The sequence below is a fragment of the Neopsephotus bourkii genome, unplaced genomic scaffold, assembly GCF_033783945.1.
Source record: "Neopsephotus bourkii isolate Nb327-2 ecotype Australia unplaced genomic scaffold, CSIRO-AGI_Nbou_v1 NB_1052, whole genome shotgun sequence".
NCBI classification, from domain to species: domain Eukaryota; kingdom Metazoa; phylum Chordata; class Aves; order Psittaciformes; family Psittacidae; genus Neopsephotus; species Neopsephotus bourkii.
This window is the reverse complement of record NW_026901541.1, coordinates 3,140,479-3,284,657: the sequence shown is the minus strand read 5'-3', so window position 1 is coordinate 3,284,657 and position 144,179 is coordinate 3,140,479.

Sequence of the window (144,179 nt, the reverse complement as noted above, 5' to 3'; positions counted from 1 at the left end):
ATCAATCAGCTTACGTCTCCTGAGAGTAAGTTCTTTTCCAAAAAAGCATGACTGTGTATGCAAAATATTTCTGAAGTGGTGATAGTGAAATGCAGGATGGCTGCGGTAATTGCCTCATTGTTCAACATATGGCACAAAATTATTCCAATCACGCGCCACAGGTGCTTGTGTGTGTCATGTGCATAACATGGTGTTGCGTTCTTTCTTTTGGCATACGACATTGAATATATTTCTGTGCTGACACTATTACATCTGTACAGGTAGGGGACTAGCAATGTACTGCAAAAAGACAGACTGCTGAACCTTTTTTTTTTTTTAATGCAAAAGTCATTTGGAATAGCATGATAACACAGTGACTGGAGGACACTGTTGAAATTACGTTTGTTTCAGTGTAGGGCCAGGATAGTGATTTGGTGATGCTGTTTTATATCAGTCTCTGATTTTATCATAAAAGGAATGTATATAGGTAATAGCTGGTTTTCCTCCAGGAATACCTAGTTGCCACCACAGTACCTAGGTAATTATTACTGGGTGCTGTAAATCTGAAGGCTTTTAGCTGCTCAAATTGACACTGGGCTGAGCTGCCTTCAGGGAGCCTCAGAATTTATATGGATATAAACCTACCTTGTACCCATTTATTCCCTCAGCCATACCAGTTGGAATAAGTCACTTTTGGTATTCTGGTGCCCCCCATATAATCTTTTACATTGTGGTACAGTAGAATCCAGGCCAGATGGGCCACAACAAAACAAAATGTAGTAAAGAAATACTGCTGTCTGTTGTCTCTTTCAGTTATTGAGGAGAATAGTCCAGGATATTTGACAGTGACCTGGATTATTCATGGTATCCTCCTGTGCACATAGCATGAAGTTATGGTCTTTTGTTCTTAAGGTTTTGCTATATTTCTTTTGTGGAGTACAGGCAAAGATACTCCTACAGCACCCTCTGGATTTAATGTCTCCTGAATTCTCGCAGTATTTGAGGACCGTATTAGAGAACTCAGGATAGACTCAGCTTGGATATAGGTAAGCACAGCTGTGTGTCTGTGCCTAGGCTGTACCTATGCTCCAGTAAACACATTTTATCACTTACTGTACTGGCAATGAATATTTTGTTGTACTTTCAGCATAGTGATCTTGACATTTACTTAATGGTAAGGAGTTTTTCCGTTGAGAATATATATTTAGTATTACATGGCCACTTCTTAGTCTCTGACCACAGACAATACAATACTAATTTATGCCTGAGTATGGATTATTTACTACATTTACAATTTTTATGGATCTGTGATGGTTTATCCTCTGTGTCATTGCTCTAACAAACTTTCCCCCATGCCTCTGCAAAAGAATAAAAAAAAAAAAGAAAAGAAAGGAGGTGTGCATGTGTGTGCTGTGAAAATAACGTTTTAGGGCTTTTATACATGAAAAATAAAAATTTGTACATTAATTTGAATGCCTTTAATTTTGTTTTGTATACATAGTCAAAAGTTTCAGTTCTTTCAATCAGTTCCTAGTAGTATTTTCTGCAAAACTTAAAAGTTTGAGTTCTTCTCTGATATTTTAATGATGACAGATTATATATGATCATTTTGTCCATACATGTTATTTTCACTGCCTTTTTTTTTGTAGCTGATATAGTTTTGAAGAAACCATTTTGTGGGCTTATTATAATAATAATATTTCTGATACAAATTCTGCATCAAACTATCATTTTATTTTACATCTTTGGTAATCTTCACAATATGAAAAGGCTGAACTGATATTGTGAAAACTAGTTGCAAAACACTTTATGGTAATGCCTATCAAATCAAATTACCCAGGTAGATCTGCATATTAAACCATGCGCAGAAAAAACAAGTACACTCATGCAGTCACTAGTATTTTAATTATCCCCTTTATAAATCTGATTTGAAGGAACATTTTAATGATCCATCTAACTGTTAAAAATGTGATATTCCTACGAATAGATTTTGTTCCTCTACCTTATGACCCGGATTGTTAATGAACACAATACTGAATAGATCAGTGTTTCAAATGTTATTTCAGTCTTCACTTTAGTAAGAGTACTAATTAATAAAAAAACATACTGTCGGTGACAACATATAAAGTGGTAACCAAAGATAGAGGTTTCATGTAGAAGTCATTTCCTTTCCTTTTTGCCATTAATTGTTGTGGTAAATACATGAGGGTTTTGTTTGTTGGTTTTTACTTGTGAAATAAGTATCTTATTAGTAAGAGTGTTACTTTAAATTGAAAACATTAATACAATGGTTGCACTCTCTTTAAAGCAATTCTGTGCCACTTGTTAAATCACAAAATTAAGAAATGGTAAACTTCTAGAAGGGTAGGCTTTGATAGTGGTGGAACCTCTCTCTTAAAGAGGTGAATTACCTGTTGCGGATTCATATTTCTTTCCATTGTTTACAAGCAATGGGAATGAAAGTAGAGAGTTAAGTAAGTTAGGATGACGGATGTTATTGTTATCCATTTGTGCTGGGTTGTTTTTTTTTTACTATTTTTAGCCAAATTTGGTAATTTCAAGAGCAAGTAAGACAAGAAAAGAAAGAGAAGGGGAATAAAATAAAATAATCTCGGGGAAGAGAGGAGATGAACAAGTTCTTAAAGAAACTGATTGAAAAAATGTGAGATATATATTGAACATAGTTTTGTATCTGTTTTGCCCTTTTGTCTCTTGCCATTAATTTTATGATAGTGCGTAGCATAGCAAATGGTAAGAATTCTGTCTTCCTTAATCTGTCTTCATGCAAAAGAAATATAGACATAGCAAAGAGATAGATAGAAAAAGAAATGAGGGGCTTGGCAAAACGTGTAGGGGAGGCAATTACACTATGCCACAACTTTATATAGTGTTCAGTAGACCTATTTTGCCAGTCATTTCATGAAAGATCCTAAAAGTAATATCTACATTTTCTCAAACAAACCACCCCAGAACAAAGAGAGAACTGCATGTACACAATATGAAGAAGCCTTTCTGCTTTTTATAAATACCTGCTGGCAGTAAAGGGAAGATTGGAAAACTACCTGTCCTGCTGCTATTAGGAGTGAGCATGTTGTCATTAAGGACCTTCACAGATCAGTCTCCTAACTCTATTAAAAAAATGTTTAAATTACCTTTTCAGGCAGACTGTGCAAGACACTTCACCGCTTAGTTATAGTGAAAAAAACTTCAGCAATCTGCATGGGATTTTCAGACATTAAAAGAAACTTGCAATGTACATGACTGCAGTTTTTTGCAGGTTTATGTAATAGTACGTTTTCCCTCATGTAATTCACAGATTTTATTTACGAACTAAGGTTTCATTTTTTAAAAATATTCAATACATTTTTTAAAAAAAAGAACAGAAAAGTATTAAGAAACAAAGCAGATAATAGGAAAGATCACTTATTTGATATCTATGTAAGTTTCTTACTCAGACTGCATTTCTTCCCCTGAAGCTTCATACGTCAAATCTTGTTCTAAATGAAATAGGAATTTGGTAAGTATCTCAATGACACTACAGTTCAGATCAATGTGAGGCAGTGAGAGTGAGAAACAAGCAAGCTCAACATTCCTCTAAATGGGGATTTAAATCTAATTTAAGATTTAGAAGAATTTGCAATAAAAGGAAATTAAAACCTTCCTTCCTCTGTACTGACTTTGCTGCAGTGAACCACTGCTTGATGTGTCAGCATATACTAATTTTTCTTTTTTAGTTAATAATCTTTCTCCTTATCTTGTGATAAGCTCTGCACACCTTGTTATCTACATTCTCCTTTGTTCTAGCCCAGCTCTGTTAGTTAGATGCTTCATTATAATCAGGAAGGTTTTTGCCTGCATCCACAACCTTCATTCCCTCTTCCTGCTTCACCTGGTGCTGGCAGGAAATTCCACAGACCACTGCAGTATTAAATCTTTAGCAAGTAAATCATGTCAAGCCTCTACAAAGTTGTCTCAAAGTTTTGTTTTTCTAGCAGATAAATGGTTAAATTATAAATTTATTATGTTTATTGCTTTATGAAAGCAAGTAGGGAAAAGAAGGAAACAAGTTCATAACAGCTTTTCATCATAAGAAAGAATAAAAAAGCTCCACATAGCTATCACACAGGATTTCCTTTTCCTGAGTCATAACAGACAGCTAAACCACTTTCCCCCCTGAGATACCAGTGTAGGAACTTTTAATGTAATATACCTTTGCTTGAATAGATGATTCGTAGTTTTGAAGATGACAAAAGAATTATTAAGTATAAGCTTATTATTATTATGTCATGCAAGGATGAAATGAATGGTGGTAGGTTCATAAATACCTTTAGAATATGAGTGGCTTATTTTATGGAAATCTTATTTTATTGGTAGTTTTCTTTGTCCTGAATGATTATGATATATGCACCCATATAAATTATCTTATCCGCACACATACGTGAATGCATATTAGATTACACGTAAGTCTTCTCTGAGAAGACATATATAATGTCTGTTAAACTGTCAGTGATTTCACCATTTAGTATTTTTAGACTGTATCACATATAATTTTTTTTTTTTTTTGAGAGTGATGTGAAGCTAACAGACCCATCTAGCAGCCTGACCCAGCCTCAAAGGAGGTGTGTTGCCTTCCAGGTTCTCGAATCAGGGATGTTGCAGACAGGCTGCCTGGTCTAGTGAGTCCCACTGACACCCACTTCTGGTTGTCCATGTGGGTGCTAATGATATAGACAGCAGTAGCCTGGAGAACATTAAGAAGGACTACAGAGCCCTGGGAGAGGTGGTTAGGGGCTCTGGAGCCCAGACAGTCTTTTTATCAATACTCCAGGATAAAGGGGAGGACTTTGAAAAGGCAAGGTGGATTGGCCAGGTTAATAAATGAATAGAAGGGTGGTGCCATAGTCAGGGGTTTGGGTATTTAGAACATGGGTCTTAATTTGGGAGGCCAGGTCTACTGGAGGCTGGTGGAACTGGTCTGAAGGGGAAGAGCTGTTTTGATAGGAGGCTTGCCAGGCTGGTCAAGGAGGCTTTAAACTTGATGTGTTGGGGGAAGGGGGCATGATTCCATCCCAACACTCCCAGTCAGTTGCCAGCACCTATAAACAGCTTGGAGCAATGCAGAGATATTCCAGCAACTCCAGCCAATGAGCCGGCTTCATTTGGAGCTCAGCTCAGATGCCTCTATACAAACGCCGATAGTATGGGGAACAAACAAGAGGAATTAGAGATGCGTGCACGTCTACAGAGGTATAGGTAATAGGTATCACAGAAACATGGTGGGATGGCTCCTATGACTGGAGTGTAGGAATGGAAGGTTACAGGATCTTTAGAAAAGACAGGCCTGGCAGGCGGGGAGGGGAAGTTGCTATTTATGTCAATGACAGGCTGGAGAGTATGGAACTCTGGCTGGGGACAGGTGAACAGTCAACAGAGAGTTTGTGGGTCAGAGTTAAAGGGAGAACAGCTATGCGGAACATTACTGTGGGGATCTATTACAGACTGCCTAATCAAGAAGACTCTGTGGATGAAGCACTCTATAGACAGATAGGAACAGCCGCATGCTCACAGGACCTTGTCCTCGTGGGGGACTTCAGCCACACTGACGTCTGTTGCAGGTACAGTACAGCCCAGCCCAAGCAATCCAGGAGGTTCCTTGATTATGTGGAAGACAACTTCCTTCTGCAAGTAATAGAGGAGCTGGCAAGGAGACGTGCCATGCTTGACCTCGTGCTCATCAACATCTTGCTGGAAATGTGACACTCCAGGGCAGCCTTTGCTGTAGCAATCATGAGATGGTTGAGTTTGAGATCCTCAGGACAGTGAGAAGAGCCTGCATTAGGAGGAGGGTTGCCAGCAGGTTGAGGGAAGTGATCCTTCCCCTCAGTACAGGTGAGGCTACACCAGTTCTTGGCTGTCCAAAATAAGCAAGACATGGAGATATGTGAGGTAGTCCAGCAAAGGGCCCCAAACATGATGAGGAAGGAACTGGATCATCTCTTCTGTAAGAGAGCTGTGACTGTTTAGCCTTGAGAAGAGAAAGCTCAGGGAATGTCAACAATATTTGAAGGGAGGGTGCAAAGAGGATTGAGCCAGCTCCTTTCAGTGGTGCCCAGTTACAGGACCAGAGACAATGGCACAAACCGAAACACAGGAGGTTACCTCTGAAGATCAGGAAACATTTTTTGACTGTGAGGGTGACCAAGCACTGAAATAAGTTTTCCAGGGAGATTGTGGAGTCTCCATCCTTGGAGGGGCTAAAAATCCCTCTGAGCATGGTCCTGGGCAACCTGCTGTAAGTGGTTCTGCTTGAGCAGGGGCTTTGAACCAGCTCACCTCCAGAGGTCCCTTCCAATATCAAACATTCTCTGATTCTATGAAAATGATGACTTTTGGCATTACAACTTGAAATCTGAAGCTCTGGTATTCTGATTTTAACTTGCTTTCACTTTATTCAGTAGTGGGATGATGTTCCAAAGCAATACTTGCTACCGAAATTTGAGACTTTTCATTCCTGTGAGTAGTGTTCTATGCTGTTATAAAGTGTGCTTGCCTTATACCATTGCTTGCGTATTAATAATGGTCTGTGAATTTTTTTTGGTTATACTTTCTAGTACGTTGCTCACCATCATCTTTCACAACTTGCACGGTTTTTATCCAATCACATAATCTGAGAAAGAATTACATGTTTAGTAGAGTATGATTGCCAGGTGCTTCAAAGTCTACTGGCATTATACTTCTAAACCAATTATGTGCTTTAAAAAATACCACATTCTCCTTATAATAGTGGAAGGCAAGCTTGGCCGAGACACTAAAAAATAATTTTTCCTTAAAGTATACATTTTATTATTTGCAATCTTTCCAGTGCAATTGTTAACAATTTAGATAAATAGAAAAAAAATATTTTAAGTCAAAGCAATTTAAAATTTTCTTATACACAATGCTAGTATGTTTTTTTCTTTTTATGTTAGTATATTTTGCTGAATGCACAGTCACTGCAAACACATCTCTAAAGTCCAGTTGTTAACCCCAGTCATAACATCACAACTACTATACAGGGCCATTCCAGAGGTAAAGCCTCTTCTTTGAGACTTATGCCCAGTTGGTATCACAGGTAGATTCTGCTCAGTGGTTTTTTCCCCCTTATCTCTGGAACTTGAAGCCCCAGTCCCATCACTTCTTCAGCCATAGCTCATCTTCTTGTGTCATGGTCAGTTCTGCTTGCAGTTCTATCCACTGAGAAGAACAATTATCTATTTTGTGTGTTGTGAAGCATCTGTGCAGTGTTGTTCCAAGATTTCTGAGTTAGCTGGTAAATCTTATAGCACAGGTCTCTGAAGAGTTCTATAGAAGTAGTAGTTTAAGTCCCTACATAATAATAGGTAGTAGGTAATAGCTTTCTTGCTAATACTAAGATCAGGAGCTAATAGCATGCAAAGTAACTTGAGTTAGCAAAGCTTATATTTAAAATAAATAAATAAATCCAGACTTGCATTGTCTATAAATTTAATTAAGTTAATTTTTAGTAGGACTTGTTTCAACAGGAATTTTGAAAGCAAGGAATGGCTGGAAATTGTGTGAATACAAATATGTGTCCCCATCTAAAATACATGCATTGGATTACAGAGGGAGAAAAAGGTTCTGCCATGCAGAAGTTAGATCATTTACCTAGCCAACATGGAAATCAAGTATATCTCAGTTTTCCAGATAAGGCAGAGAACAGCAAACAAGAAAAGAAAAATTACTTAATGACTTTGTGACTGGGGTACTTTTCCTGGAAAATTATGATTCTTGATGCAAATAAAACAGGCCATTATCAAAAGAAGATTTGAAAGAAAAGATACATTTTCTTGTAGTTTGGGAGGGGAATCCTGAGTTGATGCTGCAACTCTTAAATTTTACATCACTGAACCTTAAGCAAAATATATATCCTGTGGATATTTAGGTACCTCAAGAATAAGCTCTTTTATATGCAGCACAGGGACAGGAGTGCTTCAAACCACCTAGAGCAGAATATGTGGGCTGACAGTACTGTAGTTTCAGACTAGTCTTTCTCACAGCTTGGGGAACTGTATTTATGGATTGAATGCCTGCCCTGGAGATAATACTTATGCTGTCTTTCAAGTCAAGAGAGAGAAATGGTCCTTTCTTTCTTCTAAAAGACCACTCAGTCTCTGTGGAGGTCTCTTGTGGGGTTCTGTAGGCAAAGTTATTATTTAATCCTCTGAATCACAAAATGCATTTAAATCTGGAAAGATGAAAAGGTACATTTAGCCTATTTCATTTTAATCATACGCATTTCAATAAAATCATCTTTGCATATTCTGACATACAAACTCTATGTGACTATGACTCTACAGTTATGGATATTAATCCTTTTGTCCAGGGAAATGTGTATTCTCCTCAGAGCAGCGGTTAATAAATAATTCTCAAAGATTCTTTATATCCTGAGTCTTAAGAGTTTTTTCCAGAATTTCATGAAAGTCCTGAAATTGAAAGGCCTTCTTGAGAAGTATTCTTTGTACCCTGCATGACTAGGTTTGCAACAAGTTGGTGTCATAAGTTCCTGAAAAGTAATTAAACTGCACATGAACTACCAAAAATTCATGATACTTCCACAGCAACTTTGGTATACTTTTCTGTAGTAACTGCCAAGTACTATGGGAAATAAAGTCCCTGAACAAAAGTAAAGTTAATGCATATATGCCTGACCTGAAAAAGAATGATGATGGATGCCAGTACGTGGCTGTAACTATATCTGAAATATGCTATGACTTGCAATATGAATTTCACTTTTCTGATATAAACCAGTTAACTCACTGACATTTTACAAGAATGAGCATTGTATTATGAGCAATAGTTTTTCATAAATCTTGGCTGGGTTCTACTAAGTAGCCATTGGATAGCTTCCAGCCATCTTGCTAGCATCTCAACTTCAATGAAGGCACAGTTCATCATGATTATGGGAGAATAACTACTCAAAAATTGAAGTATTAAATATTTTGAATATTGGGGGAGGTGGGGAGATTGGAAACTTTTAGCAACAAAGCAAAGATCTTTCTGTTGAACAATAAGATGTTTTGGTACCAAAGAAACATATCAAACCTTTCTTTTTCCTTTTTGGAATCCCACTGATGTTCTTAAAATTAAGAATTTTTTTCAAGTTCTTAATTATGGAATGCCTAGTTACATGTAGTGTATTAAAGATGCTCTACAATATTCTCATTAACTTACTTACTAGGGTTAAATTCCAAAGTAATACGTCTAACATTTTAAAACGTACCTCATAGGAATGTGCTAGAGCTTAGCTTATTGTGGTGGGAGAATTGATTTGCAGAGAAAATCAAGCATGTTCTTAAAAAGCATTTAAATGCATTCTGCCTTGCTGTTAACTTTGTTTGACAAAACCATTCTCAGAATTGTTAACCTGAAATACAGTGAATGAACAGCACTATTCAGTATCTTGGTTGCTGAGGAAAGGGTCTCTGATGTTGATGCAAGGTAAAGGAAAAAGTACACTCTGCAATTTGCTTTATTACTTGGTGTTCTTTGGTTTTGCATACTTCTTTCTGTGTAATGTATGTAAAAAAAAAACAACAACCCAAAACAGCAAACAATTGCTTTGGTTTTAATAGCATTTATATGAATGCTTTATAGAGAACAAAAGGAACAATGACCACCTTGAGAGTTCTGTTTCCAGACATTACAAGAAACTGAGCTGAGCAGCAGGAGGCCAGAGTAAAATATGTGCTACTAGTAATGCAAAGATAATTTTTTCCAGTCAATGAAATTCTCTTCAGTTGTTGTAATTAACTCCCTCTCTTCATGCCAGGGTCAGTACAGCTCTCATTCTGGCCTACTATTTCACAGCAGCTTTCACAAACTCCAAGGACCATAGGTTTAGTTGAAAGTGTCAGGATGGATTTCTTCCAGTGCATACAGAGCCTTCACTTTGAACACCAATTAAACACAGAAATGGAAAACAGACCCAACTAGAACAGGTATATCAGAATTCTGTCCAGTTGGGTTTAGAATATCTACAAGAGTGGCTACTCCAAACCTGTCTGGACAACCTGTTTGATCACCATCACTGCTAAATGGTTTTTCTGATACTTAGATGGAATTTACTGATTTCAGTTTGTAGTTCTTGCCTCTCATCTGTCACTTGGTGGTACCAGAAATGTTTGACATCGTCTTCTTTATCTACCCCCATTAGGCATTTATATACATTGATGTTACCCTAAGGCTGAGAATAATATATTGAATGCACTAGGCATTTCTGTGTTTTCTAGGATATAGGGATTGCTGACATAAAAACAATTTTATACATTCAACAATTTTATACATTCATCTGGGAAACACATTTGATACTTTTTTTAAAAATCTATGACCAAGTAATTTTAAAAATACAGGAGATACAAAAAGTTAAAATTAACATTTCTATAATATTTTCAAAATTAAACATATAAATTTAAGATTATTTTAAGGAAAAATATTTGATTTAATTTAATTTAAAAAAACAATTTTTGTTTGATGAAATTAATTGTTTTTTCTTCTTTACAGTTTCCAAAATTCTAAACATAGGGTGATTCAATTACTCCGTTCTTTCCACTCCGTATCAAGCAAAAAAGCCACCTTCCACTAGGTCAGGTTGCTCAAAGCCCCATCCAACCTGGCCTCGAACACTTCTGTGGATGGGGTGGCCACAGCTTCCCCAGGCAGCCTATTCCAGTGTCTCATCACCCTCAGAGTAAAGAATTTCTTCCTAGTGTCTAATCTAAATCTACCCTCTTTTGGTTTAAAGCCATTCCCCCTTGTCCTATCCCTTCATGACCTTGTAAAAAGTCCCTCTCCAGGTTTCTTGTAGGCCCCCTTTAGGTACTGGGAAGGCTGCTTGAAGGTCTCTCTGGAGCCTTCTCTTCACTGGGCTAAACACACATTCCTGGAAATCAGAAGAAAAAGAGAAAGGTAACCAGAGTTTGGACTTTCTTATGCCAGTAGGGAAACAGATGCAAGTGTAGGAGATTTATTATTATTATTATATTTTTTGCAGAAAATGCTATTTTACAATTCCAATGAAAGTGTCACAGCCATGCTGAATGGATGTAAAAAGATTGACAGCCTGAAGTCTATCACATTTGAGACATTTGAGGCTAACAATGAGAGACTCCATGCAACGAACGGTGATCAGAAAATTCATATTGCACAGTGATGTAGGGAGAAGAGCAAACTGATGCAGACATCTAACAAAGCTGTACAGAATCACTAACATGTGCCTGTCCGGGATGTTTCTGTGTCTAGATACAGTGACTGTACTTCTTTGCATTACTTGTTAACTTTGCCAATGGCATTCTCAGTTTTCTCAGTTTTTACTTGATCAGATTATTTCAAAATTCTGGTGACGCCTCTACCATAAATTTTGGTTTTAATTTTCTCTGCTTACAGAACATTAGATTCAAAAAAGAACTTTAACATTCAAACACCTCACCTTTATCTGTCAGGCTGCTGGAAATTTCAGTTCCATGATTGTAAAGCTAGAAAATACAGGAAATATAAATAGGGAGTTATGTGTGAAAGATATGCACCTAAGAGTGGGAGCTGCTGAATCAGATCTAGAGGTGATACCATGTAGCTGCATATACCAACTTAAAGCTAGCTGTCTGGGAATCTGTTCAAGATTAGATAATTTGAATTTTAATTAATTTATTCTAGCATACATATGTACAGTACTAAACAAATCCCATCTCTGACCATCTTTTTTACAAGGCTCAAACTTATATCTTATCTCTATTCTATATAGGAACCATGTAAAAGGGACATGTTTTTAAGAAATGAGCTGTGGTTTTGTTGTGGTTTCAGACCAAATGATGGCGTGGAGACTGAGTGGATTCAGATACCTTAACACTTTCAGCACAGACGTACACAGCGATTTCTGGGAGAAACTGGTGTGTCAGAACATGCATTCCAGATGTGCCATGTGTTTAACTTCAAGTTAAAGTCAACTTTAACTTCAAGTGCTCTACTCTCAGGCATCTCTGGAAGTGAAAGAGCTGGTCCTGACCTTGTTGCAGATTTTTAGGATCCCTGTGATTTTCTTGCTGAGCAGCCCTGGACACTGTCCATACTGGAATGGGGCAAAGAATACTGTCCTGGGTTTAGCAGTAGCAGTCATTTTTCTCTTTCTTGGTAGCTGGCGCAGTGCTGTGTTTTGACTTTCAGCTGGGAACAGAGATGAAAACAATGATGTTTTGGTTTGGCCAAGGACTTTGTGAGCCTCATGCTCTGCCAGGGAGGAGGGAGGCTGGGAGGAAGCGGAGACAGGACACCTGACCCGGACTGACCAGGGAGGTGTTCCATACCACAGCACATCATGCCCAGGAGGGAACTGGGAGTTACCCGGAAGGGCTAGGAGGGACTGCAGGTTTGGAGGAGGTATCGGTTGGTGCTTGGTGGGGCTGGGGGGCAAGTTATTGGTCGCCTGGTGATGGGGTGTGGTATTCTCTTCCCTTGTTATTTCCTTTATCGTTACTATTATTGGTGGCAGCAGTAGTGATTTGTGTTATACCTTAGTGTCGTGGTTTTAACCTCCTCCCCACCCCTCTGGGACCGGGGAAAGGGGGCGGCAGCCCCTGGGGAAGGGGGGGGGGCGGACTAACGTGGGCCCCGATTGCTTCCAGCTTGGCACCACGCACTGGGAGTAAGCAGGGCTGGTGAGGGGTGGCTCACAGCACACAGGCACCAGCCTGGCACCCTGGCTGCCCCACGTTGGGCGCCAAAATGAACTGTCGTGGTTTTAACCCAACCAGACAGCTTGTTACCCACTCCCCCCCGTTTCTTGCCCTCCCCTTACTCCTGGAGGGACAGAGAGGAGAATCAGAAAGAATGCAACTCCCACGGGTTGAGATAAGAACAGTTTAGTAACTAAGGTATAACACAAATCACTACTGCTACCACCAATAATAGTAATGATAAAGGAAATAACAAGGGAAGAGAATACAACACCTCATCACCAGGCGACCAATAACTCGCTCCCCCAGCCCGACCAAGCACCGACCGATACCTCCTCCAACCCTGCAGTCCCTCTGCCCTTCCGGGTCACTCCCAGTTACCTCCTGGGCATGACGTGCTGTGGTATGGAATACCTCTTTGGTCAGTTTGGGTCAGGTGTCCTGTCCCTGCTTCCTCCCGGCTTCCCTCCTCCCTGGCAGAGCATGAGGCTCACAAAGTCCTTGGCCAAACCAAAACATCATTTTTATCAGCTTTGTTCCCAGCCCGAAAGTCAAAACACAGCACTGCACCAGCTACCAAGAAGGAGAAAAAATGACTGCTGCTGCTAAACCCAGGACACTTAGTTACTAAACTGTTCTTATCTCAACCCGTGGGAGTTGCATTCGTTTTGATTCTCCTCTCTGTCCCTCCGAGAGTAGGGGGAAGGCAAGAAGGGGGGGGGAGTGGGTAACAAGCTGTCTGTCTGGGTTTAAACCACGACAAATACCCAAATCTTGATGGTCCCATTCAGATTCACTGGATGCTCAACAAATATCTGGTGCTGGCATTTAGTCTTCCTGTCTTAAAGGATCTCAGTAGTCACAGATTTCACACTCCTTCAAAGGTTTATATTTAAGTTACTTCTCTGCTTAGCTACTCCCTTATTTTATAGAGTAAATTAAAACTTATCCACACTGGCTAAGACTGCTTTCAACTAGGCCTCATTTACGCAAAGTGCCACACGTTTCTGTATCAAGCAATTCAGTAATGTCAAGCATTAGTGTTTGTAAGAACGTGGGACATAATTTGTCTCATTAGCATGAAAAACTTAAAGATTGGTCATCTAAGTTGATTTTCAATAGCTGACTCTCTTCAGTCACTACAAAATGAGCCTTGCTCAGGTATAGAAAACATTAGGTCACACAAATTTCACTTTCAGGCACCACTTAAGGGAGAAGCCAGTGAGATTTTCAGCTAGTATCTAGTGTCAAGTTTCTAAGGAAACAGCTGGATATTTTTGCTCCTTGCAGAAAACCAAAAACATAAACCTACCCTTTTCCCTTTTAAATTTTGCTTTTTTTCCTATTTTAAAGCATATATTTTATGTATTCTGTCAACTCTTATACATTCAGCTACTGACAAGTTTCTAGAAGTCCGTTCATGGGGTTATCCAATGCTTTCCCAAACCATTTTGCCATACAAAGTAGACTGTTTATATGTTGCTCTCTCCTAAAGATATTAGACTTCTGATAGCTTAGGACAGTAACAAAACATATATAATAACACCACAATTTTTCATTTACACACATGCACACCTTTGTCATAACCCACAAAAAAGAAGAGAACCATAAAGCACATGAGCTTTCTAACCACTATGACCAGACTGATAAAGCACATGAGCTTTCTAACCACTATGACCAGACTCACGCCGTACCATTACTGGTAGATATTCTTTCTCCTGAGTTGCTGAAGTATTTTCCAAAGCTCTTAAGCAGGAAATACGTAAAACATTTTTCTTCACTGGATAGAGATACTGAAAGCTTATGCATAAGAGCTTTCATGTCATCCCAGAACCTCATTTACTGTATTCTCCTGGGCATAATTCACATTGTAGTATTCAGCAAGGACCTTCTCTAATTCTGCAGTAGTGCCATATTTTTGCACATTAAAAAATGTGTTAGTCATTTATTTAAACAGTTTGAGGCTGAGAATGTCTGGGCTCATATTATATTGCAAGTGCATGACTTGATATTGAATTCTTACCAACCTTCATAAGATTTAACCTTATACCTTGTGCATATATTATGAATTTGCTGCAAAAGAAAAGAAGTTAGTGTCTTTATATATTTGATGTCTGTGGGTGTAAAAAGTCCAACTGCACACATTAGCATTTAATTTCCTCCAAATGTCTGCCAGTTAAAGATCCCTGAGGATTTTGTTTAATTTGTAAGTGAAGGCTGGAAGTCATTCTGCTTTCTCTGTATCTGTCCTCCACACCAGAGTTCAATTAAACATCTCCCCTATGGTTTCCTTCACCTGGAAAAAACAAAGCAAATATACTAACAGAAAAAGGACCTGCATCTGAGCTAGACAGGTGCATGTCGGTTAGATGTATATATATGCAATTGGGTAGCCAAAGTGTTATTCCTCACCCTTGCCTCAAGTGAAAATTAATCTCCTCTATTTACTTTCATTCATTGAATCATCCAAACCAGCACTTTTCTGTTGATTAAAACAGCTACATTTTTGTTCTTTGAGTGTTGGAAGGTCATGATTTTTTTTTCTTTTGCATTTGTCATATGCTTTCTTAATCAACAGGAAAGCATAAAAACGTTTCATCATGGAAGTACAATACTTTCACAGATTAGCCTTTTCTATTTTCAGATGTTGGGACAAGTTAAAATTGTGACAAGCAATGAAAAAAGAAGACAAAATATGTATCTCACAAGAGATGTTTTAACAGTGTCAAAAATATGATGAAAATTGAGTGAGAAAATATGCACTTTGAAATTCATTTGAGACATATATTATATAACAGAAAATTACAATTTTGCAGGTAAAGCTTCCTCAGCTAAAAAGTAATCTATTTCAGTCTCTAAGAAGTAAAACTTGTAAGATGATCAAAGATGTATGTATATAAATTGGTATGCCACATAGCATTGGCAATCACTCAATCCACAAAATGATAGAGAATTGCTTGCTATTCAGTTTTGTTCTCTGGTGGTACACCACTATCATACCCAGCAGTCTGAAGTTTGAATTCAAAAGCTCTGTATGTGTGTATGGGAGCAGAAGTGTATGTGTGAATATATAAAAAAGAACAAAAGGGAGAAATTAATATAAATCATGCATTGAAAAATGTCATTAGTGAGGATAAAGATAACTTTCAGAAATATATAGTCAAGAAATATGTAGTCAATATGATGGGGGTTAGGGACTCTGAACCAGTCAATGGAAGAAAGAGAATTATATTTACAGCATATTTTTGTACTTAAAGAAGAGGGTAAATTGATAACATTGCACCAGTATTTTTAAAAAATTAAATTAGGTGCTCTAGGCAACTGTCCTGTTACTGATCCTGGACAAAGACTTCAAAGACTGAAAATAGGTACATAAAATATAAAATAAAATTAATCTGGTTTGAATTGTTTATAAGAATGAGTAGGATTTGAGTAAAAAGAGGTCTTCAAAAGGATCTTGGCATACTTAAGAAAATTAATATCACTTCTGGAGAAGGTTATTAAGTTACATATGCCAAGCACTGGATTTAGGTGCTGGGTTAGAGTGGTGATATTTTCTTTCAAAAAACTTGTCAGAGATATGGCTTGAACAAAGACTCTTTCCCAGATTCTCAGAGATGACATGATATCCAAAGTTCATTATGTAGGCAAAATACCAGGAATCCAAGGCCAGGAGCAAAATTTCATTCTGCTGATTGGTCACTTCTTATTGTTGAATGGATACTTGTCTTACTGTACCCAACATTCCTTAGAGAGCTGCTTTTCCTTTTAGTATCATAATCCCAATCAAATTATTATTTAGATTAAAAGAAGTTGAAAAGAAGATGCCATCACTGGTTTTTTTTTTTTTGTTTGCTTTACCCCTGAAAAGCCAGATGACCCAGTGCCAAGTAATTTGGTCTCGCTACCAGTTTTGCTTGATATTTATATGGTAAAGATTTATCGTCGTGTTTATTACCCACCCTTGCCTAATAGGCACTTGATCTCTTTCTCCACCTCATGTGAAAAGAATGAAAGGATCTGACGTAGAGCACATTGAAACTTCTTTCATGATCTCTTTTGCAGGAACCCATTAGGACAGTTCAGAGTCCAATGTAATCAACTCTAGCATTAACTCTGACTTCGTGAGTACCTTTCAGTATTGTGCTCTTTCCTCAAGAATAATGTCCTTGACAACCTCCTAAGTTTTATACATTACTGTTGTCTTTGCTAACTGAGGTATATAATAGCAGTCAGCATTGGATGCATCTCCAGAGCATGATCTGTGTGTATCTGAGGAACAGAACGAGCCTTTCATACAAATGATGTCATCTGTAGACATATAAACTAAGTAGCACAAATTCACCTGCTTATATCCTTTATTTTTTGAAAAAGCCAAAACCCAACAAACATCAAATAATCAGGTTTTAATGCTACTGTGGACTATATGAAATACTAACAGAAAAAGTTATTATCAAAATTTCCCTGTGTATATTGTGTATAGTGGCTATTCATAAAGAGCAGAAAGATTAATCTATAATCTAGATGGAGGTCTGCACAGTCACAGAATCAGGATCATGGGGTGTTATCTAGAGCATGCTCAACTCACTATTAACAGATAAGACAGGAGGAGGACATGATTTCAACTAGCTTGACTGCTGCATATGCTTCTGAGGAGAAATTATGTGTCACTTTTACCTCTAAGTCTGGCAATATACCCATACTGTCTTTTATCCACGTCTGCCAAAAAAATTGGCATGTTAAACCCCATGTTTGCAGACAAGAGTTGTTATTGTGGCAGTTGGAAAGGCTGTGTTATGTGCAATTAAGGTGTCAATCTTAAGTCTGACTTCTCTTGCCTTGACAAAGCTGCTTTGTAGAATAGTTATTTTTTAAAAAAGAAAACAGAAACAGCTGTTTGCCATTCTCTTAGAAATCACCTCAGATTACTAACAGAGGATTCTCTAAATCTATATATAGCCTCTCATGCTGTGAACTACATAAATGACAGTGATAGACAGTAGGCTATCCTCTGTATATTTTTAAGACTTAAGCTTTGCTAAATGATTTCATAGTTAATGAATGAGATGGCAAGCAGAGGAACAGGTATAGCCAGGAATCCTGGTTTGAGTTGTTCTGGAGGGGAACCAGGGTCTCTGAAATGGTGGAGGAAGCTGTGCAGTTGAATGGCTGCAAGCACATTACAGGTCTGAGAGCAAATTGTATCAGGTGATGCCTACATTAAAGGTTATAGGTGCTCTAAGTCTCTTTTTGCCCTGGGCAGTCTGTACCCAGAAGAAAATTAAGCCTCAAATGATTCTAGTCATCAAATTACAGCACATCTTGGAAATTTGAGCACAGTCTATAGACTGTCAAGAGGTAAAAACTCTTTGAACCACGTTTTTTGGGTTTTATCTCACTTCACAGGAGAGAACAGACATTCTGTAGAGTGAAATTCATGTTATAGAGAAACCTTGCAGTTTTTTGACAAAGAAATATGCAGGTAAAGGGGCCGAAAAACTTTTTCTTGTTCTTCTTTTCTTTTTTTTTTTTTCTTTTTAGAAGGAGAAACAGCAGCAAGGTCCCAATGGAGCTGTATGGTTCTCTTTATTTTTCATCTTTTGAAAATGATTCAGATACTTACTCTTCTTCACTTGCCAACTTCTTTTTTTTTCCGTCCTTACACGGCAAGCTGTCATTTATTCAATGGGAAAATGAGGACATCCTCTTCTACAGAAAGAAGTATAAGGAAAGGATAGGTGTGATGCTGCATGAAACGTAACATTTTATGTGCCAATGAAAAAAACTGAAAAATGAATTGGTAGGGAAGTGCAGAAGAAAATATTAAATTCAGTCTGATGGGGTACAATTACAATTAATTGAAAATTAGAAGGCAGTGAAGTATTCATGTTTTAAACTTTAAAATATCTGATGATTTTTAAGACTTATTGTGATAGTCTGGGATTGAACTCGGACATTTTTTATGATTCATATTGACAGTATTGATTCTAGCCTGCAGTATTTTTGTCTGAAGGATTAACATTTGAAAGTTATGGGCACTAGAAAAATGACATATAAAATCAAACAAAGTAGGTAAGAAGTGATAATGCCAAAACTCACTTTGATTATATTTGAGTAGGTGTAATCCGGATACCTAAACAGAAAACCTTGATTGCACGTGGGAATATGTAGACTGTAATGAATATCGTCTATGCCCATGGCATATGCATTTTCTCATATCCTGAACATCATTCATTCCATCCAGCTAAATAACAAACAAAAGTTTTACACTGTAAACACAATGCCCTGGGTTTAGCAGTAGCAGTCATTTTTCTCCTTCTTAGTAACTGGTGCAGTGCTGTGGTTTTGGCTGTAATCTGAGAACAGCATTGAAAACACCAATGTTTTTAGTTGTTGCTAAGTAATGTTTAAGGACTTTCTCAGTCTCATGCTCTGTCAGTGAGGAAGGGCATGGGAAGCCAGGAGGAAGCATAGACAGGACACCTGACCCAAATGAGCCAAAGGGGTATTCCATACTACAGCACGTCATGCCCAGTATATAAACTGGAGGGAGTTACCTGGAAGGCCCAGTTCGCTGCTTGGGTAGGGCTGAATATAAGTCGGCGAGTGGTAAGCAATTGAATTGTGCATCACTTGTGTTTATTGGATTTTTTTTTATCTTCCCTTTTTAGTTTCATATTCTCTCCCCTTGTTATTTCCCTCATTATTTTGTTATTATTAGGAGTAGTTTTATATTATATAGTTATTGGACTGTTCTTATCTCAACCCATGGGGTTTACATTCTTTCAATTCTCCTCCCCATCCCACCTAGAGCTGGGGGGGGGGGTGGGGGAAAGGAGGTGTGAGCAAATGACTGTGTGGTTCTGAGTTACTGGCTGGGCTTAAAACACCACAGAAGCATGATTATTTAAATAATTATTCTTCTGCCAGCAGTTTAATAAAATTCATAAGGATTGAATTAATATACAAATGCCACACCAGACAAACAAGAATGGGAGGATTTTAATTTCTTTTTTTTTTATTGCATGAAATGTGAATATGTGACAAATGTTGTACTTTGAACTGAATCCAAGACTTACACTACTAAAAAGAGAATGTTTGAGAAAAGCATAGCACGTTTCTGATGACCTAACTAAACACTTTTGAATTCCCCACAGTTCTTTATTTTGACACATAATGTACTCAACATAAATTCACCTTGCCTAAGTTTGCCAGTTGGAAATTTCTGTGTATAGTACAAGCTAGGCATCAAGGCACAGCAGCGATTAATGATGAGACAGAGGCACCCTCAGGAGACCATTCATTTTGTTCTAGTACAGATTAAATGAACTGATATTGGCGGAACCTTTTTTTTTTCAATTCTGATGATGATAAACTATTAGGAGATACGTCTGATATACTGGGTGTTTATGCTGCCATTCAGGAGGACCTGGACAGGTCAGAGAAATGGACTGACAGGTCCCACATGAAGTTCAATAAGGGGAAAGACAAAATCATTCAGCTGGTAAAGAATAATCCTATACCTTAGTGTGTGCTGGGGGAAGACCATCTGGAAAGCACATAGGTAGAAAAAGACCTCAAGGTATCCGTGGACACAAACTGAACATGAGCCAACACTGTGCTTTGGCAGCAAAAATCAAAAGCCTCCTGGGCTGCATTAGGAAGAGCGTTGCCAGCAGATCAAAGGAGGTGATCCCATCTAAGAAACACAGGTGAGGCCACATCCGGAGTGCAGTGATCTATGTCCAGTTCTGCATACATGAGGAACATGGACATACCAGAGCAAGCCTAGAACAAAAGGCCATGAAAGGGATGAAGAGACTGGAAAATCTGTCATATGAATAAAAGATGAGGGGGATGGGTCTGTTCAGTTTAGAGAAGACAAAGCCCAGAGGATCTTCTCTGTATCCCCTGATTTATCACCTGACATTTGAATACTAAAGAGTCAAACTCCGTGATATGTAGTGACTGACCAATAGGCAATGTTAACAAAGTCAAGTACAGGAAGTTTTATTTAAACATGAAAAAAAGGTTTTGTTGTGAGGATTGCTGAACACTGTACAGATTGTCCAGAGAGGCTAAGGATTGGTATCACTGGTGTTTTTCCTAAGCTGTGGATTTGCAACTTTGGAGGTATTCAAAATCTACCAGAATAAGGTACTGAGCAACCTGCTCTAGCTCTAGCTGACCCTACTTTTAGAGTGTGTGGGGAGGGGGAAGGGGGACACTCACACACACCTTCCCAGAGGCTGCCCTCCTGAATGAGTCTGTGATTCTGTGAAAGCGCTGCAAGCAGCCAAAATTAAACACGTCTTAGGATCTAACATTTAATGAGATAAACTTTTCATTTAAAGTCTAAGTTGTTAAATTTACTTAATGAAAGTTTATTAGTAAGTGAACCAAATTATAATATTTACATATTATTTATGTAAATCTTATTTACATAAAGCTTCATAAAACCTATATATAAACCTTTCTGTGCTTACAGAATTATATGCATTTTATTTATTAAAAAACATTAAATAATCTTCCTTTTTTTTTTTTGGCTGGGGGGAGGACTGTGTAATCTTTCATTACAGCATGTCTTTGAGTGAAAGCTTGTGTCTGGGCCAAAAGTTTTGCAGCATTTGTAGTATGAACAAAATTGGCAGTGTTTTGTGCTGCTTCTCCAAAGTTGTTATGAGTGCAGAATTCCCTGAGCTTTCTTGGCTCTTATTTGAGTGGTATGTGAGAGTTTATACGCCTACAGTAAATCACCCTATTTGGATTTCAGAAAGTCATGTAATGCTGGGCTTTTGTGGCATTGGTATGTGTACAGCTTGTCAAGGCATATTTCATCTTGTTTTTACTTCTGACATAACAGAATACATGATAACATCTCAACTGCATGAACCATGGAGTAATGAAAGGTTTTCTACCTTCCTCAGTTTGGAAAATGGAAGATATTTACATTCCTAATATATACTCTTAGAAAAATTATTCTGTAAATTATTTAAAAAATTGTTTTTCACAGATAACTTTTACATAGTATATAGTATTCTTCATTTGTAAAGATTCAAATCAATAATTGTAGGTGTCAACAAGTACCTATTTGGAAATGTTTTACTGCCATCGAGAAACATACTGTTATCATTCATGTTCCAATTCAGTATTTTTCCCATGACTATATATAGGTAAGTATAGTAATACATGCATGCCTATGTTTATCTCCATGGAAAAAAATAGGCTTTTATCACTGACTGGTTCATTAAAATCACAGTTATTCATAAAACAACAGTAGCGACGTAAATGCATTTGGAAAGGGCAGGAGGCAGCTTGTTAGACAATATGTAGTTTATAGAGTTCAGATATTCAACTTCGTGTGACCCACTCAGAGAAGTAATTTATATTGACACTGTATATATTTGTTTGTCTAAAAATCCCATGCAAACTTACCAAACATTAAAATTCAATCAAAGAAATCCCTCAGAGACAACTTTAATTTTACTCTGGTAGTTCTATGTGAACAGTCTCATAAACAATATATTGTCTTTTGCTTGTAGTATACTTGCACTATATATGAAGTTCCAGCTTGATGTACACTGCCTTTACAAAGACTTCTTAACTATGCAATAACATATACAGCTTATATTGCAGGGGAAAAAGAAAAAGTTCCTACATACAGAGATTCTGCAGCCCTTCAGCAGTCTGAATTTATGCAAAGGCTTTTCTAGCTCATACTGTCACATAAATACTGATAAGTCTTCCACTGGAGTGTTGCAACAATACTATGACTATAATGTATGTCTCAAAACCAGTACTCAGAGTTCATTAACATACAATCTGAGAATGAGTTGAGCTGTGTGATCCTCAAATGAAAAGAAAGTGAAGGTGAAATATAATTTTCAGATCTATAAAAAGATGGGAGTTCTCAAAAAGTTCTTAAAAAAGACCAACTGGAAGGTTTGTAACTCCTTATGACTAATGGAAAAACAACTTTTACCCATTATTAATAATACCAAATAATACTAGATGCTCATCAGTCTTTACACATGTTTAGACAAAAACCAGTTGTATATTTTAATCATAATAAAATAATTATTTGCTTGAAGAATGATTATTCTTTATAAGTAAACATTGAATTTTAAAGAGCCCAGACATCCCTGTATCTCAAAGAAGAACAACAATGACTTTTTCTTCCAGGTACAAAACCAGAATTAGCTGAATCATGAATGCTAAGGCAACACACACTTGCTCTACCTTTGAATATTAAGAAATAATCACTGCTAGGTGTTGGGTTTTTTTTTTTTTGTTTGCACTTTTTTCCCCATCCGGAGTTGAATAATAGTTCAAAATTGTTGATGAGATCTGCTAATATCTAATTGAATGCAAAAGAGTTAAATGATCTCTTCACATTTATCTTCCAAGCACACAGGAAATCTATTCCCAACCCAAGCCCTTTTTATCCCCTTATTCAGTACTTTCCCAACCTGCACATACATACAACGTTCAATCTCACTGGCCACTGTGAAACTCTCCAGGTAAATAGTCCAATCACAATGTTGCAGACCCTCTCACAACCCCCACATCCTCTGGCCTCCAACTGAGATTCCTGCCAGGACTACATCCAGGCCCATCCTCCCAAGGCTTTATTTGTTTACCTTTCCTGTCCTTCAACTTTCCAACTCATCACCCCAGGGCTTGTCAAGCACCAAGGCCTCAGAGCTCATTTCTGAACTCTTTTTCATCCAAATCTTATCACCTTCACTCCCCACACCCAACAATTTTATTTAACTGAGTAATTCTATGGATTAGTGCATTTTTTTTGTTTTACTTTTTAAATCTAGTTATTATATAAACATAGTATGAGAAGAAGAGCTAAATTTATGAGGTAATCAGCACACAGTTAAAGTGGATAATCCCTAAACATTGCTATATTTTGGAAAATGATATATTTTCACTTTTTTTTTTAATAAATATTTTCTTTCATTTTTTAACTAGCAGTAGGAAAACATACAGCCATTAGAGAAAAAATTGCCGGTGAAGAAATTAATTCAGCCCAATGCAGTTGTTAAAACTGATCTTCTGCTAAATTTTTACAAAACACAAACCACCACCTGAAATTGCCACCATCATTGTGCGTTTGGTTGTGCAACGTTGTGAGGTTTTTTGTGTGCTCTGTGGCTGACTGCAAGTTTTCTGCAGTTGGCTTATTTATTATGCTGAATTCATTTAATGATCCCACAAACAGTTCTGACCAGTTGGTTATGAACAGATCTGAGGGGAAGAACACATTCTTCTTGTAAGAGAAGCATTAATAATTGTGCTACAAATACTGAAGTAACAGTTTATGGTGAACCCTTTCCTGTGCTCTGCCTTTCCTCATCCAAGTCAACTAATGAACTGATGGGAAGTCTCAGCAAGGTATAAGGGTGGCTTTTTTTCCTTAGAACCAGCCATGCTGACTCAACTTGAAAGAAAAACCAAAAAACAATACTTGTCTGCCAGAGTGGCAATTGTTAGATATATAGAATTATAGAATAGTTAGGGTTGGAAAGGACCTTAGGATCATCTAGTTCCAACGCCCTTGCCATGGGCAGGGGCACCTCACACTAAACCATGCCACCCAAGGCTCTGTCCAAACTGGCCTTGAGCTCCACCAGGGATGGAGCATTCACAGCTTCCCTGGGCAACCTATTCCAGTGCCTCACCACCCTTACAGTAAAGAACTTCTTTCTTATATTCAATCTAAACTTCCCCTGTTTAAGTTTTAACCCATTACCCCTTGTCTTATCACTACAGTCCCTGATGAAGAGTCCCTCTCCAACATCCTTGTGTATATGCTTATATACACAGAGGATGAAATTATACAGCTTTTAAGATACCATGAGCATCAATGACTTTAACACCAGGTACACTCATTATCTGCAGATACAAAGAAGGAGGGGGTTTAATGGCTGAACTACTTGCTTGGAATTCAGGAAGGATGCGTTACCAAAGTTAAAAATCGTGTTGCCAGAGGCCCAAAAGTTGTTGGTTGAATTTTCTGCATTATACTTGTAGCTGAGTTTGTGATTGAAGGAAGCTTATGACATTATCAACCTTGTCACACAGACTGTAAGTTAGCAGTCTTAAGAATACTTATTATACACTGTGGGATGCTATAGAATAAGACTTTTTAATATCACCACTTGAAAAGGGCACAGATGCAATTAATGCATCACTAAGCACTGAACACTGTGCACTTCACAGGTGAAACTGAAAGCCTGGGTTTCCTCTACCAGGCTGGTTTCTGCCACTTTCTGTAATGCTTCACAGATAGGCCACTTTCTTCAATGGGGTATGTTTTTCTTTTCCGTGAACTTTCATCAGTTTTAATAACACCAGTAGGAGTTCAGAGTATGCTTTAGAGAGCCTGCTTATTGTGTGTGTTTTTAATAACAGCGGTTTTATTTATTTTTCTGAGTGTAAAACCAAACAGGAGTAATATATAACTGAAAGGAGGTGCTTCAGAGTGGGTTTTATGTTGCTGATAATGAATAACTGAAGGTTGAAGGACATTGACCCTGTGTCTCATCTCCCAGTCAGGAATTGTAATAATGACATTTTAAACTATGCATTATTAAGCTTCTTGTACAAGTCTCAAGTCCAACGTAAATCTTTTGGTTTTGTCTGTAATCTAGTAGAAACTGATTTCCTTTTAAAGTGTTTTGGTTGGCTGGTTGGCTGGTTGGTTTTTTTGGTTTTATTAGACTAAACTTTAAAGACAAGGAAAACCAGCACTCAATTATGTAATAACTTCAATGTGTTTTACTTACTTTTTTTTTTTTCACAGTATCACAGTTTGAAAAAAATATAGGCTTCTCCTATATACTCTACTTACATGTTGAGATCTCCAAAAGAAGCATGCTGTGTAGAAGAGGTCTCTGCAGAAAACTGAAATATCCTGAGGTCAAAACACGCATTGTTAGAAGTTATAGTATGATTCATTGACATTTCTATGAGATAGATTTATAGGCATGTCATTCTGTCTTTGAGTTTACAGGGACTACTACAATTCACAGAGAAAAAAAAAATCACAAAACCAAAACCACCTCAAAAAGCACAAAGTTGCCAATTTTGAGGGCAGAAGACAGTCCTTGTACTTTGTATAAATATACTTTTTAAAAGAAACTGACTCGTTTCTCACTGGTCATGAAGAAATGAATTAGTTATACTTCCTTCCCCTGCCTCATTTACCTTCAGGAATTGATGAAAAATAACATGAAATCTAAAATAAAAATAATATGAAAATTAAAATAAAACTAGAATTTTGCCTTTTATTAATAAACTTGAGACTTAATTTAACTTAAGGATAATGCAGACGAGGGCAATTTATCTGTTGATCTGTAAGTGCATCATGTTGAATGGTGGGAGTGATGGCAAAAACTCGTTTAAATATTCAATTTCACAAGCTGTTGGTAACAGCAAGTGACATATGCATTACACAGGCATAAACTCCCCTTTTTTTTCTTTTTTTTTTTTTTTTGTTACAGAGCAATTCAGTGGAAAAAAAGAAGTAGCTATTGTTAAAGGCCATCTATAGGTGTAGCTGGAGCTAGAGTAGCAACACAAATTTTGTGAAAATCTATTATCCATTGGAATCCTTCTTTATTGAGCACAAAATCAAAAGATCTGTTGAATTTTTCTAATGTGTTGAAGACATAAGCTGCATTTCTGTTAATGCAGAATTAAACTTTCGTAGTCTGATTTGAAAGCTCCATGTAATATCAATTTTTGAAAGTTTGGCTCTCAACATCTTGATCTGTCCTTTTGTCCAGTACATCAGTACCTTTTTTTCTTTTCCTGTCAAAAGGAGCACACCATTTTTGAAGACTAGTTATTCAATGTACCAAGAACTAAATATCTTTAAGTACTATTTCTTCTGGAGATACTTTCATAGTTGAAAATTTGCTAGAGGTACTTCGGGGTCTCACTTTCTAATCATTCCAGAACTCCTATATGCAACATTTATTTCTTATAAATAGACCTCAATTGTGCAAAAAGCTCCTGCAAGTGAATGAGACACATTATTTTTCACATTGTCTAACACTGTTAGTTTTTGGTAACCTCTATTGTGTACTAAGTTGGAAAAATCGTTCTAACAGCTAAGGATAAATGTCTAGCTTTTACCACTGAATAAATGCAATTACTTTTAATTGTGAGTTATCTTTTTGCTATATTTTTTTATGACATTTGTTATTTTATTAATTAAAACTGCAGAATCTGAGTCCCAGCTGTCTAGCTAAGGGGTTGTTGTAGCTGAATGCTTCACTGCACAAATTGTTTTGAATAGAAATGTGTTGTTATGATTTATTAGTTGTTAACTATCATTTAAGGAGAGTCAAAAATATTTTGTGACCTAATGAGCAATCTGAGTTTTCTATGGTGTTTGTTTTATTTTCTTTTTGTTTTTATTTTCCAAATAGAGACTTTAATCAAGACACCAGGCAGGAGAAATCTGCAATAGAAATAACTGTCACTTTATCCTCCAACATGCACCTGAAATGTAAGACCTATTTGACCTATGAAGTGTCCTATGGTCTAGTTTTTACCTCCACTGCCTTCTACATGGTTGCCTCTATTTTCTTTCTTACTGCAGATGTGAAGCTCATGGTAATTATGGGTACCAGCATGTGGTAATCTAAGCTGAACTTTAAACCACTAGGAAGTCTGCAAGAGTAAAGCACAGAACTGTAGTGAAGTTAGAAAATAATTAGCAAGGAGACAAGTAAAAATTCAGAAGCGTAACTGTGACATTTCTCTTTGGCCCCCAGCAAACCAATTGCTGCTCTATAATGTCATCCTTTTAGTTCTTTGTGATTAAGGAATTTTACATTTTTCATATGCATAGGTTGATATTGTAGAACAGGTTTGAAGACTATGGGTTATAGGAGGTCAGTTCAAATTATGCTATAAGTAACTAGCTTTCATCCTGAAAAGTCACATCCTCAACTGCGAGGTGCTTTCCTAGGTTTTCCCTTTTTATTACTTGTTAAAAAGAGAATTGTAATATTGGACTGAAGTTTGACACTACAAAATGAAAAATTACTTAAAATGAAAAAGTAGTATTAATGGCTAATAATCAAGCAAGTGCTATATAACATTTAGCAATGTTTGTTGCTAAATACAATGCTAACATAATGAATGCTCTGAAAATAGACTTCATGATGTCCTTTGTTTATGTTATGTAATATTTTATTATTATCTTCCTCAGATAAAACTGAAGAAGAATTTTATAAAAATTGCCCATATTTTTAGCCAAGCCTATCTGGAAACACCTGAAATTGGAACACAATCGTTATTTTGTTTAATGTCTCCAAGTTTGCAGTCAGTTATCCCTCTCAGTATAATTCTTTATGGAGAAAGATTCACTCCTGATTATACAAAATAGTTCATCATTTGGTGCACACTTCACACTGACACTATGTTTCATTTTCACATTTCAAGAGAAGGAAAGATAAAGCTGCATAGATCCTGTAGATTTTCATGTTAAGTGGATAAGGTTTTGAGAATATTTATTACAAGTTGAATTACTTTGTGCTTTACTTTTGGATGTGAAGCTCAAGTCATTCACCTGACATCTAATTTATTTTTCTTCCCTGGCTCCAGTCTGGAGTCGCTATTCAATTTTAACATTGTGAGCACAGAGGAGAACTTCACTCAACAATGCCATGGCAGGGAGCAGCTACTGAGGTCCAGACAGGATCTATGCACTGGTTTCTACAGGGTGAGATCTCTTGCTTCCCCAGGCTTCATGACATGGGCAATTTCCTGGTATCTGGAAGCTCAGCCCTGATGGCCATTGTCCAAGGGACAAGGTATTCAAATTCCAATCTATAAGAAGTTGAGGGCTGCAGATAAAAAACAACCCACCTCTAAAAAATACACATCTGTTATAGCTAGGTACATATGCTATATCAACCTTTATCAAGCTGTTGACTAAAATCACTGCCAAAGCCCTACCAAGGTCTGTAACTATCTGGGATGTAAGTGAAGTATCACAGGAAGACTCAGGGGCAAGACAGGCGTACAGATACTATCACCTCATTTCAGCAGTCAGGCTGATGTATCATGTGCTTTATGCACATACGTAACTGTGCTTTCTTTCCCGCTCCCTCCCCTTCTTTATTGTTTCTGAGCCAGGCTGGCTGACCCTATAGGTGAAGGGCAGATTATCTACTCTTAATTTTAAACTACACTGGCCTTTTATAATGGTTGATTTTACAACAGTTTGCTTTTCAATACTATGGTGTTTTGTGCTGTCTTTTTCTTCTCTAGAAACATGTGTGGATCATTTCATTCTCTCCCTGTAGTTATACTTCTCTGCATAGATAGGCAGCCTTCTTGGAAGATATGAACTCACAGGGGTTCACAGCTACATAGGTGCATAGGTGGAAGAAGTAAGTAGCAACAGAGAAGTGATGATCACCTGTTTTGAGGGTTTTCTGATCTGGCATGCTGCCATTTGACCAACATTTGTCACATCAGACTGGTCTGAAATCCACTTCCAGTCTTACTTGGTCAAGCTCTAGGTGCAGCAGGAAGGCCAAAATAATGTTGACCTTATCCTCCTGAGAGGTTTAGAAGATTTGGGAAGAGCACCCAGCTTACATTGAACATGGAAAGGGATTCGAATACCCTCACGGCACCTACTTGTGTGCATTGATTTAAAAAAGTCTTTTGGTACACATAGCATCCTGGTCTATTAACCTGGATTCATTGCCTTTTTTGCCTTTTTTTGTCAGTGTGAATGGGAAAAGCAGAGTGGACTTCCTGTTCTGGGGGAGCGTAGCAGAGGTTGATGTTTCAGGGCTGTTGTCAGCTGCAGTAGAGCTGTCTCCAGACTACCTATACATGTTCATGTGTTTCATGGTGTCATTCATTTGTCTTCCTTCTTGACTACCACAGAGTTGGCAGCAGTTGCCTTAGGCTTTATGAAGCTGAACTACATATTCTGATTTTGTGCACATGGTATGGCTCTCCAGACTGCTCTCAGAAATAAAGCAAGGTGCAATAAGCCATGGCAATCCTCATTGTTTCAGAAATGCAGGCATGATAGATGTCCCTAAGAGTCCTTTAGTATTTAGTCAATTGCCTGGATATTTATATATCCATCTTTAGCTTTACAGGAGTTCAGCCTTGGCAGAAAACTGCAAGTATCCAGACATGGGTGTATGGCCCAAAACAGAGGGAGAGTACTAGTCACAGTGCACACTGGCACTCTGATAACATGGAGACTGACAGTTTTTGAGGGAAATGGAAGCTGACATGTACCTGTTGGAAGACCTAAGAGCTGAAGAAAATGAGGTATCTTGAATCTGGTAGTAGCCTGCTTCCATGAGTACCCTGGTGCCTACTGAGAGTTTAGGAGTACAGCTGGGATGAAGGCCTGTCTGATAGCATGGGTGGGATTGTTGTAAACCATGTAGGTCTGACATCATGAAGAACAATCTGTTTTACCTTGATCACTTTCAGGCCAGGTTGAATTAGGTCAATTTAGAAGGCTTTCCTTGCTCATTAGGAATCTAAGTCTGTTAGATTGCAACAGGCGAGAGCATTTTCTTGACAGTCAGGGGTTCCTGGAAAGTGAATGTTAATGCTGAAGAGAGTGTATTGGCTCCTAGAAAAGAACCTCGAATGTTGCCGTTTCTAATTTAAAGCGTTATAATTGCTACTATTCTTCTGAGAATAGCAGACAGGATAAGATCCTACACTAGATGTAGATGACCCTTGTGCCAAATCTCCTGTCAAGAATAGAGGAGATTACTGACAAGGAGTTTAGTACTCAGCTTTGAGAAAGGGAAACTCTGCTTTCTCTAGGTGAAGGGTTGGGATGATCACGGGTTGAGAAGATGGATATTTGCTAGGCCAGCAGCAGTGAGATGCTGGATATCAAGCTCTAGCATGTTTTGGGAAGATAATGCTGTGTGAAAATGTAGGCTAGATGATGTGGAGTTCTAGATGGAGCTTAGATGTAATTTTGAAAAGCTAAGCATTTCAGAAGGAAAAAAAGTAGAGCTTTATGTAAGTCTTGGCTGTATCCTCATATTGTCTTATATTGTCCCTGTTTGTCATGGATATATTTCCATGTATGTGGCCCTTAGCAGTTTTTCTGGAGGAGGCTATTATGCATCAGCAAGAAAGAGTATAACTTTTCCTTCTCTCAGGACCACAAAGGGGAAAATAATTTTAAAAACTCAGATTTGCCTCCAGAGACTCATATTGTTTTATCTGAATGGTACCTACTTATGTCAAGAAATGCTTTTTAGGGAACAAATTTTAAAAAACCTTGTGATAGAGAGAACAAACTTTATTAATAACAAGAAGTTACTTGCTTCAAGCATAAATCTTTTTAAGATTGTTATTTGTTCTTTACAAACAGTTACAGCTCTGCTGTGTTTCTTTGAAATGATTACATGTTGTGTTTAGTTTAGTTTTGTTCTGTTTTGGTTTGGTTTTTTAATCAGATCTGCAGTTTCATTCCACTTCATATTGAGAGGATGCAAGTGAACATGTAATATGCGGTCTCAGATTCATGCTAATGATGATCCAGCAAATTGAGGCATTATACTCTGAGTTCAGTTGTGTTTTGTTAAACTGTAAAGCCTCATTTGAAATTATAATAATTTCAAAGCTTTCTTCAGGATTTATGTCTTTACCAGTAATCTTCATTTGATGAATTGATAATCAATGGTTAGCATAAATATCCTGAGCTCTGAGATTATTTAAAGCTCTTTATTTATCTCTATTAATTCATTTCTATTCCCAAAGAACTGATAAGAAAGGTGTGCACAGAACATTAAAAAAAAAAAACCAAAACCCCACTTTTAATGAGAATAAGTAAGAGTAACTGAGAGGAGTGAGCATGACTTGATGATCTTAAAGGTCTTTTCCAGTGTAGTTGATTCTGTGACTTTAATTTACTGAATAAAAATCTTGAGAGAAAATCTGTTCCTCTGCAGTTCTGGTAATGTGAATGAGAGTTATTTACGTGTATTAGGAGGCCTGTTTTCCCCAAAGAGATCATACACTTTGTATCAGTTTCTGCTTAAATAGGCATCTTAGAATAGTTCTTTCTCCTCATTTAGATACGGGAAGGCAGAGAGGAAAATTAATTTCAGATGGCTTTAAGCAAATGTTAGAAAGGTTAACATTCACAGACTTCCAAATATCTTTTGGGCAGCTGACATTTTCAAATGCTAAGCTTTTTCCTTTAGCTGAATTACAGTGCTGGGCAGAATGCAATGGATGTGTGAAATGAAATATGCCGTTCAAATATGGAAAAGAAGGGGAAAACTGCTTGTAACTATTACAGAGAATAAAAGGTAAAATTGAAAGCCTCTGCTGCAAGCTGAGTGTTCTGTTTGAGGCATTTCACATGGACTTGATATATTTTATGTATGAGAAATGCTTGGAAACATTTTTCTCTCACCAAAGTATTCCAAGAGTAATTTATTTTCAGATGAGGAAATAGCCTGTTGAAATGAGAGAAAGATGTGTTTTGAAATTCCACAAAACCACATTGCCAGCTGAACCTGAAAACAGGCAGTCAGTATTACTAACTGGGCTAATGTGTCTGAGTACCACTTTGAATTCAAACCAGTCAATATGTTAATTTTATTTGCTTTAATATTGTTGCCTGTAGCATGCATCCCTATAGTATGGAAACTGAGTATTGATCATCAACATGCATATATGTATATGTAAGATACATATGATTATAGTTGAAATGCCAAAAAAAAAAAACAAAAAAATCAGGCAGGTATTTCTGATTACAGTACAAATACATGACAATCATTGACCTTAATTAAATACAATGTGATGGTTTCCCAGCAGCACTGCATCGAAATGTCTTGTATCAACCCATTTGTACCATGAGTCCAATGTGCTTTTGCAACAGAAAATAGTTTTTTCTAAGGAAATATGAATATGCAAATATCAATGCTTCCAACAACACGGATTTGCTGATCAGTCATGAACATTTTTGCAGCCTCTTAGAAACTGGAGCCTCTGCAGTGACACTACGTCTACCAATGCTCCTAACACCCTTCTGGAACTGGTAGCCTTCTTCAGCCATATTTAACAAAGGAATATATGTCACTCAGGAATGGGACATCGCCGTCATGGAATCAACCAGGTTGGAAAAGACCTTTAAGATCATCGAGTTCAACCTTTATCCCAGGACCGGATTTCTTCACTTCTACCCATTTTCTGTGATGGCATGATGATGCAGTGATGGCAGAGGCTGTGATTTTGACTGAATTTATTCATGCAGCAAAAAGGCAAGGATATAGTAGTACTGAAGCCAGAGGAAACCAAAGGTGTTGTAGGGAGGATTTGGTGATCAAAGTTGACTACATTATGACAAGCAGGGGATGTGGGAAGAACCTGACATTGCTGGTACTGGATGGGAAACTGCAAGGGGAGAACAGAATTGAAGTGGGGCTGTTCTAAGGATAGGGTGGAGGTAAGGTCTTCTTTTTATTTGAATGAAAAATAGACAGAAGGGAACATATGGGAAGGTGGGCATAAGTCCCTGGGAAACCAGGTTTAACCACAGTTTTATGTTTAGTGGGACAATTCAGATGTCATTCTTTAACTCATAAGATAGTGACAATGGCAGCAGTAATATGAAATTTTGATCATTAAGACACTACGTTCTGTAAATTAACTAAAGATGAATTTCTCTCCTCTTCCTGAATTTGTCTGTAATATACATGTCAAATCCAAGAACCATGGGTGGTTCATAACGGCCCTAAAATAAACAACCCAACCTGGCATTTTATTTCAGGAATGATTAGACCTTGTTTTAAACATCACTACATAAAAACGTACACGCAGCCTTTGCAGCAAGAACTCACATCAAGTATCTTTTCAGGCATAACTACAAGGCTACCAAAGTGACCTTTTCATGTGTCTACTCACCTTCTTCCTTAAATTCTTTGCTGAGCAGTAAATGCAGTTCCAAGAGGAGAATGAGGACTGCACACATAGGATGTGGTATTACAGTCGCAACCTAAGAGTGGGTGGGTGCTTTGAACACTTACCTGATTGTGGCTCTTGGTGATGGAATGCACTGTGGTTACTCAAACTGTGGAAAAAAACAATGGAATTCCACACTCTTCTGTTTTTCTCTGTACCTTTCCTGTATAAGCTGTGCCTTCTGCCAATAGGCGTTTCCATTCTTAGTGTCCAAGAATATCTATTGTCATATCCAACTTAGTATTTATTCTGCTGGAGGCATAGAGACCTTTCTTCGGTTTGGCCCTGTATGCCTTTTCCAGAGCTCTATTTCTAGTAAAGTCAGAAGGATACTGTGAAAAAAATATAGTTTTCTATAAATTCACAAATGCTTCATTACTTTTTATAGGAACCTGTTTAGACTGTTCAGCTTATAAGAATGAAGATGACTCTTGTGTTATGTAGCAAAATGAAAGGTAAATCATGGTGCCTATAGGTTTAAGTGAAATACAATTAATAGTTGTCTAGACTAAATCTTTTTATCCCTTCTTTTTATGGCTGAAGGTGTTTCAGTGTTTGTGTGTTGATTTCCTTGAGATCCAGCTTTTGGCAGTGAATTGACAGTATATCAGCTAGTATTTACTCTTCATGCTTTCTTCACAACAGTACTAGATGAAAGGACAAGAATTTGATTAATACATTTTTTTTGTTTAAAGTGCCATGTATTTCATATAGAAGCTAAAGAATACTGTCTTCATGAAACCTGAGAAATACCTTAAAGCCTGCATCTTTTAATTTATTTAAGTACCTATCTCATAGTAATAGATTTAAACATGCATTTAAATATTTTTTTAATAACACGCTAAATATAACCAAACATATGTCTGGTTCTTGGGAGGACTAATATTAAAGAGTGACAGTAGACTAGACTTAGAAATTGAGTGCTAACTGTGAACAGCGTAGCTCAGTGTAAACATTGCTTATGTAACGTCAAAGCAGGGTTGTGTGACAAAAGCTTTTGTGGCTGTTAAGGATTGAAAAGAAGAAGCCATTCTTTGGAATATTTTGGTCCTATGGCAAATGAAGACCTTTTTAATAACCTACTGAAGCTGAAATACTTGATAAAATGTCTAAGATGATAGTGAAAGTTACTCTCGGTTAATGTACTCTTCAGTTAAAAGTAGCCAGGATAAATTGTCAATATTTAAAACACTTTCTCATTCTGGACTGGAACAAAAAAATCCTTCCATGGTATTTTTTAATTTTTTTTTTAGTAACATGCTATTGAGTGTTTGACTTGCAACCAGTTATACTAATTATCAGAGAACTCAGCTGAAGGTGTATGGGCTCTTCACCTTCCTATCTGTGCTCTGATCATTTCAGAGATGTCTGGAACCTCAGCTGACATTCGACCTAAACACTGTAGTTATCAGCTATTGTAATTTTCATTTTAAAGTTCCACAGTAAAACTTAAATAACTTAATTGTTGTTGGTTTTCATTTTTAAAAAATTATGAAAGATATTAAAATTAATAAGAGTAGTTGCCAGTCAGGTGTCTACAATTGTTATTTTCTTTATTGGCTCAGTTACCTAATATGCCTATAATTTCAGTTCTGATCTCAGTTGTTGTTGCTGAAATAGGGTATGGTGTGGAGGTATATTTTTCCATTTTGGGAAATCGGAATTATGTTGGATGATGGAGACGTGAGGCAAGCAAACTCTGTTTCTGATAAAACAGTGCTGCTGTATAATGAAACTGAACTATTAAAACTTTCTTGTGTAGATAAGTGGAGATTTAGTAGATACTGGGGATTTATAGGGGGGTCAGAAGATGTATTTGTAATGCTAATGAAGAAGAAGGGAAGGAGAAGTACAGTTCTATGAAGGTCTCTAGTAGATCAGGATATATTATTTTTCAGTTGTTTCATCCCAGTAGCTAAAGTTGGTTATGAGTTTTGTGATAAAGTAGGTCTTATGTATAGTTTATAAAATTCAAGGATATGAAAGTGCTTGGGGATGGGGGAAGTCTAAGTTTTGAGTGCAGTGGCTGAGGCTTGAGGGCAGGGAGTTGTCAATTATTCTTCCAGTCAACAGTTGAATTTTTTTAATTTTTTTTTTTTTAATTTTCCTGAAGTTTTCCATTCCCTCTTTCATTTTGCAGATCTGTTTGTTTGCTTGGATTTCCTGAACTACAATGACCTCCCTTAATGCCTCAGAACATCCTCTGTGTTCTGTGGTTGACAGACCTGTTCTACTCATCTGTACTACTTGAAAATATATAAGGAGACACGAGGCTTGACATTTCTGTACTTGTTTCTAAAATTCATTCTGAGATCAGTGAGAATTGGTGCACAGAGATTGAAGCCTTGGAGAGAAAAGGACTTTCACTCTGCTCTTGCTTTAAAGCTGTTTCATTATTGCTATAACTGGTAAGATTATGGAAACTCGATACATGTTCTCTTATGCTGGCAAGAATTCACTCTCACTGTACATATGAGGTCAGTTAGTAATTGTAAAGTATATTCTGCATAGTTTTATGACAAGACACTGGTTTTTATGCTTTCTGCTCAGCATGTATCTGTCTTGTGCAGCCTTTCACAAGGCTTTTTCCTGTGCAATAACCACTAGAATCTGCTTATAGCTTAGCAGGATACTATCACTTTTCAAATCTTTGGCCTACATTTTACTGCTACCTTTGCCAATGGCACTGCAAAAATGCTGAAATTTTACAAGACCAAGGGAACAAGAGTTCTCTTTGCAACAGATTTTTATTTCTTGAAATATGTATTGACTCAGGCTAATAAAGTCTTGTCTGACACGAATCCTCTAGGCTGGTAAAGAATGAATGAATATTCTCTCATTTGATTTTGAGTTGTAGCACATTATTAAATCAAATTTAACTCTTAAGAGACTAAATATCTGATACAGGATTTCTTCTTGTCAGGTTTTGCTTCATTTGCTTTTTGTAATTGTATATTTCAGTTGAGCTGTTATAGCAAGTTTACACTAAGTCCTTTATTGCCATTTTTGCCATTTCTATTCTGTCTTGAGTACTGCTTTTGTGTACATTATCTGTAACAGTTAGGAAAGACTACAACAGTTGAGATGCTAAGCATGACCTTTCCCGTGTCTGGGGGTTGGGGGTTTTTTTTGTTAAAAAGACTGCAGTAGACAAAGCCAGAAAACATCATTTTAGAAGCAGAGATGGCTTCAAACTGATTTCCTTTAATAATAGCCAAGATGATTTTTTTCCATTATAATTTGTATTTTCACATTTTTGCTTGTCATTAAAAGTTATTCTGATGTTTGCCAAGCAGGATGTGAATCACATTAGTGACTAGGCTATAGCCCAAAACTTTGAACTGCCACAAAGATATGTATGCCTGTAATGCTCTGCGTATGTGTAAATAAAATTTATAAGTGAGAGGAATAAGGAACAAAAGACATTAATCACATGAGTGGGAGTGTTACCCTTTTTGCTTTTTTGTTAATTAAGTGGCTATACTAGCTGCCATTCAAGTAATTTAATAATATACAAGGGAGTTTGTATTTTAATTTAATTGCTGCTTAGAGACAGACTAGAGACTACTAATTCTGGTCTTGACATAATATTGTGACTTCATTTTGCACAGTCTGCAGCTCTATGTTTTTTTAAGTTATTACAGAAAAACGTAATTATGTGCTTCAGTTTGTTTGGAAGGTCTATTTCAACTCTTATCAAAGAAAATCTCTTTGCTTCTGACCTAAGGCTATAAGGAAATGTCTCCTATGGTCACATTTTCTGTATGATTGTCCCTTGTATGAAAAACACTTAACACTCCAGAATTCTGTAAGAACAGATGATCATTTCTGTCATTTAGTATAGAGTTCAAAGTTGGTAATTGGCACATTTCTTTTTTTGGTATATGCAATTGCTAGCACTCTCTTAGGTTACTGACCTAGATAGTACCACGTTTTTAATTTTGTCAGTGAGTTTGCGGCCTATTGACCCCAGGTTTATGCATTTGGAGACTATATGTGACAGTAATTCACTCAATTTCTGTTGGTCATTTGAGCACTGCTTAGATTTGATTTTCTGCCTTGATTGATTTCCAGTAGGTGGCATCCCTGCCAAATAAAGCTCTGAGCTTTTTCTAGTCAGAGTGGATTTATACTTCAGTCAAGAGAAAATGGTTATTTTCAGTACCAACTCTGATTCCTAATTATATATAAAAAAAAGATAATTATAACTTCACAACATATTTCTTATTTCTCCTCCCCTTAGACTCTGACAGTTTTCTTTAATATGGATTTTTTTTTTTGTAAGACAACCTTGTAATCTTTCTGGGTTTGTAAAACTAGATCTCCCCATTCTCAAAGATTACTCCTGCTTTTACTTCACAATTTCTAGACATGCAGAGATTAAATACTAAATTCAATGGAAAAAGGAAAGCAATCAGGAAAGGTAAACATTTGTCATTTCTAATTTGAAATTACATGTATGGAAGGAATAAAATGCATTACTTCATTAGGCTGGCTAACTATTTCTACACATCTAAGTTGGTCCGTAACAACTTTTTATCAATCATATAGGCACAGTTCTAACCCACGGCCATCATAAGCATGTTACTAGTTCGTAGTGCAGATACGTCCTCTAAACATGCCTGCTTCCCATCACCTAATATTTATGCTGTTTGGTTGCTGTTTCCCCAGCTGACTTGTTGACCATGGCTAAACACAACTAAACTTTTGCTTTTGTTTTTTGAAATGGTTGCTAGTTATTGATTTCCAAATGAGTGTATAGAAATTCTGGGCTCCAGTTATTCTATCAAATTTGTGTGGAATTTGCTAATGCTTTTAAAAGTTATTTAGGGATATGATGGCAGAGAGGCAAGGAAACAAGACAATCTTCTTTTTTTTTTTTTATTTCCAGCTCAACAAATTTCTACCTCTCCTGTCTTTGGGCAAAAGTTGAAATAGGCAAATACAATTCCCACAAAAAAAATTGACAAACTTTCAGTATTTTACATTGGACTAGTCAGATCCAGGCATTATTCTCCCTAACAGTATCTTGATTAGGTTTTGAAATTCTGGGAAATGAGATGAACACATGACGCTATAGATTTATAAATCTTTTATGAAAGCTAATGGTTTGATCACCCTACAAACTTCCCAGCCTATTTTAGCTCTGAAACTGTATTACAGGAAACTTATCTGTAGGATCCCAATGCCTATGTGAAGAATAGTTGCAGGGAAGAACCCTTAGATAATAGAGATATCAGTGTTAACAGTTGCCTTTGTGGAGGTTCTAAATCTAAATCTCAGAGACTCAGCAATCTAGTAACTGGCTATCTGGAGGTGCTGATTTCTGGCTGTGGACTTACCTACCTTCTCATAGATGATTACAGCTTTCAGTTGCAAGGGTGTAGGAAGGAAATTAAATAGACGGAGAGGGTACCAGTTTGAAGGAGTTGTAGAAAAACTGTTGGCATAAGATTAAACTCTTACCTGGTGACTGTAAATTGAAGGCATGAATAGGGTCCTAGTGCAGGAATTGGAGAGTATAGGTTATGAGTATAGGTTACTGATTCTTCTCTCCTGTATGGGAGAAGGAACCAGTCTGGCACCCAAATGCTCTATACCTCCCAGTACCAAGAGCTGTGAGCAGCAGTGTTACCTAGGAGGACTGTAGTATTTACTATGAGTTTATAATTAAGAAGAAAACTTGGAAACATGCATTAAAATAGTTAACACGCTCTGTTTTTAAAACTTTTTTTGATTACTTCATGGTTTGGAAAAAAGAAGCTTTTGACATGCTGAAAATTAATCCTTGCTGTTTTCAGTTTTGCTAACAAAGCAGAATAAGCCAGATGATTGTAAAAGCTGCTGGTTACCTTATAAAAGCTATTCTGGACCCAGCTATTTCAACTACTATTCATAAAAATACAAGGAAGTTCTCAAAAACTGTGGTAATAGTAGATATATATATTTCTTGTTCTGAATGAAGACTAATGCAGAAAAGATGTCACAGGGAGTAAAATCTGGAATAAAACATGAAGACTTCAAAGAGTGTTATACTCCTATATGCATATTCCCGTACACAGTATGCTCTGAGCTACCTTGAAAATTAGAGCACTTAGGAGATAAATTACTTTTAAATAATGAAAATCTATCCTCAGGTGCATGCAAGGTACTGAGTGTAATTAGGAACAGTGGTGACACTGGTCAGAGAAAAGCTAAAAAAGGATGTAGAAATGAGAAAGAAAAATAGAAGAACACCAGATATTGTATTATAAATGCAATGCAGTAGCTATCAGAAAAGACATAGTAATTCTCTCTAGTGCCCTGATGTGACAATGATTCCATTTGAAAATCAGCCAAATGGGAAAATGTAAAGTGAATATGATAATGCTGAGATTGATTACATTGTTCACAGCAAAAAAAATGTAAGCAGGAGAACCTCAATGAATAATCTGCTGACTTTTCCCACTCTCTTTCCTTCAAGCGGAATGGATTTTGGTTTCCATTTTGTATTTTGTATTTTATTTTTATAATTTTGCTCAGGAGAAGTAGGAACAGTCCTTCTTTTATTTAGAAGCACAGAAGCTGTGGTCCTGCTGGGAAAAGGTTCCAGAGCTCAGCTCCTGCTCACTTGGAGCAGTGGCTGATTGATTGCTCTTCAAAGTATCTGTGTAATGGTGTTAGTCTTCTCATAGTACAGCAGACTAAATCAATTAAAATTCACAGGAGTGCTATCTGTTGCACAAGGCAGTTTTCTGCATAAACTGAATTAACAGACCAGATCTGCTATTCCATGTTTTTGAATATTGGAAGTAAAATAACAATAATAATAATAATAATAATAATAATAAATAATAACTGTACTTAGTTTGATAAACTTATGAACTGGTTCATGGATTGTTTTAGATTTCTTAAGATGCTAGACTTAATGGTCTTCTAAATGGTGAGCAACAGATGATTATATTAAGCTTTTTATTGAGCTATACTTTACAGCCTTGAAGAACTCCAAGGAACAAATGTACAATCAGCGACATATTGTCAGAAATTCAGTCTTTTAATGGTAGGGAATATTTGAAGTTTAAAATGAGCTGTAATGTATGAAAAATAAAATCCTGATGTATGATTTCTCAGCAGATCCCTCAGCAAAATCCACATATCATGAAGATTAAATTTGTAATCTGCCAATGAAATGTGGAAAATATTCTCTCCTGAAATTGAATATACATGCGGTTTTAAGTGGGATACCTGGAAGAAGTAGCTAGGTTGTTAAATTGGGGCTGTTCAGCCTGGAGAAGAGAAGGCTGCGTGGAGACCTCATAGCAGCCTTACAGTATCTGAAGGAGTCCTACAAGGATGCTGGAGGACCCTTCATTAGGGATTGTAGTGATAGGACAAGGCGTAATGGGTTAAAACTTAAACAGGGGAAGTTTAGATTGGATATAAGGAGGAAGTTCTTTACTGTGAGGGTGGTGAGGCACTGGAATGGGTTGCTCAGAGAAATTGTGAATGCTCTATCCTGGAGGTATTCAAGGCCAGGTTGGACAGAGCCTTGGGTGAGATAGTTAATGTGAGGTATCCCTGCCCATGGCAGGGGGTTTAGGACTAGATGATCTTAAGGTCCTTTCCAACCCTGACTATTCTATGATTCTATGATCCTGTATGTTCAATGTAATTTCTGAATATACCTTGGCAGCGTATGGCACATACAAGGCTATACGCACAAATCTGCTCCACTGAAATAAAGTCTGATTGTATTGTTATTGTGCAAGAATAGCATCAGTATCACCTGTGTTAAGTCAGAGCCTTGTGTCTAAAAGCAGAATAAAATTAGGGATATGGCTGCGTTTTACATGCTGCAGCTGGTAGAGGCAGGACAGATCTTTGTCACCAGATGATTACAAATACATTTATTTTCTGTGAAAAGGTTTTCCTTCATCTGTAGCACAATCTTAGCATCAGATATTACCCTTTTTCCCTGCCAAGGATGGAAGCAGTATGGTCAGTGTTAATGCTGAAGTCCAGGAAATCAAAATTGCTCCCATGTGCATAATCTTGATACAGCCTAAATGTCTGTGGATTTTGTTGAGGAGATAACATAAATAAAAGTTTTCTGCTTTTCAGTTTGCTTATCTGATAAAATATAGGTCAAAATTCTCTAAGCTATTAGAAAAAAAGAAGTACAGAGTTCAACTGCTGAGATAGCACGTTGTGCCATTTCTAAAAGATGAGTATATAGGACATGTAATTGTGATTTAATCTTTGCGTATAAACAAGCATCTGAAACACCTAGTTGAAATGCCTGTACAGCCTTCTTAAAGAGCTGTTCTTCAATACTGAGAACTTTGTCAGTGTTTTCTATCACTGTTTACTCTCATTAGTTGTTTCTCCAGTATTTCCAATAGGAGGACATGCCTCAGAGTGATACTTAACACTTCTGTATCACAGAGATTACCTATCCATTATTTGATAGCAGAAGTGTGTGCTTTTCATCAATAAATCCAGAAACACTTTTCCTGTAGCCTAAAAATTAGTAATTCTTGCAAGCTAAATGTTAAATTTATTTATTAAGCTAATTTATAGTTTTCTCATTACTGAAAACCACTACAGGTGCCATACATAAAATAATCAAGTCTTTTACCCAGACTCAGCAGCACAGCTGGTGACACAGAACATTTCTGTCCCTTTGTACCCATCTGGCAGTGAAGTAAATCAGATAAATTGCTCATGAATCAGTTCTTATGAACTGGAATAATTTAAAGCGTGGCATGACTCTAAAAGCAGCATTTTTAAAATGTCAGTAAAGCTCAGTTCATATATTTAGTCAGGAAACAAGAAAGAAACACACTCAGAACAGATTGTATTCTCTAGCATGGTTCTGCACAGAATTTATTTCAATGCTTAAATAATCTAATTTTAAAACTTTTTTTTTATTTGATTTTCATATCCTATTAGGTCCTTTAATGCTTTTGAGTCTCTGAGAAAAACCATGGGATGACTATTTATTTGCTAAAAGCTTAATTCACTTTTAGTAGAATTTTTACCTTATAACCTGTAAATGAATCATCACAAAGTATTGTGTAACCATGGTCTCATTAATAACTTTCTAACTTATCTGTCCACTTTCTCAGAGAGAAAATAATGTTTAAATAGTTACACTTCTTCTATATCTTGCCTTTAAACAATTTTTAGTCCCCTATTTCTTCAATAGTGGTAAATCTGCATTGTTAAAATAAACTCAGGGGATAATAGCAACTTACACTTACTGAGAATCAGGTTCAAGTTGTTTCCACTATTCATTGCTCTGATTGTTCAGTGGTATATGTTTCACATGCTTATATCATCCTGAAAGCATTTTAATTAAAGGTCATTGACCAAGCATATAGACACATGTTTTGCTATACTAGGATGTTTATTCAGCCTGTTTAAAATGAAGCCCTTTTAAAAGAGCTACCAAGTCGCTGTTTTCTTCTGGGCTTGTTCTCTTTTCTGCCTGAAGGAGGTAGGTTTTTGCCTTTCAGTTGTGTTGCAAGTACTGCAAAATATCACAGTAGACAATTCCTTTAAGGTAAGGAATCTAGCTATGACTTCTGCACTAAGTTCTGCATGAACTACTAGTTACTGCATTTGTATCTAAATGCTGTAGTCCCAAATTAAGAATTAAAGCTCACAGAGCAAATGAATTTTAATAGAAAAATTTTAGCTGTGGTTTCCGTCAAAATGAAATTGGCTCATACGTCTTTTTCATAAAAAGCTATTAGGCACAAAAGCTTTTAAGTTTAGGGGTTTAGGTGGCTATTACTTTTCTCAGTATAAATGGGTTCTTGGTATTACACAGAAATGTGGCTATCTTTCTATCACTGAGGGCCTCATTATGCACTGTTAAAGACAATGGAAACTGTTGTGGAATCAGGAATATCATTTATTCGTATTGTTTTGGAAAAATGTAGGAAAAAAGGTACATTTGTTTCCTTGCCATTAGTGATATTGGAAGTAGTCCCACTGATAACTACTACTCTAATGTTACTGAGAAGCTATTTGTTAAGGAAAATATTTTCATTTATAAATACCATAATTGTTTTAGCAAAAGCATAACTATATTTTCTGTCTTGCATGTTAGGTACTGCCACCCAGCAGCAGACCTGTTTGAAAGGTCTGCTTGAACTTAAAGCAGCACTTTATCATTAATGGTACCAGCATGATCTGTGTGCCTTTTTAATATTACTATCAATATCACATTATCTACCTTTAAAAGATTTTGCTCATCCCTTAGAGATACCACCACACTAGATAAAAGTCTTAGACTGCAAAGGTTTTGGTTTTTTATGCTGAAATGGTTTTTGTTCTGTTAGCTGCTGTAGGTGATGTGTATGTGAAGATAGTAACCAACAGCAAAGCAAAGGATGCTAAAATCAGGATTTTAATATTTCCATCCATATTTCTAGCTTTTAAACTGGTTGAAGCACATTAACATTGTACTTACAAAGAGTAAAGCTTAATATATTTGTTAGTGGATCACCTGTAGCATGCTTGGCCTTGCAGCCAAATGCCTGAATATTCAGAAAGATGCTACAGAAAGGAGTTTGTGAACCTGCATTATTCCCAGTGCATGGGAAGGCAGGAATTGTTCATTCATGTTTATAGTACCATGCTAATTATTTCTAGATGGGAGAATGGCTTCTTTTAGGGTTGATGTTTTTTTCTTCATTCTTATATACGTTAAATCACGACGTGGGAAAATGATTATTTTTTTGTGACTAGTCAGAAATTTATTAGACTAATACCACTGAATCTGAATATATTTAAAAAATCACAAGTAACTTAACATTTGTCCTGTTCCTTCTTCTGGCCTTTAATTCAGACTTTTCGTGTAATGTAGATGTCCAAAAGGATAAATGAATATAAATAAAATATTTCTGCTAATTAATGCAGTTGTGACTGCTGAACAGTAATGAGATTTATTGTTTTTAAAAACTTCTGTTTAAAAAGTGGAGATGGAAAAATTAATGAGGAAAAATGTGAAGTATTCAAAAAATGGAACTCATAAGATTGGATCCTTTATTTTAGTTTTCTCAAGAGACAATTTCTCCAATGTAAATTAGTCCTAGAATTCACCAATGTTATGGTTATGCATCTCAAGGCATATTGCTGAAAGATGAGTGCCTCTGGTTTAATCTGTCTTCATCTCTCTCACTCATTCTTTTGATCCCTTATTTGCCCTTATCTGTACCTTGCTCTGCTTCTAATTCTTTTCTAGAGCTATGTTTTTCATACAGCAGCCCCAAGTCTTTCTCCTCAAGGCTGCTCTCAAACCAGTCTCTGCCCAGACTGTATTTGTGCTTGAGATTGTTTCCCTTCTAAATGTTTTTTTTTTTCACTAGTAACATCACCAGTGGTCCATGTTTTTTCTTTAACTGAGGCAGATGGTTTAAAGGTCCTGGCATTACTTGCACTGATTAAAATTCATAAATAAATAAATTCTACTCTGCTGATTTCTTTGGCTTCATGCCTCTGTGCAGCAATGGTTGATGAGGAAATATGTCACTGAGAACAATATGAATTGTGAATTCTGAACTGATATGTGCTGTGGCTTACTTAGAGATCAAACAATGAATCTGAATGTGAAAGATCTTACTTGAAAGTGAAAACGAAAATACCAGCTTCCACTGGTATTTCCTCATGTTTTGCATAAACAAGTTTCATATAACTCAATTTTCAACTCTTCTCCAAGGAGGCTGTTTCACATTTTTAATATAATGTATGCATCTCTGTGGTTCCTCTCCTATTTATTGATTTTTATTTCCTACAATTACTTCTAGACTGAGTTCTGCATTTTAAATCATTCATTTGCTTTTGCAGAATATATATTTAAAGCAGTTATGTTCTTCTCCTTCAAACTTTCAGTGTGTCAGACTATTTCACACTTCTGGAGTTTTATTTACAAACCTCTATAACCAGGTAAATGATTGTGATTTTAACAAGCTTTCTATCAAGCCTTTTGCTTTTAGGTTTTTTAGGAATAGAGCCATAATGAGACTAAGTATTGAAATAGGGTGTCAAAATTTACAGTACAGTTGCTACTGAATTTTATCATATCCCCTTTTCTATGACTTTGAAGTTCAAGATTTTGGGCAGTCTAATCCTGAGTATCCACAGCTGTGGGATCATTACTATCTTAGTCATCTCTTTCTCAATTGTCTTTCTGTAATACAGGATTGATGTCGATACCTGAAGTATCAGCCTGTTAGATTGAATCGTTTTATCCACACTAGGAGATTACACAGAAACAACCTAAGCACTCACATGAGATGAAGTACAGTGTTTAAATATTAATATGCTCATTGGAAGTTACGGCCCTTGCCAACTGACACAGTCTGGAAGATAATGTCCAAAGAAGCAGCATTCAGGTAGAAGAGGGAATGATCATGGCTGAGAACTGAGAAATGTCCACAGCTTGTTTATTAGTGGGGGCATCCTTGCGTGGAGTCTTCAGAATACAACTAAATTGTCACAAAATGCTGACTTCAGAAAAAATTCCTAAAGCCAAAAGTGAAAAAAGTATCAAGAAAGCAGCCAATTCTCCCTCTTCTGAGAATGTTTTGTTACATGACAGAAGTTATTAACATTTTATTGGTTTCAGCAAAATCCATTTAATAGATTCTGTGTCAGTCTTTGAGAGTGTTCTGCTTATTATCTGTGCCAGCATTAAAATGAGCCCTCAATGTGTAGACGATTTAATATACCATTAATACAGTTAAAATTCAGCTGTGTCAATATGTGGCAACTTATTTGTTTTGGGGTTGGGTTTTGTTTTATTTTTGCTTGTTTGTTTGTTTGTTTTTTATTTAGAATAGAAGTATAGTTGCTTAGTATCAGTGATCAAATACTAACTTTTCATAGAATTCTATGCATGCTGTCTCTATCTATGCTTTATACTTTTTTCTCAAACAAATATGTGATAATTCACTTTCCTGACCTGTATTCAAAGCAGAGAAATGAAGTGGCTCTGAATTTGGCTGCAGTCTTTAATAGTTTCCCATGAATTCCTGGAAGATTAAAATTAGTTCTGTACTTATCAGTTTGATTATTTGGGTTTGGTTTTGGTTTTTTTCTTTATCCAGAAAGATATTTAAATGAGTGTGAGTCAGTTTCAGGAAAAAAGAAATTATGCTATAATGTTCAAATGTAAAGTTAAAGATTTTTAGTAAAATCTAAGAATTTTTGATTTTAATGTATTTGGGTTTTTTTGGGGGGTTATGAACTATGAAACTGCCTGGCAGGAATACAGCCAGCTGTTTTGTCTCATGGTTGGGTTTTTTTGCAATGAGTTTATTCTGTTAAATCAGATTCCTGGAATAAATACAGTATCCCAAAAGGGTTATTTGCAAGGTTTAAGCCAAGATTCTCTGTGTGTTTTGTTCTAGTAGCATGTCACGCTGATATATCACGTTTGCCTTCATTTTTATAATCCTCATGTTACAGAAAAAAAAAATGTGAATAGCAGTAATTTGCCACTGAAATATTACCAAAGCAAACTGATGGTATTTCAAAGCTAAATAACAACTGAATAAACAACTGAATAAAATGATACTATATGTTCTCTTGGGTTTTGGGCTGCATTTGCCATTGAAATAGTGCTATCACAACTGAAAGAATTAGTCCACTGATGTATTTGGCTGCTATTTACTTAGATTTTTTTTTTCTGTTTGCTTAATCTTTTCTTTAGTTTTGTTTTAAATTACGGGGATTAATAATTTAGAACTATTATGCTAGACACATTTCTGTTAATCTATTCATGTCCAGGAGCATTTTGTTTTCCTTGCTGATGAAAGGTGGCTCTGGTATCACTCTGCAACTCTGGGGATGTAAGTAAAGGTAAATAATTATCTCATGCACTTGAAAGTAAATGTGCATAATTTTTGTATCTATCCCTCAATTGTCCACATTTACTGCAGACTCTGAGAGTATTAGTGTGCATTTATTACTGCTTCCAGAGCCCTCTCTAACACATTTAACAAAGTAGCCAAACAAACTGCTGTGTAATCTGTTAATATCAGCATTTACAAAGTAATTAAGATAAAGTGTTTGAAAATGAATGCGTTATAGTTTTATGTCTAATTAGTTTCTGCTGATTGCCACAAAACACTTAAAACTGTAATAGCTAAACGGAATAATTAGAACCATAAAATGAGGCCCCAGTGTCTAAACTGCACAGGTGAAATTATGTTCTCCTAGATCATCAGTTGTTTTGATGTCTCTTGATAGATGACATGTCTGCTGCAATATCTGACCTTCAGTTCAGTATTCCTGACTTGTGCTACTTGCAGGTTGTGAATCAGAGAAAAATGATCTGGTCTAAACCAAAAATAAAATAGTGACTTAAGTAAGCAATAGAAGTCGTTATAATGTGACAGCAGAGGATTTTAACTATGCCAGAATAAATTGTGTCTCAGAATCTACTGGGCTACTGCAAGCTACATTCTTTGCACATTTCTGATTACTCCGTGGGAGCTGGGTATTTGAAACTACCCCAGATGAACAATTTTTTCTGAGTATTTTATCATGTGTATCCTCATTGCCTTCTGTGACTGCAAATTGGAGGTAAAGGCATTTTGTTTAAACACAGTAAAATCCATCAAAACAAATATTCTTTCCTTCGACACTGTACTTGTTTTTGAAAGACAGGAAAGAGTTTGATAACTGCGTTATCATAGAACTCTCCTTCCTCTAATGCTTTCATATTCCTCCAGTCAGTATTACAAAACCACCCTCTACCAACATGGATGGCTTTTGTAAAAATATAGAAATATCTATTTCATGGCTAGTCATGTTGTTATTACAAATGGATGTTCACTTGGTGCTATTTTAATCTTTTGAAAGTATGTCTGCATTAGTGTTTAAATTTGAATCTGAAGTCCACTTGGTTGTTTCCACTGAATGTGAAGAGGAGTCTTGGAACATACAAATTTAATTCTCCTTAGATGATATTTAACTGGAACTTCTGGAACAAATCTAATGCAATGCAGCCACAAAGGGAAATCCAGTCTGAGGGACTACACCAGAGATTCTCACAAGCAGAAAGTTAAATGTATGAAGAGTGAGGAGGTCATCAGCACCAACTGCTTTGCTGTTTAGGTCTGTTTTGGTTGACCCACAGAACTTGCTAATGTAGATGCAGCGTTACAGCAGCAACTATAATCAGTGTTGGGGACTTAAGTCTCAAACACATGATCATATTGCTATATTGCAACTGAACCATTTACTGTACCCAGTGATTATCACCATACACTCTCTTAATCCTTAACTAGAGTGAGATTATGTGTTAGTTTGGTAGCTTTCAGTGATAGAAAGCTAGCCTAATTCAAGTAATATTGTATCAGCTAAAATCATTCACATAGGCACTTACTACAGATTTGCTGATACTTAGAGTGGGATTCATCTCAATTCAGCATATTGCAATTGTTGTGGGATGGAAGCCTTAATTACAGCAGCAGTTACCATTTAAGTGAAACAGATGCAATCTCTTTATTTGCTGCAGTTTATGGTCTTGCTACTGCTATAATGTTAGTAATGAGGATACAAATCTAAACCATTCAGGTATTGTCACTGCTGATCTGAATATGATAATTGCTCACAGTTTGTTGAGGGTTTTTTTGGTTTTGTTTTTGCTTGCTTGTTTTTGGTTTTGGTTTTTTTTTTTTTTTTTGTATGTGCTTGTGTACCAATGTACATAGTATTGGAAGCAAGCAGGAAGAACTAGAGGTCTATGTGCAATTGCTGGGCTTTGATCTTATTGCAGTTGCGTAGTGGGATAGCTTGCATGGCTGGAATATTATCATGAATGGCTAGATGTTTTTAGGAAAGACAGGCCAGGAAGGTGAGGTGGCAGAGTTGCCCTTTATGTGGTAGAACACCTGGAATGTCTGGAGCTGTGTCTCAGGGTGGATGATGAGCAAGTTGAGAGCTTACGGGTCTGAATAAGAGGGCAGACCAGCAAGGGTGACACTTTTGCTGATGATTGAACAGACCAGCTTATCCAGAGGATGAACCTTTTACAGAGAACTGGAAGTAGCCTCACAGTTACAGGCCCTGGTTCTCATGGTGGACTTCAACTACCATAACATATGCTGGAGGAGCAGCACAGTGAGGAACAAATGATCCAGGTTTCTGGAAAGCAGCGATGATAACTTTTTAACACAAGTAATGGAAGATCCAATGAGGAAATGTGCTGCTGGACCTTATACTAACAAAGAAGGAAGGACTGGTTAGTGAAAGTAAGGGGCAGCCACTACAGTAACCATGAGATCTTGGAATTCAATATCATGCAAGGAGGAAGAAGGGAAATAAGATCACAACCCTGGATTTCAGGAGAGCTAAATTTGGCATCTTCCAGGACCTTCTGTAAGGTCCCATGGGAACTTGGGTCCTAGACATGGGTCACTTCCTCTAGGCTCAAGAACAGTGTGTCCCCATGAACAAGAAACTGGGGATAGAGGGAAGGGGACCTGCATGGGTGAACCCCAGGGTTGATTCAACCTTTTACCAAAGAGGATACTTTGAGACTGTCATGAGCTAAAACCATACTAGGAATTACAATATACAGACTATCAGGTTCTAATGACAAAGATTGTCTCTTGGGCTGCTAGATATGTATGAGTACTAGCATAAATGTAACATTAGTGTTCCACTGCTTGTTTGATTTTACTGATATGGGACAGTCAGGCCACAGGAACTGTGGGGTGCATCATTCAGTACATCTTCCCTGCATCTTAGAAGAAACTCTTAGGGTTAGAGTCCTTGCTTATAACCAGTATCTTTTAAAGCTTTTTACAATTTATAAAGTATTGCCAACATTTATTAGAATTCACTGTGTGGTGACAATGTGCTTTGATTTACTGTTTGTTTTAAAAGTTACTGTGACCATTTTTCCATATTTACTTTATATGTATTATTTATTATGTGATATTTTTCCTGTAAATGAGCATTCATAAATAGCAAATATGAACGATATTATGACATTCAAAATTAAATAAATGTCCAGAAGGAAAAAAAAACCCCAACATAGTATTTTGTTTGTCAGGCCTGATCTTTGAAATATATTTTTATCATATGTTCCAAATTTTGAAAGCATGCCGTGCCATTTGTACATGAATAGGCATCTAGAAAGTCTTTTTTTCTTAATACCTTACTCTGAGTAAGGCAAAGTACTACATTTTTAGGCTTTCTGTTGTTTTATATAAAACAATTCTTAAATCTCATGTTAATGTAACCATTATTATGATACTGATTTTATTTATTCCTCCTTTATTTGTTCAGGAAATAAAGTCTGGTTATTCATATAAGTGGTGGATGAAGTAGAAGTATGATTAAGAAGCACATTAGTTGGATGGCTGGTAAAAAGTTTAGGCTGCTTCTCATTGCAGACTTTATGTGGTGGAATCATTCATTCTATGTCCGGATCCAATGTGATTCATTCTTCATGTTTTCATAATAAAAGGACTCTCCAAAGCAGAAACAATACCAAAGTATTGTGTATTAAATTAATTCAGACATGCAGTAATATAGATCAGTGCCTGAAGTGAACTGTGGACACTGACAAAACTATAGGACTTGAAAGCTTGCACTGAACAACACAGCTTCACATCTCAATATATTCTTTTGCAATTAACTAGGTAGCAAATGCAAATTAAAAGCATCTGGAGGACTTGGTGATTATTTGTTTCTTCATTTGCTTGAATTAGAGATGGAATATGTATTTCAGTCAGGGGTAGTGAAGTGAATTTGTACACTTGACTACATGACCTCTAAATTTATGAATTTTTGCCAACCAGGCCTTTGTTTAATCACACCAGTGACTATTACTTAATGACATTTTTATTGTATATATTCCATTAAGTATAAAATAACTACTTAAAATCCCAATAACTGCAATTTATTTTTCTCTATTGTTAACTTGTGACTTAACCATAAACCATAGGAAATATACTTAAAAATCTACTTACAGTTAATTGATAGTCAAAGCTTTTAAGAACTGATGTGAGCACACCAGAAGTTTAGGAAACATTTACCTTAAGCTACATCTGTTAAATCCCTGTGGATTTAATTCCTTCCCTGTAGGAAGGAAGGGAAAGAATTGATAGTAAATGTTAGGAACCCAACTGTGAGGCAAATGTTCTAATTTCTAGATAGAAGAATAAATGTACAGCCTGTGCACAAAACTATAATGTGGGGTAGATTTTCTTGTATGTTATTACACCTTCAAATGTTTTTAATGCATTTTGATGCTTAAAGAAATTTATTGGACTGTTTAAGATTCATGTAGCTGAATCTGTGAGTGCATCCTCTTATATATGCTTTCTAGAGACCAGTGTAATACACCTGGGGAGAAATCTGCATTCCTAGAGGAACAAAGGGAAAGTGGCCTGTCCTGAAAACAAAGACTTAAGTCTGCCTTACTTTGCAACATCTGCCATAAATGTTCCAACATCTTCATCTTTGTAGAATCATAGATTAGCTTGGGATGGAAAGGGCCTTCAAAGTTTGTACAGTCCAACCTTCCTGCAATTAGCAGAGACATCTTGAACTAGATCAGGTTGCCCAGAACCACATCCATCCTGGCCTTGAACATCTCCAGTGGTGATGCATCCACCACCTCTGTGAGTAACCTGTGCAAGTGTTTTACCAACCCCACTGTAAAAAAATTTTTATTCATGTCCAGCCTGAATCTCCCCTCTTTCTTTTAAAAACCATTGCCCCTCATCTGTCGCAACAGGTCCTGCTAAAAGTCTCTCCTCTGCTGACCATCATGATGTGGGCATGACATGAGTGGGAAGTGGAGTTGGAAGTGGAGTGGGAAGTTTTCCTGGGCTTTTGTCAGGTCTTTGTGGAGAAAATATTTTGCGGGCTTCTTATAGGGCTCCCTTAAGAGCGGGTACATCTGCCACAAGACCCAGAAACACAGTTATGATAGTATTTCAAGATTAAGAATACTTTTTCTTTTCTTTCTGGGAAATATAGCTAGACTAGTATTTCAAGATGTTTTGTGAATCTTTGCAATGTTTGAATGAATTTGTGCTGAATACCTGTAGGTATATCCTACTTATACTTGGTTTGGTAGGACTCTACCTAGCAAACAGTGTAAAGAATATTAGGAACATCAAAATGATTTTTTTACATGCTATACCTTCCTTTTGTTTTCCATTTTATTATGCTTTAGCTTTGTACAATAGCATATCTTTGCTGGAAATAAATGCTAGAACTCTTATTTGTAATAGTCCTGTTGAAAAGTCATAGGCCAAGTTATAATTTCAATTTGATTATACAGAGGTTATTTTTTTCCCATCTTTAACAACTCATTTTTAGTGAAAAATTGATTATTTGGATGTTATATAGTATGGAATACTATATAGTATGGAATACTACATAGGGAAATTCTTATTGACAAACTATGCAATATATGATTATTTCAGGTTTAAAAGAGCTATGAAAAGTTTAATTTCACATAAGTAAGGCTGAAACGTAGGCTAAAATGCAATGATGTCCTTGTGACCTGTGTAGTAAATACAATCTACTCTGCCAAGATTTGCATTCTAATTAACAAGGGTCTTGAGAATAGCTTGAGAACACGTTTTCATTTTTCTTAATATAACTAGACTATAGCATAAGAGTTAGGGTAGTACAAGAAAATGTGGTTATGAATCACTGTTGACAGGGAAAGGACTTCATTCTGATTCTGTCATTTTTTGACTGAAAACCCTAATAACTGAGGTATTATATGAAATAAAATGAGTGATATCTGCTCTTCTATTGGCAAAATTTCAAGGAAGGGTGAAACATGTAAACTCTTGATTTCTGAGCCATATCTTCTTCCTTAATGCTGTGCTTGTACCAATAGTCTTTGACTCTTGGGGACATTACTGAGGTTATTTGTTTCCCGATCTGGAGTACAACTACTGGGAGTACCCAATACTGCCCAGCTCACATTAGAACGACTTTGTTTTCTTTGCAATTTATAGGATAGTATAGCCCAGCCCTGGATGGAAAATAACACTGCAACAAAATGGAAAAAACAAACAAACAAGCAAAATCAAATTTTGTTGTATCTGATAAATTGAAGATCTGTTTGTATTAGTTTACAAATGCAACTTTTAGTAACATATATACAATGCATACCCAAGTAGTGTATTATTGTAATGATTGCATGCAAAACTCCTAACTTGAACATATTCTCCTATTAGCATTTATTAAACATTGAAATTTTAAAGAATATAAAGAGAAATGGAAACACTGCAGTTTAGAAACTAAATCTCAGGCTTAATATTTTTACATATTTTGACTCATTTAATCAGAGGCATTCTGTATATTTCTGCATTAATACTTGATCTGTTAATGATTCTCAGTTTTACAGAAATTTACATTACAGAACTATGTAGAAAAGAATGCATAGTAATAATGGAATCTTTCTTAGGTCAAGTGCAACATATAAATTACACTAGTATTTGAAATGAAATTCAAACTCCATCTGTCATATATTATCCTCAGAGCAGCTAGGACATGTACATATATAATTGGATTGTGATAAACTGAAAAACACCCGAAGTGCCTCAGGTATTCCTTCTAGGCTTTAACAATGATTTTTTAATTTTGTATTAAAGTCTTTAATGCTAGAAATTCATACTTGCAATAAAAAGAAAAATTTATAACTGCACTGAATAGGTGTTTTTAGTATTTTTCCAATTAGATGCTTTATGTGAGAGAAAATATAATACAATAAACACTGCTCATCTCACAGGAATTCAATTTTTTTTAATGTTTCATAAAAACCTTAGAATGCTGACTCATCTGTTTCTGATATTTAGCTGTTGGCATGTTTTGTGTGAAATATTTCTGATACAAGGAAAAGAAGCCCAAGCTTGCTGTTGATGTGCTAAAGAAACACATAAAACTTGCAGTAAAAATCTATATTAATAGCAAGGAAAATGAATAAAACAAACTCTTTCATAATTTATTCTCAGAACTTTTAAAATATTTTTTCTTTACCTTTGAGACTGTAGGAATACTGCCATCAAATAGCTGACATTTACTTTCCTTCCTTTCTGATTCATGCCTTCATCAGACTTTAAAGGAAGAAATTATCACACCCTTTTGAAAGGACTTACTAATCTATCACTTCACGGTTACAGTTTTTCCAGTTAAATGCCAAGGCTTCTCATTTTCACTTTGTTCTTTTAAATGGTCACACCCTCCTTTCATTTCTGAAGGAGAGTGATTTTTGCCAGAATCAGCTTTTAATGCAAGACTTCAGGGAAAAATAACATTCTCTGGATTATGTAGTGCTAGCTAATACTGTTACTCTTTTAAAATCAGTAATACATATGTCCGTGCATTCTTAGTTGGTTTATTTTAGGATGAGGTCAGTTTTCTGAAGATGCTTGTTTCCTTCCATTGTCTATAAAAGGTGTAGTGACTGTAAAAGGTGACTAATACCACTTGACTAGCTTGCAGATGTCTAAATTGAGTAGACAAATTCTACTGGGAAAAAAACATAAACCTCATTCATACACAGATACTTGGTTGTTTGGTGGGTTTTTTGCAAAACTAAGGGGATCTGGTTTTTTACTTCAATAAACATCATTCAGTTAACTTTAGGCTGACATGAATTACTCCCTGGACATGTCTATCTTTCTTCAGAGACAGATGCTTGTTTAGATTCCTAAAGCTACATGAAGCTACTCCAACCTTAACAGTTGAAAAGATGCATTAGCATGTTTTCATGCGTTGTGTAGTCCCTCAGTCTTCACCTTATTTGTTAACTTAAACCTAATATTTTTATAGTTTTATAACTACAGTATTTTTAGTTTAAGCCTAAATGTCCTAAGCTATGACATTTTTTAAAAGCCCATTTTTTTTATATGGTACTTTTTGCAAATGTTGTCTATTTTCTAGTTGTTTTGAGTGAGCTTTTGCTAACCAAGTTTTTCATTGGACATGATTTAAATGAGGATTTCTGAGTTCTCAAAAAGAGGAATATGTGTACTAGATGCATATGTCAGTGAATGGTGTTGCTGGACTGATCCTTTTTTCTGCAATTCTTGTTTCACCTACTATGTAGGTGACCAGTGAAGATAGGTGATTATGAATAAACAGTACAATGAGAATAGTTAATAACTGTATGGACATGGTCTAAAACAATATGGTGTACTGCTGAAAGAGTACTCTGATTTCCAAAGTAATCAAAACTGTCTGTAATTGATGGACAATTTCATTTTTAAAAGAAAATGGTCCTTTTAAGCCTTCAGGTAATGTAAACAATAAAATAGTTATTATAATGTGAATCCTGAGTTTGCATGTGTATATAAGGATTCAGAAAGGACAGACTGATATACCTGGAATTTTTGTATGTGGTAGCTATAAGTATACACGTGACCTTATAAATATTTATGCAGGGTTCAAAGCCATCTGTCAACAATTAAAGTACATGTCACGTTTAATAACATAGCATAGATTAGGATTACTATAATTAGACTATTGCACACATATTACAGCTGCAAAATGGATGAGCCAGGCTTTCTCAGGAATTTCAAAAAAGGCTTCTTCTACTTGATAATATTCTGCATGGTATTTGATTGCATCTGAATAAGTAATGTCACAGAGAAATAGCATAGGCAGCTACTTGAACTTGAAGCTAGCTTTTCTAAGTTGTAATCTTATCACACATACAAAGACCCAATGGTATCTAAAGAATAGTTCTACCAAACCTTTCTGAGAAGGCTCTGATTATAAATGTTCCACTTCTTTATGCACCAAGAAAGCTGTTCTCAGCTAGTATGTGACCCCTCCTCCATCACTTCCATATTTTAAGGATGCCTTAATTCTCCTGGAGACTTTTAAAAATGGACAAGTTTTTTGCGTTTTGACAAGACTAGGGAATAGCAATTATTTTAAGAATAGTTTGGAGGCAAAGAAGATTTAAAAATACAACCCTTTATCCTTGATAAATCTCAATTTATGCAAAGTAGCCTTACTACACAACGAGTATAACCAGAAGAGTATAGTTATATAGAACTCATGAAAATGAATGACAACTCAAGGACAGGAAAGGGGCTTAAATTGTGTGGCAGGAAGTCCTTATTTTAACCTCATTGAGAATTCACTTGCGTTTTGAAGTGTGATAGCACACAATCCCAGCAGCTGGAAAACTTTCAGTGTAAGTTTAAGTGGGGCATAAATGAGGTACTAGAGTTTGCACCAACTTTCTGTCTGAAGGATAAATGCTGGAATTAAAAGGAGGATACACTGGGCCTTAAGAAAAACTTGGTAAATAATGCAGAAGACTGGTTGTATGTTTTTGCTGTCATGTGTTGCATGGGAAACTCTTATGAGACTGGGCCATAAAGAGTCACAGATAAGGACTTGTGGTATGCTTTAGTAACTGATACTGTAAAAAATCACTAAAGTAAGGAGATTCATGTTTATTAATTATTTAAAGATCCTGCTTAATTTCTTTTGTACTGGGGGAACACTATTTTTGCATAGAGAATTTCTCTCCACCAAAACTGTGCAATGGACAACATTGTTATGGTTCATTGTGAGATAAATGAATACTGAAGGTTTTGGTTTCACAGCAGTTGAATTCTGTATTGAATTTTATAGGTGTCTACTCCCACATCATCTTCTAGGTCAATGTAAAATGCTCTGATCTAAGGAAAAAGTATATGTGCAGCTGTCGGAGAGGGAAATGTATTTTTAATGGTTACATTTTGTTAAGTGTGAGGGACCATTTTTAACTTACATTATCGACAGAACAAAGGCTAATCCAATTTATAAAATGGTGTATGTGAGGCTCAGTTATCATGCCAAAACAGATAGAAAAGTATTTTCTTTCTCAAGCTGTATACAATAATTAAAAATTATTTTTAAGTTAGTCAGTAACCTAAATTAAGGTGCAAAGACCTCAAGCTGATCAAAATTCAGCCAGTTCTTTGTTTGAGGGGAACTGAATAATTCTGTTACCCTGAATTTACTTGTTTATTTTGTTCATACAGTCAAATAATGTACAGATGAAACAGAAGACTGAGGGTTTTTTACCTTAAGGTAACATTCTGTCTGTCTGCTACAAAGAGGAAAGTCCTACTGAAAGCTTAGTCAGCTCACAAGGCTTTCATACAGTTTTTAAAGAGAGGAGCTGAAGAATTACATCTCAGTAGTAGGTTTGGATGTCTTTGACTCCACAAGTCTAATGACTAGACTGATTTACAGCTGAATTAGCTGTGGGTAGCTTCTGGCATAATTATACAACAGAACTACATTCCGTATGAGACGCTGTCCTGGGTTCAGCAGTATCCGTTGTTTTTCTTCTTAGTAGCTGGTGCAGTGCTGTATTTTCAACTGTAGTCTGAACACATTGCTGATAACACTAATGTTTCAGTTGTTGCTAAGTAATGTTTACCCGATCAATGACCTTCTGAGTCTCATGCTCTGCCAGGGAGGAGGGGAAGCCGGGAAGAAGCAGACAGGACACCTGACCCAAACTAGCCAAAGGGGTGTTCCATACCACAGCACGTCATGCCCAGTATATAAACCGGGGTGGGGGAGTCACCTGGAAGACCCAGATCACTGCTCAGGTCAGGCTGGATATCAGTCGGCAGGTGGTGAGCAATTGCATTATGCATCACTTGTGTTTATTGTTGTCTTTTCCTTTTCCCTTTTTAGTGCTATATTCTCTCCCCTTGTTATTTCCTTTATCATTATTATTATTGGTGGTAGCAGTAGAGGTTTTCTGTTATACCTTAGTTACCAGACTGTTCTTATCTCAACCCATGGAATTTATATTCTTTTGATTCTTCCCCCCATGAGAGGGGGGAAGAAGTGAGCAGCTTCTTGGTTCTTGTGTGAGTGGCTGCATGGTTCTGAGTTACTGGCTGGGCTTAAACCACAATAGATACCTTAATTACTATGTACCCCTTTCCAATAGCAGCCATGTATCTACCCATATCTGAGCATGTCTTTCTTACCAATAGAGATAAATAGGTGATTCTAGGTTGTCCATACATCTTGTCGTATAGATAGCATAAAGCAAGTCAGAGGAGGTGCCTTTAATATTCCCATTTCTGTCTGCTGGCCAAAAGATATCAGGATGAGTAGTTCAGATATAAATATCTATAATACAGTGACATGAATACTATTCAGCTGTCAGGAAGCCCTTCTTCTTGATTCCTAAATTTGTGTTTGAATGACAGAGCAGAAATAGCTAGATACATGGTTATTAACATTCAAACATCTAAAACGCAATATTAGCCCTGCTGTCAACTTAGTCTTCATGGATTTTATACAGGAAGCTTTTGCTTTTCCTCACTCAATCCTGAGTTCACTTATATGAGGGCTGGAAATGATATCAAGTGAAAGAATAAAGTATCTTTATCATCCTGCTCGTGGATGTGTTTGAGTCAGCAATGCTGCTAAGTCATCCCCACCAACTGTCCCTTGAAATCCTTTCACTGAAATCAGTTCTCTACATAAATCACTTATGTATCCTAGTGTATCCCTACCCTATTGTAAGTCAATAGAGTAGCAAAAGGAAATCTCTAACAATCCAGTGCCTCTAACAATCCAGTAAGAATTCTGCTCATTGCAGATGTGGGTCAATGCCAACCCCTTGAAGCTCAACCAAGACAAGTGCAAGTTCCTACACCTGGGTCGGAACAATCCCAGGCACAGGACTTGGGGGTGTTGGTGGATGAGAAAATGAACATGAGACAGCACTGTGCCCTTGCAGCCCAGAAAGCCAACTGTGCCTTGGGCTGCATCAAAAGGAGTGTGACCAGCAAGTCGAACGTGTTGATCCTGCCCCTCTACTCTGTTCTCATGAAACCTCACTTGGAGTACTGCGTGCAGTTCTGGTGTCTTCAACATAAAAAGGACATTGAACTGTTGGAACAAGTCCAGTGGAGGGCCATGAGGATGATCAGGGGACTGGAGCACCTCCTGTATGAAGATAGGTTGCGAAAGTTGGGGCTGTTCAGCCTGGAGAAGAAAAGGCTGCATGGAGACCTCATACCAGCCTTCCAGTATCTGAAGGAGGCCTATAGGGGTGCTGGGGAGGGACTCTTCATTAGGGACTAGATTCGAAGGGGGATGGGGTTGTAGCTGGGCTTGCCTCAGTGGGACAGCACTCCAGAATTGATGAAGACTGGGAGGCCTCCTGTAATCCTAGGGTGAAATCGGTGTGCTTGGCTTGCTCCCTGAAATGTCTGTACACCAATGCGCGCAGCATGGGAAATATGCAGGAGGAGCTAGAAACCTGTGTTAAGTCAGGAGATTATGACCTGGTGGCAATTACAGAGACATGGTGGGACAGCTCACATGACTGGAATATAGTCATGGAGGGCTATGTTCTTTTCAGGAAAGATAGGCCAGCCAGGCGGGGTGGTGGGGTTGCTCTTTATGTGCGAGAGCAGCTACAATGCATTGAGTTCTGTCTGGGGACAGATGATGAGCGAGTTGAGAGTCTGTGGGTGAGAATTAAGGGGCAGACTGGGAGAGACGATACTGTTGTGGGGGTCTGTTACAGGCCACCGGATCAGGGTGAGGAAGTTGACAAGGCCTTCTACAGGCAGCTGAGAGCGGCCTCACAGTCACAGGCCGTGGTCGTCGTGGGGGATTTTAACTTCCCTGATGTTTGCTGGAAGGACTACTCGGCAACCCAGCCGCAGTCCAGGAGGTTCCTCCAGTGTATAGATGATAACTTCCTCATGCAAATGGTGGATGAGCCAACCAGGAGAGGTGCGCTGCTGGATCTCATCCTCACTAACAAGGAGGGTCTGGTTGAAGGAGTGAAGGTTGAGGGCTGCCTTGGTTGCAGCGACCACAAGATGGTAGAATTCAGGATCTTGTGTGGTAGGGTCAGTAGAATAGCAAGTAGAATCGCAACCCTGGACTTTAGCAGGGCAAACTTTGGCCTCTTCAAGCAATTGCTAGGGGAAATCCCATGGGCTAGGCTGCTTGAAGGTAAAGGGGCCCAAGATAGTTGGTTGACGTTCAAGGACTGCTTTTTCCGAGCTCAAGATCAGAGCATCCCGACACGTAGGAAGTCAAGGAAGAGGGTCAGGAGACCTGCGTGGCTAAATAGGGAATTGCTGGGTATGCTCAAGTGGAAGAGAAGAGTTTACAGGTCATGGAAGGAAGGGCTGGCCACTTGGGAAGAATATAAGGCTGCTGCTAGAGGATGTAGGAAAGCTGCTAGGATGACTAAGGCCTCCTTGGAATTAAAGCTGGCAAGAGGGGTCAAGGACAGCAGAAAGAGCTTTTTCAAATACATGGCAGATAAAACTAACACCAGAGGCAATGTAGGCCTGCTGATGAATGGGACGGGTGCCCTGGTGACAGAAGATACAGAGATAGCAGAGTTACTTAATGCCTTCTTTGTCTCTGTCTACTCTGCCGGAGGCAGTCCTGAAGAGCCCAGTACCTCTGAGACCTCAGATGAAGACAGGTCAACGGAGCGGTCTGCCTTAGTTGATGAGGAATGGGTTAGAGACCAGTTGAGCAATCTGGACACCCATAAATCCATGGGTCCAGATGGGATGCACCCGCGGGTGCTGAGGGAACTGGCGGAGGTCATTGCTAGACCGCTCTCCATCATCTTTACCAAGTCTTGGGAAACGGGAGAGGTGCCTGAGGACTGGAGGAAAGCAAATGTCACTCCTGTCTTCAGAAAGGGCAAGAAGGAGGACCCGGGTAACTATAGACCAGTCAGCCTCACCTCCATTCCTGGGAAAGTGATGGAACACCTTATCCTTGGTGCCATCTTAAGGCATATCAAGGATAAGAGGGTTATGAGGGGCAGTCAACATGGCTTCACCAAGGGGAAGTCATGCTTGACCAATCTCGTAGCCTTTTATGAGGAAATAATACGGTGGATGGATGATGGCAGAGCGGTGGATGTGGTCTACCTTGACTTCAGCAAAGCGTTTGACACGGTCTCCCACAGCATCCTTGCGGCTAAATTGAGGAAGTGTGGTCTGGATGATCGGGTAGTGAGGTGGACTGTGAACTGGCTGAAGGAGAGAAGCCAGAGAGTTGTAGTCTATGGGGCGGAGTCTAGTTGGAGGTCTGTATCTAGTGGAGTGCCTCAAGGGTCGGTACTGGGACCAGTATTATTTAATATATTCATCAACGATTTAGATGAGGGAATTGAGTGTACTATCAGCAAGTTTGCTGATGACACTAAGCTGGGAGGAGTGGCCGACACGCCAGAAGGCTGTGCTGCCATCCAGCGAGACCTGGACAGGCTGGAGAGTTGGGCGGGGAATAACTTGATGAAATATAACAAGGGAAAGTGTAGAGTCCTGCATCTGGGCAGGAACAACCCCAGGTTCCAGTATAGATTGGGGAACGACCTGTTAGAGAGCAGTGTAGGGGAGAAGGACCTGGGGGTCCTGGTGGACGACAGGGTGACCATGAGCCGACACTGTGCCCTTGTGGCCAAGAAGGCCAATGGCATCCTGGGGTGTATTAGAACTGGGGTGGTTAGTAGGTCGAGAGAGGTCCTCCTTCCCCTCTACTCAGCCCTAGTGAGACCTCATCTGGAATATTGTGTCCAGTTCTAGGCCCCTCAGTTTAAGAAGGACAGGGACCTGCTGGAGAGAGTCCAGCGCAGGGCAACTAAGATGATTAAGGGAGTGGAGCATCTCCCTTATGAGGAAAGACTGAGGGAGCTGGGTCTCTATAGTTTGGAGGAGATTGAGGGGTGACCTTATTAGTGCATATAAATATATAAAGGGGGAAGTGTCATGAGGATGGAGCCAGGCTCTTCTCAGTGGCAAACAATGATAGGACAAGGGGAAATGGGTGCAAACTGGAACACAAGAGGTTCCACTTAAACTTGAGAAGAAACTTCTTCTCAGTGAGGGTGACGGAACACTGGAACAGGCTGCCCAGGGAGGTTGTGGAGTCTCCTTCTCTGGAGACATTCAAAACCCGCCTAGACACGTTCCTGTGTAACCTTATCTAGGTGTTCCTGCTCCGGCAGGGGGATTGGACTAGATGATCTTTTGAGGTCCCTTCCAATCTCTAACATACTGTGATACTGTGATACTGTGACTGTAGTGACAGGACAAGGGGAAGGGATAATGGGTTAAAACTTAAACAGAGGAAGTTTAGATTGGATATAAGGAGGAAATTCTTTCCTGATAGTGTGGTGAGGCACTGGAATAGGTTGCCCAGGGAAGTTGTGAATGCTCCATCCCTGGCGGTGTTCAAGACCAGGTTAGACTAAGTCTTGGGTGAGATGGTTTAGTATGAGGTGTCCCTGCCCATGGCAGGGGGGTTACAACTAGATGATCTTAAGGTCCTTTCCAACCCTAACTATTCTATGATTCTATGATATTTCAGTCTACAGAAGAAAATGGCCTAATATGTCATATCTATTATCCACTCTTGCCAAAGGTCTAAAAGAGCACATGAGAATAAAGGTGAAGGATAAAATTATTTGCAAGTTATCTGAAAAATTATTTGTAATATTTAGTGGAGGTGGTTATGCCAGTAATCTTCTGAGGAATACAATGAAACCAATAGAGAAGAACAGTGAAATAAAAAATCTAAGCAGATACATGACTCTAATGACCAGATGTTGAAGTTGCTCATACTAAGCTTTAGAAATATTTTAATGAAATTTTGCTGGTGATTTTTTTTTTTTATGAAATTTATGTTTCTCTTTCATTATTATTATCATCTATTTCTGCTTTTAGCCATGATGTTTTCATGGATGGGTGAAGCAGGCAAAAAGCACTAGCCTCTAAACATTAATCATATATAATGTGACTTTAATCTGTTATTTCAACTACCTAGACAGAAAGTACAAGCTATTGTTGTGGGGTTTATTTTTGCTCTCATTTGTTATCTTAGAAATGCCTGACTTGTTTACTTAATTTTCTGAGGAATGGTTTAAATCTCAGTGTGATGTTAGCAAGTCATAATAACCTTTTTTTTAAGGCCAAAAAATATCTAAATATTTCTTAAATCAAGTTGATAATATGCATAATTGCTAAGAGGGATTGCACCACAGGACAAGATCCAAGCTTTTGCTTTTGCATTCACTTGGAGCCCGTAATAACTGGAAAGAAAAGTAATCTCTCATGAGAGAACTCATGTGAGAACCTGTGTTGAGTGTATTTAGCTGTAAAACATACTGCCATGTATAAAGCAAGACTTTTACAGCAGAGAAGACTTTGCCTTTAATAATGTAACAAATCAGGAAATTATATTAGTTGAGGGACAATTACATTTAGGAGCTGTATCTATATTACTAAATAAGGAGAGGCTCAAGGATGAGAGCACACACTGCTTCATTTCCCCAGTGCCTGGAATTAGCCTCTTTAATAAGGGATTTACTGTAGGGAAAACTGGCTGGAATAATCAGACACATATGGAAATTACAAAGATTGAGAAATGTTGGCATTCAGGATCTATTGCAATAGCGCATCCCCTGGTTCTTTTTTATTCGGCACTGTAGACTTCCCAAAAATACTGTATCTGTTGTGTTAAATAAAATTGCTCAGGAACTGCAAGTGTCTTACTTCCCAGAGCAGAATAACTATATCCAGGACACCTGTTGCAAACAGTCCCTAGATGCTCATACTGGTGTCAAGCATTTCTGTGGAGAGTGTTACTTGGGTCAGTTCAAATCTGTGATGGCCAGGAAGCATGCTAATGATGGAAACTGGATAGTGTATGCTCATGCTTGGGCCTACAATCTAGCACTGTTAAGTGTATCTTCAGTGAAAACTATTAGTCATTTCTACCTAATTAAGTAGTTAGCTTTCTGCAAAAATTTTACTTGCCAGCCAAGTGTTTTTGAATGCTACATAAATAATTACTGTGAAGAAATGTCTGGACTTTGAGATAGTAGTATAATAATAAGATGGGGTAATTCCTATTTCTACTATTCAAGCAGTGAGTGTTTTGATCTTGTGTTAGCAGAGGTATATCAAGAAAGCACAAACAGTAGGTTAAAGCTGTGTGGTGCAGTGCTGGCTCGGAGCCACCTTACTGATTCTTGCTCATGTTCAATAATGAATGTCTGTTTCTCTCTGTGTTCAGATGAGTTGGCTAAGACTGGAGAGAAATGTCGTGTTACTTCCATTAGAATTTCAGGCTGCTGTTTGTTTGGTAATTTTATGGAGTGGAATGAGTCTGCAGCTTTGAAATGAAGTTTTATCCCTGGATTTTGGACATAAAACAGTGGGTTAGACATAGCAGTGTATACATTGTTTTTGTGCTCTGCATCAAGGTTATACCTGTTTAGAAATCTCATTTTCTCCTTGAAAATTTCATTGGGGAAAAAAAAAAAAGCAAAACCAAAGCTACAGCTGTTTATTTAAAAAACGTTACTAGAAGTGATCACACTAGTTCTCTAAATACCAGTTTCCAATATAAGATGGACTTTTAATTAAGAATACACATTTTTGTTAAAGATCTTTTGCCTTATTGGAAATAAAACCCTGCAGGAAATTCTGGCCTACAGAGGCATGACTAGTTTTTTAATGAGATCACTAAAGAAAAATGTTGCATTTTTATGTATCCAGGTATGCAATGATAAGCAGAGGAATAAACTTGAGTTTATTCCTCTCATTTGAGAGTTCTAAATAGTCATACTTCTAGAAATAATTCTTCAAGGTTTGATTTGATTAGATAAATTGAATTCACTGCTGGGCTCCTTTGTGATAACTTCCACACATACTTATGATACCCATGTAAATTAAAGAAAGAAATAGTGACTAAGCTCAGTTCACATTGACTGAAAGAGAGTATCAAGATATCTTTATGGAAAAAGAATAAACAAAATTCATAGAAAATCAATGTTTCCCCTGAAGGTGCATGATGTGGACCTGTTGGAGCAAGTCCAGAGCAGGCTACAAAGATGTTCAGAGGTTGGAGTACCTCTCGTGTGAAAACAGGCTGAGAGAATTGGGCTTGTTCAGCCCAGAAAAAGCTCTGGGGAGACCTTCAAGCAGCCTTCCAGTACCTAAAGGGGACCTACATAAAACCTGAAGAGGGACTTTTTACAAGGGCATGTAGTGACAGGACAAGGGCAATGGTATTAAACTGAAAGAGTGTAGACTTAGATTAGACATTAGGAAGAAGTTCTTTACTGTCAGGGTGGTGAGGCACTGGCACAGGCTGCCCAGACAACTGTGGCTGCCTCATCCCTGGCAGTGTTCAAGGCCAGGTTGGATGGGGTTTGCACAACCTGGTCTAGTGGGAGGATGTTTGGTGTGCAGACAGTGTTCTCACAGGAGAATGGATAATTGGTACGTAAACTGAATAATCCTGAAAGATACAGCAAGGCCATGAGAGGCCCGAGGAAGCTTAAGCAAGCAAGATAAGAAGCTGGAATTCACCGAGTTATGAGAACTGTGGACTGTTGGCAAGCTTTCAAGGTCAAGTTCTCACACCTGTGCTTAACCAATTATATGTTAGTCACTAAGGGTCTTCAAGACATGTATCCAATCATAATATGCCAAATCACTGTAAGTGCATGTAAGAACTAGTATATAAGGCTTTGCAGTAAACGGCTTTTGTCTGATCATATTGATCTCTGACTGGGTCCATATATATTCTGCGGCAGTTTGGAACTAGAAGATCTTTAAAGCCTCTTCCAACCCAAACCATTCTATGATAATAAAGATAGGCTCCCTCGCCTTTCACTGTTTATCATGCATAAGCGATTGTCCAAGTTTCAGATGGGACAGAGTTAATTTTCTTCCTAGCACCTGGTATAGTATTGTGTTTTGGATTTAACATAAGAATAATTATTTTCCTTCTTCTTTCTCCAGTTTATATGATAAGCATGACACCACACAGTATGGAATATCCTCTGGTCAGTTGGGGTCAGATGTCTCAACTGTGTCCCCTCCCAACTTCTTCTGCACCCCCAGTCTACCTTGTGATGGGGTGAGAAGCAGAAACAGCCTTGACTGTGTAAGCACTGCTCAGCAGTGACTAAAAGATCCTCATATTATCAACACTGTTTCCAGCACAAATCACAGAATCACAGAATCATCTAGGTTGGAAAACATCTTTAAGATCATCAAGTCCAACCATTACTGCAGGACTACCAAGGCTAAGCAATTATCACTGAGGGCCTCATCCATGTGGGTTTTGAGCACTTTCAGGGATGGTGATTCCACCACTTCCCTGGGCAGCCTGTTCCAATGTTTGACACCCTTTCAGTGAATAAATCTGTCTTCCCAGTAAGGGGTATTGCAGGAACATGCTGACCCAAAGGATCCAATGGACAGGCACAGGCTAGGAAGGACAGAGGAGGACAGAGCAGGCAGGGAGAGCAGTGGGACATAGCCCCTCACTAACTATGAGGAAAATTAACTATCCCAGCCAAAACCAACAGACAAGTTAACTAAACTCATGTGAACTCATGTGGTGGGTTGTTTTGTTTGTTTTTTGTTTGTTTTTTTTTTGTGGTGGTTGTTTTGTTGTGTTTTGTTTGTCTGGTTGGTTGGTTTTGGTTTGTTTTGTTTTTTCTTGTTGTGCACCGAAGGATAAACTCCTTGGTTAAAGACAAAAGTAGTTTTTGTTCCATTTGAACTTCTGTAATAGAACTCATTTCTGTGCCATCCTTTCTGAACAGAGGAAACAAGAACTGGATGTAGAAATATAACTTCCCTAATCTGACTTAGTATTACTATTTCTGTCCCCAGAGATATCCCATTAAAATCTTTGGCTAGAATACTGGTTTTTATAATTCATAGTCTGCTGGCTATCCAGGACACACAGAATTATTTTACAGAATGGAATATTTTGTCCTCTAATAATGTAATACAATATTTAGACTTGCAAATTTACATTTGTCTGTATTTTATTATAGCATATGTTTAAAAATTCATTCAATTGCCTGGCTTATCAGATGAGATATTTTCTTAGTTTACTGCTTGTGCTTGTTATTTAGTAGCTCTTCAGTTCTTGTAGCGGTGAAAATTGTATCATTAATTTTTTTTTGTTTTATACTGCTTTCCAGGTAAGTGATAAAAATCTTAAATAATCTAAAAATTACCAGACGCTATAGGACTGTATAACCATACTTTCTTAATGACAGTTTTCCTAATTATGCTCACACTCTCAGATTTGTCAGGAAGCTTCAAATACCCTTATAGATGACTCTAGCTGCTGTAAGCAGTTCTTTTTCATACTAAAATATTATAGTACTAAGTCATATCTTTATAGAACCCTTTAAGTACTTTACTACAATGGTGTAACTTCTGTATGCAAACCTGTATTTTTATTCTAAAAGATTAAATTTCATGATGTTTATTAGTGTTATAATTATATTAGTGTTCAGTATTATAAACTTCTTCAGAATTGCTGTTTGTGTCCTAGAAAGTGTTCCACTGATCCATCAGTGAAAATTCAAGGGGCATTTAGGCAACTGAGCAGTGAAAGATCTAAGCTAAAGGCCCAGTTTCACAGAGCTACATAGGTAAAGTATGAAGCTCTAGACTCCCAAGGATGTTTCAGTTGATTTATGGCCAAATCATTCACTTGTGCACATGTACCACTAGCAGTAGAGAAAGCAGAAATTTTCTGTGAAAATAAAATGCCACCAGCAGAGGACATTTGTTTGGTATCAAAATCTTAGATCAACAAGCCTTCATGAAAATTAAGAAAAAGATCCAGCAAATCCAGCCTGGGATATTGGCATGCCTACTGCAATCTTACAACACTGGTGACATAACCTGTGTCATGATTTGAATCACACCAAAAAAATAAGAAAAGTGACCTGTTTAACTGAGTGTGGTTCATTAAAATGGCTGTGTTTTGTTTTCATAAATACTATGTTGGCAGAAGTATGGTATGGATACAGTATGAGCGGAACAGCTCTAAAAAGGAACATTTTTTTCTTAGCTAGGTAGTTTGTCTTTCAGGTAGCATATAACTGTCTAAAAAAATATTTGAATCAAAAGTGCTAAATAAATTGGTTCTGCTGATTCAGTGGTGAATGCCGTTATCCTTCTATAGTGTTGTAAGCGGCTTTTACAAAGATGCTGAGATTTATCTGAGTTATGTGTTTGTTAAGTGATTAAAATATTTTTTTGTAGGCACTGCACACCACTTAACCGTTCAAGTAGTCTGGAATGTGACTCCGTAGACCATAAACAAACTAAGTATATTGTCCAAAAATATGAACCCAGTATATCCTTAAACAACAAAATAGTCACATTTTTTAAGTTACAAACCGTTTCAGACTAATTAGTAGCCACTTTCAGGAGAAAAAAACATCTGATTATTAAATTGAAGTTGAAATTTGGCATGGACGATGTCTATCTGCTCTAAAGAGTATTAGACTGAAGGACTGATAACATGAGCCGGCAATGTGTGCTTGCAGCCCAGAAAGCTAACTGTATCCTGGGCTGCATCTGAAGAAGTGTGGCCAGTTCTAGGGAGGTGATTCTGCCCCTCTGCTCTTTGTGAGACAGCATCTGGAGTACTGTGTCCAACTCTGGAGTCCTCAGTACAGGAAAGACATGGACCTGCTAGGGTGGGCCAGATGAGAGCCACAAAAATGATCAGAGAGCTGGAACACCTCTTGGGTGAGGAAAAGCTGAGACAGTTGGGCTTATTCTGCATGGAGAAGAGAAAGCTCTGGGGAGACCTTACTGTGGCCTTTCCGTAATTAAAGGGGGCTTATAAGAAAGGTGAGGAAAAACTTTTTTAGTAAGGCCTGTTGCAATAGTACAAGGGTTCATGGTTTTAATCTAAAAGAGGGTAGATCAAGACTAGATATAAGGAATAATTTTTTTTACAATGACAGTGGTTAATCATTGTAAAAGGTTGCTCAGAGGTGGTAGATGCTCTGGAATCATTACAGGTGAGGCTAGATGGGACTCTTAGCAACCTGATCTAGCCAAAGATGTCCCTGCTCATTGCAGGGGAATTGGACTAGATGACCTTTGAAAGCTTCTCCCAACCCAAACTGTTCTATGATTCCATGTCCTTATCAATTCCACTTGGTTTCTGGGCTAGGAATTGGTGCCTGATTATATTTTTTTTAAATATAGCAATAAAGAGACAAACATTTTATATATTTTTTGGTTTTAAATGAAAAGGAAATTTTCATCTCCAGATACCACTCTTTTAAATGTGGCTGTAAGCCAGGCAGAAAAAAAATTAATAAAAATAATCAGAATTCTCATTCTGTGCATTCTGGTGTTTTCCTTTTAAATCAGATAATTACTAGGGAGACATACATGAATTTTTGTGTACTGACTGAATTTCTCCATCTCTACCGCTAACTTGCACACTGTACGTTGTCTTCAGCTGTTGAAGGGCAAATCATTTCCTAAATATGAAAAATGTGATCTCCGACAAACAGGCAGTGGTGGAGGTGTAGGTGAACAAATCAGTGGACATTGTGATGATGAAGATGGTTGAGGACGATCAGAAAGTGGAGAAGTCAGGACAGTCCTGAAAATTACAGAAAGTCCATGATTCTATTTCCCTTATGCACTAAAATAATGAATTGGCATATTTTCTCCTAATACCACAGAATTACACTGGAAAAGTTATCTGTATAATTTTACCAGTAATTAAAGGAATAGGACTGCAATTATAGGCTTTCTATGAGCATGGTATGAATATGAGTATCAGTTTCATCATAATACGTTACCACTTACTTGGAATAATATAGGCTGACCTCAACACAGTGTTTTAGTCAGGTAGAAAGTGATACAATCTCATATCCCTGCGAGTTACTCCTTTAATCTAAAAGGTGTGGCAGTTAAGCAGAAAAGTTCTAAATTTTCATGGAACTATGGCCAAATATAAGCTTTAGTTTTGGTATCTGACTTTCATAGAGAACTGTTAGAACCAATATTACTGTAGCATTCAGCTGCCATTATTACTTCTTACATGCCTTTCTGCTTTTCTCAATGGTTTTGGTTTTGTGGATTTTGTGTGTGTGTGTGTGTGTGTGTTTGGGGTTTTCTTGGTTTTGTTTTGGGGTTTTTTGGTATTTTTTTTTTCCTGAAACACATTTGTAACATTTTTGTTCAAAAATAATTTGTTCGTGCACTTCAGCAGCATGGAACTCCAAGCATGAGCAATTGGACTGATGCACAAGTAAGTTAACTATTTCTGTGACTGAGGACGTTATTCTGCATCTCTTACTTCTCTTCCCAGCGTAGGAATATAGGCAGAGATGGTGGGAACAGAAATCTGGTATAATCAAAATTGTGTTTCTGCATTTTCCATTTTTATTCTTGCATTTTGCATTGCAAAAGTCAATACTAATAGGTAAGAAGTCAAGGTTGGTGGCAATCCCTGAATTCACCTAGATTTACTGAATGTGAGCATGTTCTGTGTTTTCAGGCTTGTCTGAGAACCCCTGAACCTTCTTGGCTTGATTTTGGAAAGGGATTTAGAAGTGCTGTCATAGAGAAGCAGTAGTGTATGCTTGCCCAATTCTGATTTAAACAATTGGAGAAATGAGACTGAACATTCTGAGGGGTGCCTTAACAGGTCAGTTTGGAATCATGCTAAGATACTGTTGCACTGATACTAGTCTGCATATTTTAAAGTCCTGATATAGTTTTTCTAGATGGGTTTTTACGAGATCTGTAGAAAAGTTTGGACATTTACTTCCTGCCTTCAGAGATTTAAATTTGAAAAACAAAATTAGAGATTAAATATTTAAATCTTTATAAATATTTAAAATACTTAAAACCAGATACACTTTGGAATACTGGACATATCAGATCTATTTGATAATGACACTCCATGGTATCAAAAGACTGTGAAATAGTCTTAGAATATGACTAGAGCTATTAAGTATTAAATGACAAAAACATTGCAAGAATAGTACTTTTTCTTTCACCATCTTCTCCTACACTAGAATTTTTCATATACTGACATATTTCATGTAATCTTTTTAAAATGTCTTTTTAAAAATCTTTTAAAAATATGTTTACAAATATAATTAGTCTTCACATTCTTTTCATGCTACATATATTATAAATCATTTGAATTATAAACTATTTATTAGGAATATTGAAGCCTGCATGTGATGCTGTTTCATTTGAACCTTTTCTAAGATACTACAGAACAAAATGATGAGTCTATACTGTTCAATATTACGATTTAGGCATATGTCATGAGTTATTTTAACCTTCAATGAGCTGTTGTGATTTTATGGATTTATGCAAGCATGCATTTATTACTTGGAATGCACCATAAAAGGTGACTTGAATGTATACCAGAAAGAGTCCTAGTCAATACTACTTTCTTCTGCTAGATTTACTGGTGATATTGCTTACTGGTCTTTGAAAAGCATGACTAAACTTCAGCTGAGCTTAGAATTTTAACTGCAGTATGTCTGATCCTCAATGTTAGCTTGTTAGTTCTAGTGCCTTTTTTTATGGCTTTTTTTTTTTTTTTTTTTTCCTTCAGGAGCATAAAAATAGGCAGAAGTGTTTGAGTACTCTTCTGTATTTAGATATGGTTTGCATTTTATCATGTATGCCATGGAAGACTAACCAAACTTGATTTGTTATAGAGAAATAATCCTAAATAAATTGATGTAAAAAAAAGAAAAAAAAAACCCCAACCCACACTTGCAATGTGAGCAAGATCAAAAAGTTAGATTTATTCAAATCCAATTCTTCATAAGCTTCTGGTTTGCAAATGCCTATAATCTGACTCAGAAATCAAGCTCAAGAATTGCTGTACATCTGTACAATATTACTTTGTTTCTTCTGATATATAACAGATCATTCTTCAGATTTTCCACTGTTACATGCTGCTTCTATGCATTATAAAACTGCAACTGAACTGGAGCACCAAATAGTTCAAATATGAATATGAACTCAAGCTTTAGTGTTGCAGTTTTAAACATATACTCTTGTATAGTCATTTTGTCTAAGAAGAATTTTTATGTAAAAAGAACTTTCAAGAAGTTTTAATAAACTGCAGAAACCAGATACATTCTTGTCATAGATAAGCATTGCTGCAAGATTTCATAATGTATTTATGATTTTTGAAGCTCAAAAAATAATTATAACAAATAACAGATAGGTTATTTTGTTATTTCCTTTTAATATGTCACATTAAAAATCAGTGAAAGAAAAATAACTTACGGGGCTTAGTAACATACAAATTTTAACTGAATCCATTATTCCTATGTGTAATTCACTTTACCTTATACTCATTTGATACATGGAGACATACAGATAGTATTATTTTTTCCTCACCGAAGAAACATTTTAGTTTTCATTTCTGAGCAACTTCACGTTCTTTCATAATCAGCCAGGAAAGAAAGGGGGATTACTGCCTGTTTTGTACTATAATAGAGTCTCTAGCCCTAATGGAATCCTGGTATCCTTTTTCTTAGCTGTTCCAGACATTTTTCATCAAAGAAATAATCCTGTCTACAATACATTCATAATCTTAATAAAATATGATACAAAAATAGATACTTTTAAGAACCTTGATTCATATAAAAATAAAGTGTAAAGACACATCTGCCCTTTTTTTGACACTGTGTTGTTGCCTTCTGAACATGTGTATGATCGTCAGACCTGGAAGGTGTGAGACCCTCAGAGGGGAAGTGAGGAGATACGTTTCTGCCAAGACAAACCTCTAGCAATATTATGTGAATATACAGACTCTGAAATAAAAGATTACTTACTTCTACACTCAGTGCCACAGATGTAAGAATTGTTTTCACTTAGTATTGGAGATTGACTATGGCATGTTGACAGACTTTAGGCTTTAGAAGGCCAATGAAGACATTTAGTGTGTATAACTTAGGAGTTATCACCCTAGCATTACACTAGCGCTTAAATTATGTTGCATTTTGAAAAATTCTGGTGTTTGTATCAGTCAATCCTTAAATTATATTCAATGTTTTAAACTCCTACAATTGTGCTGACTGCTTCCTTCTTATAAGTACTTTTAAAATATAGCAAATTAAAGCAGTTATTTGAAGGAATGGTACTAGACAGGATAGTGTACTTTAAACATGTAAAATAAACCGTAGTATAAAGTCTTGACACTTCATTTGCTAGTTTTATTCTACTCTAAGCCAGGAGATCCCACAGGACTATATCATGCATCACTACGAATTACCTCCTCAAAAACCCCTGCAGAATGCAAGAGGTAACAACAAATACTCGTCACCTATATATTGATTTGAATCTGTTCCCTAATAGCTCTGTGAGGAAGGACTAATCCTGATATCACCCCTCTGAGGTGCTCAATACCATCTATCAAAATTTTCATACGACTTCTAGCAAGACAACTAATTTTCTGAAAGGTGCTCTACCATTGCTTTATCTTTCTTTTTGCATTTTAACATGCAGCATAAGTGATTATTTACTACAGCCAGAGGTCTCCTAGTTCAGAGCTCATATATGGAGAAAAAACAAGGTTGTCTGTGGTTAAGGTATATACAGGGAAAGCTTATCTCTCACTTGTTTGATTTTTATCTCACCTAATATTGATCCTGATGAAAAAAGTCTCCAAAAGCTTTTATTTCTAGAATTACTTAATCAGTAGATTATTTTCTTGTTCAGACTATGCAATTGAGGTAAAATAACCTAGAAAAGGCTTTATGTTGTGATCTCCATATAAAGAGGATACTGTGATTCAAATACGGCAATCTGTGACTCTTACCTGACTTTATAATGCATTCTGAAGTCTCAAACATCTTCTCTTGTTTGTTCACCCACGTCAGTGTAATTGCTTTTTTTTTTTTTTAATTTAATTCTGATGGCATCTTCTGTGACCAAGACTAATTAAAGCTGGCAATAAAATCTCTATTATGACGTTTGCCATCTGTTAAATTGTTTCAAACTTTCATCTGCATTCTGTGTTACCTCAGTAAATGAAGAGATCCCTTATGTCTAAGTAGGATTTCAGGTTTTATTTTGTTTAGAATCACAGAATAGTTAGGGTTGGAAAGGACCTTAAGATCACCTAGTTCCAACCCCTCTGCCATGGGCAGGGACACTTCACACTAAACAATGTCACCCAAGGCTCTGTCGAACCTGGCCTTGAACGCTACCAGGGATGGAGCATTCACAGCTTCCCTGGGCAACCCATTCCAGTGCTTCACCACCCTAACAGTAAAGAACATCTTCCTTATACTTGACCTAAACTTCCTCCGTTTAAATTGAAACCCATTCCCCCTTCTTCTGTCACTACAGTCCCTAATGAAGAATCCCTCCCCAGCATCCATGTAGGCCCCCTGCAGATACTGGAAGGCTGCTATGAGGTCTGTATGCAGCCTTCTCCAAGCTGAAGAGCACCAACTTTGTCAGCCTGTCTTCACACGAGAGGTGCTCCAGTCCCCTGATCATCCTCATGGCCCTTCTCTGCACTTGTTCCAATAGATCCATGTCCTTTTTATGTCGAGGACACCACAACTGCACACAATACTACAAGTGAGGTTTCACGAGAACAGAGTAGAGGGGCAGGATCACCTCCTTTGTCCTGTTGGTCACACTCCTCTTGATGCAGCCCAGGATACAGTTGGCTTTCTGGGCTGCAAGCGCATGCTACCGGCTCATGTTCATTTTCTCATCCACCAACACCCCCAAGTCCTTTGGCTGGGATTGTTGCGACCCAGGTGTAGGACCTTGCACTTGTCTTGGTTGAGCTTCAAGGGGTTGGCATTGACCCACCTCTCAAGTGCGTCAAGATCCCTCTGGATGGCATTCCTTCCCTCCAGCGTATCAACCAAACCACACAGCTTGGTGTCATCGGTAAACTTGCTGAGGGCGCACTCAATCCCACTCTCCATGTCACCGACAAAGAGGCTGAACAAGACCGGTCCCAACACCAGTCCCTGAGGGACACCACTCGTTACTGGTCCCCAGCTGGACACTGAGCCATTGACCACAACTCTTTGTGTGAGGCCATCCAGCCAGTTCTTTATCCACCGAGTGGTCCACCTATCAAATTGATCTCTCTCTAATTTAGAGACAAGGATGTCATGTGGGACAGTGTTGAACGCTTTGCATAAGTCCAGGTACATGACATCAACTGCTCTGCCTCTGTCCATCAGTTCCGTGGTCCCACCATAGGAGGCCACTAAATTGGTCAGGCAGGATTTCCTCTTAGTGAAGCCACGCTGGCTGTCACCAAGCACCTTGTTTTTTGCATGCCTTAGCATGCCTTCCAGGGGAATCTGCTCCAAGATTTTGCCAGGCACAGAGGTGAGACTGACTGGTCTGTAATTCCCTGGGTCATCCATTTTCCCCTTCTTAAAAATGGGGGTTATATTTCCCTTTTTCCAGTCATTGGGAACTTTACCTGACTGCCATGATTTTTCTATTATGATGGCCCGTGGCTTAGCAACTTCATTTGCCAGCTCCTTCAGGACCCACAGATGGATTTTGTCAGGTCCCATGGACTTGTGCACATTCAGGTTCTTAGGATGATCTCAGCCTCATCCTCTCGTACAGTGGGCCTAAGGTCTTAATTCTCACAGTCCCTGCATCTGATTTACAAGACTTGGGCAGTGTGGTCAGAGCACTTGTTGGTGAAGAGTGAGGCAAAGATGTCATTGAGAACCTCAGCCTTCTCCAAATAAAGGACAGCCAGTTCTCCCATTAGCTTTCTGAGAGGACGCATATTATCCCTACTCTGTCTTTTGTTTGCTACATAAACTATAGAAGCCCTTCCTGTTACCTTTCACATCCCTTGCCAGATTTAATTCTAACAGGGCCATAGCTTTCCTAACCTGGTCCCTAGCTTTCTGGACAATATCCCTGTATTCTTCCCAGGATGCCTGTCATTGCTTTCACCTCTTTTTTTCTTCTAAGTTTCCTCAGCAGCTCCTTATCCATCCAAGGAGGTCTCCTGGCCCTCCTGATGCATTTTCTTCTAGTCAGGATACAACACAGCTGAGTTTGTAGCAGGTGGTCCTTGAACATCAACCAGCAGTCTTGGGTCCCCTACCCTCCAGGGCTTTATCTCATGGAACCTTACCAAGCAGGTTCCTGAAGAGACCAGAGTCTGCTCTCTTGAAGTCCAGGGCAGTGAGCTTTCTGTGTGCCCTTCTCACTGTCCTGAGGATCTTGAACTTGACCATCTCATGATCTGAGAGGCTGCCCTGGAGTGTCACATTTCCAACCAGCCCCCCGTGCTGGTGAGCATGAGGTCAAGCATGGCACCTCTCCTTGTCAGCTCCTCTATTACTTGCAAGAAGAAGTTGTCTTTGCACAATTGAGAAACCTCCTGGATTGCTTGTGCTGGGCAGTACTGTCCCTGCAACAGATATCAGGATGGTTGAAATCCCCCATGAGGACAATTGCCTGCAAGCGTGAGGCTGTTTCTATCTGTTTATAGAGTGCTTCATCCACAGTGTCCTCTTGATCAGGTGGTCTGTAACAGATCCCCACAGTAATGTCCCCCATAGCTGTTCTCTCTTTGATCCTGAGTCACAAACTCTTAACTGATCACCTCTCCAGACAGAGTTCCATATTTTCCAGCCTATGACTGACATAAATAGCAACTCCTTCTCCCCATCTGCCAGGCCTGTCTTTTCCAAAGAGCCTATAACCTTCCATTTCAACATTTCAGTCATAGGAGCCATCCCACCATGTTTCTGTGATGCCAATGATATCATATCCCTGTAGCCATGTACACATCTCTAATTCCTCTTGTTTAATCCCCATACTGCGAGCGTTTGTATAGAGGCATCTGAGCCAAGCTTCAAATGAAGCTGACTAATTGGCTGGAGGGGCTGAAATAGATCTTCATCGCTCCAAGCATTTAGTTATAGGTGCTGGCAACTGATTGGGAGTGTTGGGATGGGTCAATGCCCATCTCCCCCACACATCTAGTTTAAAGCTTTCCTGACCAGCCTGACAAGTCTCCTACCAAAGACAGCTACACCAGCCTCCAGTAGACCTGGCCACCCATATCAAGTCCCATGTTCTAAATACCTGTTGATGCAGGAGCATCGGACAAACCGTGGAGATGATCAATGTGATCAAGCGATTTGCCAAATTTGTTCACACACATTGACAGCTTTTATAATACACAAGAATAGCTTATGTAACCAGTATAGATTCCGATTGGCTTAAAAGTGCTAATCACACATTCTTACGACAGATTAGAGGGGAACGGGAAAATTCTGCCATTACTTTTGCTGCTTTTAGTGTGTCTCTTGCAGTTTCGCCATCCTGTTATCCTTGAGCAACTACCAAGCCTCTTTGTTCTACTGTACGTAGCTGACCCTTAATAATCTAAGGTTAGGCCTTGCAGCCTGGGTAACAAGTACAAGCCTCAGAGCTCGGCTAAGACCAGACAGCTGGGATTGCTTCCCATGTCCATCATTCAGCTATATTCTTCACAACCGCTATCTCCTAGGGATAAGACGTCTGGGTTGGTCACAAGGTGTCCGCTGTCCCTCAGCCAATCCACAAATACCCAAACCCCTGACTATTGCACCAATGTTGTGACTGTTTTTTAACCTACCAAATCCGCCTGGCCTTTTCAAGGTCTTCCCTTGTGACCTGGAGGATTGATGAAATAACTATCAGAGCGCTAGAGCCCCTAATCACTTCTCCAAGGGCTCTGTAGTCCTTCTTAATGTTCTCCAGGCTACTGCTGTCAATATCACTAGCACCCACATGGACCACAAGAACTGGGTAGTAGACAGCAGGACTTAGTAGGCCAGGCAGCCTTTCAGTATCACCTCTGATTCAAGCCCGTGGTAGGCAACAGACCTCCCTTGAGACTGGGTCAGGCCAACAGATGGGTGCCTTTGAGCTCTTCAGAGTAAAGTCACCTACTACTATGACCTGCCACTTTTTCCTGGAGGCATCGCTAGTGATCCTCTTTACCCGTGCAGCAAAAGGTTGTTCATTTGATAAGGTGTGTGTTTCATCCTTAACACCTGCAGAGCTGTGAAGTGGTTCTGGGTGGGGACATCAGATTTTAAAGGAAGCCCCTTGCTTTTAATTTTCCTCATCCTCCTCTTTTTTCTTGGTCTCTATCAGCTTCTCTGATATCTCTTAGCATACTGACAGTCTCCCCCAGCTCAGCCACTGCTGCAGGAGGACCTCCACCAGGAGGCACCAAGTGCAGCCTTGTGCATTGAGCACCCTTGCCTCAAGAGAACAGTGGAGACCCTTTCTACAATGCGAGGTAAGCGTTGCAGCCTCACCTCTCATGGTTTCTTTCTGGTTCAAATGTTGCCTCTGCCAGGGAAGACAAAGAAGAGTATGCCCTCTACGTTTCTGCAAAGTTCATGCAGAGGGGACCAGAACCCCTTTCTTTCACCTTTGGGAGCGCCACAGTCAAATGACCATATGTGGTATAAAGGCTTTATTGATGCAGTCTGAACACACAGATTAATTTACAGGGACACCCAGCAGCAGTGCCCAGTGTGTGGCCACCATGGGCAGGGACAGGCACTGCCTCAGGGCCAGCAGCCCAAAGGCCTTTCTGAAAGGGATGCTGGGGCAGCAGCAGCAAGCCCCGTCACCCCGTGTCACAGTGCCACCACCCACCAGCGCAGCATCACAATGCTCTGGGGCAATATAAGGCAGCATCCTCCCGGCTCCCCCTGCCAGAGTACCCGGTGCTGCCACCAGGACAGAGCTGGAAGCCTGAAGGCGCACCTGAGAGGAATTCCTTGAGGCACCCGTGGAATTACTTGGAGGAGCAGAGGGTGGAAGACTGCCCGAAGCTGTGGAAGGTTCTCTGCTGCAATTCCAGCTCCTCAAGGGGCCACACTCGCAGCTCATCGGGTGGATGGAAAACCTGCTTCAGTCTGTGGGGAGATCTCCGCCCTCATCTTCTGGGGAGATAGTGGCAGCAGCCACAAGGAAGAGGGTCCACAGATGGCCCAGTGCTCTCCTGCAGTGCTTTGGAGCTCCCACTGCAAGGCACAGGAAGGATTCTTGCCCCCAGGGTTGATCAGGCCAGGGTCATTTTGCTGTTGTTGGAAGCCCCTGAGATGGTTCCAGGTGGAGGCAGAAAAGGCAGTGCCAGTGTCCCACAAGAGCCATAACCAGCCAGTGGACTGGGAGCAGGTCTTGCTCAGGTGCTCAGGGAGTAGACAATTGCCAGCACTGGGGTCAGGAGGGAATTTTCCCCCGGGGCAGATTGGCACTGGTCCCCTGGGGTTTTTTGCCTTCCTCTGAGCACTGAGCACGACCACTTGTCAGGGCTCCTCCATCCAGTCTGGCTTGGTTATCGCCCGGTGCTCATGCTCCACGAAGGTGGCCGTCGTGTCCTGCACCTGGGGGGGAAAGAGCTTTTTTGCCCCCAGGTGAACTAGCAAGTGTCCCCGGGGTTTTTTGCCTTCCCCCGCAGCTGAGCACAGCCCCTTCACGGGGCTCCTTTGGGTTATTGTGACCCAAAGGCAGCGGCTCATGCTCCACGCAGCTGGCCCTCATGCCCCGCATCCAGGGGGAGGCAGAGTTCTGGAATCCCAGGGTGGCCCCAGCGTGGCCACGGGATTGTTGCCTGTCCTCTGTGGCATTGAGCACCACCCCTTGTCAGGTCTTCCCCGGCCCGTTCTGGCTGGGTTCTTGCACTGCTCACGCACCACCACAGCACCGCTCTGACAGATTTAGGAGAAGAAGATATAATCTAAACTAGACTAGGCTAAAATCAACTAAACTAAGCTAAGCTAAAATAAGATAAAATGACATTATTTATAAATAAATAGAATACTCTTTCCACCTGTAACCTTTCTGATTTGTGTCTATGAAAGTGCTTTTGGTGCTGAAAGCCCATTGGCATTTCAGGTAATAATGATCTCATCATATACAACTCTGGAATGGAATGGAATGGAATGGAATGGAATGGAATGGAATGGAATGGAATGGAATGGTATGGAACGGAACGGAATGGAAGAGAATTGAAAGGAATGGAACAGAACAGAATATAACAGAACAGATATGATATGTCATGCACATAGTCCTGCCTGACAAGCACTGACACAGGCCCAAGGGGCTGCCTGCAGTGCAGATCCCAAGGGATGCTGGTCCAAGGCATTGTGGACTATAAACACTGTCTGGACGCCGACAGAAGTAGACCTGCACTCATCCTTTAGACATGTATGGGGTGCCACAGGAGAGAGAATACTGGGCCAGATGGACTCCTGATGGAGCGTTGTTCTCAGGGTCTTGTGTTTTGTTCTGTTTCTCCAAAAGAAACAACTCAGGCATTTTTACAAACCAGGATTTGGGGGAGGGGTGGGGTTGGGAGTGGGTGGAAATCACAAGGCAATGAGTAGGTCTTGCCCACATGAACAAGATTTGCAACCACTCAAGTTCAGGAGCATGTTCTGCTTCAGGCTGAGGGCTTGATCTTTGAGCCTCACTGATATCAGAGATGTGGTCCTTTGCTATCCCCGTGGAAACCCAAATAAACTGGATGAACACAGATGAGTTTCACAAACCAGTTCACTCGTGTTTTCACAAATCTGTTCAGCTGCTCAAATGATCCAGAGACAATCGACATCTCTCTGTGAATTACTAACTCACTTCTCTTAACAAAATAACAAGGTTTTATTGAGGGATAAATTCAATAAAGCAAAAGCAACATCGCTGGGTCCATGACCATAGCCAGAGTTGCAAGTGATTAGCATTTGCTACAGGTTTATATACTTTCACCATTGCATTAATTACATGCATATTCATATAGACAGGGGATATTATAACTAGCTCCAAGAATTTATTATCGTCTTTTCCTCTTGGTGTCTGCAGTGATTGTGGGCAGGGGTCTTGAGGTAAACAGTCTTCCTCTTCTGAGTAGGTCTCTTCAAGATGAAGTAAGCTGTCTTCCTCACAGTGTACTTTTTACCTTTGACACAGTTGGACGTCCCAGTAATCATACAACCAGCTATACCTGTAATTATTCTGATAATTAGCAAAGATTTAAAACAGTGTGACCTTCCTGCAAAATTTATTGTAGGATGGGCAGACAAGGAGTATCCCAAGCTAGCAGATGTTTGGGAGGCTCTGTCTCTAAACTAACTGATAAGTAGAAGGATGGTGTGAAATAACTCCCTCATGTTTAGTGGGGCCACTAAATCCTGTTATCTCACCACAGATTTACAACACAAACATTGCTCTTTAAAACTACTTTAGAAGACTAGTGGGAAACAATTAACTCATGTTTAGTGGGGCCACTACATTCCACAGACTTACAACATAAACATTATTCTCTTTCTACAACCTAAGATGAGCTAAAAATTACTTTATGTTTTCCAGGCACTAGCTTTCCTTATATCAAGCTCCCCCCCCCCCCCCTTCTTTCTTTTACCTTTACAAATTTTTTTGCTATGTGACTCCAGTTTGATCAAGAGATCTGAACCTTTGTAACTTGTTGTCTAGTCTTGTGTCTTTAGTGAGTCTTGTTTTTGTTACTGTAAACTCATACAGTTATATCCACATAACCACACCTATGATTTGCGAAAGCCAATGAATTTATGTGTTTATCACATCTCACCCCACTGGTCCTGTCCTGGGAAGTAATATCATCCAGTATTTCCTCAGCCTGGAGTGCTAGGGGAAGAAGAAAATAGGGAGAAAAAAAAGGGAAGTTGGAAGAGACCTATAATGATCATCAAGTTCAACTGCTCGACCACTTCAGGGCCGGCCAAAAGGTAAAGCATGTTATTAAGGGTGTTGTCCAAATGCCTCTGAAACACTGATGGGCACAGGGCATTGGTCACCTCTCTAGGAAGCCTGTTCCAGTGTTTGGCCCCCCTCTAGGTAAAGAAATGTTTCCTAACGTCTAGTCTAAACCACCCCTGGCGCAACTTTGAACCATTCCCACAAGTCCTATCAATAGATCCCAGCAAGAACCTCCCTCTCCATTTCCCCTCCTTAGGAAGAGCAATGAGGTCACCCCTCAGCTTCCTTTTCTCCATACTAGACAAACCCAGCGTCCTCAGCTGCTCCTCACAGGACATGCCTTCCAGCCCTGTCACCAGCCTTGTTGCCCTCCTGTGGATGCAGTCAAGGACCCTCATGTTCTTAAATGGCAGGGCCTGGAACTGCACCCAGTACTCAAGGTGAGCCTGCACCAGCGCTGATTACAGCAGGACAATCACCTCTTCCTTCTTTTTGTTGTTGTTGTTGGTTATGGTTTTTATTGTTACTAGTTTTCAGGTTCATGGATTAATGCCCTCCTTCTTTTCTGTATGCGCTATGGTGGCCGCTTGTTTCCGCTGCACATTTTGGGCCTGGAGCAAGCAGCCCAGCTCCCTGTCAGGTTCCCTGACATCTTTCAGCTAGTGACAGTGTTCCGCAGCTTTGCCGCTGCCGCAGGAGGGCCTCCCCCAGGGCGCACAGAGGGCAGCGCTGCCCGTTGTGCGCCCTCGCTTCACGAGACCGGTGCAGGCACTTTCTGCACCCCGAGCTCTGCTCTGCAGCCTCCCCTCTCACCGGCTCTGTCTGGTGCCGACGCTGCCACCGCCGGGGCAGCCAGGGCAGAGCTCCCAGGCCGGGCCCTGGCCCTGCGGCGAGCGCTCCTGATCCCGCCCGCTGCGCGCTCTCCCTGCAGGCGCCAACTGCCGGGGTTTCCCCTTGCTTCGGGGTTGAGGGCTCTTCTCTGGAGCTGCTCACCTCGGCAAATGACCGCAGATAGCACGTCCTCGCGGCGGTGGCGACACATTCGAATGTCTGTCCTATCTACTGTAGATGGTACTGTTTAGGTACAATAGTATTCTTCCTAATCTCCCGTTGTTACTGTGAAATGTGCTTTCTCATTCAGGTGTCTTTGAAAGGGCTATGTGACTTCACTGGTCCTGTGTTTACTCAGTTCAGAGTGTCTCAATTCTGTTAAAAACGAACCTCAAACTTGCTGGTGAAAAAGAGAAGTTAGATGGAAGTAAATAAATTCATGGAAAGAAGTGAGCTTTCCTTCCTGCCCTGTTCAGTTGGAGCACAGTTTCCTCCAGGACAATAATTTGCCCTTTTATTACTCCAGTACCACATAAAGTGACTATCTCCTCCAGGTTGCTAACTTTTTCCTATGTATAGCAAATTAAAGTTAGTTCAGACCTGCATCGTACCTTTACCACACAATACCATATTCTCTGTTGATTCCAAAAAGGAGCTCCCGAAGAGGTATAATCTTCACAGGAGAATCCACATCAGAAAACACATACTGGAGGATATCTTCTGTGCTCAGTTTTGGGAGGCATAAAGCAGTAGGCAGGAGTTTTGTTGTTAAGTTGAAATTTGTTCAACAGGCAAGTGGGCACTCTAGCACTTTTGTATGACTGTGGCACTGGCTAATTCTACTGTTGTGGAAAGAAAATAGCCTTTAAGCTGTTATTTATCCAGATAAACAGCTGTAGTATCTATTGTCATATTTCTTTTCCTCAGGAAATATAAAAGAATAAATGAGAAAGTAATTTACATTCCTACTTTACTGGAAAGCTTGTTTCTTTACTGGTAGCTATGAGTGTGAATATTTATACATGGGTTCAATTTAAAAATAAATGCAATAAAAGGCTCCAAGTTTCTGGTAACTTCAGAATTAGTGGCATTATTATAAAGTAATTCCCATCAAAATATAACCTCATGTTATTAATGCAAGTAATTTCTAATAATTACACTGATCTGAGTGTGCTTGTTAAATGCTTTCTGATAGCTTAAAACCTCTGAGGAGTAATTGTGCTTCTTTATTTGTGTTTGTGGTAGACTTTGTCATAACAATCTCCATGTGGGGTGTAATAAGTTAAAACCAGGAAACACACTGTTGAAAAGTACAACATTTTATAGTATCCAACCTTATGTCTGCCCTCTTTGTGAATTTCCCCATCAAATTTTATGTAAACCTTCCCCCTATATTATTATATTTTAATTAACTAGCCAACTTGACAGTACTCAGGTTAAATTCATCACTCAGGAAATGCAAATTTTGACTCCTGACAAATTATTGTGCTCAAGAGAGACAGTTAAATAGGAAACAAGTAAAATTTGAAATGTCATAATTCGGGGTTTTTTCCCAATGCATAACATGAATATACAGGTCATACATTTTTGCAAAATAAGATACAAGGAAGTTGTCTTGTTACTTTTCTCAGCTTTTACATGGCATTTCGAATTGTATTTGTTTGGGTTTTTTTCTCGCACTGCTTCGTGTCATTACACATCCAGCAACTTTACTTGTGCAAACTGTTGTGGGTTTTTTTGTGTGTGGTAATCATTGGAACTTGTGTATCACTGTATCTTTGTTTGTGATCAGTAATTTATATCATCAGGTATTTCTGTGCCAACTCTTAATCATTCACAAAAGAAAAAAATATCCTTGAATTTCATGTCTTGACAATTTGTCTCTTCTTGCTGAAAGAAAGTACTGATTTATTGAAATATAATTTTCCCACTGGAACATACTAGTTACAATAGACCTCTCTGTTCAAAAGATTTTTAGTTCTCCAAAAGACAAGGGAAAGAGAGAGAAGAGCTCAGATTAACAGTCTTCTGTGGAAGAGTAAAATACCCTAGCCTCCCAATTAATATTAGCCTATGTGAACGTTACAGATGATTTATGTGAAATTATCAAAGTTGTGTGATTTACTAATCCAATCCCCTCAAACGAGCCAGTGGAAAATTGGTTAAGGTTAGTCCTTCAGAAAGCAGCAGATTATAGCCAAGTATGTTGTATCTTACCTTTACCTATTATAAATCTGTATCTCTGGTCCAAAGACTCTTTAGTTAGCAGAAAAACTTAGATGTAGTTCTAAGTCTTTAAAACTGTGGCTAAAACCATTCAGCTAACATATGGGGGAAACCAGAATAACCACTTCACTAGAGTCTGACCTGAATTTAGATCTTTTGTTTTTCTAACCCAACTTTTAAAAACTTCATATTTCATTCCATTAACACATAAGAACTTTGAAAATTTCATCAAGGGAAAAGAAGATAGTGTGTGTCCACCTCTTAAAAGAAGTGTACCTTTAGGCATTTTTTTTCATTCAAAACATCAACATTCCTTGTCTATTCTAGGTTATGTACTATTGTTGTGGTTTAAGCCCAGCCGCGCAACTTGCTCTCTCACTTCCCCCCTTCTTCCCCCCTCCTCCCAGAGGGATGGGGAGGAGAATCAAAAGAATGTAACTCACAGGGGTTGAGATAAGAACAGTCGAGTAACTAAGGTGTAACACAAACCACTGCTGCTACCACCAGTAATAATAATGATAAGGGAATGAAAAATGAACCCAGGACAACTATTTATTTTTTCATATGCCTCTCATATATGCAAAACCAAGCCAAAATACACTGCTTGTTTATGCAAAGTCTGGCTAATTGGAAAATAAAAAGGCTAATATAAGTTGCATTTTAAAGGAGTTCTTTCTGAAAAGTTCATCTCTTTATTTTCCTCATAATGTAATCTTATTTTAATAACAGTACAGGGACAGGATTTTTCTTCATGTTAGCTATTTATGATGTAAACATCTGTGCTTGAACTAATAAATTTAGACTTTTTTTATAGTCACTGTAAGCAAGCATATATCACTAGAAATGAATAAACATGTGTGGGCACAGCTCATGATCCTGCCCCTTTACTCTGCTCTTGTGAGACCTCACTTGGAGTATTGTGTGCAGTTCTGGTGTCCTCAACATAAAAAGGACATGGAACTGTTGGAACAAGTCCAGAGGAGGGCCACGAGGATGATTAGGGGACTGGAGCACCTCCCATATGAAGATAAGCTGAGAATGTTGGGGCTGTTCAGCCTGGAGAAGAGAGGGCTGCGTGGCAACCTCATAGCAGCTTTCCAGTATCTGAAGGAGGCCTATAGGGATGCTGGGGATGGACTCTTTATTAGGGACTGTAGTGATAGGACAAGGAGTAATGGGTTAAAACTTAAACAGGGAAAGTTTAGATTGGATATAAGGAGGAAATTCTTTCCTGTTAGGGTGGTGAGGCACTGGAATGGATTGCCCAGGGAAGTTGTGAATGCTCCATCCCTGGCAGTGTTCAAGGCCAGGTTGGACGAGGCCCTGGGTGATATGGTTTAGTGTGAGGTGTCCCTGCCCATGGCAGGGGGGTTGGAACTTGATGATCTTAAGGTCCTTTCCAACTCTAACTATTCTATGATTCTATGATCTCTCTCAAGTTGAGAAGAATTGTGCCCTACAATCCTTATTTCTCTCAACTGGTTGTAAAAAGGCTCAACCTTAAGTTGCTGAAGTACAGCTATCTGAAGTAAGACAAGTCCTTCCCTGTCCTGGGTTCAGCAGTAACAGGCTGGTCTTAAACCATGACCATCCCTAAGTTAGGTTCTTTTGCTTTCACTGTGATTTTGATTTCATTTTCCTTATTTTAAAGTAATGGTTAAATATTTTCCAGTATACTTTGCAGTTTATTGTCAAGATCACTAATGATTTGTTAGAACACAATATAGAGAGGTTACTTGCAAGTACAGCCCATAAGGCGTGTGAAATGGAATTCAAGTTGTCTTAAAAGCCTCATTTGCTAAGAGAAGTCATTCCTTTTTTTCCATCATCTGCATTGAAGAAAATGGTTACTGATGCAAAAGGATATGGGAATGGCTGTGAATCACATGGTGTGTTTGCTTATCAAACCGACTTGGTATCTGTTTTGTCTGTTTCATTTTTTTACATCTGGAATACAAAAATGATTGTTAAAAAATCACAAACTTATAGAATGTTTTGGGTTGGAAGGGACCTTAAAAATCATTCAGTTCCAACCCCCTTGCCAGGAGCAGGAATGCCTTTCACTAGACCAGGATGCTCAAAGCCTAGTCCAGCCTGGCCTTGAATGCTTTCAGGGATGGGGCGTAAGTTAAAACTACAGCAAAACAAGTATTTCATGACCATTATGTTAGAAAGAAATTTAATTAAAAAGGAACTTTAAAATACTTTTAAAATCTGCTTCTGAAAGAATCTGCTTCTTTTTCAAAGTTGTGAATCATATCAGACCTTTATCTTTCAATCTATCTTTTAAACAGATTGTAACCGTGATAAATGTCACACTTTTGTATACTCAAAGGTAATTTATAATCAAAGGTATTTCCTCTGCCTGTCATGTGTCTCCAGTCTTTATCATATTCTTAAAAAAAATCAAAGTGTGTGATCTCCTGAGAGTGCTTTGCAACCTGTGCAGAGACTTAGATTAATTTAATTTTTGTGTCTCCCACTATTAATGATTGTAATGGTTGTAACTCCAATGTCTTGAGTAACCTACTTCTTAATAATTCATGTTCAGACCATTTTTTAATTTTTAAATAAAAGAGAATCAATTTATATCTGTGTTACAGAAACTTAGCATTTTTTTTCTATAAATAATCTATATGGGAGATATGACTATGCAAGACCTTTTTCTTAAAATCTGTAAAATGTTTGTGAATATATATATATTAAATCAGCAAAGGTATCCCAAAGAAGGATGACTATTTAAAATACTCGGTTATGACCTCTATTCTCTGAAGCAATGTATCTTCAAGGGAACAACTGAGTTTCCTTTTATTCTGTTTGAAAGGGAATTGGTTAGACATCTGCATAATTCCAAACTGGCCTACAAACGTGATGCCTCTTTTCTAGAATTAGGCATAAGTATTATTTTTTGCTTTCTAGGAAAAAATGTATGGAAAAGATTTATTAAAAGTGCAAGGAAAGTATTCTTCATGCACTGATCTTCTTGGAAGGATTCCCTTCTAGATCTGGCACCTAGTTGTAGCAGTGTAACTCAGTTGCCAAGACATGCTGCCATTTTAACAGAACGTTTCAGGTGTCTGTTTCAGTATGTGCTCATTAGTTCCTTTTCACTGTACGAACTGTGTTTTCAGTGACTATGGCGGGAGTTAGCTCATGTTAAACCTTGTATTGTAGATACCTATATTTACACAAGTGAATCTGGAGATTAATTCCACTCTGTGTTTTCAAAGGCTAGATAACTAGAACAACTCTGTCAGATGTTGGTCATAGCTATGAGATTTTAATATTTTTCCTTACCCAGAGCCTCATTAAGCAGATTCTGCTCAAGGCCAGTAGGTGTGCTTAAGGAAGAGAAAATCTCCTGATTCATTGTGATTTAGCCAGTTGCTAAATAAGAGGGCTGTGCCACAGCTCAGTAGGCACAGACTTGATCAAAGGCATCCTTTCTTGCACCATTCTTAGGTGAAATCTGTTAGGTCTCTTAAACATGGATCTTTTCTCCCAGTTGGCTTCCTTTCTCAAGTATACGTTGATGCAGTCACCCACAGGTAACTTTTTTAGCTTTTATAGTACAAGGTTAAATTGAGGGCGCCTTGAAGAGATGGCACATTTCTCAGACATGACTTGGTCTTGTTATGAACATTGTGATCATGAACAGATCATACAGAAAGGTGTGCTAGGTTTCTGGGACAGGCATAGACCCCTTGTTTTTTTTTTGTTATCAGTAATGTCCTAAGCATTATGGACATAAGTCAATCAATACCATCTTAATTCAGGGCCACATTGTCTCTGAGGAGGAGCAACAGTAGTAGACTGAAAGAAAATACTTAATAAACTAATCCTGAAGAAAGGAATTTTTTGAGGAAAAGTCTGATTCAGAACAAGTCTGAACAGAGAAGGATGTATGAGAAATAGGCAGAAATGTCCTTGTTCACAACCTTTATTATGTCTGTTACAGTTTTTACTCTTCTGATAATGTTTATAGGCTTAAATAGAAGTGCTGATGTATGTAAGACTCCATCTCCAAGGACAAAAGGTGGATCCTGTGACCAGCTTTAGGATGCAAGAAACACAGTTTGGGACACTTACACAGGTGATAATGATATCGGAAGTATAACACCCTCGAGAGCCTTACAGATTGCAACAGCGACATTTGGAAAATGTGTCAGTTGTTAGAGTGGAGACAGCTGGCTTCTAAAAAAAAATACTATTTCTGAAATACAAGAAAGCAAAATCAGAATATGACAGTTCTTAAAAGCAAGAAACTATGCATGAGCTAAATAGCTAAAAAATAATCACTGAATACATACTGTGCTGATACTTTACATAGATAAATTTAGTCATTAGCAAAAAACAGAAGGAACTATTAAGGTGAAGGTTTCCAAATCAAATTGTTCAGCAAAAGCTAGTTATAGACAAAAGTATTGATCACTTGATGTCTCACTACACTGAGATTTGTAGAAGTACTTCAGATTTATTAAAGCATTTATTGTATGTTAAATGTTAACTAGTTTAAGATGCACATCAGAGATTTTGTATTCAGCAATTAAACATGCATGCTCACATATTTAAATGAAGATAGTAAGGACCCTGAACAGTTTCCAGTTTATGATGTGCTAGTCTCTGCTACTTTCAAGACTTGGACACATTAGACAGCTAGACACACCTTAGATATAGGCAAACTAAGAGCAGTCTTTTGCAGATTGATTTAGATGTGAAGGTGACCTCTGCTGCCCACCTTATCTGTCCTGTGAAGTCGTATTTTCTCCAGCCAGTACACAGGATGTTTGGCATCTACCATAACTGTTTAGAGACCAGCATTTTAAGGCAAATTGAATGTGCTTCTTTTGTATGGTAATATAGATGTAGGTGGGCTGATTTGGCTGGTCACACCAGCCTGCTCTCTCATATCCCCTCCTCAACAAATGATAAAAGAATAAGATGAAAAGTTGCATGTGTTGAGATAGAAACAGGGAGATCACTTACTAATTACCACCACAAGCAAACAAAGACTCAACTTTGGGAAAAATTAATTTATTACAAACTAGAACGGAACAGGATAGTAAGGAACAAACACCTTCCCCTGATCATTGACCTTATTTCACTCAAATTCACTGCTTCATTCCCGGCTTCTTTAGCTCCTCCTGCCACCAAGTGGTGCAAGGGTGACAGGGATTGGGGGTTGAAGTCAGTTCACAACAGCTCCTCTCTGCTGCACCTTCCTCCTCACATTTCATTCCCTGCTCCAGCGTAGGTTCTCTCTATGGGCTGCAGTCCTTCAGATAAGGCTGCTCCAGTGCAGGCTCCTGTCCACAGGCTGCAGCTTCCTTCAGGGCACGTCCACTGCTCCAGCATGGAGTCTTCTACAGGCTACAGTGTGGTTGTCAGATCCAGCACAGTGCATGTGCATGGCCTGCAGCAGGACAACCTTCTCTCTTGTGGTCCTATCCATGGGCTGCAGGGGAGTTTCTGCTGTGGCAGATGGAGCACCTCCTCCCTCTCATTCTTCTTTCACCTTGATGCTCACGGGGTTGTTTCTCTCCTCACCCCCACTCCTCATGCTGCCAGGCGACGTTTTGCCCTTCTCTAAATACTTGAAGCACCACCATCTTGGCTGATGGACAGGTCCTGACTAGAACTAACTGTGGCAACCCTGGTCTGTCCTCACAGAGAACACCCTTGCAGCCCCCAGCTGCCAGCACTTGCCACATAAACCCAGTGCAATCACACACTGGGCACTGGTGTGTCAGGTACCACAGGGGATTCCTCTGTCTCTGTCAAGGGGAAATTGCTATTCGAAGTGGTGCCAAGCGGGTAGGTTGAGGAAGTAGTCAGCTCAGCTTAATCACTTGCTGCTTAATCCAGCCCTGGTCATGAGCCAGCTCTCTGAACAGCCCTGTGGGCTCAACTGTGACTTTACTGCTATACTCACACTACAGAAAGGAAAAAAATTGTAAGGTTTGGCCTGTCAGGTAGAAAAACCTGGGGTTTTTTTACAGCTCTGACAGCAGTAAGACACATATTGCTCCATGAATTATTATTTTACTTTTAATTTTGTCACATTTTCAAAAGTAAAAATCAGAACATTTTGCTTGTAGATCTCCTTATGTACATTCAGGACTTCAGCTGCTCACATTCCTGTGCCAAGTATTTTTAATAGATTCAGGCCTAGTTCTTTTAAGACAGTCACCAACTACCAAAATCACAGTAGCTTTCCATTGTGAGAAACGGTCCCATGATTGATACCTTTGTTAACAACTTCCACAGAAAAGAGAAAGATCCGATAGATGCTAGAAATAAATAACTATAATGACCTATGCTGAGCGACAATGGCACATGATTGATCTGCCAGTGATCGCACTTTAAGGCTCTTGTGAGCAGACTGAGGAAGTTGCTGCTTCTGCTTCTCAAGATGCACTTCTTTGAATATGCTGAGCAAGACATGTGATGTAATATATATACTATATATATTACGTATATAATATAAAGGGAAAGACAAATCCATATATATAAATGAAAATATAAAATATCAGATTGTGATAAAATCTGTGAACTCAGTAGAACTGTTATTAAGTTATAAAGTAGTTTTCTAGTAAAATATAATATTCAATTAATTAACTAATCTCATTATCCCCAAATCCATAAACATTAATTTATTTTATTGTGCAGAAATTTCTATGAAATGTAAGTTATAAAATGTAAAAGAAGGTGTTTAGAGAGATGGATTCAAAAGAGAATAATCAGACTTCTTTGTTTTTTTTTCTTCTAGTCAGTCCTATCTATTGCCTTTTTTCTTCTTTTTTAATTGCTTCTCCTTTTTCGAATTAACTATCATTTCTCATCTTATGTCAACTGGTACAATTATAAGTCATTATTTAGGATACTAATAGCCCTAGAGGCAGTGGCCTTACGCATAAACTCTCATGCCCAAATGGCCACTTACCAAAGAACTAGATTTTAATTCTTCATCATTCATTACTGTTTCGATTGGTCTGAACAGAATAATTTAAGAACAGCAGGTGATTTTTATTTCAGTTCTTAAACCTTGTTTCTTAACTTACCGTTTTAATAGCAATGTTCTTTCACAGTGAGAAGGCAATTAATTCTTCTGTACGCCAGAAGATGCCACTGTAGCACTCGCTGACAAACAGCAAAGACTGATGGCAGAGAGAAGGGTATGAATATTATCGGGTACAGCAGATGATTGATTGCTTCTGGGTGGATATAATAGTGAGTATCCTAAAAGTACAGGGTCTTACTTTGGTAAGAGAATGAGAGTCTACAATATTACCTATTTTTATGGAAAAAAAAAACCCAAACAAACAAACAAAAACACCACCAAAAAAACCCCAACCAACCAATCAACCAAAAAACCTCACCAAAAACAAAAACAAACCCACCACCAAAGTCAAACTCATCTAGATATTGGGAAATAAAGGGAATAGTTGTTTTATGGCAAAATGTCATTAACTGAAATCCTAGTACAGTATTTGCCAGTTTAGATATTTATGTGTTGCAACAGTGTAACAAACAAAAAGGATTTCCCCACTGTTTAGTGCACTGCATAAATCACTTTTAAAAAGAGTCTCCTTAGGTTACTATTTCATTTTCTTCTACATCCAGTTAATCGCAGAGAGGTTTGATATCATCTGTCTACTGCAGTGTCATGGTTCTTTATTTTATTTTTTATTTTATTTTAAAAAATGCTTGTAGTGAGCAGTCCATCACTAGCTTTAGAAACTACTCTTTTCCCCAGGCAATAAAGAACAGGGCAGCCAAAAAATACTTCCCCAAGAGGTCTATTTAAAATGATGCTTTATTTTATTTTATTTTAGGAACCATTTGAACATTTTACCTGTTGACAGCTATGCTACTTGCTGGTGACAGGGGAGAAGAGGGAGGAAGGTTACTGTGGAGCCCCACTGATGGTCAAAGAAGCTCAGATTGATAATCTATAAAGAAATACAATAGGAGGAAGCACTTTAAAAGCATTTCCTTTGAACAAGTTCTCTATTAATTAACTGTTTGTCCTCAGACATAGGATGGTGCCTATATGAGAAGGCAAGCAAATATATTCAAAATGTCTGTGCACATGTACTTTCCAGTAGGACACTGCAATCCACTGTCAAATGTGTTACCAAATGGATGATCAGAATGCACTCTTAAAATTTAAGTTGTGTAGGTTTTTCTGCTATGAAATGTGGGGAAAAAATAATTACAAGCAGTTTACAGTGCAAATTTTGCCATGTATTATTATGATTTTTTTTCAGTTATTGCTGAAAAAAATTCAGTTAGGCACACTTTATGTCTTGAGATCAAGCAGATTTATCGGCTAATGTTCAGTTTAAGATATTTCTGCCTGTTAAAAGCAGGCTAAATTTAACTCTGAACTCTGCTTGGTGTTGGAGGAAAAAGGAAGATTTTTTTCAGTCACTCATAGAATCATAGAATATCCTGAGTTGGAAGAGACCCTTGAAGATCGTAGAGTCCAACTCCACACAGGACAACCTAAGAGCATTGACCAAACACCTCTTGAACACCAGCAGTCTTGAGGCCATGGCCACTTCCCTGCAGAGCCTGTTCTAGTCCTTGAACACCCTCTCAGTGAAGAGCCTTTTCCTAATTTCCAATCTGAACTTCCCCTGATGCAGTTCTGAACTATTCCCTTGTGTCCTGTCACTGAACACCATAAAGAAGGGATCAGCACCTCCCTCTCTGCTCCCATTCATGAGGATGCTGTAGACAGCAATGAGGTCACCCCTCAGGCTCCTCTAAGCTGAGCAAACCTAGTATCCTCATATCCTTAGCCAGTATTTTTTGTATCCTTCGTATTTTTGGAGCTCAAAACTGCACATAGTACTTGAGGTGAGGATGAACCAGTGCTGAGTACAGTGGGACTGTCACTTCTTTAGACTGGTTAGTTGCATTGTGCTTACTGCACCCAAGGATACCATTGGCCCTCTTGGCTTCCAGGGCATATTGTGGACTCCTGTTGAGTTTACCAAACACCAAAATTCCCAGATACAATTCTGCAGGGCTGCACTGCAACATCTAGTTCCCGAGTCTCTATGACCATCCAGGAATACACCATCGCAGGTGCAGAATCTGGCACTTGTCCTTGTTAAATTTCATACAGTTGATGATTGTCCAGCACTTTATTATCGAGACCTCTCTGCAAGGCCTCTCTACCCTTGATGGAATCAGTGGCTCCTCCTAATTCAGCATCATCAGCAAACATGTAGTGTGCACTCAATTCCTGTGTCCAGGTCATCCATAAAAACACTGAAGAGACTTTGCCCTAAAATTGAGCCCTGGGGAGCACCACTGATTACTGCTGTACAGCCAGGTGTTACCCCACTTACTACCAGCCTTCAGCTAGTTGTTCACCCATCGTGTTGTGTTCAAGTCTATCTGTATATTGGACATTTTATCTGCAAGAGCACGGTGAGAGACAGTATCAAAAGCTGTGATAATAACCAAAAAACCCATGCCCACTGCCTTTTCTTCATCTACTATTCAAAAGTGATAGCTATTTCCACACCCAGCACATCTATTCAGCATGTTTAGTATGCTTAATAGCTCCTCTGTTAGAAATACCTTTCATCTCTTTACTTGCAGTAACAGAATTTGTCATCAGAATTCAGAAGTTACCATGTGGAATAAAAGCGTGGTCTCTATGTCACGGTTTTGAAAGGCACAGTGAGGGATGCCAGGTGGTTTGGAAACTGGGGATGTCTTTTCTTTCACTGAAATTCATGCCTTCTTATCTGTCTTTTTGAAACACTAGCCAATCACTCTGTCCTTTCTTTCAAATTAGTGAAGGAACATGTAGGGAGGAACTGGAAAAGATAATTATTCAAGTTACAGAATATTGAACAATTGATATTTTAATTTTGATTGAATATTCTTGTATCAAATGTTTTTTGCTGGAACAGTCAAATAGCTTGAATACACATATGAAATTGGTAAAATAATAGCAAATGGTCTTATATGATGGCACTCCTGTAGACTAAACCTTGGCCTTCTTACTAGACTCACCACAAAAATGTTATATAGTAATTACACATTGAAATATTTTGTTTTTCTTACTGTCATGGTAACTCTTTTTTTTCATTATTTTTATAGAACCCCATCTTTGCATCTTTGGGTTTTGGGAATAATAAGCACGCACCCTAAAGCCGAGGCTATAAAATGCACATGCATTTTTAAGTTATATTTTTATAATTAAAAGGCAAAACTATAGCTTAAATGCGCCATAAGTTTTTTTTGATGCACAAAATTTCTTTTTGCCAAGGAAAGTAAAGTTAAGTAGATTGGGAAGCCCATCTGCTTTATGTAGGGTCTTCTTACCAGTAACTACAACAAATTTATCTGGAAATTAGTATTTATTCTACCTTATATACAGCTAAAAATGTCTGTGAAGTAGGATATATCCAGAAATAAAATATAACTTCCCCCAAATAATTTTGGTACTAGCAAATACCTAACACAATTTCTGCCGTAGCCCAGTGGTTCCGTGTTTGCTGGTGTTCAGTGACCAATGTATTATTCAGAAGCACCTGAATGAGTCAAGAGTACTGTGTGGCTGAGGTATTTTGTTCAATAGAAATTTTTTGGATGACTCAAAGGTAGGGCAAGTATTATGGCCAGTGAATATTATGTCACTGTGTAATCAATTTTGCAATGATAAACTCTTTATTTCTGATTTTACTGCAATGGTTTATTCTTTATACAGATCTATAAAAAAGTATAATGGATCTAAAACAATTTGTGATGGAGTGTTTAATCACAGCTGTGCCCATTTCTCAGTCTTTTCTCATTTTGGAAAACAGCACTAGTAAATAAAGTGAGAAAATTTTGAAACTAATTAAACATTTTGATGGACCCCTCCTGCGTATTCCTTTTTTATGAAATTATCTACATTTTACTACGTAGTGTGTTGATTTTATAACTTTTAACAGAGATATAAGGTGGAAAGCAGGAGAACATACTTGTACTTTTAGTTCATTTTGGAGTTTGAGTGGGAGTGTTTTCTCTCACATATTTTGATTTTGATAATACGCAAACATCACTGGAAAAAAAAGGATGCAACGTTTGAGAGTAGGACAGCTGAGAACCCAAGTGGTGAGGTTAAGGTGGCTAAGAAAAACAAAAACAAAACAAAAAAAGTCCCTTGTTTTGTCAAGCCTTTTTGTTTCTCATTCCAAAGTATACCTATTACCTCATGAAAGGTAATACAGATGAGGGAAATAAGAAGGAGATTATCTTTGCAACTTCTTCAACTTCTACATCATCTGCTTTTAAACAAATGGTGACAAAAGTCTAATCACATTTCACAAAGGCAAAGAGTAATAAAAGTTTTTCTGCACAATCTTTTTTTTTTTTTCAACCTTTTAATTCACAATAGCCACAACAGTGAGGCAGTTTACAACTAAGCCAGTATTTTGTATAAAGGATGCCTATGGAAGAATCAGCACATTTTACTCTCTGAAGAAGAGTTTTCTAGCAAATTAATATAAGAATCCTACAAAGAGAAAGGAGCATATAGCGTATATTATTAAGGTTGTGTGTGGCAATATCTCATGGCATTATGTAGGGAAGCATACTTGTCGTGGTTTAACCCCAGTCAGACAGCTTGTTCACCCACTCACCCCCACTTCTTGCCCTCCCCCTACTCCTGGAGGGATGGAGAGGAGAATCAGAAAGAATGAAACTCCCACAGATTGAGATAAGAACAGTTTAGTAACTAAGGTATAACACAAATCACTACTGCTACCACCAATAATAGTAATGATAAAGGAAATAAAAAGGGAAGAGAATACAACACCTCACCACCAGCTGATCGATAATTGGCCACCCCCCCCCCCCCCCCCAGCCTGACCCAGCACCGACTGATACCTCCTCCAACCCTGCCGTCCCCTAGCCCTTCCAGGTAACTCCCAGTTACACTCTGGGCATGACGTGCTGTGGTATGAAATACCTCTTTGGTCAGTTTGGGTCAGGTGTCCTGTCTCTGCTTCCTCCTGGCTTCCCTCCTCCCTAGCAGAGGCCCCAGAGGTTTTTCTCAGATTATGGTCCTTCTCTTTTTTTTTGACTACTGGTTTACAAAGAGTTCAATTTTCACCAAGAGTATCTTTTTCCTTGGATTTTTTTTTTTACTTTCATTGAAAGATAGACTATTAATATGTACTGAGATTGTATCCAGTCTTTATAATCCAGGGATTAACTACAGCAAGATTAAAAATTATAAATATCAATAAAGTGATTGAATACTATATTTAAGGTACTAGCAGATTTAGGAACTAGTAGGCCATGTGATCCTCAGTATTGAGAATGGCTGTTCTCTAATGAAAATAAGAAAAAATGTCCCCAGTTGTCTATTCTTGCTTGCAACGTGAATCTTTTATTTATTTATTTATTTTTTCCCATGGAAACCTGGAATTTTATCTTGAAATCTTTGACATGTCAGTTTTCTTTATATTGTCTGTTCTTCGTTTTTTACTGAAACCTAAGTACTCAGTGAGTCTTCAGGTTTGTGTTAGTTCATTTTCACAAGAAACATAAACTGAAATAAACTGATTTTTTAATTATCTCATTGTTTTCTTGAATAAGAAAATCTTTTAATTATCTCATTATCTTGTCTTTTAATTATCTCATTGTTTTCTTGAATAGAGTAAGAAGTAAATAGAAGATTTGTTTTATTTATAATTCAGAACATCTGCCTTAAATGACCTCTATCCCTTGGTTCTTTTTCTGGAGTGTATAAGCAGTATTTTTGTCATCACATCCTTTACTTTCCTACTGCTTTTTTGACTGTTCCTAGCACAGAACATTTCAGTGTCACTCATCTGTCTGAAGCCAGCTACTACATCTCTTTTGCTTTGGACACAATCTCACTGCCTGTTGTGTTTTAGACAAGGAGTCCCTCATACTGTTTAACAATGTTTAATTGAATATACATTGCAAAACTTAACAGCTCAAAAATCAAATTTCTAACAGGTTTGAACTTCCTCCTGAGTATTTTAATGCATTTTGTTTCTTTTCATTTAATTTTTATTGTTTTAAGCTGTTAAATTTTCAAAGTTTTCTCCACAATTAAAAGCTAAACTAAAAATACATTAAAGAGCATTTTCAAATAACACCATGACTCATGGAGCTCTGACTTCACAAAAGCAGCAAATATCCAGAAACTGTGATAAACTGAGACAGCTTACGCAACTTTAGCTACCCCAATCCTTTAAACAGATTTCATAGAATCATAGACTCATAGAATAGTTAGGGTTGGAAAGGAACTTAAGATCATCAAGTTCCAACCCCCCTGCCATGGCCAGGGACACCTCGCTCTAAACCATATCACCCAAGGCCTTGTCCAACCTAGCCTTGAACACTGCCAGGGATGGAGCATTCACAACCTCCTTTGGCAACCTATTCCAGTGCCTCACCACCCTAACAGGAAAGAATTTCCTCCTTATATCCAATCTAAACTTCCCCTGTTTAAGTTTCAACCCATTACACCTTGTCCTACCACTACAGTCCCTAATGAAGAGTCCATCCCCAGCATCCCTATATGCACCCTTCAGATACTGGAAGGCTGCTATAAGGTCTCCACCCAGCCTTCTCTCCTCCAGGCTGAACAGTCCCAACTTTCTCAGCCGATCTTCATACAGGAGGTGCTCCAGTCCCCTGATCATCCTCGTGGCCCTATTCTCTGGACTTGTTCCAACAGTTCCATGTCCTTTTTATGTTGAGGACACCAGAACTGTACACAATACTCCAGGTGAGGTCTCACGAGAGCAGAATAAAGGGGCAGGATCATCTCCTTCGACCTGCTGGTCACACTCTTTTTGATGCAGCCCAGGATACAGTTGGCTTTCTGGGCTGCAAGTGCACACGGCCAGCTCATGTTCATTTTCTCATCGACCAGCACCCCCAAGTCCTTCTCCACAGGGCTGCTCTGAATCTCTTCTCTGCCCAGCCAGTAGCTGTGCCTAGGATTGCCCCGACCCAGGTGTAAGACCTTGCAGTTGTCATGGTTAAACTTCATGAGGTTGGTATCAGCCCACCTCACAAGCATGTCAAGGTCCCTCTGGATGGCATTCCTTCCCTCCAGCTTATCAACCGAACCACACAACTTGGTGTCATCGGCAAACTTGCTGAGGGCGCACTCAATCCCACTCTCCATGTCACCGACAAAGATGTTAAACAGATCGGTTCCAACACCGATCCCTGAGGGACACCACTCGTTACTGGTCTCCAGCTGGACACTGAGTCATTGACCACAACTCTTTGTGTGCGGCCATCCAGCCAGTTCTTTATCCACCTAGTGGTCCATTCACCAAATTGATGTCTCTCTAATTTAGAGACAAGAATGTCGTGTGGGACAGTGTCGAACGCTTTACACAAATCCAGGTACATGACATCAACTGCTTTACCGCTGTCCATCAGTTCTTTAGCCCCATCATAGAAGGCCACCAAATTGGTCAGGCAGGATTTCCCCTTAGTGAAGCCATGCTGCCTGTCACCAAGCACCTTGTTGATTTTCATGTGCCTTAGCATGCCTTCCAGGAGAATCTGTTCCAAGATTTTGCCAGGCACAAAGGTGAGACTGACTGGTCTGTAATTCCCCGGGTCATCCATTTTCCCCTTCTTGTTAATGGGGGTTATATTGCCCTTTTTCCAGTCATCGGGAACTTTACCTGACTGCCATGATTTTTCTAATATGATGGCCAGCGGCTTAGCAACTTCATTTGCCAGCTCCTTCAGGACCCGTGGATGGATTTCATCAGGACCCATGGACTTCTGCACGTTCAGATTTTAAAGATGGTCTCGAACCAATTCCTCTCCTACAGTGGGCCCAAGGTCTTAATTCTCACTTTCCCTGCATCTGCCTTCCAAGACTTGGGCAGTGCGGTCAGAGCCTTTGCCAGAGAAGACCGAGGCAACGAAGTCATTCAGAACCTCAGCCTTCTCCAAATCCTGTGTAGCTAGTTCACCCGGGAGCTTCCTGAGGGGGCCTACGTTCTCCCTGATCTGTTTTTTATTTGCTATGTACCTGTAGAATCCCTTCTTGTTATCTTTAATATCCCTAGCCAAGTTGAAATCTAACTGGCCCATAGCTTTCCTAACCTGGTCTCTAGCTTCCCGGACAATAACCCTGTACTCTTCTCAGGCCGCCTGTCCTTGCTTCCACTTTCTATAAAACTCTTTTTTCATTTGAATTTTCCTCAGGAGCTCCTTATCCATCCAAGGAGGTCTCCTGGCCCTCCTGCTGCACTTCCTTCTAGTTGGGATGCGACACTCCTGAGCTTGTAGCAAGTGATCCTTGAAGACCAACCAGGAGTCTTGAGCCCCCCTGCCCTCTAGGGCTATATCCCATGGAACCTTACTAAGCAGGTTCCTGAAGAGGCCAAAGTCTGCTCTTTTGAAGTCTAGGGCAGTGAGCTTGCTGCACACTCTTCTCACTGTCCTAAGGATCTCAAATTCAACCATCTCGTGGTGGCTGCATCCAAGGCTGCCCTGGAGTGCCACATTTCCAACGAGCCCTTCCCTGTTGGTGAGGACGAGGTCAAGCATGGCACCTCTCCTTGTCGGTTCCTCTATTACTTGCAGAAGGAAGTTGTCTTCCACACAATCGAGGAACCTCCTGGATTGCTTGTGCCAAGCCGTACCGTCATTCCAACAGATGTCAGGGTGGTCGAAGTCCCCCATGAGAATGAGGATCTGTGAGTGTGAGGCTTTTCCTATCTGCCTATAGAGTGCTTCATCTGCAGACTCCTCTTGAATAGACCCTCTTGGGTCTGTAACAGATCCTTACAGCAATGTCTCCCATTGCTGTTTTCCCTTTAACCCTGACCCACAAGTTCTCTGTTAACTGCTCACCAGACTCCAAACAGAGTTCCATACTCTCCAACCTATCCCTAACATAAAGGGCAACTCCCCCTCTGCGCCTGTCAGGCCTATCTTTTCTAAGGAGTCTGTAACCTTCCATTCCAACACTCCAGTCATAGGAGCCATCCCACCATGTTTCTGTGATGCCTATAATATCATACCCCTGTAGACGAGCACACATCTCTAATTCCTCTTGTTTGTTCCCCATGCTACGGGCATTTGTATAGAGGCATCCGAGCTGAGCTCCAAATGAAGCCTGCTCATTGACTGGAGCAGCCGGAATATGTCTGCATTGCTCCGAGCATTTATTATAGGTGCTATTTCAGACTTTGGAATCCTAGAGGAATATGGTGGTTTTCATATATCTTACTGTATTCATTCCCATTCCCAAGCTTTCTTTTACAACGAATGACAGTAAGAGCAAGAAAGGTGGATATCCTACACCATATGATGTCATGCTCAGAATAAAAGCTGAGGGAGGGGAAGAGGAGGAAAAGCAGAGGATGTTTGGAGTCATTGTGTTTGTCCTCCCAAGTGACTGTTACACATGATGGAGCCGTGCTGTCCTAGAGACGGCTGAACTCCTTCCTGCTGGTGGGAAATGTGGAATTAATTCCTTGCTTTCTTTTTTTTTGTGTGAGCAGCTTTTTCTTTCCCTGTTAAACTGTCTTTTTCTCAAGCCACGAGGTTTTGCACTTTTACCCTTTCCATCATCTCCCCCTTCTCCCGTGGGAGGCATGAGCAAATGGTTCTGTGGGACTCTGGCTGCTTGCCAGGGTTAGACCAAAACACCTGTATAAAATTTTAGCTGTTTACTCCCTTAGTAAATATAATGATCTGTGCTTACCTTCCATAGTTAGCTACAATGCTTATATGGTTAATTAGAAAGCTCAAAGACCAATAGGAATGAATGCATGCTTTGTAATTTTGCTCTGGGTTGTCATTAAAGAGAGATTTTCAATAGAAATATGTGTTTAGTCTTCTCTCAGTTGAAGATAAAATTATACATATCCCCAGTGTACGTATGCAGCACTTCAAATAAAAATACTTGAAGTATACTAAGGCGTGCTATTCATCACCTCTTCACGGGACCCTAAAAAGCCCAGTATACAGTTTAGCTTCCAAACAGAAGATACCTATACATTTGTAAACTCTACTGTAGCAGAAAGATGATTAGAGAAAAAAATGACATACAGATGAGATCATTAGAAATGAGAATGCGTAAAAATGAATATGAGCAAATATTAAGGCCACACAGTTTTTTTGTTTCAATGAAATGACTGTTCCTATCAGTGAGTTTCCTACTCAAAACCAAACACAACCAAATCTCTCAAATGCAGAATGGCCTGTACTTGACTTGACTACATAATTAAACACATATATATTCAATATTCAATATTGAATATATATATATTGAATATATATATGTATTGAATGATACATTTTATATCTATTTTTGTCTTTTCTGAGCAGATTTGGAGAGATTTTGAAAACTTTGCTTGCAGTAACTTTTCTCTGGCCTACTCTATAAGAAAGTGTTTTCAGAAGTTAATCAACCAACATTATCAGGTCTCTTATTTATATATTGTTTTATTTGTTTGGGCTTGTTATTTTCTATTTATTGTTTTATTTATTTAGGCTTTTTTATTCCATTTATTTAACACAGGATGTGCAACATGGCAGTGGTGCAAATGGGGCAATGTGCATAGGCTATTGCTAGTAATAAATCACTTTATGAATCTCACCACCTCATCTGTAATTCTAGTCTGCATTAATATAAGACATGTTGATCCTTTAAACACTTGTGCATGCACACATAAAGACATTCAAACTAAAAATTAAATAAACATGCATCCTTCTCTGTTACCTCTTCATTTTCTTTCAAGCACAATAGATTGGTGCCAATCTTGTACTCCTAGGGTATTAGTTTTTATCTTCTGATTGGTGCCAATCTTGTACTCCTAGGGTATTAGTTTTTATCTTCTACTTTATACTTCCGTGGATCACCTAATGCTTCAAAATCATGCGTAATTTATTTTATCTTATAATGCCTTATCCTTAAAAAATTACTGTTTTCCAGAATTTTCCTTATCTATCTTCCTCGTCCATAACCTCCTTTCCTTACTCTTAATTTCTTGAATATTCAGTAGATGTGGGATATAATATGTCTTTGTATGATGGTATAATCCTCTTGCTCATCAAAAAGCCCAGGGAATATTAGAGAGAGAGAGATAAGCTTGAGAGGCAGACGGAATCGCCTAAATATAAGTAATTACGTAGGTGTAAATGAATATAGTTTATCTTATATTTGTATATAGCTTTATTCTTACAGGAATTTTATTATCTATCCATATAATAAAGAAGGGTCTTCAAATAAATGAAGTTATTGAAGTCCTGAATTATGTCCCATACTATACCATGCCACTAACATATTTTTGTAAAGACATCAAACTCCAGAGGAAAAAAAAAATATGTTGATAGCCATATCAGTAAGTATGGAAACTTATTTCTAAAATGAAACAGTTAATTGAGTCTGGATAATCTTCAGAAGACTTATAAAAGTCCTTTCGTATGGACGTGAGACAACTCACATTATTTGAAAAGAAGTCTAATTACTTTTCAAAATGGTATTAGACATAATTTTCCTATTATACTTTATATCTTGAAAAGCACTATATACTCGTTCTTTCTTTTTCTTTCTTTTATTTTAATTTCCATAAGTATTATATCAGAAGAAAACTGGAAATAATAGTTAAATAAATTCTCTTAAATTATAAAATATAGAAACAAGTAGATAAAAATTATTTATTATTGTAGTTTTTAGTATAGGAATATGTTGTATGTGTCCATCAGAAACAAAATTATGCATAAAAATTTTTCATAGTTTCATTTATAGTTTTTTTCTTCAGTTTTTAGTGCTGTGGATTATATTATAGAAATGTGATGTGACAGTATTCTACTTTTTTGTACAAGACTTTATAAATTCTGTGTTTCACTCTTAAACGTAAAACCACAGCACAAGACAAATGTTTTTGTAGGCTTTTTGAGGAAAGGTTCATCTTTTCTTTTGTATTTGTTTCTGGTTTGCCTAGAGTATAGTAATGTGTATCAATCAGTTACAGGTGGTATGCAAAAGGAAAGATTATGTAATAGCAAACTTAAATGACAAATTGAAGTCAGTGACAGAATTCTGCATTTAACTTACAAAATTTTGTATAAATAAATTGCTTGTCACTGGGGATGTGTAGATTTAGAAAACTTAAGAACACTGATATAATGGATTTTGCAAACATAAAAAAAAAAAAATCTTACTTTTCTGAGGTTGCTATGAAGCTTTATAATTTAAATATAAATGAAGTGGAGCTTTTTTTGCCATAGAGCATTTTTGAGCCTTAAAGGGGAGAACTTGATTTAATATGCTACATTTAATATTTAAGAGTGTTCAGCTTGTAAAATTCTTTTCTTTCTTTTTATCCCTTAAAAGGGTAAATGGATAGGTTATTCAATCACTGGTACAATAATTGTCTCAGGTTTTATTATCAACAGTTTTCTAGTTGCTGCTTAATATCTGCCAGGATTCTTTTCTCAATCCTTGTCTTTAAACAAACTGGTTGCATTTTTTAAATTTTTATCAACCTCTTAAAGCACCATTAACGTTCAAAGAAACCAAAATAATGTATATACATTTGAAAATCTACTTCTCATGTGAAAGAAATCTTTCTTAAGAAAATAAAAATAACTCCTTCCTGGAATTTTCCAACTGTCAAATAAATTAATATTTCCCACTGTATTATATTAGTCTTACTGATGGCTTTTATAATTTTTAGCTGCTGTCATGTCTGTCAATAATGAGTGAATTGCCTAAAACTTGAAATAAAAATATTTCCTGATACTCATGTAGACTTGTCCATACCATGTGTTCAAAGAATCCAGTGTTACATAATGTCATTGCCTTGAACCCTGAGCCTTCTTGCTTTGTTTGTTCTTTTCCCTCTATCTTGTGGGAGGGGAGGGTAAGTGAGAGGCTGGGAGGGTAAGTGAGAGGCTTGGAGGGTATTTGGCTGTTGACTGAGATCAACCCACCACATATACATTGACAGATATTTATACCTATACACACTAGTTACAAATACTGCACATTTAATCTCTAAAATCCAATCTGATGATATTTCTAATATTTTTCTGTTGTTTTTTTTCTTTTTTTGCTACTGAGCTTGCAAGACAATTTGTCCCACAAGAAAAATTCTGACCTGCTTTGCATGAGCTGAACACATTCTTATTACATTATTTTTGTATATTAACAATTAAGTATGAATTATTAAAGCATAACTTAAGATCGTACCTAATAGGATATAATGTATATATATAATATATATATAGGATATAATATATATTTGACTACAAGGAAAAGATAATAATCTTACAATTTTTATTTGGCTTACTAAGTAAATAAGGCCTTTGGCTTACTAGGTAAAGAAGTCTATGTGTTATCTCACTTTTAACTTAGTGTAGCCACTGGAGATGAGTTCCTACAGACTTGACCTGTCAATTATCTACAGACTATTTACTATCAAACAGCTCCTCAAAGAAAACATGTCTCATACTTAAGAATTAAGATGCCCAGTGGATACAGTAAAAAGAAATATGCCTTCTGTGAGTAACATGAAATAATTGAAGTATGAAATAAATAATACTTTAAAATGTGTTTATTTTTCCATAGTATTTAATTTACTTTCATGTATTTTTTTACCTTACTTTTGTTGAATGCAAAGCTTAGCCTCTATTGAAGTTGTTTGTATACTTAAATAGACATGATGAATGTCTAACATTTCAAAACATTTTTTATATTGTGTTTTGCAAAGCAGCAATGTAATATTTTTCTATTTAGAAATTTATTTCTTATTGAAATTTCTATCTAAATCCAAAATATCAGACAATATTCTACTATGAACTTAGGAAACAAAGAACATTTATAGGTATCATCTACACTGTAGTCAGATTTCTTTAGATGTTGCTTATTCTGTTTAGAATCAGAGGGTGTTTCTTTTGATAGAAGCTTTATTTTTACTGTACTTGCAAAGGTTTGCTACAGTGTCTTTTTCTGAATGGGCTCAACTTACTCCTTCATAAACCACTGCTCTAAGGATATTGCTCTAAGTGCTAGCATCTTCCTTGAGTGTTCTGTTTTAAAGTGAGGTTTTTGACTTAGGTGCTCTTTTAACACCTAAGAACTTAATAGATGTCCTCCATCCCCTCTCCTTTGGGGCTGGTCACAGAATTTCTCAATGATCCTATCAAATTAATAAGGGCATGAAGCCCCTCATTCCTTCTAAGCAAGTGTATAGTATTACTGGTCAGAACAACTTCAGTGACCTGTAACCCACAGGAACTTGACTAGTTTTTTTTGTGGTGAATATGCAGAAAGTGGAGAGTATGACTTTTCTCAGTCTATTTTGTAGTGAAGCACCATCATTTTTAATTCTAGCCAATCTGGGGAGCTCGTTTCTTTGTCCTGCTTTGTCTAGTCACTGGTAAGAAAAAACCTCATCAACTTAAATATATTTATTTTTCCTTTTGAACTGCAGTGTTTCTTCATGGCATTCTGGATTTGTTGATTTGATTCACTTGTATTGGTATTTTCAAAACTTTTTTAGCTCACCAACTTTCTCTATATTATTGTAAGGAGAAGTCTGATAATATTTAATAAAGTTCTAAAAAGTCTGATCACATTTCAAGTCTATTAATCTAAGGGTCTGTTCAACTGAACTGTCCATGCTCTCCACTAGTGTCCTATACTAGATATATTAATTACTAGAAGCATTAGTGCTCTGTAGAAAAATCAAACTATATGGAGCACAGAACTGTTTTAGCTTGTCAGCTGCTTAGTGCAGTGCTTTATCTTCTATATTCTTCTGATAGGATTTGCTCTGTTCAGGTGCCTATGATTTTGGCTAGATCCAGCTATTCTTTGCACTGAATTTGTAAACAGCTTTGATGCGTCTGTGCTTTTCTTGCAAACTCTCGCTGCACTCCAGCAGCATTGGTCTCTATAATATTCTTTCCATTTCGCAGCCAAATGCACCTGCTGCCAAGAGCTCTTGCAACTGTGTTGTCGGGCTGTCATCTTTCCTGTTCCTTGTAGTGACTGCTGTAACTTTTCAATGGAGAGAGGAATATTTAATGTTGCATGCTTAGTATCACTCTGAAGTTCAGTGCTTCACAAAACTCCATCTCTCTTATCACTTATAAACTGTGTCATTAGGGGTTTTTAATGCTGTTTTTCTTTATTTCTTTTGGTGGAGTTGGTTAAAATATTAAAAATACAACATTTATCCTGACAGTATCCTTTTAACTTTGTAGTTTAGAAGTTCCTTTTCTTTGTATTGCTAGTAGAGAGGAAGTTTTGTGTCCTTTCTTTTGGTTGACTTTTGGAAACTTATCTAGCAGCCTGAAATTAAGAATTACACTAAGCAGTGTCTGTTCTTCAATATTTGTGAGCTACTTAAAATATTTTTTATTCTTATACAATGAATAAATAAAATAAAAGAAGGCATTTTATAATTGTGAAACCATTTATTTCTCTGGGGACAGTGCAATGTAAAATTAGTTGAGGATGCAATGACTAGTGTATTGTGATATAACATCTCAATGGAAAGGAGAGTGTCCTCCATGCAGGATATGGAATTTGGAACTGTGGGCAAAAAGATCTTGGAGCTCATCTGAAGTCCAGCAGCAGGCACAGGTCTGTGGTAATGAGTGTTTAAATAAGAGACAGACTCACTGGGCTTTCACATTAACAGGAGGAGAAAGGCACATAGCTCTGAAAGAAGCTTCTCCGTACTACTGGCCACAACAGAGAAGTTAATGCATTTTTCTTTGGCAAATTGTGTTCTTTGGCACAGAAATGATCCCTTGATAGCTGGAATAGCACCAGACCCTTTATGTTCACCCCCTAGCTAGTGGAAGCTTTCTAGTGCAGTCAAGGTATTCACTTCTTGGACTCTTGAGTGTTCAAGGCCATATCTAACTCATTTCAATGTAATTATTGACTATCTTTATGTTGAGTTCTCATCTGTCTTTTGGTATATGGCACAGTTATATGATGAAGCTTAAGAAGCTCTGTGGGGATCAATATAGCAAAACAATACTATTTGTTTTGAAAAGACATTCCTTCTAATAAGCATTACATCTTTCTCTCTGCCTTTACTTAGTGTTGTTCATCTTATTTTATGGATAATTAAACAAATGACACACTAGAGACTTAAAGCTGTTATGCTCAACCTTGACAAAATACCCTTTGTATACATGGGCATTTATTAATAGGCTAAAAATCACCACAGAATATTTGCTGACACAAAGTTCCAGACCTGTGTAAAGGACTATAGGCAACTTAAAATACTTCAGAAAATTTTTAAATACTCTCAGTTTATCACGATGAACTTATTTTCATTAAAAATCCAGACAACCATAAAGAGACATACTAAAATTTATCATGTTTCTTAATTTTCGAAGAGTAAAATGTTTTTTTAGATGACATACTTATCTGAATTGCTTTCCTTTCAAAACTAGAAACTGACTGAACACATTTTTCTTGATATTTGAATTACTGTTTTTATGATTTCTGTTTGGTATGCCAAGCTTCAGGCTGAAGCACATGTTTACCATAGAGTTATAAACCTTGGAAACCAAGGGTTACAGTAAAACTGCTGATTCAACATTAACTTCAGCAGTGTGAATAATCTAATTATAATTTTATTCAAGATGAAAATCCTTTAAGGGAATTCCTAAGACATATGTGAAGGTAACAGACCAAGAACTGTGGGCCAAGGCTATGAACTTAATGCTCTTGCAAACTGCAGCAACACCTTTGCTTAAATGATGACCTGCTTTACACTATTTCCCAAGATATCTTTTTTTCTTATCATTAAACTTCTTGTTATTTTGACCATAAATAAATTGTTATCCTATGTAATAAGATTTTTTAGAAGTCCTTACATCTGTTTGCTTGGTCACACCACCACCACACATCTATTTGTAGTCCTTGTCTTTATGGGACGTAAGAAAAAAAATATTTTATAGACTGCAATTTGACTAACTTAAGGCAAGTTGTCATGGTTGGAAAGACTATTTTAACATAAGATGTTTATATTTTATATATATTTTATACCATTTATATCATCCTGGATAACATCAAAACTTGAATGAACTTTTAATTTGGACAATGGTGAAGCTACAGAACATAGGCAGTGATTTGTATTCACAATGTTTAAATACAAGAGGCTATCCTATCCCATCATACCCATGTTTAGTGCTTCAGAATTGTATTAATCACTTTATTAAGTTACAGATTTAATGACCCATTTGAATTCTAGAATGTGGCACATACTAATTATATATTGCCCATTGTTTCCAATCCTAGTTTTGTCATTACTACTCTGACTGCTTTTCTCTCACACATATTTTGCTGATTTTCTTCCAGCTTCTGGAAGGCACATTATTATATTAACTAATCTGTCTTCATTCCAAATAAGTATTCTAAAGGCAAACAAAACTAAAATTAGAAATAAAAGAAAAATAAGGATAGTTCCAGGATAGTTCCAGAATAGTTCTGGAGCGAACTGTGTGGCCTGTAAGGCGTTTGAGCGGAAGAAAGAAAGGAAGATGAGGGGAAATGAGCAATAAAGGTACAAATGTCTTTGGTGCCAGGTGGGGGATTTTGGATATCCTATTAATCAGTCTTGGAAGTAAAAACAAAACTAATTTTCTTTAATTTTTCCACATCTCTATTCCTGAAAGCGCTGGGTCTGGGAACCCTCATTACTGGCAGATGATTTGAGCTTGTTGTGATATAGATGATCAATCATAGGACTGGTACAAAGCATTTCTCTCAGTAATACTTCATTACTGTTTCTGTCTACATATTTCAAAGTACAGTCCAAGGGACACTGATGATCAGAGTGACACAAAGATCAGAGTGGCACAATGATCAGAGTCACACAAAGGTATGTAGATAAAGGTACATATAAGATACAGGCAGCTCACATCTGCTTAGTGACTCTCCTCACAGGTTTTAAAATTGACTTTTCTCCCCAGTTTCTGCATGATTTTTCCAAAGATAATTTTTGCCTTTATTCCTCCTTTCCCTTGCCAGGATTTGAATACTATTAATGAAACAGGAATATGTTAAAGTATAACTTAAGCCACTATGCACTTGTTTGTAGCTCATTAACCTCTGCAAAATTATTTTACGTATAGTTTGTTTAATTTCAAAAATAATCCATAATAATAGATTGCAGATAGAATAGCAGGTTCTTTATGGGTAAATATATATATATATATCAGTGGAATAACTGTCAGCTCTTCTTTGTATTGTTGCCTCAGAAATAGATTAATTGACCTTAAAACCCCTCCTTTTTTACTGCTATGGCAAAACTCACTGGTACAGTCAGGGCCACCATATATATAGGTGTATATATTCAGTTTATGGGATACAATTATATCTCATGATTATAGGACAAGATGGATCGAGATTAAGGTAGCAAAAAATTTGATATTTTGTCCAAATGAGGGAGGACGAAGTGCTTGCAGGCCAAAAAAAAATTAATACACCTTATGAATAAGTAGATAAACATACAGGAGGGTTGATGGCTGTTTGATGCTACCGTGATGCCAGTTTCTTAGCCCTGTATGGCTTTCACAAATCCTCCCACCAGGCCTTTGATCCAGCCTATTCTTCCTTCCCCTTTCATTGAGTAGAACAGCTTGAACCAAGGCCTTGCCTCTTGTGTCCAACCCGTTTCAACAGCTCTGTACTGGAAAACTGAACTGGCAAATGTTAGTAGTGTCTACTGGACAGGTTCTGGAGAAAGCAGGTTTTGGAGAAGTGCAGTCTATAGGGGGGAAGTGGATCTCAGGAGAGAAAAAGAGAATTACATGCCTTGGAGATGCAGGTGAAGGTGGAATAAGTGCCAGGAACTGGGCAGCCTGGGGATTCTAGGAACCATACTAGTACTTCTGAAATGTCTCATGGCCACATGATATCCCATTTGCTTCAAGCAATGCTTCTCTGAAGGTAAGAAGCACAGTCAGTAGAAGCTACATGGGCTGGAAAAGCTCTTAGGAAAGAGGTGCAAAAAAACAAGAGAGAGAAACAAGTGGAGAAAAATGAAAACCAGAAGCAGAGACCTAGAGAAAGAATGTAAATAATGAACAGTGAGAATAAAATGGAGAAATGCAGAGGCTATAGAAAGAAAGGAATAAGTGTCTAAAGAAGGTCAGAAATTCAAGCAGGTGTGAGAATTTAATTTGCATTTTAAAAAAAAAAGATAATATTGCTTTGTATGTTTGAGACCCCAGTTTGTCCATGCAGAGGAGGAAATTGCCTACTCAAGAGTGTGTTTATATGATAACAACTGATTTGCATGCAGTAACAATGACTCTGAACACATACCAGGTGGCATACACTTGTGATTATAGGCAATATTTTGCCTATATTACTAGCTCAATGCACTAACTCTTGGGTTTTTCTGAACACTTCCTTCTTGTGCAAAAGGAAGTGTTTTCATGCATCATGTTTATATCTGTATTTTACAGATCTCCTTCAGTTAGATATAATTATTGTGGTTTTTTTTGGAAAACAGAGTTGGACCAAGGTGAATAAAGGAAATTGAAGTAAAAGCAAAAGTGATTTGAGGTTAACTTTTACGCGTTAGGCATCTTTGTTCTTCTTCATTTTCATTTTATTTATTGAAGAAGCATCTGCTTCTCACAGGCACAGAAAGTACTTCCTTAGTAACACCCCTAAGGAGTAATGCCCTCCAGTTTGCAGTGGTTCCAGAAATGCTTCCCTGCAACATCATCTCACATTTAAATGTGGTTTAGCATGTTACTCTAGATTATGCATGTTTTGATAGCTTATATTAGATGTAACCAAAGCCACAATTTACAATAGAGTCCCAAACAATAACAGGCTAATTTAAACAGAGACAACAAAATCCCCCCCCCCCACTGCCAAAACCAAAACCAAAGCAGTAACATAAAGGCAAAGTAAGAAAAGATGAGAATAAGGAAATTTGAGATCACCTACGTTCATAGACTTGCTGTTTGCATATATCTCAGATTGCAAGCTATACTTTGTTCTGTCTTTTAACTATAATAATGAAGAAATATGAATGACATCCGGACCACAGACAATTTGGTAGAGGATTTATTGTTTGAAAGGTCCTTACAGGGCTCCTGATCCACACTTATAATGCTTTACTTGTTCTCCTAAAAACTCTTACAGAAAGCATTCTGAATAATTTTTGAATCCTGTAATATTTCAGTAAGAAACTGTCTACTGCAGAAGCAGATAAAATAAAAGGAAAGTGATGGACCACTGAAAATATTTACAGTGGGTGAGGCATAAAGTTATTTCATTTGGTATTTTTCAGTTGTTGTGATGTATTAAGCAAATTCACTTTGTTCAGTGTCTCAAATGTGCTATTTTTAGTGTATGATAAGGAGTTATGTTTTCTTTTCATGAAGTAAATCACAGCATAATTTTCTCATTTCTACTTTTTCTGATCATATGGTCCATGGCTTTATACTCCCCTCTCTCCCCCACAAAAAATCCCCCCAAAAAAACACAAAAAAAAAAGGCAATCAAAAAAACCTCAACTCATCTGTAAATAGGTTTATTGTATGAGCTAATAATTTTAATATAGTTCAGTAATTTACTGTACTATATTAGTAATTATGTTACCAATAATTATACTTTCTTGGATTTAATAAAAAGTTAAAGAGTAATACCTTTGACAAGGATCAAGTTGAAAGCATTAAATGAATTAGACATGAGAATAAGATGTAGTTCTAAGTCATCTTGTCTGTCCCCATGTTAGTGTGTGAATGTTTCTTAATTTATATATTAAATTATAAAACCTGTTTAACAATTTTAGTAGTGTATTTCCTACACCTTCTCTTCAGGGATAGCAGCATAGTACAGGAAATCTCTTAGGACCTAATTCTGCCAGTCTTACCCTGAACAGTCGCTTTATCCACCATAATCCCATAGAAATAATTTTAAGGATTTGCAGAGGAAGGTGTTACTCAAAATGAAAAATCTGTCACATATAAACAAATTATGATTGCTGTTTTTAACTTTCTAAATGATTTGTTGCTTCTAATGTATAACCTTGATTCAGAATATGTTAGGGGAAGAGGAGGAAGACAATTTGTTAACCCCAATTATTTATAAATAAATTGTAAACAATCAACATTATATAGTAATTTCTGTCATAAATCATTGGTCTTACCTGCTTATAGATTTGCCAACCATTTTACTTCCCTGATTAAGGTTTTGTGTTGTCTTTTTTTTCTGTGGAAGTTTGAAGACAGTGGAAAAATAAGAGAAATTTTGTTTCCCTCGTTTATTCTTTAAAGATGTCTTTGAAGAATCTCCACAATTTGGAGCAGCTTATGTGTTTATTATCAGCAGATTCTGTTTGTCAACCTATCCAGATCATACCTATTTGAAACCTTAAACCCTTGAATCCTGTTGAGCCCCTAATTGGTAAATTTCAGCACAGTGGCAGGAGTTTCCTGATGGTGTACTATTAATAAGTAAGTAGGTGCAAATCTAATTCCCCACACAGAACATGATGAAACTTGAGTAGAAATACTTAAAAATTTTGATCTAAAGCAATACTTTCTGAATGAGAATCAGGAGACTGGAACCATGTGCAAGATAAGGAAATTGTACTTGCATTTCTCCCTCTTACTACTACTTTCATCTTTCATTTGAGGGGGTAGGCATGCTGCAAGCTCCCATTTTATAAATTTTTGGTGCTAACAGAAAGCCATGTTTGGCAGCATGAGAACAGAGCCCTATTTCTAATGTAGTAGAGGCATTTCTCATTTTTTAGCTACAGCATATTTGAAATTAAGATACTTGTTCAGGATCTTGTAGACTATTTGTTGATTATGTTCCTTTTTTGAGCGAACTGAACCTCACTGACATAATTCTGCTTTCTAGCAGAGTTTCTTGGTTTAGAACATCAATAAATTTGTATATGATTTACAGAAAGGAAAATCTCCCCAGGTAATGACCCTATTTCACCAGTTAAATTGCAGAAAACATTTTCACTTCTAACTTATAACACAATGAAGGGAAGACAGAAAAATAACCCAAAACAAACACAAAAGACAAAAAAAAAAAAAAAAGAATAGTTACTCCTTTGAGATCTTTCTACCTTTTTCTGATATTATGAAGTTCTGTGGGCTTTCTGAAGGAAAAAAAAAAAAAAGTATTGAATGCTCATTTAATTCAGGTGACCTTTTGGTTCCAAAAGCCACACAACTTCCTTCTTTCAGGCTTGAGTCCTTCCTTTTAGTTTTTCTCAGTAAAGTGTCTAATTTCTTTCAAACGACTACAGTGATTCCCCCCACGAATGCCTCGTGGACTGTATCTCATATTTATCTGTTTGTTTTTTTTTTCCTTCCTATGAACTGTATTTTCAGCCATAGAGCCTTCAAAATAGGTTTTCATTAAATTAATTTAAATTGAATCATGTGTGTTCTTTCAAAGATCTTGTATTTAATTATGCATGTTCTTTACATAGATTACTTGTACTCTATCTTTTAAGAGAGTAAGTGGCATTTGCCATACATTGATCACTGAATATTCTTACTTTCTTTCCCAGGGCATCCAGACTTCAGGAAGATCCTCAGCCTTTTTTCCGAACAGTGAGGAATAAAAGCAACTGAACTGTTGGTTGATAAGATTCAGTGGTTGGAGGGGTGGGGAAAAGAGAAAAGCATTTTTTCTGAATAACTTTCAAGTTTGTTTTTTTTCCTCAAAATATCATCGGCAAGATGATAACCTGCTGAAGTGCTGTCATTCAGACTTAAGTCAATGAAAACTTACCTCTGTAGGTATGGTTTTGTTGCAACTGTAATAATTAAGGTCGTAAGAAAGACAGATATGCGGGTATCACAGTATCACAGTATGTTAGAGATTGGAAGGGACCTCAAAAGATCATCTAGTCCAATACCCCTGCCGGAGCAGGAACACCTAGATAAGGTTACACAGGAACGTGTCCAGGCAGGTTTTGAATGTCTCCAGAGAAGGAGACTCCACAACCTCCCTGGGCAGCCTGTTCCAGTGTTCTGTCACCCTCACTGAGAAGAAGTTTCTTCTCAAGTTTGAGTGGAACCTCTTGTGTTCCAGTTTGCACCCATTTCCCCTTGTCCTATCATTGTTTGCCACTGAGAAGAGCCTGGCTCCATCCTCATGACACTCCCCCTTTATATATTTATATGCACTAATAAGGTCACCCTCAATCTCCTCCAAACTATAGAGACCCAGCTCCCTCAGTCTTTCCTCATAAGGGAGATGCTCCACTCCCTTAATCATCTTAGCTGCCCTGCGCTGGACTCTCTCCAGCAGGTCCCTGTCCTTCTTAAACTGAGGGGCCCAGAACTGGACACAATATTCCAGATGAGGTCTCACCAGGGCTGAGTAGAGGGGAAGGAGGACCTCTCTCGACCTACTAACCACCCCCCTTCTAATACACCCCAGGATGCCATTGGCCTTCTTGGCCACAAGGGCACAGTGTCGGCTCATGGTCACCCTGTCGTCCACCAGGACCCCCAGGTCCCTCTCCCCTACACTGCTCTCTAACAGGTTGTTCCCCAACCTATACTGGAACCTGGGGTTGTTCCTGCCCAGATGCAGGACTCTACACTTTCCCTTGTTATATTTCATCAAGTTATTCCCCGCCCAACTCTCCAGCCTGTCCAGGTCTCTCTGGATGGCAGCACAGCCTTCTGGCGTGTCGGCCACTCCTCCCAGCTTAGTGTCATCAGCAAACTTGCTGATAGTACACTCAATTCCCTCATCTAAATCATTGATGAATATATTAAATAATACTGGTCCCAGTACTGACCCTTGAGGCACTCCACTAGATACAGGCCTCCAACTAGACTCCGCCCCATAGACTACAACTCTCTGGCTTCTCCCCTTCAGCCAGTTCACAGTCCACCTCACTACCCGATCATCCAGACCACACTTCCTCAATTTAGCTGCAAGGATGCTGTGGGAGACCGTGTCAAACGCTTTGCTGAAGTCAAGGTAGACCACATCCACCGCTCTGCCATCATCCATCCACCGTGTTATTTCCTCATAAAAGGCTACGAGATTGGTCAAGCATGACTTCCCCTTGGTGAAGCCATGTTGACTGCTCCTCATAACCCTCTTATCCTTGATATGCCTTAAGATGGCACCAAGGATAAGGTGTTCCATCACTTTCCCAGGAATGGAGGTGAGGCTGACTGGTCTATAGTTACCCGGGTCCTCCTTCTTGCCCTTTTTGAAGACAGGAGTGACATTTGCTTTCCTCCAGTCCTCAGGCACCTCTCCCGTTTCCCAAGACTTGGTAAAGATGATGGAGAGCGGTCTAGCAATGACCTCCGCCAGTTCCCTCAGCACCCGCGGGTGCATCCCATCTGGACCCATGGATTTATGGGTGTCCAGATTGCTCAACTGGTCTCTAACCCATTCCTCATCAACTAAGGCAGACCGCTCCGTTGACCTGTCTTCATCTGAGGTCTCAGCGGTACAGGGCTCTTCAGGACTGCCTCCGGCAGAGTAGACAGAGACAAAGAAGGCATTAAGTAACTCTGCCATCTCTGTATCTTCTGTCACCAGGGCACCCGTCCCGTTCATCAGCGGGCCTACATTGCCTCTGGTGTTAGTTTTACCTGCCATGTATTTGAAAAAGCTCTTTCTGCTGTCCTTAACATCTCTCGCCAGCTTTAATTCCAAGGAGGCCTTAGTCATCCTAGCTGCTTTCCTACATCCTCTAGCAGCAGCCTTATATTCTTCCCAAGTGGCCAGCCCTTCCTTCCATGACCTGTAAACTCTCCTCTTCCACTTGAGCATACCGAGCAATTCCCTATTTAGCCACGCAGGTCTCCTGACCCTCTTCCTTGACTTCCTACGTGTCGGGATGCTCTGATCTTGAGCTCGGAAAAAGCAGTCCTTGAACATCAACCAACTATCTTGGGCCCCTTTACCTTCAAGCAGCCTAGCCCATGGGATTTCCCCTAGCAATTGCTTGAAGAGGGTAGATATGTCTCTAATTAGATCTATTTTGTAAGTTATGAATTAGTTTCCATGTAGGTGATAACATAAAAGCAAGGAGTCACCTTGTGACCTACTGTGTTACCAAAGAGTAGTAGCTCTAGGTTTATTGTAGCTAATATGTAACCAGACCTTGGTGCTATCTTACTTGGTGAGGACAGAAAGTTTCCTTCTTCACACATCCATGGTAAGATGGGGGCCCATCTTACTACTAGTTGTAGGGTTTTACTTCTGGAGTGTGAGTACCTGTCTTGCATTCAGATAACTGAGGGAACAAACTGACGTCAACGTTCTGAACATGGAAGTTTAGTGAAGACTTTATTTTGCTTAATGGTTCACTTGTGCTGGATCAGCGTCTATCCAAAAGTTTAGATTATTGCATTTTCTATCAGCGAACCAGCTAATTGCCCATTATATTTACATTATTATTGTCTACATAGCTTGCTAGTCTACCACTGAAATAGGCCAGTCACTGCTGCTGTTGATTTTATTTCAGATCTCACAGTTTGGAAAATTTCCTAGTCTCTCGCTGCTGCGGATACATGAGAAAAACAGTTTTCATTTAAAGTGAAGGGTAGAGGAAACAAAGCTTCTAATTGTTATTGGGAGAAATTAAAACAAGTATTAGAAAAGGAAGTTAGCTAAAAATGTTATTTTTGTCACACAAAAAAAATAAAATATGTGCATTTTCACAAACTCCCAATATAGTGTAATGCTTAAAGCTTCAATTAAGAATTTTAAAACAATTTGTCTTCTTAAGGTATAATCAACATTTTGGTTAGTGTTACGTGCACATCTTTAGATCCCTAACCCCTCTTTTGTTAAATGTTCAGAAAAGGCTAATTTATAAAATCTCTGGTTAGAGAAAGCTATTTTCCACTACATTTCAAGTTTATTACATTTGTTTTCATCACTGATTTTTAAATTAATTCATCTTAATTGTAGAAGATATGGTACACTAATTCTTGTCTTTTCATTAACTGGCAACACTAAAATTTTCATTGTCTGGTGTATAGTATATTCTCTGTGATAATGGTATGGTGTGAACAATCCTTTTCTGTAAGGATATTTGACTTAAATAGTTTGTTGAATTGTCTTGCTTCTGTTTAATCTGTATGCATTGCAAATGTTTAAAACTGTATTACTTGTGATTTTTTTTATGGTACTTATATAGCAGTGCAACCAGCATAACAAATATAATTATTCCTGAGCTTTAAATATCTTGTTCTTGTACTTTAATTTTATGATTACTTAAAAAAATAAAAAAGCATAACTCTTCCATGATTGTTTTAAGCACCTTAGAAATTTATGTAAACAATAAGGTATTATGAGGACTAATAATAAGGCATATCATATCTTCCTCATTCAAGTTTGAATTACTTTTATTTTATTGCCCAAAATTATGTTGTGCAAAGAAGCAAAAATAATAAAGATAATATTGCTGTACATACTGGAAAAGAAATTGGAATTAGCAATTCAGAATGCTAAATGGCATAACAGTTTGTATTTATCACTATTTATCTGAAAGAAATAAATTAGAATGTTTATTCCTCCAAACACCACTGAAGGAAGCTGTTTTGTTTAATGAATGGTTGCATTCTGAAAAGATAGTTATATGCTTGTGAGAGTATTGAAAATCTAATCTAGTTATTATAAATATCAATTTCAAATGCATATACTTTTATCTGTCTTGATACCATATTGAACAACTTTCTGTAACTTCTGGAAGATGGAGAACTTGAGCTCAATTTTTAATATATTGCTAGTAAAAATGTTGAGCAGCAGAGAACAACCAGGTCAAGAGAAGATGGTTCTGTATGCTTGTTACTATAATATTCAGTATGCTTATTAATAAAATACATGAATCTTTTTCTGGTTATACTATTAGAAAATATTTAAAAGAGTAATAAAATATTCCCAGGATTTTCTAGACTGTAGTCTCAACACTGCAGGTGGTCCTATGTAATCAGACTGCATGCAAAGAGTAGCTGCTCATGAAATGGACATAAGTTTTGAAATTATATATTCCTCTATGGAGCTTCCTTGGCAGTATGAAACTGTACCTTTCAAAAATAATCTGGTCTGTGTGGATGCAGCAAACTAATAAAAGGAAATAAAAATGTGAATAGTTCTGTTTATGAAGGCATATGGCAATCCTTATATTTTTAAGTTAGTAAAACTTGCTATGAGGGTCATATATAAATAAAAACTTAATACAAGGAACGTATGAACAGTTGGGCAGAAATAAAACATGGAACATCTTACATTTATAAAATCTGATAGAGCATTATCTATATTGGAAATGGGAACTATATCACTTCCTCCCTCCATGATTCAAATTCTTTTATATGTTCCTGAATAAATGATACATATATATATTCTAATATTAACTCACATCTTAATAAAACAGATATGCTGTGCAAATTGAACTTAGAAGAATTTATTTTCCATTACACTAAATCTTTTTTCACATTTAGGTTAAATTAGTGGGGTATATTAGCACTTGAATACCGGAAAGTAAAAACCTGATAAGCAATAGCTAGAAAAGAAATAAAGGCCGCTGAGGGTAAATGTGACTAAAATATTGGTACATATTTCCACCCACCTGTGGTATGGTGATTGTGCATATCTCAGCCTTAAATGTCTTCACTTCTATGATTTCACTTCTATGATTTCATTGCATTTTTAGCTTCATTTCTGCAGACTGACTTGTTTGCCAAATGCCAATGGCTATTTAGGCACAGAGGAGTGTGCTGGAGGAAAGTAGGTTAATGAAATTGCAAGGTTACAATCTGTATTTAAAGGTTTATATATGTGCATTATAAACCTTAATAAAACTGCACCACAACTAGTTTCTGTTCCTGGAAAAAAACAGGAAAATCAGCAAGCGTGATGTTTCCAGGACACTTACAGAAGTACTTAACATCAACCTGATTTATCTCAGCTTACTTGGGAAAAAAAGTATAGTTGTGAGATTTGTTGTGACAAAACTACTTAGAGGCCACCATAAACAATTGTGTATTAAAATTTTTTGTTTAGTAGTAGAGATGAGTTGATTTCAAGTGTGGAAGTGTGTCCTGGGTTCAGCAGTAGCAGCCATTTTTTCTCCTTAGTAGCTGGTGCAGTGCTGTGTTTTTTACTTTCGGCCTGGGAACAGCGCTGATAACACTGATGTTTTTAGTAACTCAGATTAGCTCAACTGTTTACTCTGACCAAGGATGTTCTGAGTCTCATGCTCTGCCAGGGAGGACAGGAAAACAGGAGGAAGCAGAGACAGGACACCTGACCCAAACTGACCAAAGAGATATTTCATACCACAGCATGTCATGCCCAGGGTGTAACTGGGAGTTACCCAGAAAGGCTGGCTCACTGCTGAGTTGGGCTGTGTATCGATGGATGGTATTGTATTCTCTTCACTTGTTATTTCCTTTATTATTATTATTATTGGTGGTAGCAGTAGTGGTTTGTGTTATGCCTTAGTTACTGGACTGTTCTTATTTCAACCCATGGGAGTAACATTCTTTCAGTTCTCCTCCCTGTCCCTCTGGCAGTGGGGGGGGTGTTAGGAGAAAGAGGGGGAGTGAGCAAGAGGGCTGCATGGCTGACTTACGGCCTGGGCTTAAACCACGACAAAGTGACAGCTCAATAATTTTGGTATATTAGCAATGCTGGATGAGCATTGTTATATTCTAATACTTTGGACTTTAGAGGTTCAACAGTTTGTGCCATCTAAATATGAAATTGGGGTAGACTTCTGCTTTGTAATGTAATATTTAGTAGATCCTGGCTATTCATATAGTACACTACATTTTCTTATTTTGTATCTGAAACTGATTTAATGATATTTTGAGTTGGGGACCCCAAGAGAATGTTGTCTTGTGATCGGTAAAGTTGTGTCTTGCCTATATGAAATAACAAGTCAAGCTCTTTTCTTATAGGCAGAATTTGAGCTCATTTTAGAGCAATATACTTCCAGAGAAGGTGCAAAGCTGTGGGAAAGCCAACAGCTTCCACCAGTCTTCCTATGTTTTGAGTTGTTGTCCTTTCCTCTTCTCTACAGAACAAAGATTTTATCTTGCAAGGGACATATCTGTTGGGAAAAATCCCAGAACATATTAAAAAAGAAAATATTGGGTTATTCTCCCTAGGAGCACATATAGCCTCTGAAATGATATGGATTCAGGGAGTATATCTATGTTTCTAAAAGCGGCCCGGGAAGCAACCAGCTGCTTCCATCACCCCATCCAGGTAGTTTGGGAAGGGGCTGTGCTTGGCCTCCCTTGGCAGGCCAAGCAATGCTGTGGAAAACAGAGGCAAGTTTAGCTCCTGGCTACAGTATAGCCTGCACAGACTTTCAGTGCTATGCCTGCAGACTTTGCACCTTGAAATGTCCCTACAAACATTCACCCACATCCCCAGCTTCACACTAAGAAAAAGCTGTGTCCATGGGCTTCAACACAGCCCTCAAATTATTTCTGTCTATTTTAACAACTGAAAGTGTGCAGAAAGATCTAATTATATTATAAATGTGAGGGAGACACATAAAAAAGGCAGGATCAAGTATAGCGTGGACATGGCCCATTTAAGCCATTTACTTGGTGTCCTGTAGCAGTCATTTTTCTCCTTCTTAGTAGCTGGTGCACTGCTGTATTTTTGACTTCTAGCCTGGGAATATCGCTGATAACACACCAGTGTTTTTAGTTGTTGCTAAGCAATGTTTACTCTGATCAAGGACTCTTCAGCCTCATTCTCTGCCAGTGAGGAGGGGCAGAAGAAGATGAAAGGAAGTAGAGACAAGACACCTGACCCAAAGTAGCCAAAGAGTTATTCCATATCACAGCACGTCATGTTCAGTATATAAACTGGGGCAGTTACCCAGAAGGCCCAGATTGCTGCTTGGTTTAGACTGGGTTTTGGTCAGTGAGTGGTGAGTGGTTGCACTCTCCCCTTGTTATATCCATTATCATGATTGTAATTGGTGGTAGCAGGAGTGGTTTTGTGTTATACCTTAGTTACTTCACTGTTTTTATATCAATCCATGGGATCTACATTCTTTCAGTTCTCCTCATCATCTGTCTGGGAGCAGGGGGAGAAGGAAGGAGGGGAGTAAGCGAGCGGCTGCATGATTCTGAGTTACTGACTGGGCTTAAACCAAGACATTTGTCATCAGAGTTAGAAAATGAACAGTGTGTTATCCACGTTTCTGGATATCCATGTTTCTGCAATGGCTGTGCAAAAAAAGGTGAAAATAAATGTTTAATGAGTAGAAGTTAGAAGCAATTCATCCTGTAATATGTGGCTGTAGTATGGCTGTGTTTTTAATACTCATCTATTAAAAAAATTTGTTCTCCTTAATTTGTTTATATCAGGCATGGGTCTGGTTTACAATATTTTGAAAACAAATTCAACTTTTCATGTTTATCGAGTAGAATAGCACATGTGAGCAAGGGATTTACTGGTATAGTCCTAGGTTATTGATATTATGAAATGTAGTAGTAGAGGACATAATGGGAGGAAGGGTATCAGGCATATATTTTATCCAGCATCATCTTTCAGTATGCAGTTTGCGTACGTCTTACTCCATACTTCTTTTAATAGGGTTTTTATTATAGCAGCTGAAATGCTTATTGGGAATATTTGCACTAAGGGAAAAAAAAGGCAAATATTAATAAGGCAGGTAAAATTCACAGGCTGCAAGAAATTAGAAAGAGATTTTTTCTTTGCTTCACAACAGAAGTAACCTCATCTGTGGAGAAGAGGTTGAAGTGGTTCATGTTCTTTGAGCTGGGAGTTTATTACCTGTAATTCAGCATGTGTTCCTTAAATAATATCTCATGTTACGATTCGTTGTCAATTAAGCTTCACAATATCTGACTGCCAAAGCCAGGCATCCAGCACCTAGTGGCACAGGAACACACATGATTTTCTGCTCACCCTACTTTGTCAATGCCTCTTGTATGCTTTTTATAAAAATATATATATCTTACAAAACTATTCAGCTATGCCTCTGTTTTGCTATAATGTAGCTATGATTACAGGCTGCTGTTTTGTATTTGTACAGCAGCTGAATGGCTCTGTTTTGTAAATTTTGTCAGTAACAGAAGGATTTGAAAGACTTCATTGCAGATGGCCCAATTTTTGTGTCAAAACCAAAATAAAGTGAAATTTAAATTCATTTCCAAATAAGTATTAATAAAACTGGTAGATGGAACACTTTGCAGAAACACCTTTTAAGAAAATATTACCATTGAGGTTATAAATTTGTAAATTCCTCATGTAACTATTGTTTATTCAAAATATAATTATATAAATATTAAATATATATTCAAAGTAAGTGCTATTTCATAATAGAGGATATGTTGTTTTTCTTTTCTACAAAGCTAAATTATTACTTCATTCATTTTCTTCAGTGAGACAGTTTGTTTAATATTTAAAATATATAAATTAAAACATTGAAACTATTCTAAGGAAGTTTTTACACATGATTTTCCCTTGAAGAATAAAATGACTTTTTAAAAGAAAGTAGCTGTAACTGGTATTTTTCCAAAGGCACTTATTTGGAAATGTATTTTCACTGTGTTTAAGTGCTTGAAGGTGATTCTAATTTTCTGAAGGAGGGAACAGCAAAAGTTACAGAAAAATACTGTGCTTTCTTCAATAAAGCCAGAATTATTTCCATCATGTGCAACCATATTGGCCTTCATAGCTATTTCACTAAATGTGAACCAGTTAGCTGGATTGTTTTTTTAATTGTATTTGACAGGATGTTGTGTATTCCAAACATATGTTTATACAGATTATGCCAGAATGACTCTTTAAAATATTAATTAGTTGCTCAAATGTGTTGTGTATCAAATCACATATGGTCTGTGGCAAACTGTGAACAGAAATGGCACATCAGCTTTTAAAATAGGTTGGTAGGGTTGCATGGATCAGATTCTTCCCATCTCCACTCAGGGAGTTTCATCAGCATTCACTCTTTATGACAGTTTGCATTTTAGGAGACCTCATGACGTATGATGCTGTGCCAAAATTTTCTCAACAGTTCCATGAGTGGTCAGATAGAGCTACAGGACTGGGATATCTGGAACTTTTTTCTTTCTATCCCCAGGGGGTTTAAGCTTACATCCTTGTAAAAGTCTGACAGTTCTCAAGCTACGGACTACTACACAGGCACATAGTGTCTTTCTGTTAAAGTCATGTCATTACACAGCCAGCAAAGTTAGGAGGAAGATGCAAAACTGAAATCAAGAAACATCTGATAGGTCAGATGGTTCAAATAAGTGTTCCCATGGGGGAAGGAAAAGTTATGGTTTTGTTTCCGTTCCCACAATGATTTTGTCTTGTTCAGCCAAAAGTTCCCTGAAGCAACTTATAAAAACAGATGTTGACACCTTTGCTGTAGATCAGATCAACCTCATGCTCATTGTCTGAGAGGTTAGGTGTAGGCGAACTCTTGTACTCCAGTCTACTGAATTTTACACATAAATCCATTTCAATTTAAGTTTATGATAATTAGACCCCTTAGAGACAAGCCAATTCCCATAATCTTTTAACTTCCTTAGGTCTTATATAAGTTTCAGGATAGGTAAAACTTTAAAATTAAATCAGATTTTCATGAAAAGTGGAATTGCTATTTTGCAGCTATATTTCAATTCTGGAAATCCTTATAAGATATGGAACTAGGAATTGTGTGAGACATAAGTGAAGGCATATCTGAAATAGGGCTGCTACAACAAATACTTTTGAAAAAAGTGGTAAATTATCTTGCATTTTTTTGAGGTAATATCCTATGAAATGTCCTTCTGCAAATCTGTGAAAACATTTCATATATGCTTGGAAACAAATGGCTACCTACCTGAAGAAATAATTCCTTAAACCTTTCAAAATACTGCTCTTAATACATTTCCTTCACTATACCTTCCTTTCTCTTTTCTATAGTATTCCATTTTTCTTTCCAATGGATTATAAGAAAGATTAGCCAGAATTCACGTTTTCTGGAAGTTATCAGCTAAGTAATTGATGAAGTTGTATACAAGTAAAACTCCAGTTTGTAGACATCTACAATGAAGGAACTGAATGTAGTTGTCCCAGGATAATCAGGTAGCACCCACACATAGTGTCTGTGTGTGAACAACTGAGTTCTGGGGATCCGCATCCACTGACCATACCAGATACACCTAATTCACCTATAGACAGTTATGACACGTCTCAGTTGCTGTAAGTATGGTGTTTTATGCATTTTGAAATTCAGTTGAATTTATTGGAGTATGTCCTGCTGGTCCAGAAATACACAGATTTCTTGTAATAATTCTTCAATATATGCCAACTTCAGTGGAGGTTTTGGATATCCCAGGATACTCCCAAACTTAAGAGTTTTTGTCTATATATAAAGTTAGTTTGGTTTATAAACGTTTCTCAAAGTCAATGCAGATCAAGGGCTTAGTCCACTGTCCAGCTTGGTTTTGCCACTAAAGCCAGTGTTAGAGCCTAAATGTTAGAAGCAGTCTATGCAGTGAACAAGCAGTAAATCTGATATCTTTTGGGGCAGCAACCTCCCTACAAGCACATATTTTTATTTCCTGGGAGGTTGCTTTAGCCTTCTGCCTTCATATGCCTGAACTTTTAGCTGGCATTACAGGCAAAGAGGAGTAATTAGCAGCGGGGAGCAGGCTGTTTACCACTGAGCAATTAATATGGTCTGTAGTTGTTCACTTAAAGGACTACAAAAGAAGCCTCCTTCCTGTCCCTGCCATGTGTATGTAAAAGGTCTCACATAAGATGCACACTACTCATTTACATTTTTATTCTTTGGCCTGTCTTTCTTCAAAGGCTTTTTTTTTTTTTTTTTAATTTCCTTAGATAGCTAACCTCTTCATTCTTTTGGTTTCTGAAACGTACTGTGCTGGGTAGTGAAAAATAATAGTTCTATGTATCTAAAAGGTTTTGACAAATGCAGTATTTTTGGGGGGGATAATATAGGCATACAAATGCTTCTGCTGATAAGCATTAGAAAGATGTTGGGAACAATAACAATTTCTCAATTCAGGTGAAATCTTTGAGAACTAGTAATGACAAATGAATTAGTTACTCAATAGCCCCGTAGTTTTATCAACTTTATCATTATCTTGTGCCATACATAATCACAAATAGAAGCGAAAGTAGTATTCAGACTAAGAAAAATTTAAAAGTCCTATCTGAGGAAGGTTATTTCCGATTAGAAAATGGAACACACTGCAATACAGTTGAGTATAAAAGATACTTATAATTTTGGTACTATATGGAGATGCTTAAATTCAGTAGTCACTGTTCTCAGTAACAGTAAATCACTCCTTTTACTTTTCTGAAAAGAGATGTAAGGACAGAAATTTTGCTCCTTTTTTTTTTTTTTCAAATAGTGAATAAGCTGTCTTTTTTAAAGAGTAAGCTATTCTTAGGGCACTTTCTAAATGGCTGTAAATTGCATTTACTGTATGTCACATAGATGATTCATATTTTCAGCTTATATTAACTGAATGTTTTTAAATGGGTGTTTCTGGTGAGAAATGTGAAAGAAAACCCATTTGCAGTGCCAGGAAGAATTTCAGAGCTCTTTTCACTACTAAGAAACTGAAGAACACAGTGAGGTTTTTGGAGTATTATTTTCTTTTCCCACAAGGAATAATATTTTGAGGGCAGGGAGCAACTTTTTTTGACTCCTAACATGGTAAATATTCAAAAAATGTACTTCTTGAACAAAAATATTTAATATTCTGGATTATTTGCCACTTACCTTGTGGTTAATGATTTTTTTTCTTATTTGTTTGTTTGGGGTTTTTTTGCTCAGATGCTTGGTTTGAAGAATTATGGTTAAAATGTATATTTTTTCTTTTCAATTTTTCTTCTACTCAAACAACTAACTTGCAATGTATCACAGCTGTCATTATAATGAGAGAAAACATCATGATGTGGCAGAACTTAGTCAATTCAATTACATAGAAGATGCAGCAAAATTATTTTGATAGAATTGCACCTGCTGAGGCTGTCTGCTAGGCTAGTCCAATTAGATGCTGTGTAAAAAGTTATTAAAAAGTTCATTTAGGCAATTTACCTCTCAAGTGTTGCAGGGGAGTATTTCCCCAAAGGAGGGTCAAAACCGTGGAGAAATGTTTATTTCAATAGTAGAGGTAGATTATGCAGCCTTGTCCTAGTAAAGATAAAGACACTTGCTGCCTTTAAAAAGATTCAAAGGTCTAAAAAATTTCATAGCTAGGTGGGTTCAAGCCGCCATTGAACTACACAGTCTTCATCTATAGGTCTAAGATCACCACAAAATGATCAGGATTTCTTAAAGGAACCCAACGCAGTTCAACTCTCAGTCTCTTTAATTACCTCTATACTGATATAGTATTTCATTGCTAGAAATAATGCAATAATAAAAGGCGAAAGAAGCTTTCTATAGTAAATGCTTCAGAAAAATGGGTGCAGCATAATCTGCCTTCTATGAAGAGCCATTCTGCTGGCATTTTGGTGACAATTTCTCCACCCTCATAATGCCAGGAAAAATAATATACTTCACCGTGTGAATGGCCTTCTGATGCAGATCTCACTGTCCCTGACTGGTATTGTCACATCCAGCAGCTGAGGCAACTGCTCATTGTGCTAACATGAAGTAAAAGCTTTCCCTAAAAATATTCATACTCAGAAGTAGTTTGTCACATGCACCCCATTCACTTTCCCAAGAAGATAATAAATCACTTACAACTTATGTTATTTACAAGTTATGATAACTTTGTGCCATTTTTCTCATTAATGAGAGTGATTACTATAATGATATGACAACTTTGTGAAGTCCATATTTTAAGATCTGCTCATAATTTTAATTGCTAGTTTGTAAAACTTCTCTTTTGTAATGTTCCATCTTTGAAGATTTTGTTTCAGAAGTGGTTGTCAGTGGTTTGAGAAAGATATACAAACCATTTTCTCTAGCATGGTATTGTCAACTGCGTGTTTTAAGTGAGTTTGAATATTGACATGGTAAAAAATGACTTGTACCTTTGGGAGTTGTTTTAAGTCTTCAAAAGCATTTGTCCATGACATTTATATCAGGAAAGAGGGTTATCTTCTTAATGCTGAAGAATGACAATTTACTTCATAAAGCTGGACAGCATCTGGCCAGCATGTCATTGGTATTTTTCCTCTACAAAAAACACCTGTAAAGATCTACTAAAAATATACACACTGGATTCTTCAGTAACTTTGCCAAGTTAGAATACTAGCAACCAAAGAAGTTTCTTATAGAATACTTTCTAAGTGACTTCTTTTCATCAAGTATATTGAAAGAACGTGTTAATATATCTATAAATTAGCATATTTTAGGTATACATTTAGAAAACACTGTCTGTTGTTTACGTAAGAGTAATTTCAATGTGATAGCTAAAAGAAGGTACCTAATAACTCACATTAATATGTTGTCTGCTGAAACCATAGACTCCTGTGGTATGTAGAGAAGTCAAGTAATTAAAAAAACCCCAACATTCTTGGATTGATTTATTTAGAGATTCTGACTTTCAGTATGTGAGAGGAAGATGGAGTCTTGGGTTCATAAACTCTATTCTGAATGGCTTCCTAGAATAATTTTGGTTCCATTTCAAACCAAACATGGAGAGTATTTCAACCCCCTCTTTTTTTTTCTGGTTGTTTTCTTTTTTTCTCAGTTGTTGGCACAAAATGATGTTAGTCTTGTAAAAAACTAATGAATTTTTGAAATATTTGTCTTTGGGGCTTCATTTATATAAGAAAGTATAACATTTTTGGCATCTTAAAGTGCATCTCTGACACATGATAGGTTTCAGCCACTAGCTGAAATTTGCAGTTAATTCATATCCACACAATGTCGTGTTGGCTCATTTTGATATACACATTTGATCAAATATTTTCATTTGCAATTGAAAATGAGAAAAATCCATTTTTGCTTTGCTTAACATTCCTTAGGCTTCTTTCATAAGAAATATGAAGGTGCACATAACTGAAAAGTAAGTAATGCTACTGGTAGGTGGGAAACCCTATTTCCACATAAAAAAACCCAACTGCATTTCTATTTGTGTATCATAGAATCTTTTAGGCTAGAAAAGACCCTTAATATCATTAAGTGCAACTGTTCCCCCATCACTGCCTAGTCCACCGCTAAACCATGTTCCTAAATGCCTAATCTACAGATCTTTTAAATACCTCCTGGGATGGTGACTCAACCACTCCCTTGGGCAGCCTGTTCCAATGCTTGATGGCCCTTTCAGTGAAGACATATTTCCTAATATCTAATCTAAACCTGCCCTGGTGCAATTTAAGGTCACTTCTTATTTTGTACTGTTGTGTATATATATGGAAGACATTTGAATAATTATTTTTGCATATACAGAGTTCAAAATTATTCCTTCAAAATAATGGAGTCTCAAACTAGCCCGTAAAAATAATTATGTAAATACTGTTAATGATTAAATAATAGTTTATTCAATAACATGAATAAATCAATTAAATTTCATGGCTTTTTATAGCACAATATATGCCCTTGTATTCATGAATAATTAATGTAAGCAACAACAGTGACAAAAACAACAAACAAAGACAAATAAACCTATAATGTATGTTGGTTAACTCCTGGAAAGGTTAAGAACATCAAATTTTCAAATATCATGACCTGACTTTAATGACACAGTAATAGGCTGACATTTGCAGTACTGTTTTTATGTAATAACACATCACATGCAAAGATCAGGAAGTGCAATGTAACTACTTATCTCAAAGGAGAAAAAAAGTAATAATGGTAAAGTGAGGTTAATAACAGGTACAAGTCCAGCTTGGTTTTTATCAGTCTCTTTAGAAAATGAACTGGGAATTGTTGTCAACTTGATTGGAAAACAGAGAGAAGAAATAGATACATATGGGAGACATCAGTCAGTGTGGAGAAGAGTGGTCTATGTGAAGGTTGTTTGCAAGGTTACCTGCTCTGATGCAATGGAAAGCTGGAATTTGCATCTCAAAGCTTTGTTCCTTTCTCAACACAGTGTCATATAAATTGTCCACCCTGGGGTTTTAATTTCACAGATGTCTAAGCTCATTTAGAAATTAAAGTGTGATAATCTGTGATCCACACTGAATCACATCATTCTGATCTTTCCTGGTAAACGTTACATGGTGATTGTTTTCTTTACACATCAGAATTGTACTTAAAATTAGTGGTTTGGAGTTTTTTTTGTTTTGTTGATATTTAGTATATCTGTGCATTTATGTGAAGGTTAGAATATAGTATATTTTTTTCTCTAAAGTTTCTGTTTTATTTTTGTGTGGGTACTTTTAGGTTGTTTGGAGGCTTTATCTATATTCTTATGGTCTGTGGTATTTTATAATCACTAATCAGTATAGCTGGATGACAGATGCTTTGTAAAGATGGTAATTATCTCTTCTTTTTTTTTTTAACGAAGATATTATCCTCTAAGGTACTGGCTTTCAGCTGACATAATAAATAAATAAATAAATAAATTTTACTGTTTAAGAGCCTTTTCAGGATTTTAATTCTAGTGTGAATCCTAGTAAAAACAGTGTATTATTGATTTATTAGAGGAAATGATTTGATTGGGTTTAGTTATATATTGTGGCTTTAGACTTACATAAAAATATAAACTTCATTATTCTAGGTTGTGATGGGCAGGACTGAAGATAGAAACAACCAAGCAATTCATCAGCAAGACTTGAGCCATTTGACATATAAGAATGTGGTTGCAACCTCTCCACATTAAGGGAATAATTAAAACAGTAAAAAAAAAAAAAATAGAGAAAATATTTATAGTCTTTATTCATCGGTATGTCAGCTCCAAAAACTCTAAGGAAATAAACATTCCTTGAAAATTTCCTTTGAAAGTCTCTTGATTTTGCCTTTGTGGTTTAGGTACAACAGTTCTGGAGCTTCAGAAACTGACCTGACAAGGAGGAGCCTTGCTACTTTCAAGCTAGTGTTCAGTTTGGACAGCCCTCTCTCTTGGAGTTGTAGGAATATTTCATGAAGCAGACATGACCTATCCAATAATCTGGTCTGCCATTCAACCTTCATAACTTGAAATTACATCTCCAAAACATAATTGGACTGATGCCAATCTCATGAAGTATAACCATGACAAGTGCAAGGTCCTATGTCTAGGTCGGAGCAATCCCAGACACAGCTACAGGTTGGGCAGAGAAGAGATTCAGAGCAGCCCTGTGGAGAAGGACTTGGGGGTGCTGGTCAATGAGAAAATGAACATGAGCTGGCTTCAGTGTGCGATCACAGCCCAGAAAGCCAACCGTATCCTGGGCTGCACCAAAAAGTGTGACCAGCAGGTCGAAGGATGTGATCCTGCCTCTCTACTCTGCTCCTGTGAGACCCCACTTGGAGTATTGTATGCAGTTCTGGTGTCCTCAACATAAAAAGGACATGGAACTGTTGGAACAAGTGCAGAGGAGGGCCACGAGGATGATCAGGGGACTGGAGCACCTCCTGTATGAAGGTAGGCTGAGCAAGTTGGAGCTGTTCAGCCTGGAGAAGAAAAGGCTGCATGGAGACCTCATAGCAGTCCTCCAGTATCTGAAGGAAGGCTATAGGAATACTGCGGATGTACTCTTCATCAGGGACTGTAGTGACAGGACAAGGTGTAACAGGTTCAAACTTAAACAGGGGAAGCTTAGATTGGATATAAGGAAGAAATTCTTTCCTGTTAAGGTGGTGAGGCCCAGGGAAGTTGTGAATGCTCCATCCTGGCAGTGTTCAAGGCCAGGTTGGACAGAGCTTTGAGTGATATGGTTTAGTGTGAGGTGTCCCTGCTCATGGCAGGGGTTTTCGAACTTGATGATCTTAAGGTCCTTTCCAACCCTAACTATTCTATGATCCTGTGATACTATAATACAAATTGTGGAGCTCCATTACTGTGCTTAATTGGCATGCTTCAGTTTCTGGAGGGCATGTGCTATAGATTCCTGTACTGTACAGCTGCACAAACAGACATGATAAATGTGCTACTCCACATCACCTTCTAATGTTTTCCTAAACACTGGAAGCCCTTTACATGTTTTTATATAGTCTTAAAAACAGTAAAAAATCAAAATTCACACCATTAGCTATAAGCATCATAATTAGTCCTATTAAATTGTGTCTGTATTAATTTGCTTTCTTTTCTCCTGTCTTGTTGATGGCTGGCCAGACAATCTTATTAGAAGAGCAGAATTTTATAAAAATACGATACTGATTCAAAGCAACAATGACAATATTACTGCTGAGTGACCATTAAATTAAAAAAGGTAAGAGAAGAGTGAAAAAAGGGGATGTTCTGACTGAAATATTTATAGCTTTGTTGTTAGAAAATTGTCTACTGCATTCTCACATATCTACATCTGTAGTTTGCTTAATAAATCCTTTCCCTTAGAAAGAACAACACATAGCAATTATATACTTTACAGCATGATTTTCATGAAATATACTGTATCAGAGACCTCAAAGCCAGTTTATTGAGATACCCCATGATTTCCCCCATATAAAGACCTGGAAGTTTTGCAGTTTCAGTCTCTACAGAGTAGCTGCAGGGAGAGTAAGAGGGTGCTTCTGTACCTTTTGCAGTCCCTGTTTTTCAGAGCAGTATCTAACTGCCCCCTAGAGTGGTATACATCACACTTAACTGCAGTCACATATGTCCTCTAATCTAACCACCCTTGGATATCTTCGCTAAGAAATAGGCATTCCTAGGGCATACTTCCTTCTGATATTGACATCTAGAGCAAAACTCAGTTGCCTAAATTCAGGAACTTAAAGATATTTGAGATGTGCTAAGACATCCAAAATTTAGCTGTTAGCAGATGTTTGCAACTGCTTTTCTGTTGTTTAAAAAAAAACCTAAACATAGTTTCTGCAACAGGTTTTTGTCCTGGCACATGAGCAGAAGGCCATGTGAGATATCCTAGCCCATGTCACTAGGCATGTTTAGGCAATTTAATTGAGTACCTGGAATTGAGGTCAATCATTCCTTAAATGAGCTTGTTTCTCTCCAGTGTGTGGAAGGAGCCTTTGGAGTTAACTTGTGTGCATATTTAATTCAATGAATCTTCCTTTGAAGCTGCAAAATGGCCTTCATTAACACTGCTAGATTTTGTTATTGCTAGTAAATTATCTAGTCCATACTCACATTTCCAGAGATAACCTGGAATATGAAACTCCCCTGTTATAGCGTTGTATTCCTCAGAGTTACCTCTGTATTTGTCTCTGATATTTGAGCTGGACTGTAAGAGTAGAAGTAACTGGACTACAGTGGTAACCTGATGAGAATGAACTACTAGAAAACTTCAGTGGTAATGTAACTGTTCAGCAGGACAGTGTCAGGACAGAGCTAGAAAATAACAATCTTATTCTACGTAAAAAATAGTGAATGATGCCCTAACCTGCTAATAACTGCCTTAAAGACTTCACTTTGAGCACCTAAGTTTTTCCTTGATCAGTCTGAAAGATGTAAAACTCCTCAGAGTACAGTACTGTCCTGAGAAGTCTTTCAATAAACATTGCAGCAACAACCCAGGACAGCTCCTGCAAGCTGCAGTGCTCTAAACTGATAATGGAATTAGTGAAAGCAGAGGATCTCTCAATGCTGTGAGAAATGTGCTTAATTTACTGCAGGATCCTCCTGCAAACTGACAGGTAATTCTGTTTTCTTCCAAAAGATTTCTTGAAGACAGGAGATTCTCTAGGTATTAGAGAAATACTGAGTAGGATTTTTGTGTAGCTTGGGGTTTTCATTTATTCTGAATATAATAGTGAAATCTACAGTAAACTGAGTAATTAATTCACTATTTCCCATTACCAGCCAGGTGTTCAGCCATCTCCAGGAAAGCAGGGCTCCATCCCATGTAATGGTTACTTGGGAAGACAAACACCATCACTATGAACATTCCTCCCTTCCTCCCGCTTCCCCCAACTTTATATGCTGAGCATGACACAGTATGGTATAGAATATCCCTGTGGTCAGTGGGGTCAGCTGCCCTGGCTGTGTTCCCTCCCAGCTTCTTGTGCACCCCCAGCTTACTTGCTGGTGGGGTGAAGAGCAGAAAAGGCCTTGACTATGTGTGAGCACTGCTTAGCAGTAACTAAAAGATCCCTGAATTGCTAACATTGTTTCCAGCACAAATCCAAAACATAGCCCTATAGTATCTACTATGAAGAAATTTAGCTCTATCCAAGCCAAAACCAGTACATGTTAAAAAGAGAAAGATGGGATTACATGTTTAGCATAACAGAGTATTGAGAATGTGCTCCCATTCTCATTGATTCTAGCAAAAACTGGGTAAAGACACAACACAGCATGTTGGAATACATATATTTATGTATTTTGTTCAGTAAATGAGTAAGAAATTGCTGTAGAAGAAAGGTACATGCTATGGCACAGAGGTTAAAAGAGATGCATTCACTTCATATAACTGATGCTCGAAGAAAGAATTCACTACGCTGCTTCTGGAGCAGAATGGTGATTGTTTTTCATATTCCTGAAGAGTTACTGAAATAAATGTAAAATACTTCTTTTGAATATAGGTACACACGCAAATATATATGTGTGCTATATATGTGTGCTTTGAGATTAGACTGCTAGGGTAGCATTTGTCTATGTCTGCAATACATGAAACTTGTGTAAGCTAATGAAGACTTTGTCTTCGAAAGGAAGCATTCCCCTGTATCTGTGTATGTATATGTACAGTATGTATACCTTCCCCTGTATATCTATCAGCTCTTGTCCCCACACACAAGATCCCACATAAATCCCAATCGCATGAGATTTTCTGAGTTTGCTAACAGTTCTTTGTTAGTGAAGACAAGCACTAAAACTGTTAATTATATTTAATTTGTTATTTATTTTATGTTAATTAATTTTGCTTATGTGAGGAAGAAATTCTTTACAATGTGGGTGATAAAATATTGGCACAGGTTGCCCAGATAGGTGGTGGATGTGCCATCCCTGAAGACATTCAAGGCCAGGCTGGATGTGGTTCTGGGAAACCTGATCTAGTTGAAGATGTCCCTGCTCATTGCAGGGGGGTTGGACTAGGTGACCTTTGAAGGTCCCTTCCAACCCAAACTATTCTCTGGTTCTATAATTATCTTCATTGCTATGCTTTACTCCTTCCTGGTACCCAGATTTAAATTAACAAAAAGCAAAAATACTTTCTCCAAGTACTTTATGTAAGTTGGCAATATTGTCTTCTTTCCTTTTCACACACTGTAATAGAGGTCTCTGCAAAGATGCATTTTAAATGAGGCCTATTAGCACTTCAAAGATATCTATTGTATGGTAGACCTAAGTTTAGCTTAATCAGTGTTTGATGTAATGAAAATCTCTTGACAGAAGTTGATATGCTTAGAAAAAAGTGTCTGATATTTAATTATGTATTCACAGAAAGGTAAAATTTGTGGTGATTATCCACACCTCTGAAATGTGTCTCATTGGATTAGCAGCTATAATTAGCATTCACATTTATGAAAGTCAGCTTAATAATATTACTTTTCTTACCACAGGTAATATTCCATTTCTTTTTAATATTTTTTATTCCATGAGCAAAAATAAAGAAAATACTATTATTGTATAGAATAGCATTTACAGTACCGAATTCACCACTGATATAAAAAGCCAAGCTTTTCTATCAGTCTGAAAGCCTTTGCTGATCTAAATTAACTGTACAAACACACATATTTTACCAGACACCACCCCCTAAATGTTAGGCAAATAATTTCAAAGAGCTACTCCCTATGCCAAAAAGACACTAGAAGTTGGGACAGTCACAGTAAGTTTCCATAACCAAATCTGGAAGTATGCATTTCACATTATTTAAACTAGCAAAAGAAATTGCACACATGATAAACTTCAAGTAATGACTACTGAAAAGCATAGGTCAAATATCTATGTAACATATTCAAGAAATGTGCAGTGCCATAATATTAGATCACTGTGGTGTGGATTGAGTGTTATTGAATCATACGTATGGTAAAGATATTTTGAAGGTATGGATCTGTAATTTTTGTGCTTTGTGTATGCAAATGCTAATTTGGTTTTTGCTTGGTTTGCTTTAGTTTTAGAGCCTGGAAGTTTCTTGCTTAACTGAAAAGGTTTAATAAGTTTCCCAACAGACATACAGTTTCTTAGAACTGGTCCATTGAGAAGGTCACACATGGATTAGCAGCTCCTTTTGGTGTTGCAGTAAGCTATAAAGCTTCACAGTCTCATTATTTACATGTTATTACACTAAACGAAGTCAAAGCTCAGGCCAGGGTGCTGTCACTTGACTGTCCATGATATTGAATTGCTAGCATGGGGATGGCACAATTTTGGCCTGAAACAATTAAGCACGTTAGCACAAACCCAGGGTAAGTCTGAATTTCACTGTCTGTAGGTGAGCTGTGCCATGCCTGCTGTAATCAAAACCAGTCTCTCTCTATTTACTTCCAAATGGGTAAGCAGACAATCAGTTAGGGACACTGGAACCATCAAAGGCTACCTTATTTGCCACTCACAATGCATTGGTTATGTAATGCAAGTTTGCTTCTACCATCTGTAGTAGAAGATACTACCAGTTATTTTTTTTTCATTGTTTGATTCAGTTACATTCAGTTACTTATTAATTGTTCTTGTTAGAAAACTGACTTTTAGATTAACTCAGTTTTTGCCTTTCATTATTTTTCATCTTCTAGATGTGTTTATAGAAAATTGATATTTTATATGAGCCTTTTACCTGACTAAAGAAATAAAACTCTTCTTATCTCTTTACATAAAATAAATCTTTTAATTCCCTCCTTAGTGAAGTACCATTTCTGCACTGAGTCCAGTCTGAGGCAATAATTTTTATATTTCAAAGTGTGGTTTTACAAAAGCCCTGTAGAACCATACTAAAAATAATTCATGTGATGCATTCAGGATAATACTTGTTATTCTCCACTACTGTTTTAACTTGATAGTTCACATTAATTTGGAAGTTAGCTAATACATGTAATATTTCTTTATTATTCCCTTTCAGTCCCTGTGTATTTCAGTCAACCTATACTAGTGATGATTTTCATCCAATTACTGTTATGCAGTCACCAGAAACATCCAGTTATTCCTGTGAGATATTCCAATTCTTCTCTATACTGATGACAGATACAGATCTCACAGTCCTGGTCTTTGTACCAAGGGCATTTAATCAAAACTGTTTATGTCTTCAGTTGTTAGAATGATTGCTGAGAAACTTAACCAAACAATTCCCTATGGGCAAAGCTTTGCACACATATGGTGCCCAGTTTTGTTCTTGATGTGTTGTCTACTTGTTTAGACATTTCAGATGAAAAGAAGAGGAAAAATGTTGTGTAATAATAAACCACTGATAATGAATTTTTAATTAAGTCCAGCTTTAGAATAAAAATCTGAGGCTATAGTAAAGATGTTTTTTTAAATGTACCTTTGAAGTCTTTTAAAAAGAAAAAATTTCACTGTCAGAACCTCATTGTGTCACAGAGAGAAGGTGAAAACACAGAGAAATGCTACAGTGAGGCATGTACACATTTCTAACTCTGTTGTTCTAGTGTAGTGAAGAACCAGATCACAACACTAACTGGTTGTCACAAATATGTTGTGCTTTTATTAAGTTTGCAAATGGGGAGTGCTATACTCATTTAAATGTGAAAAGAATTTATTGTCTTTTTTGAGGGGTCCCTCAAAGTATTTGAATACAGGTTTGTATTCAAATCTATACTCTGGCAATGCTTCATAAACTTTCAAATTGATTCATTGTGGACACCGTACCAGAGTGCTTCCTGAAATACAGAGAATTACATCTATTATGGTACTTCTAGATTAACCTATTAGAACAGTCTTATCTAGTTCTCCTATGGATTTTTCCTCCTCTAGCAGATCTCATTCCTAATACAACTTTATAATAGTCAATCAACAATTAACAGATATTGGTTTAGTTGTTTAAAATATTTCAGTTTGGCCCTTTTTTGTCAGCCATATGAAAGGCAGAGGATTTGTCACTTCCCAGAGGATTCTTTGCAGGATTTTGGTATAAGTGCATTTTGGCTCAGTGGGCTTCCTGCTCTTTATCTTTTTTAATACATCCTGTGTTCTGTTTGCAAGTCAGATATCACTTCACTGCGCTGTGATTTTGCCTATCAATTTATTAATTTCGAATGAAATAGTCACTATATAAAGAATATATGTCTAATACATAAGCTGTTTAAAATGCAGCACCAAAAAGAGCAGCCGTGAAAGATTAATGCTTTAAGTAGCAGTTATAAAAAAACATATTTGAGGCAGTGTTTATCACTTTAGCTCAAACTCTAAAATTGTCCATGCGCTCTGAACAGAAAAGATTTATGGAGTGCTCAATCATACCAATTGGAAAATACCTCTCTCTCCCTTCTCTGTAAGGCATTTCTGGACCCCCTGGAACACCAATGTTAACGAAGGTGCATTTAGATTGTTCATTAAAGTTACTCTCATGATCTCTGTGAATGGCTTGTGTTAATCATCTCATTACAAGCAAGCAACTCCAAGATGGCTGCGTCGTGAAAACACTGGTTTTTCAAGACCAGGCACAGAGGGTTAGCTTCAGATTATAGTTTTAGGAAGAATCAAAGTGGGAACATTATTTCAGTGCCTGATTCTTGCTATCATTTATTTGATGTAAATGCCTTCATTATATGTGACTGTAGCCCAAAAAGTAGGTTTTAGTTTTGTATTTTCTAACATTTGTATCCCGTTAACATAGTTCAATAGATAACTAGATGACCATGTCATATAAGAGTTCTTTTTTTGCACTGCATATGCAGTAAAAATATGATAAAGCAATCTTTGTGCATTTCCAGGGTCTAAAATATCCTTTTTTCTGCATTTCTGGGGTATTTTTCTTGGCACATTAGTTCATGTATTTTTGCTGTCTTTAAAATGCTTCCATGATGATTCTGGGTTTTGCCAAATGTTTTTTATTTCATATACTCTTGTAAGTATCCAGGAACTTACTGTCATGACAACTTATATTAGCTGCCCTTTATTATCAGTGACTTCTCAATGCCTGTTTACTATTGATGACTATATGATTTCACATTCTCCCAGTACTGCTTTTGAAGTTGCAGAAATCATACTCCTGCCAAGCGTTGTTGGTGCTGAAGACAGCTGACCTGATTGACTTCAAATGATCATTGAACTTACTTAGAAATCAGTGAACTCCAGAGCACACGATAAGAATATGTAGTTTTCTTCATTTTATGTACAGCTAATTCATTAAAGTCTGTGAAGACTTTTTTCCTATTAAAATGTACAGTGACATTTACAGATAGCATGAAATGAATGTCCTCTTTTTTTTTTTTTTTTTTTTTATACTTTCACTGTTGCTTTCTGATACAGAACAAGTTATGCTGAAATTGACTTTCTGTCAGCTTAATAAATATTAATGTTTTGGATGCAGCCAAGCATCACCCTGCACACCCTGCATGATCCATCTTTAAAGGTAAAATCATTTTGCAGGAAGGTCACAATTTGTTTATTGTTCATGTATTCTTTCATCTTTGGAGAGGAATCATTATGTAAACATTGAGCTTATTCATGGATTGATAAAAAGATGTTGCGGGTTATCTGCTTACGAGTTTAAATTGGTAACATCCATAAAGCTGCCAACAGTATAGTGCGGCAATTTTTCTTCATTTTCTTTAGTGACTGATACTTTTTAAGATTTTTTCAATGTGGAATAATTCAATTCCATTAAATGAGTCTATGGAGATATCTAATGATGTGCTTATTTAAGTGTATTCTTTAACAATTATATTTAATATCTGTAGATTTACCCCAATGTAAAAGTGGCCTGACACCTAACTTGGATCAACATTATTCAGTTGTCAATCTAATAATACTTTCAAGACCAACACAGTTATACATTCTTAACATTTGGAACAGTTTCAGAAATAAAATCTGTATTAGGCTTTCAAACTGAATGCAGGCCAAGTGCATTTCAATTTCCCAAAGGCAAGGTTCATCCCCCTTTGCACTCTCTGTAGACATGATAAAGCCTAAGTGATAGGAGAAGGACTTTGACAGAAGTGGTTTGTGTATATTTTGTTATTTAATTTTTGAAGTGCCATCTTTAATCCACATCAGAATTAATCAAAATCAAATTAATCCATAGAGACAGGAACAAACTTCAAATTGGAAATAACAGCAGTGTTGTCTTTGGCCAGCAGCCTTTATATAAGCTTTTGTTAAAAGTGAGACCATTATGACATTTTGTTTGTTTGTTTTAAATTAATCCTGTAGTATCCATATTCCAGGATAAATGCAAACACATAAAATGGTTTGAGAAGGATGAAAAATCTGATTTGTCCTCGTTAAGATGAGTTGAGCTATTTGCATTGGTTTTGGTCAAAGAATTAGAAGTTGTCTTAAAAGCTTTCCACAGAAAGCACACTAGTTGCAGTAATCTTACTTTTCTGCTTTCAGATCAGCTCAGTTTTCAAGTGCAGCTCAGTTTATCATAAAATGCTTGTTAATGGACAACTAATATTGCCTAGTGGATAAGAACCTTATTGAAAAGTGTGTTGCAGACGGAAACAGAGTTTTTCAAATAAAACTTGTTTTCTTGCTCTGGTGTTCTATAAGATATATTAAAACATATTTTCATAACTTACAGAAAATTTCAGAATACTTTGGTTTGGAATTTTGAAGTTGTTTTTTTTTAATTTCTACTATAGTTAGAACTTAAGACTGTTCCTTTGAAAGTGGTGTTGGGTAAAGTCCCATTTTATAACTAAATGGGACATCTCCGCAGTCTAGAAATTCATTATCACAAGTGCAGGAGCTTCCTGGGAAAAGCTATCAGCATTTGCCTTAGAAAGAATCATTTACACTATATCTGGGCCTCCCATCTCTGACTTTGAATGTTATGTGCCTGCTCTGAACTTAAGCTGAACAGATGAAGATTGCTTTCACCCACACATGTAAACTGGAAGGATGCAGCAGCTGCAGAGCAGCCTGTGCTTTTGAAAGTTGTTAGAATAAGGTTAACAATACCCAACACACAACAGTTTGCTGCTGAAACTAGGTTATTAGAAACTGTGAGGAGGGTTATAGAAGTGTTTGCAGCTCCTCTCCAGGGACCTGAGTCAGCAAATCTTATATAAAATTCCTTGCCTTAGTGTAAGCCTCTGAACCGTTTCAGAGGATGAGAGCAGTACTTCATTTTCAACCAGACTGTCTAAAGAGTAGGTGAAGCAAACAGTGCTGGAAGCACCCCTGTTTGCACAGTAGGTGCTGGAGATGTGACAGAACAAAAGTCCCACAGTTGCCTCTTCCAGGTCTCAGCAGAATGTGCTACCCTCACTCTTTTGCCCTTCCTATTCTGCCTTCATTAGAACTAGGCTTTCCTCACAGGCCTAGGAAACTCAGTATTTTCCACCAAGAAGTTTGCCAGCTATTCCCAGCCAATTCATTATTACAGTGATTCTTACACTGACCACTCTCTTTCTTTCTGCAAGAAAAAAAAAAAACAAACAAAACACTGTTTACAGCAGAACTTAAGTTGCAAATATCTTATAAAACAAGCCATACTTAGAGTTTATTAAATGCCAAGAGACATGATTTAATAACTTCTTAATATTTTTAGGTTGGGGTATTTTTTCCCTGTTTACTGCAGTAAAAAGAATTAGACCACAGCAATTTAGTTAGGCAGACCTTTTCCTGTAATCATTGCTCACTGAACTTCATAGTTTATCAGCACATGAAAAACATAATTGAAAAACATATGTCTATAAACTAGGTGTAAACCTAGGGTTTTTTTAATTTTCTCTATGTTCAGTTAGACTGTAGAGGGAAAAGAGGGAAAAGACATGACAACTGATTCTTCATTTACCAGTGAAAAATCGGTGCTGACTCAATTTTCCCCCAATTTTCCATCAATATACTTTCTAGTACTTCACACAATGTAGTTATTTGATGTGATACTGCATTGCAAATTCATATATTATTTTTCATTCATATATAGTGTATCTTAGTATATATGGTCTTAAGATAGGTTCAGTTTTTACCTTCCATACTCATTTGAACTTTGAAAAAACCCAAGATATTTCTTTTGTTTTTATTAGCCTACTGAGAGGGTTTTCTTAAAACCAAGTTTAACTTATTAAACTTTATTATAGTTTTCCTTCCTCATTAGAACTCTTAATTTAGCAAGGTTTGAATTTCATAACCTGCTTACTCCTGCTTGCCAGAAATAGAAAAAAAACAAGCCTTTTAATGAAGGCTCAGAAATTCAACCAAAATCCTCAGATTTTGGACACTGCTGAAGTTAATGAAATTTGGCTTCATGCTGAAGGGTATGAAAACAAACAAGAAGGATGTTTCTCATTTGTTACTTTGCAGACAGAATATCAAAGACATGCACACACACAAAAGGTGTGTTTATGTGAGAGAAACTGAATATACAGAAGTAAACAATGTTTGAACAAATAAACCATTCTAAATGGGAATTCAAAGTAAATCATTGTAACAAAATCTGGGGTAATGATAAATTTATAAACAGTTTTATTTTGTTTTCTTTAAATAGTGCCTGTAAAAAAATTGAGGAATTAAAGTACAGGGTTTGCTAAATATATGACATTAAGATATTTTTGAACATAAACTTCCATTTAGTCTGAACTCCAAGTATTTCAGCTAAATGGATGAAGTTTCTTCTTAATGCCATTCTTACTTTTTAGTGTCTAATTGACTTTTGCTCTATGTACCAAATATTGAAATAGTATATGAAATGTGAGAAAAGAATGGCAAAGCTTCTTGCATCACAATTTGTTTTTCATGAGATGAAGTTCCCCTGTGAGTTGAGACAAAATACACAGTAAATAAATCAAAGACCTTCTTTCCTCAGTTAAAATTGCAACATAGCCGTTAACGGTACTTTTAAAATGACATTGTAGGTAAATGAGTTTCTCTTTTATTAATCTTCCACATATTTATAGACATCATAGCAATTATCAGTGTCCTGAATATAAATAATAAGTATTATCCTTGGTTTTCTACTTTCAGAAACCCCAGGAGCACATATAAAACTACAGTGGTTTTGGGCCTTAAAATAATAGCTTTCTCCTGTTCAGAATGTATCTAGTTACAAAATGAGATGTGAGGGACTACACTTTCTAAGATAAATATCCACGTGTTAAAAAAGGTGATCTTACCTGCCCCTTAATGTTGTGCTGCCCATCCTAGAGAGCCACACCAGTTTAGTTTTACCTGCCAGTTTCTCACATCAATTTGAGTTACAGTTCTGTTCTAGTAGATGGAAACACACATATTTTATTCCAATCCAATTACCTGTATTCTGTTCTTCAGAAGAAAAGGGTTCCCCCAAGACAAGAATGCATAGAGTAATGAACTGGATTACACCTGGATTAGAATTGGAAAAATTTAGACTTTTCCTTGCTGAGACACAAAGCAATTCCTTCTAGGTATGAGGGGAGGCTGATATGTCATGGTATTATTTTCGTTTTCCAAACTGCTAACAGGAGAAGAAATTATAAAGGCCTTCTTTTCTAACACAGTGAACAGTTTAAAGTGTTCCTTTTCTATAGAAGAAGAAATATTGATATATGAAAGGCACAAATACGTAAACTGGCTTAAATCTGAGCATTCACTAAGTATGTATATGTAATATGACACATTTTGATTGCCCTAAATCTCTACAGATATTCTTTCTGAAATACAGGAAAATTTTGTATATGTTTTTCCTAGTTATTTTTTCTTCTTTAGTATTTCTGCCATATTGCCATTA